The following is a 144179-nucleotide window of genomic DNA, read 5'->3' on the forward strand; positions in this document are numbered from 1 at the left end:
TGGGTTTCAAATATATGGGACGGGTTTAGACCCTGGGACAATATTATTTATAGGGATAGAGACCGATACGGTAACCTCCCAGACTCATCAGGTATACCATTCCTTCTATGAAGAAATGAGTATAGATAATAAGATCCCCCACAACGCTAAAAACCTGTTCATTGATTTAGCTGAAAGTATTGCCGGTAGTCTTAATGTTACCAACTGCTATGTGTGTGGGGGTACTAACAGGGGAGACCAATGGCCTTGGGAAGCAAAGGAGGTAATGTCCGGTTCTGAGGCAGTTGAACAATTCATATCTTCGCAAGCCGATTATCAGATGAGTGTTAGAGGTAAATCTGAGTGGAGATTAAAGACCTCCATCATAGGTTATGTTTGCATAGCAAGGAAAGGAATGATGTATAATACTTCTGTAGGAGAGTTAACTTGTCTAGGGCAAAAAGCTTATGATGATGATACAAAGAATACAACTTGGTGGTCGGCTTCAAATGTCTCAGAACCATCTAACCCGTTTGCAAGATATGCCAATTTAAAGGACGTATGGTTTGATTTATCCATCACATCTAGTTGGAGAGCCCCAGCAAATTTGTACTGGATCTGTGGTAAGAAAGCCTATTCGGAGTTGCCACAGGACTAGGAAGGACTAGGTGTTGGGTATGCTCAAACCATCCTTCTTCTTGTTGCCCATTGAAACAGGTGAGACTTTGGGTGTTAAAGTGTATGATGTGAATCATAGGAAGAAAAGGGGACCCATAGAGATAGGTGCCTGGGAAGATAATGAATGGCCTCCCCAGCGTATTATAGATTATTATGGGCCAGCCACGTGGGCAGAGGATGGTACTTTCGGATATAGAACCCCAATTTATATGCTCAACCGTATTATAAGGTTACAGGCGGTGGTTGAGATTATTACCAACGAGACCTCACAAGCGCTCAATCTTCTAGCGAAGCACAATACTAAGATGAGGACAGCAGTGTACCAAAATAGATTAGCCTTGGATTACCTATTGGCAGTAGAGGGAGGTGTATGTGGGAAGTTTAACCTGAGCAATTGCTGTCTTCAAATAGATGACGAAGGGCAAGCAATAGCTGAGCTTACTAGCCATATGGTTAAACTAGCGCATGTGCCTACTCAGGTATGGAAAGGGTATAATCCAAGTAGTTGGTTTGGTAGCTGGTATGAGCAGTTTGGAGGGCTTAAGGCATTGGTAGGTGGAGTCCTACTGATTTTAATGTTGTGTCTACTCCTGCCATGTCTTATACCCTTAGTAGTTAGGTCTGTGCAAAGCCTGATAGAAAATATAGCAGAGAGGAAGGCTGCAGCACAGATAATGGCAATTTATAAATATAAGGCTCTAGATCAGGGAGAACCAATGCAGGAAGATGAGTGTTGAGGGAATCACATCATAGACAAGTCTGGTCTGGTTCATGGTAACTTGCGGTGTATGCAAACCAAGGTTAAGTGATGCCTCAAGTAATTGTGAAATATCAAGAGGCATCAAAGGGGGGAATGTGGTGGAATCTCGGTAAAAATAAATTTAGTAGGCCGAGATTACCACGTGGCATGTGTACGTGCATATGCTGACGTATCGATCAGTTGGTTGCACGAGGCAAGATACGATCAGTAGTGTGCGGAGCATGTGCGAGAATACAGGATGTAGTATTCCCCTCCTCCATTGTGCTGGGCAAGCCATGTGGTCAAGCAGGAAGTTAATTCTTATTTGTATTGATTGGTCAAGAGAATGTGCGGGTGGAGCTTAATATGGGAGGAGTTATGTGCCTATATAAGGAGCCTGCACTATTGTCCGGGGCTCAGAACTTGCTGTATTTTGGTGACATTAGTCCCTCTGAGTCCCGATCGGTGAACCGAATAAAGAATCTCTTCCTTCCTGAAGAAACCTGTGTCCATCTCTCTGTGCTTGGCTTCCGTCAGTTTCTCCGGTATCAATGGGAGGATAATGTATAATAAACACAGGTTACTGGCTATGGGGGGATAATGTATAATAAGCACAGGTTACTGGCTATGGGAGAGATAATGTATAATAAACACAGGTTACTGGCTATGGGAGAGATAATGTATAATAAACACAGGTTACTGGCTATGGGGGGGATAATGTATAATAAACACAGGTTACTGGCTATGGGGGGATAATGTATAATAAACACAGGTTACTGGCTATGGAGGGATAATGTATAATAAACACAGGTTACTGGCTATGGGAGGATTATGTATAATAATCACAGGTTACTGGCCATGGGGGATAATGTATAATAAACACAGGTTACTGGCTATGGGGGGATAATGTATAATAAACACAGGTTACTGGCTATGGGAGGATTATGTATAATAATCACAGGTTACTGGCCATGGGGGATAATGTATAATAAACACAGGTTACTGGCTATGGGGGGATAATGTATAATAAACACAGGTTACGTGCTATGGGGGATAATGTATAATAAACAGGTTACTGGCTATGGGGGGATAATGTGTAATAAACACAGGTTACTGGCTATGTGGGATAATGTATAATAAACACAGGTTACTGGCTATGGGGGATAATGTATAATAAACACAAACACACAAAAAAAAAGAATACAAAAAAAAAAGAATGCAGCTTCAGAATTAATCTAAATTGTATGCTGTCTAGGAGGTGGGAGGGTCTGGGAGTGAGGGTCTGCTTCTTATTGGCTGGAATGTGTCTGCTGACTGTGAGGTACAGGGTCAAAGTTTACTCAATGATGACGAATAGGGGGCGTACCGAACATTGCATATGTTTGCCGTCTGTGGCGAACGCGAACAAGCTATGTTCGCCAGGAACTATTCGCCAGCGAACCGTTTGGGACATCACTATAAATGTATAATGGAAGCATAGTAGAAAATCTTAACAAGCTAATACAAAAATAAAATGGATTAAAATTTCCTTAATCCGCGTAAGATTCAATAGAAAAATTTTATTAAAACCACAGTGCTTTTCTAAAGAAAAATTTCATCATCTTGAAAACGAAGCTGGAGGTCAGATTTTTCATTCTGGGCTATTGCAGCTAATCACATTCCTCTGTTTATTACGTATTGCAGCTGATCCCTGTTGCAATCACAACTTAAAAATCAAACACGCAAACAAAATAAAAAGTATTCCAGATGAGTTTTATATCCACCTACTTTATATCTGAACCAACTTCTTATAATTTGTCTGGCTGCTTCATCATATCACACATGGTATCGATCTACGCACAACTCCTTGCAGCGCTTACCAGAATGTGGGTGGCACCGCAAGGAGCAAGTCAACGGCCTGTCACAGGGAACCCAGGAGGTGGCCGGCAATGGAGGAGTGGGGCCTGACTGTAATGATGCCTGGATGTGGTCTCTATGAGCTCCTCATGGTCTTGGTGATTTAATACAGTCATCAGTATCTTGGGCTCTCTATCTTGAGCTGACAGAGGCAGCCTGCCATCATGCATCTATTGCCGGCTCGGAGTTGCATCCAGCTGTTGTCTGCGGTGATCCCTGGCGCTCATTAAAGAGGCCTAGTGGGTGTTGTGGAGGAGAGGTGAGGGTGATCCCAGTCCCCACCCCAAGAGCTCCTTATCTCCGACAGAGGCCTGTGGTTCTGCCATGACTCCAGGTGCTACCATGCATGGTGCACCCAATATGGCGAGGGTGCCGCTTGTTCTTGGAAACACATGGAGGAGAGACCTGGATTGCTGCTTCGGCTGGACAGCCTCTGGCAGAGAGAGTGGCACAGGTACCACTTGCCTCTTACACAAGATCCCCCATCAAACTTATCTGCATAGCCACATCGAAGTCACTGTGACCGACAAGTGGTTACAAGGTCTGAAGTGGCTCGCTACAGATGGGGCAGACTGCACCAGCAATGCCGGAGGAAAACGGCGCACAGGCATACGCTGAAGATGGGCATATTCAAACTAGGCTAAGGGTCTTCCAGACGAGATGAAGCATGGATTAGAATGTGGAATGCTGAACGATGTCTGACCTACCATCAAGAGTATTCGGCCTCCCCACTGGGCCTACAGACCAGCAATAACGGTTGGGACTGTCTCTCACCCACAACGTGAATGGGCTGGCTGCTCGGCCGAGTCTCTTACTGCATGTTAACCTACAGCTTATTGATCACTAATGCAACATGCTACATGTTAATTAATACTAGGATTAAAACCTATCTAAAAATATTTTTTTCCTCCTAGCTGTCAGTCAATGCCGCAACGTGCTGAGACATTGACTGACATGGGAGAGCAAAAACAGACCTCCCACAGGAAGTGCCTACTTCATAGCATAAAGACCCATAATAGCAGTTTCACACTTCAGCAATGAGTTAGTGTAGCCCCACACATTGGAGTAATGTGATAGGGGTTTGTCAATCATTTTATCGCAGGAAGTGCAGCATGTTGCAGGCGAAACCATGTATAGTAAAGAATGAGAGTTACTGAGTTATTGCTACATATTCTGCAGCAGTGCTATTTTAAAATTTGGCATCAGATTTGCAGTAATGGGGGGCGCTGTGCTGACCAGGGGGTTCAATTGATCTAAACACCAGCCTGGACAGCAGCACAGCCCCCTGGGATCTGGCATCCCGAGCAAATGCCCAAGTTGCCTTATGGTTTTGTAGCCTCTGATGTCTCAGGGCGATATTTATCAAGGTCCTCTAAAAAGTAACAGTTAATTTGTGTTCTAAAAGTTATCTAAAAAGTGAAAATTTTCCTCATGAGAAATTCCAACAGTAGTTGCGGAATTTTATTTTTAGAAAACTGTAGACTTGGCAGTTGTTTCTGGACTAATTGCAATTTGACCAGATTTAGGACCATCAGTGGGACATCCAAAATTCCAAAAACTCTGTACAGCAATATATGGACATATAACCGGACAAATGGCTCACACAATGGACGAGCAAGTTTGTTTGATTCTTGATTCAGAGCTCCATTCATGGCGCCAAAAAGACCCCAAAAACATTTGATGGAAAAACAGATGAATAATAGTAATGGTACAGCCACTAAATGTTGAATTTATTCACAGATAAAGTGAGAAGTCACTAATAAATGGGGGGAAAAGGAGCAGTAATTTAAAAAAAAAAAATCGATATCTATATAATTATTAGATTATAATAATGTATATACTTAATAATTGTATATAAATATAGATTTTATTTACTGCTTCTCTTCTTTTTTCCCTCCAGTGGTTACTTTTTCTCATTTGATTTGTAAACCAAACGTTGCGAAAATGCACCTATCAATGCACTGGAAAATATATACAAAATATATTTTGCAGTATACTGATTGGCCCATTTTTTGCACATTATATATTTTCTGCCAAAGTGATTTGCATGAACCAAATTTTTCTGATGTGTACAAGTCTGGAATACGGGCAAGTTTAAAATGGTGGAAACAAATTACATGAAACAGAATAGTTTTCAGTAAATTGTCAGAAAGATTTAAAAATCTTTATATGTCAGGGTGTGAGATCATATATCTGCATCCCGTGCCTGTGTAATGTACAAAATGCTACGGGGACAGAACGCTGTGCTGTCTGATGCAAAGTCTTCTCCCTCCCTCTCCTTCTCCAACTTCTGACAGTGGTTAGCAGCTAAAGAGAAGAGGGTGCATTTTTGTGAATTTAAATATATATGTGTGTGTGTGTGTGTGTGTGTGTGAATGTGTGTCTGTGAGAAAGTATTTGTGTGTGTCTACATACATTTTGTGGCAATATGTATAAATGATGAACAGAGATGTGTGTTGAGTTTGTTGCTAAGTAAATGTGCATGTGGCTTTGTAAACTTTTAGTTGTATGTGTGTGCCTAATTATATTTGCATATGTGTGTGGAGGTAATTAAGTGCGCGTGATTGGCAAAGTAGCTGAGAATTTAGTTGTGAAGGCATGGGGGCACCTGGGGAGATGCATTTTGTCCTTGGGCAGAGGTAGCAAAATATTGTGGTCCAGCCCTGCACTGTTAATGTAATCTGTACAGAAAAAAGTGATACTTACCACACAAGTATAATATCGAATATTATTTGTATGATATGTAAAATGAAACACATGTAATGTCAAAATGTAAGGCGTAATGCTGAGCAGGTGTTGGCCCTATTCTGTCTTATAAATGATCAAGATAAACCATTGATGTTGTCAGCATTCTGAGGTTCACATCACCCCTCCCTCTCACCCCCTGTCTTTCCTGCCTCTTTCAATTCTAAATTTAGGGCATATTTTTCTACAAACATCCTAGCAAGAGAGTGACTTTTGATTCACATTGCGCCTTCTGGAAACTTTGTATACAGAGGATTGATCATCGTATACAAGTGAGTTTGCCTCCCTTTGGGTTTTCTTAATTTAAAATGTATTTCTCTTTAAATTAAAATTTTATGCAAGGTTCAAAGTTGTAAGCTACACAGAGAGAAGCAGTCACCATTATAAGAGAGGTAATTGCAGTTTCATCATGTGTTGCATTAGGTAGGACTAGAAGAATGAGTTAAGACATTGCAGGAAATGGTCATTTGTACAAAAGACCAATTGCAAGGCCAAAGGCGTGAAGCGGAATTGTGTTTTCTAGGTTTTTTTAGCTGTTCCCCCAACGCTTAGATCTGCAATAAATGGCCAATATTATGCTGATGAGACAGAAAAAGATATAGAATCATTATGAGATTGGGAAACTTGTAGATCTGTATTTGGATAATTAACTTAGTGACCCTCAAACATGTCCTCTGATATAACAGATACATATATGATTTAAGGTTTAAAGTTGTCATTAAATGTTTATGCAAGTTATTTATATGCACATAGTGGTTATACGTCTTCTATAGTGTCTCTATTTAGTTATATACACTTCGTCTAAACATATATATATATATACACATATATATATATAAAAAAGCAAATATTTAGGGCTTGCATTAATGCATAAATATTTCTACACTTTTATTATCATTATTGGCAATTATATAGCGACAACTTCTTCCGCAACACTTTACAAAATCATAAAGCGTAAAATTTTACGATAAATGAGACAATTTCAAAATGTGAATTTTTTTTTTTTTTCAATGTGAAATTCACTTAACACTTTATAAAACAAACCTGTATCGTCTCTTGCTTGTTAGAAAACTAAATCCAGAAAGATTTTTTCTAAATTGTTTATTATATAAACCAGGGTGAGGCTACATTAATTCCATTAATTGTTAGTTAATAAAAAATAGGTTCATTTATATTTGTCCGTTTAATAAACATGTTTTTCAATGTTCGAAAGCACGTCATATAACATGTACTTACAAATATTGCTGTATTGAGTTTTATAGAATTTTATAATATTTGATCTCTACACACAAAAACCCACATTGATATAACTAATATCCAGTATTAACATAAAAAACTTATTTTAGACAAATATATTATGATGAAAAGAACGTATTGTATTAAGGAAATATCTCATGTGAGTATGCTAAAACAAGTGGTGGATTTGCTAGCGTTCGTTCGTATATTTTCTTAAGCATTTGTAATGTGTAGAACGGAATTAAATTTTGTAATACACCATTTACATTAAACCTTGGGAAGTAAAACATTTTTATAGAATATTTTTTTTTACATAAACATGTTGTAATATGTATGCTTCTTTTTATAATTGGTTGATGTTAAATAATTTAGCTAATGCATTATTTTTTAGGAAACTGTTAGTTTTTTTCTTTATATTTGTTATATTTGTCATATTCTGTATAATAGGATTTCACATGCTAGCCACCATGAGTGTTATGGGTGAATATCAATGCCATATGGTACTAAATAGCTGGATACGAAATAATATGAAAGTGCATAAAATAAGACTTAAACGGACTGAATACGTTTTCTCTTAGCACAGCACTAAAATGTACGTTCCATTCCAACATATTTGTTAATTCTCTATTCCTTATTTATCGGTTTAAAATCAAGTCCACCTAGTTAGAATAACTCTTGTTTTGACCTACGAATATTATGATTATTTATAAAGCCCCAACACAAACATGAAGTTGTTTGACGTGCAGAAGGTGGCGAATTTTAAACTATTTAGCGTCCTAAAGCTGCACAAACTTCTTTTTGAAAGTAAGGAAATGTATCAATGTTATTGCTTGGAAACTGAATCTTGCAATGTATTCAACAATTGGGTTGTACGTTTACTGGTATTCAGCATCAGTTCTGTAAAATTTGTGTAAAATTGAAGGGCACATAGAGATTTATCTCGTTTTCATGTTTATCGAGGGGAGCTCATACAAATACACTGGTACACATATAGTATAGGAGATATATCCAATTATAAATACATTGTTGAAGATATAAAATACATATACAATTATTTTATTACACATAGCTGGATGCATAAACCGTGTATATATATATATATGGTTTCATAAAACCAGGTGGCCGCACTCAGGCCAACTCCTTGGTTTTGCACCCCTCCCTGTCACAGGTGCCTCATCCCAGGGCCCTTTTTAGCCTTGTACTGCAGAGAGCCCCAGATGGAATTTTTCCCCCAAGTAAGTGGGTTAATCTCATAAGATCAGACATTAGGCTGTCAGAGTAGGACCTGCCAAAGATGGGGTACATTGACATTGTGGCAGGCTTATGCAATGTATGATCATATAATGTAACTAAACCCCCATTATTTTTGCCTAGATTATGTGTTTTTTAAAAAAAAAAAACTAATACAATCTGTGAGCTTTGAAGTTGCTGTTTAGTGGATGAGTGAGTGCGCTGGATCTTGTGTATTCCAATATAATTGTAAATACATATTTTTGTGATTGACATTAGATGGGTGCATATGTTTTCAGAGACTTCAACCTGTTTGCAGATTTAGTATTTTCTGGCATTGTTTCCCATGTATGTGGAACTCTATAGGAACTGCTCGAATTAGTTATTTTTCTAACTGGGGGATGGAAAGTGAGGTGCAGGAAGTGGAAAGTAGGTTGTAGGGGGTGGAGGCAACAATAGTGAGCATAGTGCTCAGGGGCTGTGTGAGGTTTCCAGAGAGGTGTTTATGGACCAGAAAAGAAGGTTGAAGAGTACATTTGATAAACTTACTATCTGAGTCAGATGAAATCAGATATCCACTTCTAAAAATATCAAACTCTCCCATTGAACATTCTTAAACATAAATAGCAAACCTAATGAATAAAATGCTAAAATCACATAGATAATAATTCTCCACCATTTAGTTCTCCGCCTAGTAAACAGTGGTGGCTGGTGAAGTTTAAAGATGGTGGGACTCTACCCTCGCTGATTTGTTAGGCTCTACCCACTTAACGCCATGGGATGGCCTCACCTGTTCACAATCAGCTGCATCTACTGTCATCAATAAAGAGGAGAGTGGAAACTGTAGATATACTCACGAGAGATACGTTTCTTCTAACACACACTTATCAGTAGACCTTATAATGCCAACAGATTTTTATTTTTTTTGCAACAAAAACTGAAGGCTGTTGCCCAACCTTCCCTTATGGACCAGCCTCTACTGATAGTAAACAACCTGGTATAAGGTTTTCCATTTCTATAGCTGTAGATGGAGAATAAGAGATATCTATGAGTAAAATAGGAAAGTACTTGGGAAACTTCCCATGATGATGTTTGCTCTCTCAAGTTAATTTGTTTCTTTGTTTAGTATGTGTCAGTATATGGCCCCCAGCTCTTTTATTGCATCAATTATTGTACATAAATAAGATCCTGCCTGTTCTCCTGTTATCTTAAAGTACAGAAGCACGAAACGCGAAACTAATTTATTTACAGCTTGAGAGGTGCTGAGTGTCAATGTTCACCTCTCTATAAATACTGAAAAGAGTATGTATAGTGGAGCGCTGATTGAATAAAATTGGATGAGAGTAGGGTGAATAGATAGGAAACCTAACAACCTATATAGTATAGAACAAATACATAGTTAAATTAACCCCTCTCTCCTAATTGATCATAGAACTGACCTTACTAGCACACTCAAAATAAGCTAAAAATAATTTATTATAAAATACAGACAAATATAAAACGAAAACAATCTCTATTGCATATAATATGTCCATTACAAATTGCTAAATGAAAGCCATGAAAAAAGTCCAGACCTTATTCGAATGCTCGGCGTCCCGAGTCAGCAAAAATATGTAGTGCTGAAAAGATATATCAAATAATAGTCCTCTATTGGCCCTGTTGTGGTTGTCTGAGAGCGTGTTATTGATTCTGGCCTTCTCCATCCCTCGTTTATACGAAGCGGAGAAACGCGTCTGGAGAGGTCTGACTCCCACCAACACCAGCCATCACCTGTATTACACAGTGGACTATTATTTGATATCTCTATAAATACTGTCTATATTGAAAAAAGTCCTGAATCATTGTATTTCACAATTCATCATGAAAGTTTTACTCATGGAATTTTTGCATTTTTGGTAAGACCACTCTCCCCTCAGGTGGAAGGTCTAGCTGCATGGTGGCACCTGGGGGAGACAAGAAGGGAGATATGGTAAAATGAATCTATAGCTTTTGCCACCATTTTTTTTTTCAGTCGGTTTACATTTTACTTTGGTATTCTCGCGCATGTGAGATACAAAATGTGAGGTCTATGGAATACACATCTTGCTCATGAGCAGTGAGATGTCGTAGGCAAGTTTCAGTTAAATGGTAAATGGCAAAATTTGGTGATGGAAGCTACTTGAATCTTCTTATAGTGTTGAAATGTTAATGAAATTCCAAAGCAATCTTTATTAGTTTTTCATAAATTTTCAATCTCTATGAGAAACTCAAAATTACAGTGCCACTTTAAAAAAAACCTGCTTGTTTTAAGGAACACTCAAAGCGCCATAAACACTACAGCGGTTGATAGGAGTTCCCTGGAATACCCCCAACTGTAAGGAGTCAAAATGTATTAGAGCTTTTTGACTTCCTACCTGGGGCTTGCTAGTGCTGCTCCCCGACGCCTGTACTCTACATAGAGAGCTCAAAGCTCTCTGTTTGCACTATGCCTTGTGGTGCAGGGCTTAGCTTATTGGCTAAGAGCAATCAAGTGATTGCCCTTAATTATAGGAGAGCTAACAGAAGTTCCTGCTGTCAGTTTTCTGGTGGAAGAAGTGGACGCAAGGAGTTACACCCATCAGACTCCAGGTAAAAATGTCAAACCATTCTATAATGGGGCAGAGCAAGGGAACGCCTGGCACCATAACCACTACAACACGCTGCAGCAGTTATGGTGTTTGGAGTGATCCTTTAAAGTACTCTCTGTGTGTGTAAATGTCTAGTGCTCATAAGACAATTCTTTCCTCAAACTTTGGAAAACAAATAGGAGACATCAGTTTCGCAGTTCATTGCCCAAATAGACAATGTCTTTTTTTTTGTCTTAATGCGTTTGATGACAAAAATTTGGGAGATATGCGGTTAAGCACTTGAAAGAAATTCCATTCAATATGAAAGGATGCTAAACTGATAGCTGCTTTACTGATGGTTCCACTCACGGTTTTATGAGTAGACCTGTCAGAATGTAAAGTGTGTGACAGAGGCTCAGGCTCCTACACAGTAAGCATTAAAGAAGCCTTTTAGGGGAGGTAGGGGTTTGTATATATGTATGCAGTATAACGTGTATGCAGTACTCATTTTTTTCATGGTTAACAGAGCAGAGTCAGGTACAGAATGAAAATACTTATAGCTGCTGCAATTACATATTACATTTACAATTTATATTTTATTGTATATTATGTTATAAATAATATACAGCTTTATGTAGGAACAGTAGTTTTCCATTCACTATTGCATAGGCAAGGGGTAAGAGTTGCTATGGTGCTCGGACTGTATTATTAATTTAGAATGCATTGACTGCTGTTAGCTATGCAGAACACATGAAATGTGTGTGGTTTTGTTTTTTGTCCTTTGCCTTTAATACCACAGAGTCCTGTTGGTGCTGTCTGCCAGGGTTTGCCTAGCCCTGATTTACTTTTGTGAAAAAATTACCTAATTTACATAAAATAAAACCAGCTGTAAGAGAAATCACATATTCAGTTGTTCTATTACAAATACTATTGGATCACTACCGTGATCTTGCATTCTCTAACTTGTGGGCTGCTTTCAAACCACTTCATGACAGAACTTAAGAGCATGCATACTTTCACTAATAAATACGTGGGTTTTAGAAGCAAATTATAAAGACTTCTAGGTACCTTACGTTCGTAGTTATCAAAAAAACTGAAAGTCTTGGGAGGGTATGAAAAAAGCTCTAAGACTGAAGGAGAGGCAAATTTAATATCACGTAAGGTACAAGGCCATTTGGATAGATCGAAGGGAAAAAAAATTTCATTGCTGCAAGATTGCAACATGAAAAAGAGCAGAACAGCACATCCAAAAGTTTACATTCACATGATTTGAATATTAATTTCGAGCAATGCTATTATTTATGGCAATATTTTTTTAGTAAGTACCACTCTCCACTTTTACAATAATATGTGGAATTCCCAAAATGTATGGCTTAAGGACGTAATTTGTGTCATATCATTTTACTAAGAATATTTTACCGTATATGTTGAACATTAAGTAAATTATGACACAATATTTAATTTATGTCATGGATGATATATCAGCATTATCAGGTTGTCCGAAAAACCAGCGAAAAATTACAGCTGTATCTCAGAACTTACCTTTGTGCGATTCAGTTGTTTGTCTCATAGCTGCAAAAAAACTGGAATGATTTAAAATATTTTGTGAAAGTAAATATTTGGCATATACTGGCATGTCAACCGAGATATGCCATGTAAAGCACATGGCGATTTGGATACATCAGAGGGAAAAAAAATCATCTTAGTTGCTAGAATGTCAAATGGAAATGCGCAAAACCATATGTATACATAAGTATAATAAAATGACAAGTTGTGTGAGTTTACAAAATTTTATAGCTAATATACAAAAAGGCAGATTTACTAGTGTTCGGGCAAAAACACAGTAAGCTAAAAAAAGACTTTAGAATCTACTACTTCTAAAAGATCATTGCAATATACTACTCAGACTTAAAGTAACTAAAATAGCGTAACTGAGAGATAGAGTACAGAGTGCAGTTGGTAATGGAAAGCTTTCACATTTGACAAGAGTGGAAAGTATCTCAATGTTCCGTCAAAGGTCCACTTAATCTCTTTGTGTAATGACCTGTAGACATCAGCTTATGTGAAGGTGAAACGCGTTAGTGTACTGATGTTTTATACTATACTTTTGGTTTTATTATTTTTGTTATAAATAAAACTAGTTTTTATCGAATTTAGACCTTCTTGTTTTTTATCTCTGAAGATTTTTACCTGGAGGATTCAAACGTTGGTTTCCTAGGTGGGGAAGATACCACCTAAGCTGTATAGGATTGAGCACAAGTTTACTGTGCTCTCAATTTGTGAGTATACCTTCTTTTATTATTTTATTTGCTGTACAGAGAGCACTATCTTCTGTTGTTTATTTAAATTTTATACGCTGGTGAACTCTCACTGTGAGAAAACGGCACATTGAAAGAGACCACTTCTACAAATGCTGATGACCACCACACACTGCTGACCGGCCTAAGGACACCTTTCCACATAAGATTAGGACCGAGACCAAGATCAGCATATCCACAGGGACTGTACCGTCCAAGCGCATATATCTAGAGTGGATTTCAAGCTCCAGAAGATTGTAAGTGCATTTCCTTCATTTTATTTATAATCACCAGCATCAAAAATACTTCAGCATATTCCATTGTATTTGTCCTCTTGTTTTGCATATCGTTCCATCTTTATTTGAGTTGAGGACACTTGTGAAGGTGCTGTTTCCCTACATTCCCTTTATATTGAAAGTCATGTCTTTGCTTCCAGATGACTTAAAACATAAGTTTTACTTCTTATCTGATGAATCTGGATACATTAGAATGCTGTTACAAAGTTATATAATCTAGGTTGAAAAAATACTTAAATCCATCATGTCTAATTCTCAAACCAGATTATAATTAATGTAGATAAGTGCAAAGTTATGCATTTTGGGTAACTTATACCTTAATGGAGTTGAGTTGGGTAAAACTGTCAGTGAGAACAATAATTAAAGACAATAGACTAGACAATAATCTGAAATGCTAGTTAGCAGTTGTAAAGGCCAGTACGGTACTTTCTTGCTTATAAAGAGTTATACATTAATGTAATGAAAATTATTTAGCCTCTTTATAAAACCACGGTAAGAATACCAGCTTGAAAATATGCTGTAATTTTTAGGAACCAGTTTAAAAAAATATATTAGGGAATTAGAAAAAGTGCAAAAGTGGTCTACAAAATTAACAAGGGACATGACAAACAATTAGTTCTGAAGAAAGGCTCTAAAAGCTGAAATAGTTTCAATAGTTTGAAAAGACTAATATTTATTTATAAAATATTTTATCAGGATGAATACATTGAGATTTCTCGTTTTCAAGTATGTCTTGGGTCCACAAAACATTGCATTGTTACAATAGGATACAATATTACAAAAATACAATATAAAAGTTTATTAAGGTGGGTTTGTGGTGCGGGTGCATACACTACATCCCCATACATTAGCATTTGTTGCACTGTTTCCATACTGTAGGGCTTAGGCAGGATTTGTTTCTGTACAGAGCACCTAGTTTTTGGTAAAGTTTTGAAGAGATTTTTTCAATGTGAAGGCCAAAGGATAGATTGGGGTCTAGCAACATAGCTAGATATTTAAAATAGCAGACTGCTGTCACTGTGCTATTTGAATTTGTTCTGATACACAGTTGTTGATTTTGTAGTTTTAGGTACAGTTCCAAAGATCATTGTAACAGTTTTGTCAGTGTTTAGAAAGAGTTTGTTATCCGCTATCCACTTTTCTACCTCTGTGAATTGGTTTTGGAGCACAGCCTCAAGCTGCGGTAGCTTGGGTTTACTAGCGTAGATAACAGTGTTGTCTGCATACATGTGTACAGTTGAGGATTTGCAGACGTAAGGCAGATCATTTATAAATAATGTGAATAGCAGGGGGCCGAGTATGGAGCCTTGAGAAACACCACACGTGACTTGAAGAGTGAGGGAAGCGCTATCAGAAATGGCCACATATTGCAATCAGTCTGATACGATCAAAACCAGGTTAGCGGACGATCACCAATGCCCGAGTTTTTAAGTTTTTGAAAAATAATGCCATGGTCTACTGTGTTATAGGCCTTGGCAAAATCAAGGAAAATAGCTCCCGTTACGTCTCCTTGTTCCATGACAATTTGGATGTCATTGCAGACTTTTAAGAGGGCAGTCGATGTTGAGTGATTTGGACGAAAGCCTGATTGATCAGGGGTCAGATAATTTGATCGTCGATAATATTATCATAATTGCGTGTGGATGCATTTTTCCCAGATTTTTGACAATACAGGGAGCAATGATATATACAGGGTCAATACAAACAGCTGTCTGACAATCTGTTCATTAACAGGACTATTTATTAACATAAGACAAGAGGTCATCATTTGAGACTTGAAGAAAGGGAATTTCATCTACAGCAAAGAAAAGGGGTTCTTCACAGTAAGAACATTAAGGATGCAGAATGATTTGCCTAAAGAAGTTCTTTTATCAGATTTTGAAAAAACAAAACCTGGATGATTGTTTTGAAAACAAACAAAAAAACAAACAAACAGAATATCGCAGGGTACAATAATTAATGTGGTTGGTAACAGAGTTTTTAACCAAAGATATATTGAATTGCCATTTTGGAACCAAGAAGGAATTTTTATCAGTTTGTGGCACAATTAGAAATGGCTTCATATTGGGTTTTATGGTTTTGTTTTTTTTCAACTTCAGATACAAATGCATGGAGGATTCAATTTAGTTTTTTTTTTTTCATCTTATATCACTATGTTACTATGTATGTTAAAATAAATTTTAAGCATATATAATTTGAGTGCATAATGCATTCAAACACTTTGACAATCAGACAAGTGTGTCCTATTTCAAAGGGAAATCTGCCTTAGTGAATTTTCAAACGGCACCATAGAATCTATCATGTTCTTTTAACTATTATTGTGTAGCGATAGCTTAATGTACATGTCCCGCTGTTGTACTATATCAACTCTCTTGACGGTCACGCAGCATTGAATTTTTACTGAGTATATAGGCTTAATTTATGTGATATGGATATAGGTCAGGGATATGGCAACCTTCGGCACTCCAGATGTTTTGGACTACATCCCCCATAATGCTCTTACACCCGTAACGCCTGCAAAGCATCATGGGAGGTGCAGTGCGAAACATCTGGAGTGCCGAAGATTGCCTATGCCTGATATAGGTGATATGGGCATAAGAAAGCTTAATGTAGTTTGCTTTCCCCCTTTATACTTCACTCTCGACATTGTTTCACTGTACTTACTAAAGCCTTGTCATCACTTCTTTTGCGCATCATACTACATACTGCATAGCACAACTCACAGTACCTCACAATAACTCACAAATATATCTCTCAAATTAAATCTAAAGGGATAAAAGAAAGCTCCTGTATAAGAACAATAAAAAATATATCTCAAGTGAATATGATGGGAAAAATATTTGCCTCCATCCAAGTACAGTGAAAACTGTATCTCAAGTGTAAACCAAGGTGTGTGTGTGTGTGTGTTCTCATGTATGTCACTACAATGAGAACAATGTCTCAAGTGAAATATAAGATTCACCATTATGTAAGTAGAGTGAACATTTAAGGGCTATTAATTCAATTCAAGTGAATTCAAGAGGAATTTCAAATTTAAGGCTAGATTAGCTGATCCGAAAGCATGTCTGGCATATAGAATATTTCCAGCTCGCCTATTTTGACCTTAACTTGAACATTCTCTTTAAATTCACCTTGAATTCTTACTTTAGTGAATGAGCCTGTTTATCTCGAGGAAAGCTAATGGGGGAAAATAATTTTCTTCTTTCTATGTAAGTACAAGGAAAACTATATCTCAGGTGAGATTTAATGGGATAAAACAATTCCCACATTAACAAATATGGTCCTTTAACACTGAATTTAAGCACAGAATGCCTATGGCCACCTTTCTGTACCAATAATTAGCAAAATGTATTATTTGGTCAATTATAGTGTATGAATCATATCATATTTTGTATGAATTATAGTGTATGAATGTTGATAAAGGGTTTTATACCACAACCCCCATAATGCTTTGCATGCCTTTTAGAGTATCTTTAGAATGACAAAACATCTTGGAAGGTGTTGTTTTAAAACATCTAGGGATCTACCTCTTGGGCACCCCTGCTTTAGACAATAACCTAATGCAACACCCATCACTCACGCTGTAATCATATAGGACATTATTTATATAATTATATATAATTCTAAATAAAATAATACATTTAAAAAATAATATATATATATGTATTAAGGCAATTTTGCCTGGATTTGTGGGAGATGCTGGTTTGCTACTCCTAGCCTACTTAAGGCACTCCCCTTACCTTGCTCCATACCGTACGAGGTCAGCGTTGAATGAGGATCCACTTCCGGGTTCTCTCAGACGCCATCTTGGTTTTCTTACCCACGAGTTTCTCCGCGGAAAGCTGTGTCCAGGAATCCTCTTGCAGGCCTTTTCCGTCCGTCCAGCTTCTTACCCGGGTCTTCGTCGTAGATCGCGTCTCAGGGACTCCTAAACCGTAAGTTAGACCTACCTGTCACGCCAGGATCAGTTCCCAATGCGCACGGTACAGCACGGGTCCTCGCTTTACGGTTTTCTCTGCACAGTCGCAATTACACAGCCTTTTCGCGGCTTCATTTCGTACAATTTGTTTCGGCTAAATCATGCGTATTAAGAGAAGCGATCATTTCGCACAACTGTTTCCATTGCTTCATTTAAACGATTATCATTTCGGTGGTGTTTTTCGTTCGGCACTTATTCATGTTATATTCCTGCACGCTTGCGGTTCGCATTAAAATGCATACGTTGAAGCTATTCGTGCTACTTCTGGTTCCCTTCATACTAGATTCGGTTATTTTGCTATGTATTCACATAGATCTGGTTCGTGAGTTACATTTCATCATTTCATGTATATACATTCGGTTAAATAGTTGCTTGTTTCAATAGACAGACCATTTTCATTACTATTTAAAGGTGTCACTTATTATATCAAGTGCATGAAACCAGCTAACATTTCTGTATGGATCATTGGACTCCCACGCTTCCAGGAGTTTTCATAAATTATCCATTTCATTGACTCAGCCTATGTAACAGGCCTCATTTCTTTGTTGTTAATTATGACACATAAGTCTATAATTCCTTTTCATGCATACTCGGGTTGAATCACACGTACTGATCCAACCAATCATACGTCTTTTCTGCACAGTAATATACATATATATATATATATATAACTTACATTTAATATTTCCCTTACACACTATTATTATATAACACATATGTTGTTCATACATAGGCCACGGCCTCCCTCAGATGTCTTATTAAAGCCATGATATCATTTTCTGGGTAACACATTCTATTACCATGGTATGTCACAACATTTTATTTTCCAATCATACACCAGCAAACCATTAAAACATTGCTGCTACAGGCTACAAGTCTGTTTTTCTTTCCGACAATCCACACTCATCATACTACTCTCTTTTACCCATTTCAGGCTGTCAAGCTTATATATATTTGCTCCACACGGTTTTCCTGTGAAATTTGTCATACTACCAGGTATGTACACCTGCTCATATGGTATTCTACCATACATTTCATTTTTTCCCCCTAGGTTAGAGTACTGGCAATAGGGTCACAGGCTTCCCAATAGGTATTTACCCCGTCTTGGCAGTCGCCATCAGTTAGTGGTCCCGCGAGGCCTGGAGAAACTTGAGTCAGTCACCACGGCCCTTACTCTAGCAGGGCCACCCGCCACTGCTTCACAAGCACCAGACGACTTGCCATTAGTTGCTCCAGCCATCACCCTGGATGACCAGGAAGTTAGCCCGACTCATATGATACCTGAGCACATTAAAAGAGATATCCTGGATGGTAAAGACGTCAACCTGGCTTCCCTTTTGATTGCCTCCCAGGATATTGTTGAAAATAAGACTTATGCTTATGAAGATGTATCTGTTGTTGTCAGATCTAGGGATGCCCGCCTGAACAGGAAACTGACTATCCCATAATTTGTACTAGCCTTTGGTATTTACAGGGATGTCATCTGTGCGGTCTATCCCAACAGAAGAGAGGAGTTTGATCTCTACATGCACAAGCTGGTAGACCTTGGCAACAAAAATGGTGGTTCAGCCTTCTATGACTACCATAGGTCTTTTTCTGCAAAAGTGTCTGGAGCCTTCTCCCAGTACAGAACACGGTCCAACTGGGGAAGGATTGATACCGTCATTTTTTGCAGACACTTTGCAGGTCTAAGAACACCAGCTTGTGCATACTGCTCCTCCACAGCCCATACCACAAATTTTTGTCCCAACACGGCGGATGAACATGCCTCCACGCAAGGAGCTAGTTCCTCTGGTGTTCCAGAGAAGTTGTCAAGAGACAAACTGGGACGCCCAATCAAGTTTCTGGGCAAGTCCCAGATATGTAATAATTTCATTGTTGGGTCTTGTAATTATAGTGGATGTAGACTATTGCATATCTGTTCAAAATGTTTTAGGGAACATGCAAAGACCATGTGTCCAAATAAAATGTATTCCAAGCCTTACCTAACGTCCATTAATATGCAAGTATTTACTGCATTTATGTCTCAGCACCCATGTAGACACCTAGTAGACTTTCTTATCTCTGGTTTAACAGAAGGCTTCCACACAGGTATCCTACACATATCAGCCGGAACTCTGGAATGCCCTAATCTACAATCCGCACAGCACAAACCCACAGCGGTTGACACCTTCATAGCCCAAGAAGTGGCTGAGGGCTTCGTATTGGGGCCTTTCAAAACTCCTCCATTCATAGAATGGCGCACTAACCCCATTGGTGTTGTCACAGGGAAATCTTCCCTAAAACAGAGACTCATCATTGATTTATCAGCACCCCACTCATCGGCCAACCCCAGTCTTAACTCCCTTATACCCTCTGAGGAATTCTCCCTGCAATACACCACTATAGATCACGCCATTACCGCTATCATACAAGCAGGGGTTGGAGCCTGGCTTAGTAAGACCGACATTACTAACGCCTTTAAGTTACTACCAATCCACCCCACACTGTGGCACCTGCATGGCATCAAATGGTCTGGGAACTAATACTTTTTCTCCTGTTTAACTCTTGGGTCCAAAAGTAAACCCAGCAATTTTCGACACATTTGCCGAAGCATTGTGCTGGTTACTATTGAACATAGCCAGATGCCCTAAGGTATTACATTACCTGGACGATTTCCTACTGGTCGAGGAGAATACTTCCCCTCCTACTAGTCTCAAAGCTACCACTAAGCTATTTGAGCAACTAGGTGTACCTATCTCCCCTAAGAAAACAGAGGGGCCAGACACGGTTATCACTTTTCTGGGTATCCAATTAGACTCAGCCACAATGCAAGCGAGCCTACCACACGACAAGACAGAGAATATTCTCACTTACATAAACAGCTACCTTCAGCTCGGTACTTGCAACCGCAAAGAGCTACAGTCCCTGCTGGGATCATTAAATTTTGCTATGCGCATCATACCTCAAGGCCGCTCCTTTATATCACGACTATTGCATCTTTTCCCACTTTTCCTACATGACACGCACAGGTTGTCCTTAGATACCCAAGCTACGGCAGATCTAAACATGTGGAAGAGATTTTTAACCACTTGGAAGGGTAAATGTATGTTCCTCCCTAAATTGACTGACTCATCTCCTACCATGTGGTCAGATGCGGCATCTACCACAGGTTTTGCAGCAATTTTTGGGAACGAATGGCTTTGGGGCAGCTGGCCTTCAGCAGTGCAGGATTTGGAAGGTTTTTCCACTACCTCAGCTCTTTTTGAGATCTAACCCATCGTGGCGGCTGCCATAGCATGGGGTCATTTATGAGCTAATATGCCAGTGCGTTGTTACTCAGACAACCAGGCAACCTGTCACATCATCAACAAAGGTCGTTCCAAATCCCTTACGATCATGAGATTTCTCAGGAAACTCACTTGGTTGTCAGCTTGTCATAATTTTTTCCTATGTTGTTTCCATGTTCCAGGTGTATGTAACACAGCTGCTGACAATTTATCTCGCTTTAAATTTCAGGCGTTTCATCAAGCACTCCCGTCAGCTGTGCCCACAGCCACCATCTCTCCAACATTTCAACAACTCATACTGGACTAGAAACCATCATGCAGCACAGCAGGACATTGTCCCAATTGGCACTATCAAACAATACACACAAAACATATAACAGGGCTTTCACACTTTCGTTATGACATCTTTTTTGGAATTTGCTTCTTTTTACAACCTTAAACTTAAAATGTCATATAACACCATCAAACTCTATCTCACTGGCATTCAACACCATATGCTAATCTTACACCCAAATAACAACAGTTTCATGGCCTCTCACCAGATTAAGACCATACTCAGAGGTATTCAGAAATCAGAACCCACACATACAGCCCAGAGGCTACCCATAGATAACCATATCTTCAAGGCATTGTCTAACCTGCTTGACTTAAAGCCATTTGACACCAATACAAATTCTATCATCAAAACAGCAATATACATAGATTTCTATGGATTTCTAAGACCTAGAGAGTTTACTACAACCACCACGACCCAAACTACTCCTTTCCTCCTCTATTCCCACCTAACAAAACATATTGATCATTACATCCTGACTTTACCTCACTCCAAAACCAGTCAGCACATACCCGTAAAAATTCTGTACTATCCCATGCACAACAGATGGTGTCCCGTCAGGGTTCTTGATGCATACATACAGCATCATCACTTACTGCCCTCACAACCATTACTACAGCTACAAGGTTCAGTACTCACCATTACAACCTTCATGACCTACGTCAGGTCCTTGCTCACACAACTGGGCCTCAACGCAGTCAACTACTCAGGGCACTCCTTTCGTATAGGAGCAGCGTCCACAGCCTCCAGTGTCAACATCCCAACTCATGTTATAAAAACACTGGGGCGCTGGAAGTCATCCGCTTTCTCACGGTACATACCGAACCCAGTACAAGAATTAAGGGATGCTTTCAAAAACATGTCTGGTAGATAAATGTATCTGAATTGGTTGTCTGTAATAAATTGATTACTTAATTTTTGCCCTCTTCTTTCTCAGGCCTACCTCATCGTCGGTTCCGGCACACCACAACCGACTTGCTCTTTTTATTATCCTACATTTATTTATGGTATTTCACACTGTACTATCATAAGCACCTAACACAAGTATTAAGGCAATTTTGCCTGGATTTGTGGGAGGAGCTGGTTTGCTACTCCTAGCCTACTTAAGGCACTCCCCTTACCTTGCTCCTTACCGTTCGAGGTCAGCGTTGAATGACCCTCCCACCACACCACATTTTAACATTTCTTTCTATCTTTCTTTTACTGGGTAGGCCCTCTTCTTTCTCAGGCCTACCTCATCGTCGGTTCCGGCACACCACAACTGACTTGCTCTTTTTATTATCCTACATTTATTTATGGTATTTCACACTGTATTATCATAAGCACCTAACACAAATATATATATATATATATATACATATATAAAACAAAAAATCAGCACTAACAGGTAATTCACACATAACTCTTTTACTTGAAAAAGTGTAAAAATGCCAACGTTTCAGTTCCACATAGGAACATTCATCACAACAGTTCCTATGTGAACGAAAGTTCCTATGTGGAACTGAAACGTTGACATTTTTCAAGTAAAGGAGCTATGTGTGAAATGAATTACCTGGGAGTGCTGATTTTTTGTTCTACATATTTAGTGCAATCGAGCACCGGGTCATAAAAACTGTGAGTAGGAGTGCAAGGTCTTTTTTTCTTTTATATATATGTGTGTGTGTGTTTGTAATTTCATTTTAACTGTCTTTTGATATATACTAAGAATGAAATTATTATATAATTTATATATATATATTGCAAAAATGTATTTATTTAAATTCTACATTTTGACCTTATATTTAGGTATGTTTTTTACATAATTGTGTGATTTTAATAAATACAATTTGAGGGACTAGATAATTTGATTTGCAAGCCCTATATTTAATCCTGTAGCTTTTTCAAACACCATTTAACCTGTACATGGGGGGTTATGTTGTACTCAGACTTCTCTCTACACAAATATGAGTGTTTCAAAGCAGTAAAACATATCACGATGATGATATAATTAGTGAAAGTGCATTTTTTTGAGTGATAAATGCAAAAAACAAATATGAAAGTTAAATCTGGCCTGGGTTTGTGACTAAGTGGCCACTAAAAAAAGTCTGGACATACCTTATTTTGAATACTCTGGATTGTCTTCTTTTACGAATGGTATGCCATGATGATTTTAGTTTTCATTACTGGGCTTCAATACAGTCTCAAAGGCAACATAGGCCCAGCAAACCAATCGGGCAAATTTCAAAGTGTAAAAACTGAAAAGGGGAAAGCCCTATATTTTACCCTGCAACTTTCCAAAAACAATAAAACTTGTACATGGAGGGTACTGCTGTGCTCGTGAAACATCGCTGTTTGTTTTATTGTAATACAAGCTAACAATATTATGACATTCATAGTTAAAATGCCATGTAGAACTAATAAATATTACCAATTTTTGTTTTATATTACATTATGTTTTGTTTATAAATATTTAATGTGATATGAAAGCTATGTTTGTTCTGAACAAAATTATATTTAATAAATGTGGATACACTTAATATAAAAGAGGTAAATTATGGTTGAACATACATGCAGCTCAAATTCTTAAAGGGATTCTATTAACAAGCATGTGTTCCTTACATTATAGTGTCTTTGGTTATCACCTCCCTCGCCCCCCCTCACCCCTGCAACACATAAAGGGTTAAAAAAAAGTGTTTGTGTGGGGGGAGGATGGAGGTGGGGAGGGCTATTGTGCATGCATGGTGACATCCAGTATAATTTAAAGGACTCAGAGTCCGGTAAACTCCCAAAAGCGCTTCTAGTAGCTGTCTGGTAGAGGACTAAGTGGGATAGGGACACTGCATTCAGACTACTTAAATGAGCTGAAGTGGTCTGAGTGCCTAAAGTGTTAAACTAAATGTTGGTTTTCAAATTACTTCTAAGTAGTGATGTTGCGAACATACAATTTTCAGTTCGCGAACGACGAACGCGAACTTCCGCAAATGTTCGTGAACGGGCGAACCGGGAGAACCGTCATAGACTTCAATAGGCAGGCAAATTTTAAAACCCACAGGGACTCTTTCTGGCCACAATAGTGATGGAAACGTTATTTCAAGGGGACTAACACCTGGACTGTGGCATGCCGGAGGGGGATCCATGGCAAAACTCCCATGGAAAATTACATAGTTGATGCAGAGTCTGGTTTTAATCCATGAAGGGCATAAATCACCTAACATTCCTAAATTGTTTGGAATAACGTGCTTTAAAACATCAGGTATGATGTTGTATCGATCAGGTAGTGTAAGGGTTATGCCCGCTTCACAGTGACAGACCAAACTCCCCGATTAACGCACCGCAAACAACCGCAAACAGTCCATTTGCACAACCGCAAACTCCCCATTTGCACAAGGTTGGATACCAAGCTAGCCATGTCCCGTTCCTTGTCCTCACTGATGTCATTGAAGGTCTCTTCCTCCACCCAGCCACGTACAACACCAAGGGTCCCCGAAAGGTGACAACAAGCCCCCTGTATTTTTTTTTTTTAAATGTACACTACTGTTACACCAGATATGAGTTGCACTGGTGTGACACTGTGCCCTGGCAGGCCCTGAAACGCACACGTGTGAAGCAAACTGACTGCTATTATATTACAGTCAAAAAAGTTTTTTGTTTTTTTAAATGCAAGCTATTGTGCCCCCAAAACGTTTGTGTGTGGGGGTGCTGGAATGGCGTGGGCCAATGGGAGCCTGAATCAACTTTTGGCTCCCACTGTCCCTTTAAAAGCGAGCTCGTGACTCGAGCCGTGCTCCTAGTGCCAGGCGGGCCACGTGACGGATCACTGCAGTCAGTGCACGCGGCTAAGTCAGAAGAGGAGATCAAGCCGCATGCGGCTCGTGTGGAGGCAAGAATGATCCAGACACGCGCGGCTCAAGCTTCGGAGCCATGCCGGTCCCAGGATAAGGTAAATACAGCCACAACCACTTATCCCAATCACACACCTTTCCTAACGTCCTATCCCATTAAAAGCATATTACCGCGTATTTAATAAAACAGATAGACCCCCTACTTCATCCAGGTTACCGATCGATGGTTCGATATTCTGAGCCCTCTCTGATTTACTGTACACGACTATTCGATATTCCCACAAATTTTATATTTTAAACTCTTATTTTAAAATTGTGTTCTATTCCATCTCCCTCCCTATACTATCACTACTTAATTGATACCTATATCTCCCATCCTGATCTTCTGTTCTTGTTTTGCTTAAAGCTGCTGTGATCATGTCATTTTATGTTCATTCTTTAAGACTTTTTGTTAATTGTTTGTTTACCTAGTGTTACTACTCACTGATAATCTTGTAAATTTATGTTCATGGTTTATGACTTTCACCTATCTGATCCTTCCTATCTTTTTATCCCAAATGTTATCTCCTTTTAGTTTTTCATCTCTAATTAATTACCTCAATAGCCCCATGTCTCCCCACCCATAATAGTGTGTTTTATTTCTTTTTTTTTCTAACCTCAGACCTTATATTTCAGACTGGGCCCCTTAAAACAGCATTAACACCCAGCACTCCCAAGCAACCAAGTCCTGCTGAATCTTCAGAGCAGAGGTATCATCTCTGGAAGATTGCCAACCCACCCCTCCCCACACCATCCCACCCCATGGTCGACAACTTACTTATAGATAGTGCACATCAGCTGGTTTCCTTAACACACCAATCAAATCACTAAACCTCTCCTCACCTGAATTTATTTAACACACTGCATCCTTACATTGGTTTAATCACTCATTGATATTTGTGTGTTTGTATATATGATCTACATATCTATATAATACACTTTTTCTAATGTTCTCCCTTCTATTTTTCACTTTAACACTAACTTCTCTCATCACTAAAATATCCCTATCCTTTCACTCACCTGTCCCTAGCAACACCATAATTATTACTTCCACCTTACTCCCCTCCCCTCTCTATTCATCTCATGCACTCTACACATACCTTTCCAGCCTATCTCCACCAACTCCTCCCAAATCCTCTACATACATACCCTCCTACAAAACTTTCAAATCCTACTCCCACCTTCACTTCCTTTCTATCCTTCTGCTCCTAGCTGCTGGTGATGTCTCTCCTAACCCCGGCCCCCTCGCAACAAACTCAGCACATACTAACCCAAGGATCCACACTAATCTCATACCCATCTCATGTTCCTCTAAATCCTCCTTCAATACTGCCCTCTGGAACGCACGCTCTGTTTGCAATATAACTAAATCCACTGCTGTCCATGACTTCTTCATCTCTCGTTCTATAGATTTACTAGCCATAACAGAAACCTGGCTCTCCCCCTCTGACACTGCCACCCCTGCATCTTTGTCCTTCGGTGGTCTCCAACTTACCCACAACCCAAGAAACTCTGAATGTAAAGGTGGTGGTGTTGGGTTTCTCCTCTCCCCTCACTGCTCTTTTAAACCTCTTCCCACCCCCCCTTCTCTCTCTTTCCCATCATTTGAAATACACTCAATTCGCCTTTTCAAACCCTTCTCTGCTAACATTGCTGTTATTTACCGCCCCCCTGGTTCCCCTCTTCTCTTCCTTGACCACTTTGCTGCCTGGCTACCCTATTTCCTCTCTTCTAACATTCCATCCCTAATTCTCGGGGACTTCAATATTCCTATAAACCCACCTTTGACCTCTGCAGCCACCAAACTACTTTCCATGACTTCCTCCCTCGGGCTATCGCAGTGGGCAGATTCTCCCACCCATGTAGCTGGCAATACCCTTGACCTAATCTTCACTTATGCATGTACAGTATCTAATATCTGCAACACTCCATATCCACTCTCTGATCACCACCTCTTATCATTTGCTCTCACATACCCCCTCACCCAAAAACCTCAGCCTAACCCCCCTCAACTCAGGAGGGACCTTAATTCTCTTGATCTCCAACAGTTGTCAGCTGACATTGATTCACAACTGCTGTCCATCCCTTCCCTCTCCTGTCCTTCACAGGCCATCTCCATATATAACTCTACTCTTACATCTGCCTTGAACACTGCAGCGCCACTCCAAACAAGCACCTCGAGGAGGACCCGCCCCCAACCATGGCATACTAAATCAACGCGCTACCTGCAAAGATGCTCCCGTTGTGCTGAACGCTCCTGGAGGAAGTCTCGTACACAATCAGACTTTCTCCATTATAGATTCATATTGTGTTCATACAGTGCAGCCCTTGCCCTTGCCAAACAGTCCTATTTTTCCACTCTCATTAGTTCATGTTCCCGCAACCCCAGGCGTCTCTTTCACACCTTTAATTCTCTTCTTCGCCCTGCTGTGGCCACCCCCAAAACTAACCTTACTGCTGATAACTTCGCATGTTACTTCACTGACAAGATTGAACAGCTAAGGAAAGAATTCTCCCCTCCTTGCCTTTCTGTTTCTCAATCACACATAGATCATGCCTTTCCTACCCTTCAGACATTCTCCCCAGCTACTGACCAAGAGGTGGCTGCTCTTCTTTGCTCCTCTCGCCCCACCACTTGCCCGCTCGATCCTGTCCCATCTCACCTTATTAGATCTCTCTCCACTTGTCTCGTGCCTTCTCTAACACACATCTTCAACTGCTCGCTCTCCTCTGGCATCGTCCCTGCTGACCTTAAACATGCCACTGTAGTACCTATACTAAAAAAACCATCCCTCGACCCATCCACCCCCTCTAACTACCGTCCCATATCCCTGCTCCCTTTTTCCTCAAAGCTTCTGGAAAGACTTGTCTTCACCCGTGTGTCTCATTTCCTCAATTCCAACTCTCTCCTTGACCCTCTTCAATCTGGCTTCCGCCCTCTCCACTCTACAGAGACTGCCCTTATCAAAGTTACTAACGACCTAATCGCAGCTAAATCCAAAGGCCACTACTCCATACTAATTCTTCTTGACCTCTCAGCGGCCTTTGACACCGTTGATCATGCTCTCCTTCTTCAAACTCTTCAATCGCTTGGTCTCTGTGACTCTGTCCTCTCATGGTTTTCCTCTTATCTCTCCCAACGCTCATTCAGTGTCTCCTTTTCTAATGATACCTCCTCCCCTTGCCCTGTCTCAGTTGGAGTTCCCCAAGGCTCCGTCCTTGGTCCCCTTCTATTTTCTCTTTATACTGCCTCTCTTGGCAAACTTATTACCTCTTTTGGATTTCACTACCACCTGTACGCTGATGACACCCAGCTATATCTCTCCTCCCCGGACCTCTCCCCTGCCGTCCTGCAACGTGTCACTGCTTGCCTTTCTTCCATCTCTGACTGGATGTCCTCCCGCTTTCTGAAACTCAATCTCTCAAAAACTGAGCTCCTTGTCTTTCCTCCTCCTAATACTGATCCTCCTCTTTCGCTCTCCCTCCAAGTTTGTGGTACCAACATCAGTCCATCCTTGCAAGCGCGCTGTCTTGGCGTCATACTTGACTCTGGTCTCACCTTTGAGCCTCACATCCAGCATGTTGCCAAATCCTGTAGATTCCATCTTAAAAACATAGCCCGCATCCGCCCCTTTCTTGCACCAGATACTACCAAGGAGCTTGTCCATGCTCTAGTAATTTCCCGCATGGATTATTGTAACCCTCTCCTGATTGGTCTCCCCAATAGCCGTACTGCACCCTTACAGTCCGTAATGAATGCTGCTGCTAGATTGATTTTCCTCTCTAGTCGTTTCTCTCACACCTCACCCCTCTGCCAGTCCTTACATTGGCTTCCTGTATGCTATAGGAGTCAATTCAAGGTACTAACTCACACCTATAAAGCACTGAACAACTCTAGCCCCTCTTATATCTCCTCACAGATCCATAGGTATGTCCCTTCTCGGTCTCTCCGTTCTGCCCGTGACCACCTCCTGTCCGTTGTCCGCACTCGTACGGCCAACTCGCGCTTGCAGGACTTCTCGCGGGCGGCTCCCTTCCTATGGAATAGCCTGCCTACCGCCATCAGACTCTCCCCTAGTCTTGCATCTTTTAAGAAGTGCCTTAAAACCCATCTCTTTAGGAAAGCTTATGGCCTCCAAGACTAACCCTTACCTCACATACCTGTCTCTTGCCCTCTCCAAAAGGGCAGCCCACCTTATTTGATTGTAAATTCCTGTCCTAATGTGTTTTACACCCCACCTCCTATAGAATGTAAGCTCGTTTGAGCAGGGTCCTCTTCAACCTATTGTTCCTGTAAGTTTATTTGTAACTGTCCTATTTATAGTTAAATCCCCCTCTCATAATATTGTAAAGCGCTACGGAATCTGTTGGCGCTATATAAATGGCAATAATAAATAAATAATAAATAAATATAGCATTTTATGTTTGTTTGAGACCACCTTAAAATATTGGAAATCGCTAAAAATCATAATCACTATATACTTTCTCTACAAACCTCTAAAACGAACCAAACTACTCATCCATCCGCTATACCACTTTATCCCACCTAGAACTAGTGCCCAGTTAAAATACTTGACTCTTACTTACCCACAATCAGTCATGCCACACACATTTCACCACTACTCTCACTGAATCCCTCTGACTACGGCTAAATTCATCTTCTACATCAGAACACTACTCCTAAGATTGGGTTGTATCCATGTCTCGGGTCTTTCATTTAGAATAGGGGCAGCTTCGGTCTCCTTCAACACTGACACTCCAGTGCATATTATTAAAAGATTGGGCAGATGGAAATTCTCAGTCTACAACCGATATATTCCTCATCCCGAGAAAGAAATGAGGAAAGCTTTTAAAAGTTTGGCTTTGTAAATTTGATGCAATAAGTGTGCTTTTCTTTAATACTTTTTCACCCTCTTTGCATGAACCCGATTTACATATATTACTAATATGTTTCTGAACATATATATTATATTATTCACTCACTCACTCACTCACTCTCTGGGCCGGCCTAAGACATCATGCTGCCTAGGTCCAACGATAAATGACTATGGGGGATAATGTATAATAAAAACAGGTTACTGGCTATGGGAGGATAATTTATAATAAACACAGGTTACTGGCTATGGGGGGGGGGGGTAATGTATAATAAGCACAGGTTACTGGGTATGGGAGGATAATGTATAATAAACACAGGTTACTGGCTATGGGAGGGATAATGTATAATAAACACAGGTTACTGGCTATGGGGGGTAATGTATAATAAGCACAGGTTACTGGCTATGGGAGGATAATGTATAATAAACACAGGTTACTGGCTATGGGAGGGATAATGTATAATAAAAACAGGTTACTGGCTATGGGAGGGTAATGTATAATAAACACAGGTTACTGATTGTGGGGGATAATGTATAATAAACACAGGTTACTGGTTTATTATACATAAACACAGGTTACTTGCTATGGGAGGATAATGTATAATAAACACAGGTTACTGGCTATGGGGGGTAATGTATAATAAACACATGTTACTGGCTATGGGGTATAATGTATAATAAACACAGGTTACTGGCTATGGGCGGGATAATGTATAATAAACATAGGTTACTGGCTATGGGAGGATAATGTATAATAAACACAGGTTACTGGCTATGGGGAGGATAATGTATAATAAACACAGGTTACTGGCTATGGGGTATAATGTATAATAAACACAGGTTACTGGCTATGGGGAGGATAATGTATAATAAACACAGGTTACTGGCTATGGGGTATAATGTATAATAAACACAGGTTACTGGCTATGGGCGGGATAATGTATAATAAACATAGGTTACTGGCTATGGGAAGATAATGTATAATAAACACAGGTTACTGGCTATGGGGAGGATAATGTGTAATAAACACAGATTACTGGCTATGGGGGATAATGTATGATAAACACAGGTTACTGGCTATGGGAGGGATAATGTATAATAAACACAGGTTACTGGCTATTGGGGGATAATGTATAATAAACACAGGTTACTGGTTCTGGGTGGATAATGTATAATAAACACAGGTTACTGGCTATGGGGGAGAACATGTATAATAAGCACAGGCTACTGGCTATGGGGGGGTAATGTATAATAAACACAGGTTACTGGATATGGGATGATAATGTATAATAAACACAGGTTACTGGCTATGGGAGGATAATGTATAATAAACACAGGTTACTGGCTATGGGGAGGATAATGTATAATAAACACAGGTTACTGGCTATGGGAGGATAATGTATAATAAACACAGGTTACTGGCTATGGGGGATAATGTATAATAAACACAGGTTACTGGCTATGGGGGATAATGTATAATAAACACAGGTTACCAGCTATGGGGAGGATAATGTATAATAAACACAGGTTACTGGCTATGGGGGGATAATGTATAATAAACACAGGTTACTGGCTATGGGGGGGATAATGTATAATAAACACAGGTTACTGCCTATGGGGGGATAATGTATAATAAACACAGGTTACTGGCTATGGGGGTATAATGTATAATAAACACAGGTTACTGGCTATGGGGGATAATGTATAATAAACACAAGTTACTGGCTATGGGGAGGATAATGTATAATAAACACAGGTTACTGGTTGTGGGGGGATAATGTATAATAAACACAGGTTACTGGTTGTGGGGGGATAATGTATAATAAACACAAACACAAACACAAAAAATAAAAACAAAAATTATAAAAATAAAAAAAAGGATGCAGCTTCAGAATTAATGTAAATTGTATGCTGTCTAGGAGGTGGGAGGGTCTGGGAGGGAGGGTCTGCTGCTGACTGGCTGGAATGTGTCTGCTGACTGTGAGGTACACGGTCAAAGTTTACTCAATGATGATGAACATCGCATATGTTCACCATCCGTGGTGAATGCGAACAAGCTATGTTCGCCAGGAACTATTCGCCAGCAAACCGTTCGGGACATCACTACTTCTTAGTGTACAACCCCAAATTTGTTTAAACTAGGGTTTTTCTCTGATTATTTATCTCTCTCTCACCCTCCCAGCTGCATCTCTCTTTCTATCACATGAATACATATCTCCCAGCCTTATCTCTCTCTATTTCAGCTAAATGTTTCTCCCATCCTTACATCTCTTTTCCGATGCCATCTCATCTACAACAGAAGAGCAACAGAGAAAATTGAGAATGTACAGTCGAGACCTTAGTGTATTTCCCAACTTTGGTTACCATGACAGGGAGGTGGGCCGTGAGCAGGGCATTGCCAGTAATGTAAAGCGAGTTACCAGCAATATCAATAAAGGGCAAGTTCGCCCCCTGAAAAAGGGGCATGTTTTCCAACGAAAGTTGCTGGAGCAATCTCTGCATGGTTCTAGTGCACACTGCATTGCCATAATACAGACTGGGGGAGAGGGGGGCTGGCAGAGCTGTACTTACCTGTTCTGCAGCTCCTGTCAGCTCTCTCCTCCTCCGCGCCGTCCGTTCAGCACCTCGGTCAGCTCCCAGTGTAAATCTCGCGAGAGCCGCGGCTCTCGCGAGACTTACAGTGTGAGCTGATAGAAGGAGCTGCACGGACGGCGCAGAGGAGGAGAGAGCTGACAGGAGCTGCAGAACAGGTAAGTACAGCTCTGCCAGCCCCCCTCTCCCCCCCACTGAACTACCACTGGACCACCAGGGAAGGAGAGCCCCCCTCCCTGCCATGTATCAAGCAGGGAGGGGGGACGAAAAATAAATAAAAATAAAATAAAATAAGAAATAATAAAAAATAATAATAAAAAAAAAAAAAGGGTGTATAAGGACCACTGTGGGAGGGGGGGGGGGGTATAAGGACCACTATGGGAGGGAGGGGGTGGGATAAGGACCGCTATGGGAGGGAGGGGGGGTATAAGGACCGCTATGGGAGGGAGGGGGGGGGGATAAGGACCACTATGGGAGGGAGGGGGGGTATAAGGACCACTATGGGAGGGAGGGGGTGGGATAAGGACCACTATGGGAGGGAGGGGGGTATAAGGACCACTATGGGAGGGAGGGGGGGTATAAGGACCGCTATGGGAGGGAGGGGGGGATAAGGACCACTATGGGAGGGAGGGGGTGGGATAAGGACCACTATGGGAGGGAGGGGGGGATAAGGACCACTATGGGAGGGAGGGGGGAGAAGGACCACTAGGGGAGGGGAGGGTAAGGACCACTAGGGGAGGGGTGAGTCAGGACCACTGGGGGAGGGGGGTGAAGGAACACGGGGGTGGGGAGGTAAGGACCACTGAGGGAGGAGGAGGGGAGGTCAGGACATATGGGGGGGGGGGCAAATATCCTTGCACCGGCCCTGCACACACTGCATTCATACACACACTGCACTCATACACACACACTGCACTCATACACACACACACACTGCATTCATACACACACACACTGCACTCATACACACGCTGCACTCATACACACGCTGCACTCATACACACACACTGCATTCTTTATACACACACTGTAAATAAATATTCAATTAATATATTTTTTTTAGGATCTAATTTTATTTAGAAATTTACCAGTAGCTGCTGCATTTCCCACTCTAGTCTTATACTCGAGTCAATAAGTTTTCCCAGTTTTTTGGGGAAAAATTAGGGGCCTCGGCTTATATTCGGGTCGGCTTATACTCGAGTATATACGGTAATCTCATGTAATTTAATTTTTTAAAAATGAAAAAATATGATGAAAAATTTAAAAAAATACATGTTTTTTGACTTTTATGTGAAAAATCTTTTACTCATCTACAAAAGCGAATGAAAAAAACTGCTAAATAGATTCAAAATTTTGTCCTGAGTTTAAAAATACCCAGTGTTTACATGCTTTTTGCTATTTTTTTGCATGTTATAGGGCTATAAGTACAAGTAGGATATTGCGGTTTCAAAACATACATTTTTAAAATGTATCAATAGTGACATTGTAACACTATTATCTGTCATAAATCGCTGAATAACACCCCACATGTACATATTTTTTTTAAAGTAGACAACCCAGGGTATTCAATATGGGGTATGTCCAGACTTTTTTAGTAGCCACTTAGTCGCAAACACTGGCCATATTTAGCGTTCATATTTGTTTGTGTGTGAAAAAAGTAAAAAACTAAATTGAACGCTAATTTTGGCCAGTGTTTGTGACTAAGTGGTTACTAAAAAAGACTGGGCATACCCCATTTGCAATACCTTGGGTTGTCTTCTTTTGCAAATGGTATGCCATCATGGGGGTAATTCTCATTCCTGGGCTACCATACGCTCTCAAAGGCAACGTAACCTGGCCATTTTCAATGTAAAAATATTTGACCCATATATTTGACCCTGTAACTTTCAAAAACGCTATAAAACCTGTACATGGGGGGTACTGTTATACTCAGGAGACTTTGCTGAACACAAACATTAGTGTTTCAAAACTGGAAAACGTATCACAACAATTATATCATCAGTAAAAGTGCTGTTTGTGTGTGAAAAATGCAAAAAAAGTCACTTTCACTGACAATATCATCGCTGTGATATGTTTTACTGTTTTGAATCACTAATATTTGTGTTCAGCGAAGTCTCCCGAGTAAAACAGTACCCCCCATGTACAGGTTTTAGGGTGTCGTAGAACGTTACAGGGTAAAATACAGTGATAGCAAATTAAATTCTCTGGACTTTCGGCCTGGGTTGGCAGGCAGGTCCCTTAAATTGCAATCAATAAAATAACTTAATTATGTAAAAATATTACATAAATACGCACGTAGAATTTAAATATATATGCATATTTATATATTTGAAGTCTACGTGTATATTTATATAATTATTTATGTAATTTTGTATATGGACATATAAATAGTTTGTATTCTTTTTATTTATTTATATATACATAGATATATATACAATTTCATTCTAAGTGTATTTTGATATAAATATATATATATATATTAATATCAAAATACAGTTAGAATAAAATTTCGTATAGATATATAATTTTTTTTTAAAATTTGTATTATTATTTTTACATGTTTAATTTAATTTAAATTACTTTTTATTTGTATTTTATAATATATATATATACAATATATATAGTTATTATATATATTATATATATATACGTGTGTAATTTAATTATAAGTGTATTTTTATATTAATATATGTACATATTAATATAAAAATACACTTAGCATGACATTATATATATGATATATAGACATATATTATATAGTTATAATATATGTCTATATATCATATATATATATACACATATATAATAATAATTTTTTTTTAACTATAACTTTAATTTTTTTTTTATGATTTTACAGCAGCAGGGAGACTGCCTGTCAGCACAGGCAGTCCCCCTGCAGGCAGACACATGGACACCTATTGTGACCATGTGGTCGCCCTGTTGGGCGATCACATGGCCACAGGGGTCCTAATTCGCCATGGGGAGACTGTCTGGGCTGCAGGCAGTCTCCCCATACCGGGAACACCGCCGATCGCCGCCGGGGGAACGTCGGCGATCGGGTAAGTACATTTTAAATTTAGGACGGTTCAGGACCGTCGTCGGTCGACAATGAAAAAATGCCGATGACGGTCCTGAACCGTCCTACGTCCTTAAGGGGTTAAAGCATTGGTGAAAACGTCTTCAATGGTTTTTCCTGTGAATCCTATTCCTACACTTGCTCTGAGGAGATGTAGGAATTACCATACAAATGTATCTATTTCCTCCATGTAAAATGCTTATGCATGCTGCCGTATAGTGACCAGCATCGAAGTGCCGCCTTCTGATGAAAACTTTGACATATGCATAGTAGCCTTTTCGGCATATGCAGTATATAAACCCCCCAAAAATCCAAGGATACTCAGACTTATATTTGGGAAAATTATCACAGCTTTATTAATAAATACAACACATAAATTCTTAGAGGTCATTGTCAACATATTTAACATAACATCTCAGCCCCAACTCTTTTAACAATTCAACCCTGACAATGATCCCCATAAACAAACAATATTAACATATATTAACATATAAATAACATAGAACCACTTAAACCATTGCCACAGAGGGCATGATTTACCAAGTTACACCATGTAGGGGATATACCAAGATACTCCCTACACACACCAGGTTCGGAACTACCGACAAGCTCAAACCAACCAAAATCTAACCAAACCTAACAGTTGTTAGCGGACTACACTATGTTACATCTGGACAAACAACCTACACCCCAACTTGTTTATCCATCCCCCGCAGCCGTGACCAAATGGGATCCTGAACCCCCTTAATGGGAGGATTAATTAAGATGGCCCTTGATCTAAAATGACCGCTATATGTACTCCCTTAATCCAAAACCCTGAGCGTGCAGTCCCTGGGGTCCAGTGGGGCTGCTGAGCAGCTGGCGTAAGGGCGGCAAGGGATCAGTGATCTCCCTGCTCAGCTCCCACGAGCGCCTCTTAGTGATGCCGGAGCCGGAGTGACCTCATATTCTGGCTCCAGCATCACTGCTGTGCGCGCAAGGGGACTGAGCAGGGAGATCACTGCTCCCTCACCGCCCGCGACCATTTTATTTTTGAAACTTTTGGCAGAACCCCAATTGGCGTTCCGCGGAACCCTGGCAAACGCTGGTCTAAATGATTGGATGTGTGTCAGATAGTGTAAAATCAGTGATTGTAAGTGTGTGTATGCAGGGCCGTCTTTAACAAGGGGCAAACAGGGCAGCTGCCCCGGGCCCAATTGCTCCTGGGGGGCCCAAAGCAGCTGCCCTGTGGGCCCCCTGCCCGCAGCCAGGTCTGAACAGCCCACCAGGATACTGAGAAATATCCCAGTGGGCTGCAGCAGGTGATGTAATCAGGGGCCCCGGCCCTTTAAGAGAGCTCCTGACTGAGCCCCTGTCTTCCGGGCCTGCTGGGAGGAAGTGTTGTGAGGTCACTTCCTCCCAGTTAACAGGGTGCCGATGGGGAGGAGGAGACATACATGGAGAGAAGGAGGATGTACAGACCAAGAAGAAGACTCCCATCAGTCTCAGCCATCCAGCTCCCACTGAACTACAGGGAAGCCACACTTCTGTAAAGGTAAGGAGGGTGGCTAAACTATGTGAATTCATATGACTGACTGTGTGTTTGTGTGTGTGTGTATGTATGTGCATCTGGCTGTATGTGTGTGTATCTGACTGTATGTGTGTGTATCTGACTGTGTGTGTATCTCACTGTGTGTATATCTCACTGTGTGTATATCTGACTGTGTGTGTGTGTGTGTGTTTGTGTCTGACTCTGTGTGTGTATGTATGTTTATCTGACTGTATGTGTGTATCTGACTGTGTGTGTATCTCACTGTCTGTGTGTATATCTCACTGTGTGTACATCTGACTGTGTGTGTGTTTGTGTATCTGACTGTGTGTGTATCTGTGTGTGTATCTGACTGTGTGTGTATCTCACTGTGTGTATATCTGACTATGTGTGTTTGTGTGTGTATCTCACTGTGTGTGTGTGTATGTATGTGTATCTGAGTGTGTGTGTGTGTATCTGAGTGTGTGTGTGTATATCTCACTGTGTGTATATCTGACTGTGTGTGTGTGTGTGTATCTCGCTGTGTATCTCAATGTGTGTGTGTGTATCTCACTGTGTGTGTGTGTGTGTGTGTGTATCTGGCTGTGTTTGTGTCAGTGTTTGTATCTGACTGTGTGTGTGTATCTGACACTGTGTGTGCAAGTGTGTATCGGGCTGTGTGTCAGTGTGTGTTTATCTGGCTGTGTTTGTGTCAGTGTACATGTACCTTTGTGTCAGTGTGTATATGTACCTGTGTGTGTATGAGTGTCAGTATGTGTAAGTGTGTATTTGTGCGTGTGGCAATGCATACATCCCATCTAGCATCGCACACAAATACAACCCTGCATTCCAACATTAATAATGCACACAAATACACCACTGCATGTGTATCTGTGTTCCTGTGTGTATCACTGTTTGTGTGAGAGTGCATCTGTGTGACAATGCATACATCTCAGCATTCCTACGCCAACACTGCACACAAATACATATGTATTTGTGTATATATCTGTGTCAGTGTGTGTAAGTGTGTATCTCTGTGTGTGGATGTGCCAGTGTCTTTATCTCTGTGTGTGCACGTGTATTTATGTATGTGGCTGTGAGTCTTTGTCAGTGTGTGCATGTGTCCAGATGTTTGCATGTATCAGTGTGCTAATGTGTATGTATATCTGTGAATGTATATCATTCATCAAGGCAATCAAACACAACATGCAACCACACCCCTGCAAACATTACATACAAACACACCCCTGAATTCAAACTCAAAAAGTATATAGAAACACATCCCTACACCTAAACACCAATACTACACCCTACATGCACACACATTCTGTATACAACAACATGCTCACATTCAAATGCACAAACACTGCTCACAAATACAGCCCTGCAAGAATGGTCAAATGGTAGATCCCCAGCTGGCATAGCATCGTGGGAATTGTACAACAGATGAGGTTCTATCTTTTCTCTGCTCTTGCGCTAGAGGGGAGGCTCAAAACAATGTCTTGCACCAGGGCCCTGTCTACATTAGTTTTGCCACTGTGTTGGGGTGGAGGGCGTGATTGCATGCCAGAGAGTGAAAGTTTCGGGGGAGGGCGAGGGATGGCAGCAGAGGCGGCTCTCTAATTAGGCGGTTTAGGCGGCCGCCTAAGGCCTCGCGCTGTGTGGGGCCTCGCGGACGCCTAAACCGCCATAGGGCAGACTGACATGTCGGGTCCTTGAGGACCCGACACAGGAGGGGGCCCGGCGGCTTCCCCTGTATGCCGCCGGGTGCGAGGCCCCTCCTGTCAGTCTGACCGGGAGAGCCAGCCTTCAGTCTGCAGCTCCGCCGGGTGTGAGCTGCAGACTGAAGTGTCTCGCGATCTCTAGCCAATCAGAGCGTTGCCGCGGGTTACCACGGCAACGCTCTGACTGAAGATCGCGAGACACTTCACCATGTGGTCTGCAGCTCTGCATCCGGCAGAGCTGCAGATCGCAGAGCCCACTGGACCACCAGGGAGTTTGACTGCCACCACTGGACCACCAGGGAGTCTGACACCACTGGACCACCAGGGAAAAAGGTACCTGCCAGCCCACCTGTCACCCTGCCACCCACCCTGTCACCCCATCTGCCACCCCCTCACCCTGTCACCCCCCTCACTCAGTCACCCCATCTGTCACCCCACCTGTCACCCCCCTCACCCAGTCACCCCATCTGTCACCCCCCTCACCCTGCCACCCCATCTGCCACCCCTCACCCAGTCACCCCATCTGTCACCATGCCTCCCCACCAGTCACCCTATCTGTTGCCCCCCTCACCCTGTCACCCCATCTGCCACCCTGCCACCCCCTCACCCTGCCACCCCACCTGTCACCCCATCTGCCACCCCTCACCCTGTCACCCCATCTGCCACCCTGTCACCCCATCTGTCACCCTGTCACCCCATCTGCCACCCAGTCACCCCATCTGTCACCCTGCCACCCCACCAGTCACCCCATTTGTCACCCTGCCACCCCCTCACCCTGTCACCCCACCCTGCCACCCCCTCACCCAGTCACCCCATCTGTCACCATGCCACCCCACCTGTCACCCCCCTCACCCTGTCACCCCATTTGCCACCCTGCCACCACCCTCACCCAGTCACCCCATCTGTCACCCTGCCACCCCACCTGTCACCCCCTCACCCTGTCACCCCATCTGCCACCCCCTCACCCTGTCACCCTGCCACCCCACCTGTCACCCCCCTCACCCTGTCACCCCATCTGCCACCCCCTCACCCAGTCACCCCATCTGTAACCCAGCCACCCCACCTGTCACCCCCCCATCACCCTCTCACCCTGTCACCCCATCTGCCACCCCTTCACCCTGTCGCCCCATCTGCCACATCCCTCTCCCAGTCACCCCATCTGTCACCCAGACACCCCACCTGTCACCCCCCCTCACTCAGCCACCCCACTTGTCACTCTCCCCACCCAGCCACCCCACCTGTCACCCTCCTAAACCAGTCACACCACCTCACACTGTTAACTCCCTCCCCCTGCCACCCACCTGTCACCCCCTCACTTTGTCACCCCCTCACCCTGCCACCCCACCTGTCACCCCCTCACTTTGTCACCCCCTCACCCTGCCACCCCCTGTCACCCCCTCTCACCATGCCAACCCCCTGTCACCTCCTCTCACCATGTAACCCCCTCTTACTCTGTCACCCACCCTGTGACCCCCCCACTGTCACCCCCTTACGCTGTCACCTCACCCTGTCGCCCCCCCTCACCCTACCACCTCACCCTGTCACACCACTCACCCTGCAACCACCCCACCTGTCACCCCATCTGCCACCCCCTCACCCAGTCACCCCATCTGTAACCCTGTCACCCCCCCTCACTCAGCCACCCCACCTATCACCCCCTCACCCAGTCACCCCATCTGTAACCCTGTCACCCCCCTCACTCAGCCACCCCACCTATCACACCCTCACCCTGTCACCCCATCTGCCACCCTGCCACCCCCTCACCCTGATCCCCATCTGCCACCCCCGCACCCAGTCACCCCATCTGTCACCCAGACACCCCACCTGTCACCCCCCCTCACTCAGCCACCCCACCTGTCACCCCCCTCACTCAGCCACCCCACCTGTCACTCTCCCCACCCAGCCACCCCACCTGTCACCCTCCTAAACAAGTCACACCACCTCACACTGTCACCTCCCTCCCCCTGCCACCCACCTGTCACCCCCTCACTGTGTCACCCCCTCACACTGCCACCCCACCTGTTACCTCCTCTCACCATGCCAAACCCCTGTTACCTCCTCTCACCATGTCACCCCCTCTTACTCTGTCACCCACCCTGTGACCCCCCCGCTGTCACCTCAACCGGTCACCCCCCCTCACCCTACCACCCCACCTGTCACCCCCCTCACCCTGTCACACCACTCACCCTGCAACCACCCTACCTGTCACCCCATCTGCCACCCCCTCACCCTGTCACCCCATCTGCGACCCCCTCACCCAGTCACCCTATCTGTAACCCTGCCACCCCCTCACTCAGCCACCCCACCTATCACCCCCTCACCCTGTCACCCCACCCTGCCACCCCCTAACCCTGTTGCAACATCTGCCACCCCCCTCACCCAGTCACCCCATCTGTCACCCAGCCACCCCACCTGTCACCCCCCTCACTCAGCCACCCCACCTGTCACTCTCCCCACCCAGCCACCCTACCTGCCACCCTCCTAACCCTGTCACACCACTCACCCTGCAACCACCCCACCTGTCGCCCCATCTGCCACCCCCTCACCCTGTCACCCCATCTGCGACCCCCTCACCCAGTCACCCAATCTGTAACCCTGCCACCCCTTCACTCAGCCACCCCACCTATCACCCCCTCACCCTGTCACCCCACCCTGCCACCCCCTCACCCTGTTGCAACATCTGCCACCCCCCTCACCCAGTCACCCCATCTGTCACCCAGCCACCCCACCTGTCACCCCCCTCACTCAGCCACCCCACCTGTCACTCTCCCCACCCAGCCACCCTACCTGCCAACCTCCTAACCCAGTCACACCACCTCACACTGTCACCTCCCTCCCCCTGCCACCCCACCTGTCACCCCCTCACTTTGTCACCCCCCTCACCCTGCCACCCCCTCACTTTGTCACCCCCTCACCCTGCCAACCCCTGTCACCCCCTCTCACCATGCCACCCCACTGTCACCTCCTCTCACCATGTCACCCCCCCTTATGCTGTCACCTCATCCTGTCACCCCACCTCACCCTACCACCCCACCTGTCATCCCCCTCACCCTGTCACCCCCCTCACCCTGTCACACCCCTCACCCTGCAACCACCCCACCTGTCTCCCCCCTCACCCTGTCGCCTCCCTCACCCTGTCACCCCACCTGTCACCCCTCTCACCCTGCCACCCCACCTATCACCCAGCAAACCCATCTGTCACCCCACCTGTCACACCCTCTCACCCTGCCACCCCACCTGTCACCTTCCTCACCCATTCTCAACATGCCACCCCACCTGTCACCTCCCTCTCACCCGCTCTCACCTTGTCACCCCCTCACCCTGTTACCTCCCTGTCACCCCTTCTCACCCCACCTGTCACCCCACTCACCCTGTCACCCCACCTCTTACTCTGTCACCCACCCTGTGACCCCCCCACACTATATTACCCCCTTTACTCTGTCACCTCACCCTGCCACTCCCCAAACAATATGTCACCCCCTCTCAGACTGTCACCCCACCTCACATTGTCAGCCCCTAACACTATGTCATCCCCTCTCACCATGTCACTCCACCTCAAATTGTCAGCCCCTAACACTGTCACCCCCTCTCACCAAGTCACCCCACCTCACATTATGTCACCCCACCTCACATTATGTCACCCCACCTCACATTATGTCACCCCACCACACACTGTCACCCCACCACACAGTCACCCCACCTCACACTGTCAGCCCTTAACACTATGTCACCCCACCTCACATTCTGTCAGCCCCTCACACTCTGTCACCCTCTCACACTCTGTCACCCCATCACACTCTGTCACCCCCCTCTCACAGTAATGTCACCCCCTCTTACTCTGTTACCCCCTACACAATGTCACCCTCCCTCTCACACTAGGTCTCCCCCCTCTCACAGTAGGTCTCCCTCTCACACACTAGGTCTCTCACCTCTCACATTATGCCACCCCTTCCCACTCTCACCCCCCTACACAATGTCCCCCTCCCTCTCACACTAGGTCTCCCCCCTCACACACTAGGTCACCCTCCTGTCACCCCCTCTTACTCTGTCACCCACCCTGTGACCCCCCCCACACTGTCACCCACCCGTACTCTGTCACCTCACCCTGTCGCTCCCCACACACTGTCACCCCACCTCACACTTTCACCCCCTCACACTAAGTCACCCACCCTCTTATTCTGTCACCCACCCTCTTACTCTGACACCCCCCTCTTACTTTGTTACCCACCTTCACTATGTCACCCTCCCTCTCACTCTGTCAACCCCTCTCACTCTGTCACACCCCTTTACTAATGTAACCCTCTCACACTGTCACCACCCCTCACACTATGTCATTTCCCCCACACACTCTGCCACCACTCTCTAGGCACACTGACACCCCTCCATACACACGGTCTCTCCCTCCGCACACACGGGCACCTCCCTTCATTCTCACTGTCAACCCTCAACACTCTGGCACCCACCTCCATACACTTTGGCACCCTCCTGCTCTTTTACACTCACCCTGCCACAGTTACCCCTTTACTCACCCCGTCTCCCCCTGAAGGCAATAATTATACACACTGTCATAAAATAGCTCCGCCATAAACTCAGTGCCAAAGGCCACAGGCAGTACACAAACATACACATGCTCAGAGAAACATACATACATATACAAGGATACTCCCTGCCAGACACACATTCTCAGGCACACAGAGGTAGACAATGCAACAATGTATACATAGACTAGCTCTCTATATCCAGTGCTGCAAGCTCCCTCTTCAATATATCTACAGCTTCTTATACACACAAATCAACTGCTATTTTTTTCAATAATGGTGTTAGTGGGGGGCCTCATGTATGAGTCTCGCCTAAGGCCTCGCCAAGTCTAGAGCCGCCACTGGATGGCAGGATCCAGGGGGCCCAAACAAATGCTTGCCCAGGGTCCAATCAATGTTAAAGACGGCCCTGTGTGTATGTCAGTGTATCTGAGAGTGTGTGCTGGTGCGTGAGTGTGTGTCTGTCAGTCAAAATGTGTGTAAGTTAACAGGAAGAGGTGTTGTGATGTAATTCCAGTAAAATACAAGTTTAGCAGGCTAAGATTGCCACAAGGCATATGTATGTATATGTGTTTGTAGTATCAGTTAGTTAATTACACGTAGCTAAGATACTGTTATCACTGTACTGACCAGGTGCAGGAATGTAAGAACTGGAATTACGCGTCCCTCTCCTTTGTATCAGATGAGCCACGTGGTTAGACCGGATGGATGAGTTTAGACTCTATTTATTAAATAGGTTAAGGGTATGTGTGGGTGTAGTTAATTGTGGGAGGAGCTACAGTGCTATATAAGGAATGTACTCTATGTATTCAGTACTCAGACTTTGCTGTATTTTGGTGACGCTAGTCCCTCTGAGTCCCGATCGGTGATCCAATAAAGAATCTCTTCCTTCCTGAAGAAACCTGTGTCCATCTCTCTGTGCTTGGCTTCCGTCAGTTTCTCCGGTATCATTTGGTGCATTGGCCGGGAAGCTCATCGTTCAACGGTAGCTGAGAGGCAGAGGCGTGAGACGGTCTATCTTTGCCCACGTTCTCTACGGCTGCACCCCTGAACTTCTGCGTGGACCTCCCTTCGTCTCGGCGCCACTGGTCTGTTGTCCAGGAGATCATCGGCCTCTACGTGAGAAGTGCTGGGGTGTCCCCGTCGATGAGTGTGAACTCAGGTTCAGGAACGAGGAGGTAAGACAACTGCTGTTTTAGACGGCAGGACCCACTAGGGGTATACCGATTGTGCGGTAGGCCCAAAGGGGTTTTGAATCTGTGTATCTGCCCCCTCTGTCGGAGGGAAGGAGCGAAGGCGCACCGCTCGATCGAACGCTCTTTAGTCAGACCGTTTGATTTGGTTAGTCAGGCGGGGTCCTGGTGTAAATAGCCCTAGCCGGACACCGGTGTCTTGTCTAGACTAGCGTTCTAGGGTGTATATTACGTTCGCTAGGTCGGAGGGACCGGGAGACTAAGCGGCGCCTGTGTAAATTCGGTTCGCTAGTTCTCATCCTATCTGGGCTAAGTGGGAAGGCGTGTAAATTTGGAACCCACTAGACTTTTGATAGTGCGACTAAGAGGCGCCTGTGTAAATTCGGTTCTCTAGCTCGCTATATATGTGGTGATTGGGCAGTGTGGCTAACCAAAACGGGTGTATATAGTTTTAGGTAGTCCATTCAAGGTACTGGCCAATAGTTTAGTTGGGAATTGTAAATGTGTTAACGATTGTTTTAGTAAAGTGTATATCTTGTTAGATAGCGCGAGCTCAGCCGTCTAGCGAGAGTGTTAATAGTGTGTTGCTGTATTATAGTGCACGGTACCATAACCCTGTATATTTACTGACATTATATAATAAGTACTAATCATTGTCGTCCATTGCATGTTTAACACCATAACCACTAATAATTGTATTGTGACCTTAACTTGTGCTTTGACCTATGCTAACCGTACTGTAACCGCTATTTGTAAAAGACGATGTTACTGGGGTGTGTTATAGACGGGTAATTCGTATATAGAGAATTATAGCGTGGGTGACTGTATAGTTACGCCAAAGGGCATAATATTGATTATATAGTGACTGGTGTAACAGCTGTGTGTGTACGGGAATTCCCTGAGTGTTTATTGTTATTGTGTACGTTTCACTTGGTAACCGTACCACGTGGTGCTGTTGCCAGAGGAAACGGGTGTGACTGTTGAATAGTACGCGTGTATAGTATTCGTTGTCGACGACGTTCCATTGTTAAGTATGGGTGCGTCGCAGTCAACGATTCCGGATCCCTTAGGATGTATGGTTAAGAATTTTAAAAAGGGATTCAAAGTTTGTGATTTTGGGGTAAAGATGTCTCCTGTACGTTTGGTCACTTTGTGTACTAGGGAGTGGCCTACTTTGGTTGCGGCATGGCCGCCACGTGGCAGTTTGGATCCAACTCTGGTACAGCGCTTACACGTGGCTGTATCGGGTAGGCCTGAACTTTACGGCCAGTTTCCTTATATTGACTGTTGGAGACAGGCCGTAAATGACTCGCCAAAATGGCTCCAGACATGCCACGAGGAGCAGTGTCGCCTCATGGTAGCTAGGACTTGCTCGTCCACTAGGACTGGTGTTAGGCCCATTTTGGACACGCCCCCTGAGTCCGAGATCCCTTTGCCGCCCCCTTACTTTCCGTTAAGAAGAAGTGACGCAAACGCAGGAAGTCCTGCACCCCTCCCCTCATTACCCTCATCCACTTCCGCTTCCTCCTCCAGTACAGGATCCACCCCCCCTCGTACTAAATCTCCCCTTCCGGAACCAGAATCCACCCCCATTAGAAACGAATATCCTGATTTGGCGCCACTTCAGACTTCCGGTCAAGCTTCATCTAGCTCGGCTCGAAGTGTTTTATTTACGACCTTTTCCCAAAACCGACCTCCCACATCCCCATACCCTATCTCTCCCCGACCGGAACCCATGACTGACGCCTCTCTACGTAGCCCCATCCAAACCCGACAGTTGACTGGTGCCCAACAATTAAAGCACTATCAGATGCCTCTTCGTCTGAATCCCGGGTCAGCTTATATCGATGCCGCAGGTCAAATGGCACACGCTGACCCAGTCTTCGTATATGTCCCATTTACCACAACCGATCTTTTAAACTGGAAGACCCATAATTCCTCGTATACTGAGAAACCACAAGCTATGACTGATCTGTTCACCTCAATAGTACAGACGCATAATCCGACATGGGCTGATTGCCAGCAGTTACTAATGACTTTATTTAACAATGAGGAAAGGACAAGAATAAATCAAGCAGCCATTAAAGCATTAGAGGATAGAGCCCGTGCTTTGAACCAAGCCAATCCAGCAGCATGGGCCGCGACACACTATCCCAACACCGATCCCGATTGGAACGTAAATGGTGCTGATATGGTTCAACTCAGAGCCTATAGAGACGCTATAATTGCTGGCATGAAAGCCGGAGGAAAGAAAGCCATTAACATGTCGAAGACAGTTGAGGTGATCCAGAAAAGCGATGAAGCGCCCAGTGTCTTTTATGACCGATTATTGGAGGCATACCGCTTGTATACCCCCTTTAATCCGGAAGACGCAGACAATTCCCGAATGGTTAACTCCGCCTTTGTCAGCCAAGCATACGGAGATATTAAGCGCAAGCTACAAAAGTTAGAAGGGTTTGCAGGTATGTCCATCACCCAACTAATGGAGGTAGCAAATAAGGTCTATATGAACAGGGATACAGAAAGTAAGAAAGAGGAAGAGCGCAAGATGCGTAAAAAGGCTGATATGCTAGCGGTAGCGATCGCAGGCGTAGATAAACGGGGCCCAGATAGAGGCAATAATAGATGGAGTAGGGAGCCTTTGAGTAGGGATCAATGCGCGTATTGCAAGGAAGAAGGGCATTGGAGGAACGAATGTCCGCAAAGAGAGCAGTACGAGAGAGACCAACCCAGGGCAGGCTACGGAAACTTTAGAGGTAGAGCGAGAGGTAGAGGAGGCCCCGGAGGGAGTAATGGTTATAGAGGGAGTAATGGGAACAGAGGAAGTGTTAGGGAAGACAGGTATATTCCAGCAGCGCAAAGGTCCCGCGATAGAGAAGGTAGGGACTTTGTAGGATTGGCTGACACTGTCATGGAGGACTATTGATACCGACCGGGCTCCTTCCCCCTTGGTCGAGCGGAGCCTATGGTCGATGTATCAATAGGGGGGAAAAGGAGTGCGTTCATGATCGACACTGGTGCTGAACATTCAGTGGTGACTAATCTAGTTGCTCCTCCATCTGGAAGGACTATTACTGTGATAGGAGCAACTGGAAGAAGTGCTGAAAAACCGGTTCTTAAAAGTCGACTCTGTACATTGGGAGGCCACGTAGTAAAACACCAATTCCTTTATATGCCTGAATGTCCAGTCCAATTGCTGGGACGTGATATGCTATCAAAATTACAAGCGCAGATTACGTTCCTACCAAATGGAACAACATCCTTAAAGTTTAATGGACCTTCAGGTATTATGACTTTATCCGTACCAAAGGAAGAAGAGTGGCGACTTTATACAGTGTTGACTAGCCAAAACCCTAGGAGTGATGAGACATTGTTTAACATACCAGGAGTTTGGGCAGAGAACAACCCACCAGGACTGGCCCGCAATATTCCACCAATAAAAATTGAACTGAAACATGGGGTTTATCCAGTGAGCCTAAGACAATATCACATTCCGCAGAAGGCTAAGAAGAACATCCAATCCTATCTGGATAAGTTCATACGGTATGGTATCCTAAAATTCTGTACTTCCCCCTGGAACACCCCATTGCTGCCTGTTCAAAAGCCCGGTACAGATGAGTATCGACCTGTACAGGACTTAAGAGCAGTCAATGATGCGGTTGTTAGCATACATCCAGTTGTACCCAATCCATATAACCTGCTTGCTTTAATTCCGGGCGGGGCTACTTACTTCACAGTCTTAGATCTCAAAGATGCCTTCTTTTGCCTCCGAATTGCCGCAGAAAGCCAATGTATTTTCGCTTTCCAATGGGAGAACGCTGTAACGGGCTCAAAACGCCAAATGACTTGGACAAGACTGCCCCAAGGGTTTAAAAATTCACCTACCCTATTTGGTTCAGCTCTAAGTCAAGATCTACTGGATTTCGAGTCTATCCCAGGAGAATGTGTATTGTTACAATATGTAGATGACTTGTTGATAGCAGCAGTTACAAAAGAAAAATGTCAGCAAGCAACGCACGATCTACTACATATTCTCTGGAAGGCAGGATACAAGGTGTCCAGGAAGAAGGCTCAGTTGTGTTTGCCAACTGTCAAGTATCTGGGATTCCATATCTCTGAAGGTCAAAGGATTATGGGGCCAGAGAGAAAAGAAGCTGTCTGCCAAATACCAATACCCAAGAATAGAAGACAAGTGCGAGAATTCTTGGGGGCAGCAGGCTTCTGTAGGATATGGATTCCCAGCTATGCGATACTGGCAAAACCTCTGTACGCAGCCATCAAAGGTACAGAGCACGACCCCTTCTTATGGACCCAAGAACAGCAAACGGCATTTGAAGATGTGAAGAAGGCTTTGATGAGTGCCCCAGCATTAGGTCTACCTGATCACACACGACCATTCTACTTATATGTACACGAGCAAAGAAGAATGGCTGTGGGAGTATTGACACAGTACTTGGGATCATGGCAAAGACCTGTTGCCTACATGTCTAAGCAACTGGATGCAGTGGCCAGCGGACTTCCACCTTGTCTAAGAGCCGTAGCTGCAGCCGCCCTGCTAGTAGCTGAAGCCGATAAACTCACTCTGGGTCAAGAACTTTATGTACGAGTCCCACATGCAGTACAGACGTTGTTGGATTACAAAGGAAATCATTGGTTTAGTAACAGCCGTATGACCAAGTATCAAGCAATGTTGTGTGAAAACCCAAGAGTGCATTTAGAGACTGTAAACACCTTAAATCCAGCTACCCTTTTGCCGCAACCTACTGAAAGTCAACATGATTGTTTGGAAGTAATGGATGAAGTATTTTCAAGTAGACCAGATCTTCGTGATTTTCCCATCCAGAACCCCGATGTTCAATATTACACCGACGGCAGTAGTTATGTGAAAGAAGGGATCCGCTATGCAGGATATGCAGTGACAACAATAGACAAGGTGATAGAAGCTCGGCCACTGGCGAAAGGAACATCAGCACAAAAGGCAGAATTAATAGCACTAACACGAGCGTTACAATTGGCTGAAGGTTTAAGAGTAAATATCTATACGGACTCTAAGTATGCGTTTTTAACCACTCATGCCCACGGAGCTTTGTATAAAGAAAGAGGACTACTGAATTCAGAAGGCAAAGAAATCAAGTACGCAGCTGAAATCCTACAACTATTGGAAGCAGTGTGGGAGCCGAAAGAAGTCGGTATCATACATTGTCGAGCGCATCTGAGAGGAGATGGTGATGTAACCAAGGGAAATCGGATGGCAGATAGTGCAGCTAAGCGTGCTGCTGAATCAGGAAGACAGGAGTATGTGGGGCATATAGCTGCTCTTATACCAACTCCACTGTCCCAATGGACTCCAGTTTATACAGCTCAAGAAGAGGAGTGGTTAAAGACTGAACCGGGAAAGTATTTGGAGAACAAGTGGTATCAGCTAGAAGATGGAAGAATAGTCATACCAGCATCACTAGCGGTAGAAATTGTCCAAAATTATCACAACGGGACACATTCTGGGAGAGACAGTACTGAAGAATCTCTCAGGAAACATTTCTACATACCAAGATTGTCCAACTTGACTCAGGCCATTGTACGCAGATGTGTAACGTGTGCTAAGAATAATGCAAGACAAGGACCAGTAAAGCCACCAGGAGTCCAGTTTATGGGGGGACTCCCCATGTCCGATCTACAAATAGACTTTACAGTAATGCCTAAATCGGGTGGACATCGTTACCTGTTGGTAATTGTGTGCACCTATTCAGGCTGGGTAGAAGCATGTCCTACTCGTACAGAGAAAGCAGGAGAAGTTGTAAGATTCCTGCTACGAGAAATAATACCCCGATATGGACTACCCTGTTCTATAGGATCGGACAATGGTCCAGCTTTTGTTCATCAGTGCCTACAACAACTGACTCATATGCTTGGTATAAAGTGGAGGCTTCATACTGCATATAGACCCCAGAGTTCTGGTAAGGTAGAGAGAATGAATAGAACTATAAAGAACCAGTTGGCTAAAATGTGTCAGGAAACCCAACTTAAGTGGAACGTTCTCTTACCCATAGCTTTATTGCGAATCCGCAGTACCCCTACCAGAAGGATGGGCCTCTCTCCTTTTGAAATCATGTATGGGCGACCACCTCCCGTACTTGGTAACTTAAGGGGGGACTTGAGTCAGTTGGGAGAAGGAATTACCCGGCAGCAGGTTGTAGAGTTGGGTAAGACTATGGAGGAGGTACAGAAATGGGTACAAGATAGATTACCTGTGAATATTTATCCCCCTGTTCATAGTTATCATCCAGGAGACCAAGTGTGGATTAAAGAGTGGAATAATGTACCGTTAGGGCCCAAGTGGAGAGGTCCTTATGTTGTTCTTTTGTCTACCCCTACAGCGATAAAAGTAGCCGAAGTAACTCCGTGGATACATCACTCCAGGGTTAAACCAGCAGCAGTCGATTCTTGGCAAATTACAGCAGATCCAGAGAATCCCTGCAAGATCCGGTTGAAACGCACTACTCAGTCGGAGTAACGAGGAATTATTGTGGATTACAAATTTTATTGTTACAGGTGTGAGTGAGAAGGCCATAATAAAGCCTGTCCGCTTACCAACACATAGTGTATAAGCCAGGAAAGTCTCGAAGGGACACCTGTGAAGACGAGCAGAACTCCATTCCCTGCAGCCCTCACATCCTGGAAGCTGAGGTTCCATCGCACGGACGAAGACTGAGGATGACGGCGAAAGATGTGCTTTTGATTGTGTTTATTTATATGTGTTTTTATATTCAGGAAGGTAGAGGTACCGACTATCCTAGCTGTGAGGTATGCATTAAGACTACGAGAACAGGTAACCATATTTCCCAAACCCTAATTTGGCATTCACAATACGAATGTAAAGGAGAGGTATCAAGATGTAGATACCTAAATATAGACTATAGTGTGTGCCATTTAGGAGTAGGAGAACCTAAGTGCTTCAGTCCAGAGTATCAACCTCGTACAATTTGGTTGACTCTCAGGAATGGAGATCCTCAGGGGACCCTAATTAATAAGACGGTGTTAGAATCCGTACATTCTTCGGGTGTTCTGCTATTTGATGCATGTAAGGCGATATCAAGTGGTAGAAAACCGTGGAATGTATGTGGGGATCTTAGATGGGAGAGGACGTATGGGTCTAATGATAAATATATTTGTCCCAGTAGTAAAAATAAATATGTGAGTCCTAGATGCCCAAATAAAGACTATAACTTTTGTCCATATTGGTCTTGTGTGGGGTGGGCGACTTGGGGACAGACAGTAGATAAAGACATGATAGTGACTAAGTTGCCGACTAGCCCTTATTGTAAGTCTATGGAATGCAACCCAGTCCATATACTTATTAATAACCCCGACAAGTTCCTAGATAAGTATGGAAATTTATTTGGGTTTCAGATATACGGGACGGGTTTAGATCCTGGGACATTATTGTTTATAGGAATAGAGACTGATACGGTATCCTCCCAGACTCATCAAGTATACCATTCCTTTTATGAAGAGATGAGTATAGATAATAAGATCCCCCATAACGCTAAAAACCTGTTCATTGACCTAGCTGAAAGTATTGCCGGTAGTCTTAATGTTACCAACTGCTATGTGTGTGGAGGTACTAACATGGGAGACCAATGGCCTTGGGAAGCAAAGGAGGTAATGTCCGGTTCTGAGGCAGTTGACCAACTAATATCTACACAAGCCGATTATCATTTGAGTGTTAGAGGTAAATCTGAGTGGAGATTAAAGACCTCCATCATAGGTTATGTTTGCATAGCAAGGAAAGGAATAATGTATAATACTTCTGTAGGAGAATTAACTTGTCTAGGGCAAAAAGCTTATGATGATGATACTAAAAATACAACTTGGTGGTCGGCTTCAAATGTCTCAGAACCATCTAACCCGTTTGCTAGATATGCCAGTTTAAAGGATGTGTGGTTTGATTTATCCATCACATCTACCTGGAGAGCCCCAGCAAATTTGTACTGGATCTGTGGTAAGAAAGCCTATTCGGAGTTGCCACAGGACTGGGAAGGGGCATGTGTGTTGGGTATGCTCAAACCATCCTTCTTCTTGTTACCGATTGAAACAGGTGAGACTTTAGGTGTTAAAGTGTATGATGTGAATCATAGGAAGAAAAGGGGACCCTTAGAGATAGGCACCTGGGAAGATAATGAATGGCCTCCCCAGCGTATCATAGATTATTATGGGCCAGCCACGTGGGCAGAAGATGGTACCTTTGGTTATAGAACCCCAATTTATATGCTCAACCGTATTATAAGATTACAGGCGGTGGTTGAGATTATTACTAATGAGACCTCACAAGCACTCAATCTTCTAGCGAAGCATAATACCAGGATGAGGACAGCAGTGTACCAAAATAGATTAGCCTTGGATTACCTTTTGGCAGTAGAGGGAGGTGTATGTGGGAAGTTTAACCTGAGCAATTGCTGTCTTCAAATAGATGACGAAGGGCAAGCAATAGCTGAGCTTACTAGCCATATGGTTAAACTAGTGCATGTGCCTACTCAGGTATGGAAAGGGTACAATCCAAGTAGTTGGTTTGGTAGCTGGTATGAGTGGTTTGGAGGGCTTAAGGCAGTGGTAGGTGGAGTCCTACTGATTTTACTGTTGTGTCTACTCCTACCGTGTCTTATACCCTTAGTAGTTAGGTCTGTGCAAAGCCTGATAGGAAGTATAGCAGAGAGGAAGGCTGCTGCACAGATAATGGCGATATATAAGTATAAGGCTCTAGATCAAGGAGAACCAATGCAGGAAGATGAGTGTTAAAAGATTCACATCATAAGATAAGTCTGGTCTGGTTCATGGTAACCTGAGGTATATGCAAACCAAGGTTAAGTGATGCCTCAAGTAATTGTGAAATATCAGAGGCATCAAAGGGGGGAATGTGATGTAATTCCAGTAAAATACAAGTTTAGCAGGCTAAGATTGCCACAAGGCATATGTATGTATATGTGTTTGTAGTATCAGTTAGTTAATTACACGTAGCTAAGATACTGTTATCACTGTACTGACCAGGTGCAGGAATGTAAGAACTGGAATTACGCGTCCCTCTCCTTTGTATCAGATGAGCCACGTGGTTAGACCGGATGGATGAGTTTAGACTCTATTTATTAAATAGGTTAAGGGTATGTGTGGGTGTAGTTAATTGTGGGAGGAGCTACAGTGCTATATAAGGAATGTACTCTATGTATTCAGTACTCAGACTTTGCTGTATTTTGGTGACGCTAGTCCCTCTGAGTCCCGATCGGTGATCCAATAAAGAATCTCTTCCTTCCTGAAGAAACCTGTGTCCATCTCTCTGTGCTTGGCTTCCGTCAGTTTCTCCGGTATCAGTGTGGCCTTGGCAGGAAGAGGCGGGTACATTTAAATAAGGGGATGTCCGAGATCTGTCATGCCTAGGGCAGCACCATTTCAAAATACACCACTGGCTATAGTGTTCCTTTAAACAATCCTTGTGGGTATTCAAACTGTTGTAATTGCCTAGTTTATAATGTTGCTTGCACATTTTAAGATATGATTTAGTCCCACTGCACGTAAAATTCAAAACAAGACTACAAAACTAGTTTTTTTAAAATCAACCACATTTTCCAGCAGTTACCCACGCAGTTTCTATTCTAGCGCTACGTTTGACACAAAGATCAGTATCAATAGCATTTGTGTCTGTCCCCAGATGACAACATCCTGTAAGGGAAAAATGTGACATGGCTCCAAAAGAGCAGTTCATGATATTGATATTGAGTTATTAACTCAAGTGAGGATTCAGAAAATTCTTATGCAAATGTGTCGTATGAAGTTGAAATATACATTATTATTTTTCGAGTGATTTTATATTTTCACAGCATTATTTATTATTCAAATTAAGGTTAAAATAGCTAAACTGGAAAAATTCTGTATGTTAGCTATGTTTTTAGTTCAGCTACTTTGACCTTAAATTTGAAATGAACTTTGAATTCTTATTTTAGTAAATAATCCCATGGACATTTTTATTAAAGGGACACTCCAGACCACTAAAGCAGTTTAGCTTGTTGGAAAGTTGTATGTGCAAAGAGTGTGTCCTCTTTTTTTTTTTTTTTTAATTTTGGAAATAGTGCAGATTTCAGTAGAACTTATACTGGTTACACCCCCCTGGCTTTTCAAACAGACAACAGGTCCTGTTACTTCCTGGTTTGGTTAGCGTATTTGCACTGAACTCAAGAGGCAGCAATTGCCCACAGAACCTGCCTTGCAAAGACTTCTCATTGAGCTGCATTGGGAAGTCTGTGATTGGACAGCCACAGAAAGTCTGGGAAGGGTTTGGAGAAGGCTGTTTGCCAAGGCTGCAGACCAGAGATCTGCAGTTTTTGCAAGGTGTTTTTCTATACCCAAATGAAAAAATGTATAATTACATGCATGCATGTTTTACTTTGGGGTATATCTACTAAACAGTGCTGTTTATTTATTCTGTATTTGGGCAGTGGAGTGTCTCTTTAACTTGAAAAATCACAATACATTGTATTCAATTTTACATACCACATTTGACTTAGAATTTTCAGTGCATTTCAATACTCTATAATTACAGCATAATAGTTCCACAATTGCTATGAGGGATTGTTATACATTCTTCCAATACACCTATAGAAAAAGCATATTTTGGTCATAAAGGTATTGTAACACCTACTATATGTCATTTACCAAGTGGTTAAAATTTGCTATTTAAATATTTATTGCAACACAATTTTAGTGGTGGAAACCCAAAATATTTTCCGAGCTTTGCATCAGAAAGTTTGTTTCCTGTCGCAGTTTCCTGCCATATGCAGATTTCTCTTTTATGTTCATTACATAATCTAGTTGAAGATCAAACGACTACCTGAAGTTTGACATTTGCTCCAACAGTTCTGACTAAAATAGCAAAGTGATAGGTCAGTTTTTTTCGTTACTGGTTCATAATTTCCACCCTGGTATCACCAATGGGAAATCAGCTGTCAGGCAACTTTCCTTTCCTAATTTTTGCTTTACTGTATTTGAGATGTGTACATTTAATTAGTAAATGATGAGCAGCGCAAAGCAGAATTTGCTTTAAAAAGTGGAATTTTTATATAAATTAGTTTATTCTCGATATTGCGGTGAACTTTCATTGTGGCATAAATTCATCAATTTGTAGGGTCTGGATTGGGGTGGAAGGAATATCAAATTGGTTAGGTTCCTGGAACATGGCTCCTACTCAATTCTCCACCTGTGGTGGGTGTGATAAATTAAATAATAAACAAGGTAGAGGCCTTGCAAATGGTCCTCAATCCTTCTATTGAGAAGGGTATTAATGATCTGACCAGATTAAGAGGACTCCAAATCCCTTAGCTCAATTATAAGGGGACCATGAGGGCTTTTGTACTCATTACCTAATAATATTACCTATGTACTTGATTTCTCTAATGCATTTTCTATTTTTATAAAACCAAATGGTAGGAAAATGCATCTAACAGTGTACTGCAAAATATAAACACAATATATGTACGGGAAGGAGAGGAGTTGAACTTAGCGCACTTATATAATGATATCCTTAACTTATCTTATGGAAGGTTCACAAATTCATCCCATGTAGACCGTGTTTTATGGTGGATGACCAGAATACCCCTAACTGTGGCTGTGAGCTGATCCATAAGTCTATTATGTTCTAATTGGGTCCTGATCTCTCTAATCAAGGGCAGATCCTACTTAAGGAAATTGGTTGCCGGCAAACGTCTGTCTGCCAGAGTTATATTATCATAATGTTTTTGGCACATCTCAGTAGCCCCTCTACCAGAGGTGAAATGACCATGGTTCTAGCTGTAGCAGTCTCTGGAACACCTTGTCTACCAATTCTTTGATTTTACCAATATCTGTTGGCATTGCTTATTACAAAGATATGGAGATGGAGATAGAAGCTGCAGTTTACCCCATGGCTTCCCACATATTTCCTTCTAATTCTTCCAAGTCTGCCTCCCACTGTCTGACGTATGTTAGGTCTCCCCACATTTGAGAGTATGCACATATGTGAGTGTAGATGGAGGATATGAATCACTTTTGGTGGTCTCTGTTTTGCATAGATTTTCAAATAGAGTTCTTTTTAGGCTGCTGTCTTAACATCGTCCTTAGCCGCAAAGTCTTGGAGTTGGAGACATTGCAAGAAGTCTATTTGGGCTATATGGACTGTCTCAGAGAGTCATGTGAAATCTAACAGCATGTCTTTGTTCTACAGATGGTGGAACCTCTGAATTCCTGCTTCCACCAGGTTTCTAAAACCCCTTGCACATATCCAGCACTGCATCCTCAATATTGCTCTCTGACAGCCCCCCAACATATAGATCTGTGGGAGGTAGGACCATATTAGGGAGGATCCGATGTTCACCCATCTCTGCAACCCAGGAGGGGCATGGTATTACACAACCTGAGCTAGCTGACCAGATTAATAGTACATGAACAGACTCAAAAGTACCACCCAACCCTCTGTTTATGTCTGTACAGTAATTTTCTAGCTACCTGGTGATTTCTGTTATTATATACTCATTTGCATACTCAGAATCTAAGTCTCATTAAGAGGCCACCTGAGGACCTGAAATAAGAATAGGACCCTTGGTATTATATTCATTTTGACTCGGCATATTCTACCCAGACATGAAATAGGTTTCTTTCCCCATGTGTCCATATTATCTCTTAGTGTACAAAGTAAGGTGGTATAATTGGCTTGAAATAGGGTTGTTGGTTCTGAGGTGATTTGAATCCCCAAGTACTTGAGGCTTACTAATTGTATTGATAGACCATAGGTTATATATATCAGCAATCAACAGGTTCAGGTGCATTGCACTTGGTATTAGTATTAATAAAGGGGATTATTTACTAAGCGCTGACATTATTTATTTACATTGTATCTAAAGAATTTGGGAATTTTTCTGTCTGTTTCAGCTGTTGGTAATCATTGTGTACCTTAGGTACAATTTTCTGCACTCTGTCACTTTTTAGATGGATATATAGCCTAAGTGAGCTGTTTAACCTAATAGCCTATCTGTAAAGACGCAGCTATATTTAACTACTATTCTATGCGCTCTCTTTTTTACGTTTAGTATATTATTCTTTAATGAAAGACATTCCTTATCATCCTAGTGTAAGGAACAATAGACTGTATGTTTCATAGTTTTTTTTTTGTTTGTTTTTTAGCTTTCTGAGCCCTTCGGAAGCAGTGACAAAAAACTTGCTTCTCCTTGTATCATGTATATATGTTCATTAGCTTATACTTCAATCTGTTTTTTTTTTGTTTTGTTTTTTATAGGCATCTTGATAAAAACTGGAAAAGATGCCAGATGCTGCTGGTCACTTGCCCTTCTATTATGGCAGTATATCTCGTGCAGAGGCAGAAGAGTATCTCAAGATAGCTGGTATGAAGGACGGACTCTTCCTGCTGAGGCAGTGCCTGAAAAATCTGGGAGGATATGTTCTCTCCGTTGTCTTCAATATTGCATTTCATCATTATCCTGTGGAAAAACAACTGAATGGCACATACATTATTGTTGGAGGAAAGCCTCACTGTGGGCCTGGTGAATTATGTGAATTTTACTCAAAGGATGCAGATGGACTGTGCTGTGTCCTTCGAACACCATGCAACCGACCTAGTGGGGTTCCATGTAAGCCTGGAGTTTTTGATAGTATCAGAGACAACATGATGAGAGAATACGTACGACAGACATGGAATCTTGAGGTGAGCTGTGGTATAAAATTAGTCATTAAATAGTTAGAAAATTCTGGTGTCCCAAGTTATTAATCTTATGCATGCAAAATACTTTTTAGATGGGAATATACCAGAGCAGGACATAAGCAGACTACCAAAAATGAGAAAGATCAAGAGAGGATGATGAAGATAAACAAACCTTGTTTATCTCTTCAGCACAACATTGTGGAAATAGTTCTCGTTAACCGTTACCAGAATATTCTTTACAGGAAACAAACCGGTCAAACTTTCCATACTAGTGAAACTTTGTGACTTTGCTGCTGTGAAGAAACCTAATTTAATATTAAATGGCTATTCTAAACCTATCTCACTATTAGCCTTTTTAGGCTAACAATGCCTTATTAGTCATTGCTATTAGGTCACCCCCTTGAAAAAAAAAAAAAACGTTTAAACTTACCTGAAATCCCACACCTGGTGCATCTACGGCACAAATTCCCTCCTGGCCTGCTGTCACAGGGGGCCTTGCAAGGTCCAATCACTGGCTTCTCGTAGAGAACCATTTTGCCAGTTCAGACTGCATGCGTAAAGGACAAGATCTTATCTTGAATAATCGCGGTAATGATCTCTGCTAGTGGAAGTTTAGATCCATGTCCAAAATGGGGACAGGTCTACCCTGTTACAGTTATAGAGACGTTAACAGTTATTTAACATCTGGATTCTGACTGGTTTCCAACCCTGTCACTACTGTTTAATTGCTTCCGTGAACCCTTAAATCTTAACACTAGCCTCTGGCCTGCTTTAAAAGAAGATAACTACAGCTAACTTCCCATATATCCAATAGAAAAAATATGAGTTACCTATTTGGTATTATAATGAAACCAGAACGCATATCAAAGAGTATTAATTACAGAGAATACCAGACACATGATAGAAAACATCAAATAATTAATTCTAAAAGTAATATGAACTATTCACAGCACAACTTACATGAATATGTATCTGGCATAGCAGTAAAATAGGAGCTTAAAACATTGTACGCTGTCACTATCTCCTGCTAAGACTAATCACATGGTGAAGGTTGTATACTCAGGGTCAGTCTTTTTTTCCAGCAAGGTGAGGGTGTTATGGTGACAATTTACAAAGTGTGTATCTGTGCTTTAACGGGGAGTGGCTAGTAGGTTATTATCAACAGCTTAACGCAGCTCTTTACCATCGAGGCTTGAAACAAGCCCAATGAGAGGAAATAGTAAAAATGAAAACTTTGTCAGACATGTATTACCGTATATACTCGAATATAAGCCGAGGCCCTAATTTTACCCCCAAAAACTGGGAAAACGTATTGACTCGAGTATAAGTCTAGGGTGGGAAATGCAGCAGCTACTGGTAAATTTCTAAATAAAATTAGATCCTAAAAAAATTATATTAATTGAATATTTATCTACAGTGTGTGTATATAATGAATGCAGTGTGTGTGTATGAATGCAATGTGTGTGTATGAATGCAGTGTGTGTATGAGTGCAGCGTGTGTGTATGAGTGCAGCGTGTGTGTATGAGTGCAGTGTGTATGTATGAGTGCAGTGTGTGTGTGCATGAGTGCAGTGTGTGTGTGTATGAGTGCAGTGTGTGTGTGTGTGTGTTGCAGAGCCTTGGTGGGGGGTGGGCAATTGTATTATTATTTTTTTAATTATTTTAAGAATTTTTTTATTATTATTTTTTATTTTATTTAATTATTATTTATTATTATTATTATTTTTTATTATTATTTTATTATCATTTTGATTTTATTTCGTCCCCCCTCCCTGCTTGATACATGGCAGGGAGGGGGGCTCTCACTCCCTGGTGGTCCAGTGGATGGGCACTGTGTAGGAGGGGGGCTGGCAGGAAGCACTTACCTCTCCTGCAGCTCCTGTCAGCTCCCTCCTCCTCCACGCCGGTCCGGTCAGCTCCTCTGTCAGCTCACAGTGTAAGTCTCGCGGCCGCACTATGACCCCGCGGCTCTCGCGAGACTTACAGTGGGAGCTGACAGAGGTGCTGAAGGGACCGGCGCGGAGGAGGAGGGAGCTGACAGGAGCTGCAGGAGAGGTAAGTAAATGCTCTGCAGCCCCCACAGCCCCCAGTCTGTATTATGGCAATGTAAATTGCCATAATACAGACAATTGACTCAGGGATAAGCCAAGTTGGGTTTTTTCAGCACAAAAAATGTGCTGAAAAACTCGGCTTATACTCGAGTATATACGGTAAGTCCTTTATTTTAAGTGCCATATGCAATGTAAAACACAATTTTTGAAAGTTGTACTCATTAATCCAAAATCATGTGCACGCATGATTTAAAGGGACACTATAGGCACTTTAATAACTTCATTTTATTGAAGCTGTTATAGTGCCTGCAGTCCACCCTCCCCCCCATCTCCTACTCCCTGAAACCCTTTAGTTCACTAATTAAAGGGGCTTAGAAGAATTGCTTAAAGCCCTCTGGGTATGAGACTTGGGAACTTTATTTCTTGGTTCTCATACCATGGCATACTGTGATGTCATGTGTGCATGTACAATGCCATCACGGCCAACCATAGAGTTTAAAGATTCTCTATTGCAGAATCTTAGATGCATCAAGACAAGCGCCACACATGTGCCTAAGTCCCCAATACGCCAATATATTATAGGGTTTTCTTATGATATGTGTGCACAGCACAACATTACATAGGAATAAAATATTTAATAAATAGAAAACATTTTGGTCTGCTGAGACTTTAACTGTAATAGCAGTCATGTAATCTAAAACCTCTAAACAAAGGTATGTATTTGATATTGTAACAAGTAGAGCCTCTAGTGCAGGGGTAGGCAGTAGAGATGTCCCGAATAGTTCGCTGGCGAATAGTTCATGGCGAACATAGCTTGTTCGCGTTCGCCACGGATGGCGAACATATGCGATGTTTGGTCCGCCCCTATTCGGCATCATTGAGTAAACTTTGACCCTGTACCTCACAGTCAGCAGACACATTCCAGCCAATCAGCAGCAGACCCTCCCTCCCAGACCCTCCCACCTCCTGGACAGCATCCATTTTAGATTCATTCGGAAGCTGCATTCTTTTTTTTTTGTATTTTTTTTTTTAGACAGAAGTGTGTTATATTTGAGCATGCTAGGCTGAACGTGCGTGTATCATGGCTAGTTGCACTGAGGGTATGAGTATATAGCAGTACATTGTTGTGAAAGATGGCTGTCATGTTTAGGGTGTAGCTTGCACGTTATCAACTGTGTATTTATATCAGCAGCTCCACCACTAGTTATAAATCAAGTGTGAGTCGCCTAATGAGATGAGACTAGTGAATAACATAATACATGAACGGTTAAGGTAAAGGCATGTAAGGAACTACGACAATAAACTCTTTAGGAGGTGAAATAATGACATGTTTAAACGCTTGCTACTTTACGATTAGTTAATGTGCAGAGAGCAGTTCATGTGATCAAAGGCATGGTGTGGAGGATCGGCTATAGTGGGACATGCTTGGCAGGCTGCTGTTTACTGCTTGTGCTCATCCGATCCCTTCTGAGCGCTAGGTGCAGACCCTGGGAGTCCCTGATACCTGGAACAACAAAGGCAAGTCTCTGGCTGAGTGCCTGGTTCACGGCTTGAGGTGGTGGAAGCTTGTTTTGTCGGGTGGTCGGATCTGTCCCAGTGGTGCTTCACGTCCCGTGCGGGATTGTGGTGGCTTAAGGTCGAGGGGAGTGCTTGACGTGGGGCAGGCTCTGCATTTCTGTTTGTGCCTCCGGTCCCGTCTTCGACGCCTTTTGCGTTGGTGGATTTTAATGGGGACTGCTTCGCTTAGCTGTGGTGGAGCTTGTTGGGGCTTCCTGCTTGTTATTTGCTTCCAAAATTGATTAAAGAGTCTGTCCAGCTTAGACTCAATATCCTGCCATGCTTTGCTGGTACCATGAGGACACGCGGCTGCCGCCATATTGGGAGAATCGCAGATGAGTATGTCAGCCTGAGCGGCTGTGCTCTGTGCGTCCATTAGCTCCAGACAGCCTCTCAGGGGTGGACTGGGATAACCCCCACCGGTCCGGGGGGGTGGGGGGGTAACGGAGCTCCTGGCGGGAAGTAGCTGCTCCTGGGCATCCCAGGATCGGGAGATCGGCCGCCTCTCCCGCCCGGTGAGCACCAGGCCACACTTGCCACGCAGAGGTAAGTAAGACTCTGTCGAGTTGCTGACCGCTATTAAAGGGACACTATAGTCAGCTAAATTACTTTAGCTAAATAAAGCAGTTTTAGTGTATAGATCATTCCCCTGCAATTTCACTGCTCAATTCACTGTCATTTAGGAGTTAAATCACTTTGTTTCTGTTTATGCAGCCCTAGCCACGCCTCCCCTGGCTTGACAGAGCCTGCATAAAAAAAAACTGGTTTCACTATCAAACAGATGCAATTTACCTTAAATAATTGTATCTCAATCTCTAAATTGAACTTTTATCACATACAGGAGGCTCTTGCAGGGTCTAGCTAGCTATTAACATAGCAGGGAATAATAAAATCTTAATTAAACAGAACTTGCAATAAAGAAAGCCTAAATAGGGCTCTCTTTACAGGAAGTGTTTATGGAAGGCTGTGCAAGTCACATGCAGGGAGGTGTGACTAGGGTTCATAAACAAAGGGATTTAACTCCTAAATGGCAGAGGATTGAGCAGTGAGGCTGCAGGGGCATATTCTATACACCAAAACTGCTTCATTAAGCTAAAGTTGTTCAGGTGACTATAGTGTCCCTTTAACCCCTTAAGGACACATGACATGTGTGACATGTCATGATTCCCTTTTATTCCAGAAGTTTGGTCCTTAAGGGGTTAAGCATGTCGGGTCGGTCAGGTAGGAGCAACATTGCTGGGTCATCCCCTTCTGGGGTGAAATTCGCTTGTTGATAGCTGCTTAAAGTGAGATATTGAGGGAGCTCACACGAAGTGCGTCTTTCCTCCATGACAGCTAGACCCCGCCCCCTGGAAGCTGCATTCTTAGTGAGAGGAGGGACAGTGTAGCTGCTGCTGATTTAATAGGGAAATCGATAGCTAGGCTAGTGTATTCAGTGTCTACTACAGTCCTGAAGGACTCATTTTTTTTTCCTATCTAATTGCAGTTGCCTGCCTGCCAGCGTGTGTGTCAGGCTCACAGCGTATACTGTGCTCACTTGCCCAGTGCCACCACTCATATCTGGTGTCACAATAGCTTGCATTTAAAAAAAATAAAGAAAAACTTTTTTGACTGTAATATAATAGCAGTCAGTTTCCTTCCCACGTGTGCGTTTCAGGGCCTGCTAGAGCACAGTGTCACACCAGTGCAACTCATATCTGGTGTAACAGTAGTGTACAATAAAAAAAAAAACTAGAAATTTGACTGTGAAATAATAGCAGTCAGTTTCCTTCACACGTGTGCGTTTCAGGGCCTGCCAGGGCACAGTGTCACACCAGTGCAACTCATATCTGGTGTAACAGTAGTGTACATTTAAAAAAAAAAATATATATATATATATATTTTTGACTGTAATAGATTGAATAGCAATTAGTTGTCTGCAAGCGTGTGTGTCAGGCCTACAGCGTCTACTCTGCCAACTTCTGCCAGTGCACAGTGCCACTCATATCTGTTGTCACAGTAGCTTGCACGCATAGTACCACTAATCGAAAAAAATGAAAGGCAGAGGCAGGCCACCCCGCAGGGGCCGTCGTGGTCGTGGTGCTGTGATTCCCTTTGGCCCTAGAATAATGCCCAGTGTTCAGAGGCCATGTATCCTGAACTCAAAAAGTTCTGAGGACATAGTTGACTGGCTAACACAGGACACCCAATCTTCTACAGCTTCTGCTCGGAACCTTGACGCACCATCCTCCTCCAGCTTAGCTTCGGGCACCTCTCAAGTTACCACTCGCCTGCCTGCTGCCACCACCAACACTAGCACCACAGCCGCTTCACTTGATCTGTCAGAGGAGTTATTTACACATCAGTTGGAAGAAATGAGTGATGTGCAACCATTATTGCCAGAGGATGTAGATAACAGGGATATGTCTCAGTCAGGCAGCATTACACACATGGACGTACGGTGTGCTGATGATGATGTTGTACCCGCTGCTGCTTTCTTTGAGTTGTCAGATACAAGTGAAGTGGTTGATTATGACGATGCATCCGTGGATGTCACGTGGGTGCCCGCTAGAAGAGAAGAAGAACAGGGGGAAAGTTCAGATGGGGAGACAGAGAGGAGGAGGAGACGAGTTGGAAGCAGGGGGAGGTCGTCGCAATTCCCTTTATGGATTAAAACCAGACTCTGCATCAACTATGTAATTTTCCATGGGAGTTTTGCCATGGATCCCCCTCTGGCATGCCACAGTCCAGGTGTTAGTCCCCTTGAAACAACTTTTCATCACTATTGTGGCCAGAAAGAGTCCCTGTGGGTTTTAAAATTCGCCTGCCCATTGAAGTCTATGGCGGTTCGCCCGATTCGCCCGTTCGCGAACATTTGCGGAAATTCGCGTTCGCCATTCGCGAACGGAAAATTTTATGTTACGACATCTCTAGTAGGCAGCCTTCATCTCTCCTGATGTTGTGGACTACATCTCCCATAATGCTTTCACAGCCATAATGCTGTCAAAGCATCAGGAAAGTTGTAATCCACAACAGCTAGAGTGCCAAATGTTGTCTATTCCTGTTCTAAAGTATTTGACTTAGAGCATTTTGACACTTTTCATTTCAGTGTTTTATCACCAACCTCTGCCAAATCTGAAGGTTATATTTATTCCTTTGTACTTTTCACATAAGTTTCATATTAGTGGGGAATTTCATAGACTGCGTCCCGCTACTATAAAGACCCCAGATCTATATTTTTGCTGCATCTCCCAAGTACAGCAATATGAAAAGTCATTGGTTTAAATGACAGAAATGCCAAGTTTAACCAATTCATTATTACTAGCCTATAATAGTAGTATAAAGGAATATAATTTGGTCTATTTAACAAAGAACAGTTTTACACTTGCCTGCTTTCTTTGCAAGCCCTATCCTTCTAACCCCGCCCAGACTTTATGTGGATGTCCAATCACAAGCTTCCCAAAGAAGCTCAATGAGAAGTCTTTGCAAGGAAGGTGCTCTGGGTATTTGCTGCACAGGACCAGACGTCTGATTGACAGACATGGGGGAGTAATCGGGTTAATATATGAAAGTGTCAATTCCCATTGAAATCTGCAATGTTTATAAAATGAAAAAACTTACACACTATTCACACATAAAAGCACTCCAGCAAGCTAAATTGCTTTAGGTATGTGGAGTATTATTTTACCAAAGATATGAAAAACAAAACATATGTTAAAATAATTGGTTATTCCTACCTTAGTGATAATAAATAATTTGCCTATAAAAAATGTTTAAGATATGCATTCTAAGAAAGATTATTATGAAAGGCTACCCAGCTCCCCCTGCTCCCCCACAGATTTTCTTTGGCCCCTACACCAATGCCTGGAACTCTCAACTAGACATTCCATTTGCATGTATAGGTTTTTATCTAGATCACTTTCTGTTTATAGCAAACAGATTTTGAAAGATGTCTTTTATGTTTGGCAAGCTTCTACCTTGTAGATGGTTTTAAAGACTATACAATAAACTGTAATATTCTTATTATTCGATACACAGGGAGAGTTACTGGAGCAAGCTCTCATTAGTCAAGCTCCACAGGTGGAGAAGCTTGTGGCCACGACGGCCCATGAGCGGATGACATGGTACCATGAAGACATCAATAGAAAAGATGCTGAACGTAAGCTGTACTCAGGAGCTCAGCCAGATGGCAAATTTCTGTAAGTTTACAAATGAACACTAAGTATTTTATTTGTTATTATGTTTTTAATTGCCTGGTGGAGAAGTTATATCTATCCCTAGATGCCTGGAGCTTCTGGTGGTTGTAATAAAATCACTACACTTCATATTTGGCATAATGAGGGTATCTGTGATGTGATATCTGTCTGCCTATGAGTCTATTCCAGGGGTGCCCAAGTGGTAGATCCCCAGATGTTTTAGAACTACAACTCCCATGATGCTTTGCATGCCTTTGCATGCCTTTAGAATGGCAAGGCATCATGGAAGTTGTAGTTTTGAAACATCTGGGGATCTACCTTTTGGGCACCCCTGGTCCAATATACACGTATCTAATTAATACTTCTCTATCCATTTGTAGAATCAGAGGAAGAAAAGAAACAGGCACATTTGCCCTCTCGGTTGTGTACGGCAAAACTGTCTACCATTATAAGATTGAGCTTGACAAATCTGGAAAGCTTGCAATCCCAGAGGGAAGTAGGTTTGATACATTATGGCAGGTATGTTGTACTAGTTGTATATCAGATCCCTATTAAAGGATCTGTAAACACATTTTAAATGTGTTCTGTAATTTTTTCCTTGCTCTTTTCACGCTGTTTTTTATTTTTTCCGTGCAGTTACACTTCACTACAAATCCTAGTTTTGGTTTTTTTAATTACTGTTCATTTCATACAACTTTTTTTTTATTTTTTTACATTGTCCTTAATTTGCTCCACAATATGTTCCTTGGTCCAGATGCTCAAAACTGTATTCTAATTTACAGATATAATTTACTGAAAGATTTAGAAATCAACATTGCAATATCTTAGAATCATGATTTAATTCTCTCTTACCATTTGTCTTTTCAAACAAAGGTCTCGATTTCATTTGTTTGGATTACAAGCGACACTAAGTGGAAAGAAGTGAAAACACTTTAAATAGTTTTACTACTTACATTGGGTAGGGGGGTCCAAAGCGCTCCTGTCACCATAACATTACAGTGCATGTTTTTTTAAAAGCCTTTGGCCTTAATTTAGTTCATGTGGATCAGCATTTCAAATTATCCCAATCTGTAAGAAAAACTTTACTTCACTACAAACATATCCATAGACTTTGATTTTGACTTCTGTAGACATTCATTTTGAAAGGTTTTTCTGACAGATTGTGATCATTTGCCTTGCTTTAATATTGGCGCTAAATTGATGAAGGTGGCTAAGTCAGGATGTCTCACATCAATATTCAAGCTGAATACGAGCACAGTGTCACAATGATCACTGGAATGATGCACATAACGACTCGGCAACCTGACATAGAGGATGTGGGGTGCAAGTCAAACCATTATGAAATTTACATACAATGGGGACCTGGGAACTCCTGGCACCAATGGGGACCATGGAACTCCTGGCACCAATGGGGACCAGGGAACTCCTGGCACCAATGGGGACCAGGGAACTCCTGGCACCATAAGCCCTACAGTGTGCTGTGGTGGTTTTTATGTATATATGGTGTGTTCTTTTAAGCTAAAAACTGTTTAAGAAGCCCTTTTCACTGAATTGATTATGGATTTTTTTTTATTAACACATTAAAGGCTTCCAAATGATACATTGTAATTTCTGTTACTAATCACTGTAAGAGACACTATACAACTGCAAAACTATCAACTTATATATAATGGTACAAAGTGGAGACTTCAATTATAAAACCAAAATAAAGCAGAGTTCTCTTACATGCACATAGTTATGTGTTCTCTTCCTTTTCTCTTTTGTACAGCTTGTGGAATACTTAAAACTCAAGTCCGATGGGATTATAACTGTTTTAACTGAGTCCTGCTCTAATGGCAAATCACCTATTTGTAAGTCAACACACTAACATGTTGCTAAATTCATTATTCTTTTTTAGAATCTAAATGAACTGATGAGTAATCTGTGCCCTTTGTAAACGATTCAAAATTTTAATTTTAAAGTGTTACTCCAAGCACCATTACCACTTCATTGATTTGACGTGGTCATGGTGTCTGGATTCTGTATGTGCAATTTTTGTATGTGCAGAGATTAACTTCTTCTTCAGTCAACTCCTCAGTCTTTCCTCCCTGACATGTGACGTCAGAGTGGCATCAGCCAAGGAGGATCGGCTGAGGAAAAAGCAAAGATAAGTTTTACCTTTTTTTGTGTGTAATTTTTGGTGAGGCCGGGGGGGAGGGTGGGAGGCACAGACCAGAACAGAAGGGGTTACTGCAACAAAACCAGTGTTTTACGAAAACACTGTTTTTTGGTTGGTGTAACCCAAAAAATTATCATTATACCAAGTTTTATTGCATCGTTTACAGGGCCATCCAGTCTGCTAGGAGTAATTAAAGGGAAACTATAGTGCCAGGAAAACAAACTCGCTTTCCTGGCACTATAGCTTCCCCTTTGTCAAGGACCCCCGTAGTGCAGAAGGGTTTAATAACCCCTTCTGTCACTTACCTGGGTCCAGCGCCGATGTCCTTCGGCACTGACTAAGCTCCGCCCACACTCTTCCCCCGCTGACGTCCGCTGGCAGGGGAGACCTAATGCAAATGTGCGGCAATGGCCGCGCTCGCATTAGGATCCCCCCGTCGCATAGCGCCGTGAGGACGTCCAGCTTCGTTTAGACAACTAAAAGTCATCTAAGCACCTGGAAGTCCCTCTAGTGGCTGTCTGGTAGACAGCCACTAGAGGAGGAGTTAACCCTAGCAGGTAATTATTGCAGTTTATAAAAAACTGCAATAATTACATGCTCAGGGTTAAGAGTGATGGATAATTGGAGTTTGCACCCAGACCACGTCAATGGGCTGAAGTGGTATGGGTGTCTACATTGTCCCTTTAATTCAAATAACATTTGCAGGTGTGCTCCTCCATGAGTTTCATTGTATGGCTGTTTTTTTTGTGGTGTTTTTGCTTGTTGTAGCAGGTGGAGATATTGTATTTCTAATTTTAGGTCAACGTGACCAAATAACTTTTTGAATAGAAAACCAAAGTTGTATTTAAACTCACAAGCATGAGTTACATCCCATGTAAAATGTTAATGTACATATGATACCATTCAATTTTTAAATATTTTTTTATTTTTTACTTTTTAGCTGCCCTCCCACCCACCCTTCCTGGAAATGTAAGTAAACTTGTGGTGATCCAAACTGTTGACTGTTTGAGATATAGATATAGATATATGGTATAGGTAATAAACATCATTACATTTATAGAAAGACAAGTGAGTGCACCCTTTTTCTAATTTGGTATACATTTCATATATGTGGGATTGTACCAAGGCACTGTATCTGGAAATTAATGACTAATGGGTGAGTGCTAAGCTACTTGTATTTATATACATATATGTATATGTATATATATGGTTCAAACATGATTCATTTTAAAAATGAGCAGCTCGCTGGTCATATAACTGGTCTTATTCAAGGACCTGGAAAATAATGTAATGATAATAATGCATATTTGTTACCTATTCTTTTCTATCAGAGACAATTCCTAACCAGCAGAGATTACACTCCGGAACCTTCCCAAGGTGAGAAACCACCACAACTAGATATAGTATAGCATACAAGTACACAGCCAAAAGTTAAATAAATCTAAATGAAAATACTAGTCAAAATATATAAAAAGTGTGTATGTATATACAGTGAGGGAAAAAGTATTTGATCCCCTGCTGATTTTGAACGTTTGCCCACTGACAAAGAAATGATCAGTCTATAATTGTAATGGTAGGTGTATTTTAACAGTGAGAGAATAAAATATCACTCAGATCCCTTCGGTGGTTGGGGAATGCCATTCGAATGATGTTTGACCGGTCGGCCACGAGGTGATGCCTCAAAACAGTTTCAGAGAAAACAAGGCAACGACCGATCATCTTTCGAGGGTTCTCGCACGAACACCGATGAATGCTCCCCGTGGCTGTTAGTATACGAATGTTCCCCGTTTGGTAGTTCATGCCTCCTGAACACAGTTCTCATGGCGGTTTGGGAAGTTGGATGGGCAGCGGTACCAGTTTACCGGGTGTTTGCAGGGTCGTGTAGTCGAAAATAGTTCCATGCTGTCGACGACCATGTACTGCCGCACGCATATGGGAGACTAAATGGTTTGAACACAAGCGTTTGGTTATACTTATGGCAGCCACACAGGGGAAACAATATCCTTCATGAGCAATTTGTGGTTAACAGCCAGAGGTGGTCGGTTGTTAAAAGTTGCGAACAAGGGGACCACACAGATGGGGGTTCGGTAAACTAACAGAGGTGTACGGATAGCCGAACAACAGTGAATAAAAGTGTACTAAGTTTTGCTACACTGTGTATTTAATTGTTAGGAGAGAGTGCGGTGTATTAAATTGTGGGGAGGAAGGGGAGTGTATTAAATTGTGGGGAGGAAGGGGAGTGTATTAAATTGTGGGGAGGGAGGGCAGTGTATTAAATTGTAATAAGGGGGGCAGTGTGTTAAATTGTGGGGAGGGAGAACAGTGTATTCAATTGTGGGGAGGGAGGGCAGTGTATTGAATGGAGAGGAGGTGGCAGTGTATTTTAAGTGTGGGGAGGGAAGTGTATTAAATTGTAAGGAGGGGGCAGTGTATTATATTGGGAGGGGGAGGGCAGTGAACGAAGTTGGGAGGAGGGGGGCATTGTATTAAATTGTGGGGAGAGAGGGCAGTATATTAAATTGTGGGCGGAGCAGTGTATTAAATTGGGAGAAGAGGGTCGGCGTATTAAATTGGAGGAAGGGAGGGGGGCAGTGTATTAAATTGGGGGAGAGAATGGGAGGGCATTGTATTAAATTTGGGGGAGGGAGGAAGGGAGGGTGGACAGTGTATCAAATTGGGGGGAGGGAAGGGGAGGACAGTGCATTAAATTGTGGGAGGGAAGGGGAGGGCAGTGTATTAGATTGTATGCTGTTGGGCTGGTATGCAGATATTTCCAGGGCTGGTTTTCATTCCCAGTCAGGCCCTGATTCGGTCACACACTTATGTTCCTACAATTTAGTTAATTTCACTTTATTTTGGGAGTGTGTACACACAGGATGAAAATTCTATCATCATGACCATGATTGTAGATGTGTCACAAAGAGCAAGAAAGGCAATTATAACCATCAACATGCCACACGTAATCAAAATGCAACGCTTGTAAATGCATGTTTAACACCAATACATGGGGAGGCTAAGCTGTAACAGCTAAACAAAGAGAACATAATATGATAAGTAGAAAAAAGCATGTGTAAATATCGTACATCAACTAATGAGCCATACAGAATCAGGATGGAGAAGTTGAATTAATCTACACCCTAGTCCAGGCATAGGCAATAGAGATGTCGCGAACATAAAATTTTCCGTTCGGAAACGGCAAACGCGAATTTCCGCAAATGTTCGCGAACGGGCGAACCGTGCGACCGGGCGAACCGCCATAGACTTCAATGGGCAGGCGAATTTTAAAACCCACAGGGACTCTTTCTGGCCACAATAGTGATGGAAAAGTTGTTTCAAGGGGACTAACACCTAGACTGTGGCATGCCGGAGGGGGATCCATGGCAAAACTCCCATGGAAAATTACATAGTTGATGCAGAGTCTGGTTTTAATCCATAAAGGGCATAAATCACCTAACATTCCTAAATTGTTTGGAATAGCATGCTTTAAAACATCAGATATGATGTTGTATCGATCAGGTAGTGTAAGGGTTACGCCCGCTTCACAGTGACAGACCAAACTCCCCATTTAACGCACCGCAAACACCACAAACTGTTGTCAGAGGCAGACACACCAAAAAAATGCCACACTGCTGAGCTCTGCAATGACGGCATTCTGGTGGTGGCAACAGCATGCATTGATTGGCGTGCTGTCTGGCTGACCCCGGGTGCCGATGCATGCTGTCTGACTGTGCCAATAGCTCCTTGCGACGACCTCCCCCTGCTTCCAACTCGTCTCCTCCTCCTCTCTGTCTCCCCATCTGAACTTTCCCCCTGTTCTTCTTCTCTTCTAGCGGGCACCCACGTGACATCCACGGACGCATCGTCATCATCAACCGCTTCACTTGTATCTGACAACTCAGCAAAGGAAGCAGCAGCGGGTACAACATCATCATCATCACACTGTACGTCCATGTGTGTAATGCTGCCTGACTGAGACAAATCCCTGTTATCTACATCCTCTGGCAATAATGGTTGCGCATCACTCATTTCTTCCAACTGATGTGTAAATAACTCCTCTGACAGATCAAGTGAAGCGGCTGTGGTGCTAGTGTTGATGGTGGCGGCAGGCGGGCGAGTGGTAACTTGAGACGTGCCCAAAGCTAAGCTGGAGGAGGATGGTGCGTCAAGGTTCCGAGGGGAATCTGTAGAAGATTGGGTGTCCTGTGTTAGCCAGTCAACTATGTCCTCAGAACTTTTCGAGTTCAGGGTACGTGGCCTCTGAACACTGGGCATTATTCTAGGGCCAAAGGGAATCACAGCACCACGACCACGACGGCCCCTGCGGGGTGGCCTGCCTCTGCCTGTCATTTTTTTTTCGATTAGTGGTACTATGCGTGCAAGCTACTGTGACAACAGATATGAGTGGCACTGTGCACTGGCAGAAGTTGGCAGAGTAGACGCTGTAGGCCTGACACACACGCTTGCAGACAACTAACTGGTATTCAGTCTATTACAGTCAAAACTGACTGCTATTATTTCACAGTCAAATTTCTAGTTTTTTTTAAATGTACACTACTGTTACACCAGATATGAGTTGCACTGGTGTGACACTGTGCCCTGGCAGGCCCTGAAACGCACACGTGTGAAGGAAACTGACTGCTATTATTTCACAGTCAAATTTCTAGTTTTTTTTAATGTACACTACTGTTACACCAGATATGAGTTGCACTGGTGTGACACTGTGCCCTGGCAGGCCCTGAAACGCTTTTTGGGATGCTGTCCTTACAGCAGAGATCAGATGAGTCCTTCAGCACTGTAGTGGACACTGAATACACTAGCATAGCTATCGATTTCCCTATTAAATCAGCATCAGCTACACTGTCCCTCCTCTCACTAAGAATGCAGCTTCCGGGGGGCGGGGCCTAGCTGTCATGGAGGAAAGACGCACTTTGTGTGAGCTCCCTCAATATCTCACTTTAAGCAGCTATCAACAAGCGAATTTCACCCCAGAAGGGGATTACCCAGCAATGTTGCTCCTACCTGACCGACCCGACATGCTTAATAGCGGTCAGCAACTCGACAGAGTCTTACTTACCTCCACGTGGCAAGTGTGCTCACCGGGCGGGAGAGGTGGCTGATCTCCTGATCCTGGGATGCCCAGGAGCAGCTATTTCCCGTCAGGAGCTCCGTTACCCCCCTCCTCGGACCGGTCCACCCCTGAGAGGCTGTCTGGAGCTAATGGACGCACAGAGCACAGCCGCCCAGGCTGACATACTCATCTGCAGCCGCGTGTCCTCCTGGTACCAGCAAAGCATGGCAGGATATTGAGTCTAAGCTGGACAGACTCTTTAATCAATTTTGGAAGCAAATAACAAGCAGGAAGCCCCAACAATCTCCACCACAGCCCCAACAAGCTCCACCACAGCTATGCGAAGCAGTCCCCATTAAAATCCACCAACGCAAAAGGCGTCGAAGACGGGACCGGAGGCACAAACAGAAATGCAGAGCCTGCCCCACGTCAAACACTCGCCTCACCTTAAGCCACAACAATCCCGCACCGGATGTGAAGCACCACCGGGACAGATCCGACCACCCGACAAAACAAGCTTCCACCATCTCAAGCCGCGAACCTGGCACTCAGCCAGAGACTTGCCTTTGTTGTTCCAGGTATCAGGGACTCCCAGGGTCTGCACCTGGTGCCCAGAAGGGATCGGATGAGCACAAGCAGTAAACAGCAGCCTGCCAAGCATGTCCCACTATAGCCGATCCTCCACACCATGCCTTTGATCACATGAACTGCTCTCTGCACATTAACTAATCGTAAAGTAGCAAGCAATTAAACATGTCATTATTTCACCTCCTAAAGAGTTTATTGTCGTAGTTCCTTACATGCCTTTACCTTAACCGTTCATGTATTATGTTATTCACTAGTCTCATCTCATCATCTCATGGGGCGACTCACACTTGATTTATAACTAGTGGTGGAGCTGCTGATATAAATACACAGTTGATAACGTGCAAGCTACACCCTAAACATGACAGCCATCTTTCACAACAATGTACTGCTATATACTCATACCCTCAGTTCAACTAGCCATGATATATGCACATTCAGCCTAGCATGCTCAAATATAACACACTTCTGCCAAAAAAAAAAAAAAAAAAAAAAAGAATGCAGCTTCTGAATGAATTTAAAATGGATGCTGTCCAGGAGGTGGGAGGGTCTGGGAGGGAGGGTCTGCTGCTGATTGGCTGGAATGTGTCTGCTGACTGTGAGGTACAGGGTCAAAGTTTACTCAATGATGACGAATAGGGGCGGACGCGAAGAAGCTAAGTTCGCCAGGAACTATTTGCCAGCGAACTATTCGGGACATCTCTAATAGGCAACCTTCGGCACTCCAGATGTTTTGGACTACACCACCCATGATGCTTTCCCCGCTTTATGGGTTTAAGAGCATTATGGGGGATGTAGTCCACAACATCTGGAGGGCCGAAGGTTGCCTATCCCTGCCCTAGTCCATACACGTACTTTTCTTAACACAGATTTTTCTGCTAAATAAAAAGCTGCAATTCACTCACAATTTTCTCATCACATTGATTTAAAGGGAATGCCAGAATACTACCTATGGACACCAAGGTGTATGAGAGTCCTTATAGTGATCCAGAGGAGCTTAAAGAGCGTAAACTTTTCCTGAAGAGAGATCAGCTTTTAATAGATGAAGTAGAGCTGGGCGCCGGGAATTTTGGATCTGTCAAGAAAGGTGTCTACAAGATGAAAAGGTAAGAGTGCGTATGTACATTTTCTTTTTTCTTTTTTGTCTATTTACATGTGAAGGTCTTGTATTTACCTGCAAGTTAAATAAATATTTTTATACGTCATTTGACCTATTTTTTTAAAAGGTCGTCATATTGGAAATCCGTCTCTGATTTAAATATATACATAAAAATAATAATTTATGCACAATAGAAAGGAATTTTAAACACAGGTCTTCCAAATATCTTGAGTGACACTCAGTCAGTAAGTTTCCACCAAACTTTTGTTTAAACTTAGCTGCAACAAGGGTATTTTGATATAGTTCATATCCTCTTGAAGACCAATGGGTGCTGATATCTTTCTATTGTTTGACATTGTCAGCATGAATGTTTTATACTGGGCTATAGAGTACAATAGAACTAACTAGTGTGTATGTATCGTATGTGTATATATATACATATCTGTAGTCGGGGACAATAAGCCAAGTTATAGTAGGGGTATAAGTCGGTTGGGGTGTGCCAAAACCGATGTTCGGGTAGGCCTGTAAAAGAGGGCAAAACGTTAACAGTTTAATCCTTAGTACGTGCTGACATTACATAACCAGTACTTTAAATGCCTGTCTCAGTTCCATCTCCTTTTGAGGGATATCTGGTGTATGCAGACGATTCCAATGTCCCAGTTTATGATGTGCGCTGGGATGTTTACTAAAGGCTGCAGAAGCAGTGCTTATTCTAAAAGAAAGATATCCCCTGGACTGCAAGGAAGGGGAGGCATGACTGCTGCCCTGCAGTAAGGGGGTGGGAGTATGAGGGATACATAGTTGCCAAGATGGGGGGATATAAGAAGGAGAGCAGAAGGGAGGGTACTCACCAGTGCAGAAGGAGCAGTCTGGACCTGAATATGATGAAGGGTCGTATCAGAGTTTTATGAATTGTGTCCCGACGTACTGGATGAATTTGATGTAGTGAGTGGTTACCGTGTAACCTTAAAAGAGAGCGTATGCCTGTGTGGTCCTTTGAGTGTCGGACAATTGGTCTAGTATGTTGACCTGGCGCCATTTATTGTTGATAGTATGTAGGTATATGTCTGCAGGTGGGTATGAGATAAGTTTAAGTGTTTGTTAGCCAATTTAAGGTTCAGGTGGCAAAAGGATGTGAATGTCACATCGATGGAGTACGGATTGACGATTCGATTTTCAGAAATGAACTTATTAAAATGGCGAGAGTTCTGGTATGAAAATGGTTGGTATAAGCAAGAGAGCCGCGTGTGCCAGTACTCTACCATGACCATGAGATGAACTAATCCAGAATGAGGTCCTGGAATGTAGGAGTTTGAGCATGTGTTTAAGGAGCCTTGGAATGTTTGGAGGAATACCTGAAATGGGATTGAGACAAGGCTTCAACTTCTATGTTGTGACAGGCTGATATGTGTATGCAGACAAGGTAAAATTGCTGTGTTGCTGCGTTTGAGTAGTAATTGACAGAATTCCTCCCCCAAAGATACCCCTAGGCTTGTGCAGAGACCTGCGATGGGGTATACTGTAATATATGCAATATTACTGTAATATGCATATTGATTTACATATCTCTATATATTTACACTTATCCAAAATGTACCACATGTTTTACACATTTGCTAATTGTCTCATTTAATATAATTTAGAAATTATATCCAGGAGTTTTCTCTGTGGTACACTTTTTGTTTTCAATCTTCTTGCATCTTTCAATAAAATGCAATTTTTTAGGCGCCATATTGATGTAGCCATCAAAGTGCTGAAAATGCAGAACGGTAACGAAGCTGCAATAGAAAAAGAAATGATGAAGGAAGCAGAGATAATGTATCAACTGAACAACCCATACATTGTGAGGATGATAGGGGTTTGCCAGGCAGAATCTCTTATGCTTGTCATGGAGATGGCATCAGCGGGGCCCCTCAACAAATTCTTATCATCTAAAAAGTAAGTATGGGGCATTAATTAAATGACTACTGTCAAAGTTCCAGTTCTTATTTGTTTTTGTTTTGTTTAACTTTTATTACACTTAATAAAAACTTAAAATTATTATTTTTTTTAAATGATGTATAATAATTTTTTGAGAAAGAGCTGTCATTGCTCTGTGTGACCTGCATCAGCAGCCAGTTAGGTTTGAGCAGTAGTTAGTCGGATAATAGAAGAATCTGACCCAACATGGTTGCTCAGACAGAAAGTGAAGTTTTCTGAAAGAATTTAAAAAATAAAATCATTATACATCATTAAAAATAAAATGTAAAAAAAAAATCAAGTTTCAGCAAATGTAATGGTTTAAAAAAAATGAAATATAAACATTTGACAACAATTGTTAATCAGGGTTTGCTTTATTTGTTGAGACTACTTATTATTGCATGAAATCCATTTTGTCTATTTACAAAAACAACTTATGTTAGAATTCTTTTTTTTTTTTTTTTTTTTTACTAAAGTGAGAATTAAAGATGATTTAAAGTACACATACCATCCCTAGTATAACATAGTGTCACTTCATAGAGAATACAATTTTATCTAAGCACACTAAGGTGTACATAGCATGGTTGGCACTTGGACCCAAATTTCTGGTTTGAACTTTAAAGGTGACACTAAGCACAATTTGCCGTAGGACTTATTGTAGTGGTTAATTGGTGATGAGGTTATGGAATGAGTATTCATACCAGTTTTTTCTCAAAAAAAGCCACACTGTTTTACCAAAAAAAAAGCCACACTAGGACATTTAATTTCCTCATTATCTGTTCAAAATATTTGTACAAGGTATGCCAGGAGTCAAGTGCACAGAATTAATGCAGTATTTCTAGACCAATTGCTGTTAATGCTTTTCTTTGCCATTTTATTTGTGTGCTACGTGTTTGTGTGTGAATGGAGATAGATTGTGTGCAGTGTGTATGAATGTAGATGAATGTAGATGTGTATTTGAGTGTTGCAAATGCATTTTGTTCTTCCTGATCTCCACATCTTCCCCCACTACTATCTGGCTCTCCCATGCCTCTGTTGTGCATATTTATCGCACTTCTTCCTATGTTCTCCATCTATCTCTACTTCATAAACACCTTTGTCTCTCTACCTCTTTTCCCCCACCAACCTCTATCCTTCACCTCTCCCGACTTGTGTCTCCTTCCTTTATCTCTTTCCCATTTGTGTCACCCTGCCCTATCTCCCCCACATGTGTTTATCCCTTCTTTCCTCATTTGGGTGCTTTTCCTGGTGCCTTTGCCCTATCCCCTACCAGTCCCTGGTCCCATATGAACCTCAGGTATGTCTCCAATATCCCTTAATTTTTTTCTCCAACTTTCTCCACATCCTCAACATGTCTCTCTAATTCCTCCATATCCCTCTTGAATCTATGAATCGCACCAGTCCCTCATATTACCTCTTGTCCTAATGTAAAATCCTTCATCCTCATCTATTCCTACCTGTCCATGTGACTACAATGTCCAAATGCATTTCTTTTTGCCAAGTCTCTCCAGTGCAGCCCTCGTGCCAGTGAGTGCTGCAAGAGATGAGAGAGCGGTGGGTATATTATGCTGCCATGTCCCCGCCACTTCCATTTCATTGCTACTTCAGTGAAAATACCTGGCATAAGATTAAACATTTCTCTGTTCAGTCGCCCCAGGAGAGTCTGCCCATCCCGGGAGCACCCCCTTCTCTACTGTCCCTCAAGGTGGACCACTTTCCTTAGTGTGTCCCGCATTGCACCTGTAAAATTGCTCCTGCTTTTCTGATTTTTATTTTTTTATAGTGGTAAAAAAAAAAAAGTTTTGTTTTGTGATTGTATGCACAACCTACCTCCACTTGGAGGGTGCCATGATTATGTGGGTACTGTTCCACGGTTTTTGGCACCCAGAGCTGACCCCTCCTTAGCCTTATCAGTCTAAGCCTATCAGTACACTTTAGGTTGTATGTAATGGATATCAAAATTGGTCTGTATTATCAGTGTGACTGAGGAATGGGCAGTCTCTATGTGATGTAAAAAGCCCAGGTTTTTGTCAAATTCTTCCTAACTGGTTTGTGAAAAAACCAGGGCACAACATTTTAATAGACTCCTCATGGGTTACCTTGCTTAGTCTTTCCTTTGAAGTCATGATTTTATAATGTTACACACAAAGTTATAATAAACATGGAACAAATATGGTCCAGGCAACAGTCAAGCAGTTTTATTGGAAAAATAAGTGCATTTCTTTGCACTTTTTGTTCTTTTTCTAAAAAAAACTGCTTGACTATTGATCTGGAGTGCCTGGACCATATTTGTTCTATGACTGTTGTATTGGAGTTTGCTAGCCCTAGTCTGGTGCACCTGTATCATTATATAAGAGTTGGGTCTTCTTTGTTCCTGTGAGTTATAATAAACATAACATTAAAGGGTCAAGGTTAAAAAAAAAATAAGCTTTGTAATTATTGGCAACATAGGCAAATAGTGGGGATCAATGGTTTCAACAGACTATTATAACATTCCATTATGTATTTCTGCAGGGAGGAGATATCGATCAGTAATGTCACAGAACTTATGCACCAGGTGTCCATTGGAATGAAATACCTAGAAGAGCATAACTTTGTGCATCGGGACCTTGCAGCTCGTAATGTTCTTCTGGTGAATCAGCATTATGCTAAGATCAGTGATTTTGGTCTTTCTAAAGCACTGGCTCCAGATGACAGCTACTATACGGTAACTATGATGCTGGAATAAATAAGTCAAAAGTAATGCAGTGAATCCCAGCAGCTGGTGAGATAATTCAGTGGGATTCAGGTTTGAATCCTGGCACGGTTGAGCCAGCCCTTCATCCTTCCAAGCTATATAAAATGAGTACCATTAAATTTGGTAATAGTAACAACCCCTGTATGTTGGGCTAAGGTAACATCCCCAGGACGTACTTGAAAACCAGAGTAATCTGAATGTACCTTTCCTGGTTAAATACTTTGTTATTATTGTCATATGGAGTTTATAGCTAGGTGCCAAAAAGTTGCAGTGATACCGAACACAATAAAACTATCCACAGTTTGATGCAGATTCAAAAATTACTGCTGCGCATCCCCTGCACAACTTATCTGGCTCCTACCTATAAACAACCAGGGAGACTTAAGCTTCTAGACCAGTACTGGCCCTATGCTGTACGTACCATGGCTGTCAGAATCCTCATCAAAATATCAGTCAAAAACCTACAAATGGCTCAGTATGAAAGACAGAAAGTCACATTACTGGACTGAGCTCCATGGCAGAGCTGTATTGCTGTGGAGCATTACGGTATGTTTTATTCACTAAACTATGACTTATAGTAAAATTTAGACAAACATAGCTGGTTTGGAGAATGCCTCAATTTCAGCTGTTTCATTTTTGCAATTTCAGCTGTTATTTTGCAATTTAGTTTTTAAGATGCTACAATTTGGACTTTAGTAACTATTCCTGAGTGGAGATGTATTTAGGTTTTGTGCTGCTCTAGGCCTTACGAACTCCACACATCGCTCCATAACATTTAATATGAACATAACATATATTGCAAGATAGCTAACCATGACTCTTGGGGTGTTTGGGAACACTGTTCTCATGATCTTCAGATAGCATAGGCTACCTGAATCTCGTGGGCTAACTTTTAACCCAGCAATGTGAGAACAGTAGTTTACAAACATCTGAGGTGGTGATATTAGGCACATATAAATTAAATGCTAAAAAGGCAAACTGCTATGTGTATATTTATGTATATTTCCTCTAATTAAAATGTTGCCTTTGAGAAAAATAATGAAATTCTATAGTGAGCATACACACACAGACAATCTCTTTTACATATACACGGGCTAAATAACAATCTCACTGACACAAACACATAATCTCACTGGCACACACAGACAAGGTCATGGACATACACAGACAAGTTTGCTGACATGAAATCTTACTGACAAAAAAACAAGTTTAGTAACACACAGGTTTACTACAGACAAGTTCAATCACACAAATATATACACACACCAGCTAACTAAAGACACGTAAACTGACACACACAATCTGGGCAACACACAATTTAAGGCGGGACAGGACCCAGAAATCTGGGCTGTCCCGCTAAAATCAGGACTGTTTGAAGGCATGCCCTAAGGCCTATCCTGGCCTTGTACTTGTCTTCTCCGTTCCAAGATTTTTTTCAGAGAGCTATTTAACTAGCACTGTATATATTTGTTCAATGTTATCATTGGCATATGCCATTGAACATATTCAAAACTGTTCTGCATTATCAGTGTGGCTGAGAAAAGGTTTAACCTCGTAAGGACAACGAGATTTTTGCAACCAAGCCTTTTTTGTACTACTGCAATGCAATATACATATTATATATAATTTAAAGTTTACACAGTACAGACAGCTCTGGCCCCAAGAAGAGCTATGTGTAGCAATCAAAGTGCTATGTGTAGCAATCAAAGTGAGCATTCCTCGTTAAATTAAAATTAATTTAAGCCCTTTAAATTAATTTAAATACTGTGTAAATTGTCATTGTCACCCATACCCATCTAGTTTTCCTCCCCATGTCAGGGAGACTCCCAGGGTATAAAAATATTCTGGTGAAGTCTCCATGGTTGTATCTTGCTCCTGGATTGGTGCTGGGCAACTGGCAAAGCTACTTACAACATATGAAATTCAAGAACTGACTGTTCACTTCCTGCCCAATATACCCAACCCCTTGACAGAGGCCTCTGTAATGATATAATTGAGTTTATTCACTTCACCTGTCAGTGGCTTTAATGTTGTGGCCGATCAGTGTGTAGTTCACAATTTCCACTCACCACCCCTGGAGCGCATACTACGGCTTTTGGTAGGGAGTAAGTTTTAAGACTTGACTAGTAGCATAGGATTAAAAATTATAGTATATAATTATACATATAAAAGATATGTTATATATATATATAATGCACATTTAAATAATTGAAACTTGAATCCCTCTTATATTTCAGGCTCGGAACGGTGGTAAGTGGCCTCTGAAATGGTATGCCCCAGAGAGCGTCACTCACCGCAAATTTTCCAGTAGAACCGATGTGTGGAGCTATGGTGTAACCATGTGGGAAGCCTATAGCTATGGGCAAAAACCATACAAGGTGAGGATGAACAAAAAAAAACAGGTATAGCAGCATAAGATGATTTTGGGGTGCAGTGGGAGGTTCACATAGAACTTAACCATTTCTTACATCTTTGTGATCTAGAAACTCAAAGGTACCGAAGTATTGGATTTCATTAATAGAGGTGAGCGTCTGCCTTGTCCCGCAAACTGCCCCAAGGAAATGTATCAACTCATGCTTGACTGCTGGATATTCACGTAAGAAACCTTTTATTTAACATAACCTATGACCATCCATCTCTTCAAAAAGTGCCAATCAATAATTTGTCCAGCTAGCTATCCCTTTGTTTAGTTATTATGAAAGGAAGGACTATGGGGGCCACCTAGTGTGGTGTGTTCATTATTACCTACCTTCAGAGTGCACCTAGGTTACTTAGCTCTCTGGGCGGATCTGTGAATTGGCAAATCTCATTTCTTAGGGACATTACAAAAATACACACTCAAAATGAACACAGTGATATGTGCTTGGCCCCACCCCCTCAGACTGAACATAGTGATCTGTGCATTATTCCTGCCCCCTCACACTGAACAACAGTGATTTGTGCATGGCTCCCTCCCCCCCCCCAAGACTGAACGCAGTGATTTGTGCATGGCTCCTCCCCCCAAGACTGAACGCAGTGATTTGTGCATGTCTTCCCTCTACCCCCCTCCCGACTGAACGCAGTGATCTTTCCTCTCGATTTTCCAAGTACAGTTTATATATGGTTTTTTTAGCTCCTTCTGCCCCCCCCTTCCTCCTCCCCCCTCCTCCTCCCGTCCCTGTCCCCCTCCTCCTCCTGTCCTCCACCCCCCCCCCCCATCGCCCACACATCATTCCTATAGATTTCACTGGTATTTGAGCAATCTAAATCCCCAAATCCCTGTAAGTATGGTGGTGTGTTAAATTTCTTTACCTTCAAATTTTGGCACAAACGTCTGTCTGTGTCTTTCAGTGTCCTTTGTATTTACATTAATCCATAGCCAATAACCAATGTTGCGCACACACACACACACACACACACACACTATGTCACCTATTTCCTAAAGGCAATAACACATTTAACCTACTGTAAAAAATGACTATATACTGTAGCCTTACTGTGCTTTGTATTAATATTCCATATAGATTATCTATTTTTGCATATTACATGTGCCAAATCTGATTAAATGAATATTATTATTAACTCTGTCTACAGGATGGCAGAACGTCCGAACTTTGAAAATGTGGAGTCTCGTATGCGACTTTATTACTACAGCATTGCTAAAGAAAATGAGGAAAAAGACAAAGATCCCGCTGCAGAGAAAAAGAAGGAATGAAAATGTTGTATTATGTGCATTTTAATTTGGGGGCAATGGTTTAAACCTCTGTTTGCTTTTTATCCACCCTTTGTCCACTAGAGGTCAGTGTGCCTCAATATTCTACAAAACAGACATTCTAATTGTGGATATGTTGGGAGACTTGTGCAATGGAGAGTACAAGATACGTCCTGGGATATATAAACAGATAAATAAATAAAAATATTATTAATAATAAAATACATATAAATAAATCAATAAAAAGTAAGTACTGTTAATAGGTTACAAGTCACAATTCATGTCCCTCTTTGTTTTTTATTTCTGCCTATGAAATTAGAATTTAATTATTTCTGCTCTAGTAGTTGCTTTCTACTCAAGTATTTTAAAGTATAACATCTCTGTGATATATTTACTTACATTATACACAACCTATTTCATAAATAAACCAACTGGGTATTTTTGGAAAAATTATCATTCTCATCTTGGTGTAAACCAGGGTTACCCAGAAGGTAGATCCCCGGATGTTGTAGAACTACAATTCCCATGATGCTTTGCATGGTTTTTGCACGACAAAGCATCATGGAAGCTGTAGTTTTAAAACATCTGGGGATCTACCAATTTGGCACCCCTGGTTTGCTTTTTAGAAGCAGTTACTATAGAAGACACAGCAAGATATATTTTTAAACTTTGGTCAGTGGGAGAGACCAAACAAATATTTTGACAGACAGATTGGAAACAGTGATAAGATTCCAAAATAATTAATGTACATCGGTTTGCAAAAAGTTTGGGCACCCTTGACAAAATGGCATGTTATGTTGGTTTTCTGGGGTTTTCACATGCTCTTCATATTTCTGCATATTTTAAAGGGACACTAAAGTCACCCGGGCAACTTCATCTGGATGAAGTGTCCTGAGTGTACGGTCCTTTTATTCCTGCAAAACATTAAAAAAAAATTATTTTTTATATTACAAACTGCAATGTTTCCATTTAAGGGCTGAATCTTTACCTCTTGCGGTTGTTATACTAAGTTGAAGTATTCAGCTTAGACAATTAACGGGACACTATAGTCACCAGAACAACTACAACTTAATGTAGTTGTTCTGGTGAGTATAGTATGTCCCTTCAGGCTTTTTAATGTAAACACTGCCTTTCAAAGAAAAGGCAGTGTTTACATTGTTGCCAAGGGACACCTCCAGTGGCAGTCACTTAGACAGACTCCAGAGATGCTTCCTGATTCAGTGCTGCACATTCAGCTTCACCACACTCAGCATGGAGACATTGAACTTCCCTATTGAGATGCATTGATTCAATGCACCTCTACGAAGAAATGCTGACTGGTGCACAATAACCGCGTATGCGCCATAGCCTTCCACTGCTTTCCCATAGATCTTTGATGATCTCAGTCAAGCTTGGGTGAAGGGTGTGCGGGGCCAGTCACGACAGGACCCGAGCGTTGTTGGAAAAAAGTGAGTAAACTGACCTTTCCCTTTGATGACAGAGGGGACTGGGGCCTAAAACACGTTTGTATTCCTGTCACTATAGTGCTCCTTTAATGTTCTGTGACCTTTCAATGAAATCACTTGTGGGTCAATTGAAAGGCTATTAAACTAGTGCTCATTCACTATTTATTTAAATTTTTTTACTATCAGGTTCCCCCTGAACACCTAGGGAAGGGAGAGCATGACTGATGTCCCTAGATTGGGAACTGGAATTTAAGGGATAAAATGTTGCAAGTTTGGGAAGAAGTTTAAGGATAGTAGGGGAGTTGGGACTTACTGCAGAAGCAGTAGACGGACCATGACTATCATTCCCATCTGCCCGAGATATGGTTAGGCTGTTTGTTTGGTGTTTGTCTCTTTTTATGTTGTCACAGCTTGCGGGATTACTGGCCAACTCAGCCGCATTAAGGAGTTAGACGCCGAGTCAGCTTTGGGGAGTCGGAGTCTGGTTTTAGAAGGTTGTAGAAACTGTCTGTTTGATAATCAATCAACAGCTGACAGGTGGTTAATTAAGTAATTAGCATGTTAATCAATAAAACTGTGCCTATTGCCCTATCCACATAAACTTGTGTCTTGTGTTTTGTATAGGAGGCAGCGGACTGGTGGGATGGTATTACGCGTCAGCAGTCAAGTTAAATTCAGCAAAAAAAGAATAACTGTGCATTGAAATGTAAAGATATATGTTGTGTTTATGTTTGTTCACTGCAGAGTTTTGGGAAATTATTTTTACATAGAAAAATAAATAACATGTTTTTGTGTCACAGTTTCCAAACTTGTACAAGTTCTCCAACTGTGTGGAAGTAAGGGTCATTTGAGAATCCCTGCACTCTCTAAGTCCACTTTATACCAGGAGCAATAAGCGTTACCTATTCTCCTTTCAGCTTTGACACTGTGAATATCCAGAGTATACAAATAGACTTCTTTAGCTGATATTATATATAATAAAGGTTCATATATATTGATCCAAAATCAAGATATATCTATAAATCACCAAAAGTCTGTTGGCATAAAAAAAGGAACATTCAAAAAGTCCAAAATATTTGTAAAAGAATATTTAAAATTCCACAGAAGTAAAAGTCAAGGGGCACTAAGCCCCAGCAAAACAAAGGGTACGTTTCCACTAAAACCTCCCAACATGGGAATCAATATAACAAGCCAAACTGACTGCTTTATTTATATTGGTTTTTCTTTTTGTCCCCACATTCGTTTTCTACTTTATTTTAGACGTCTTCAGCTATTTTCTATGGATTAGTTCTTAGATGATTAGAGCCATTTATTGAGTCCTAGGCTAAAATCTCAAAAAGTGGGCTTTGTTCGTGTACAGAACTATTGACTATATATATATATGAGCCTTTTATTGCTATTTGCTATGCATTTTGATTTATATAGCTCTTGTGAAAAAAAAAAAATCCCTCACCCCACTCACTGATGAAGTCACATATTGATGAAATGCGTTGGGAAAGAAAATTACCACCAGCAGTGATTTTTGAATTGGTGATGCTTTAAATGTCATTATTTTAATGCTGCATATGCACTTTATTTATATGTGCTTTTAAGAGTATGTGTGCAGGCCCGTCGCTACCCGACAGGCAAACCAAGCAACTGCTTGGGGCCCCGAGCTGGCCTCAGAGCCGGTGCTTCCTATAAGGCTGCAGCCGCCTGAGCGCTCTATAGAGAGCCTCAGGCGGCTGCAGCACTCCTTTCTCGTCAGTGGCGTACTAAGCCCTAATCCTATGTCACAAAATATTTTAGCTCTTGCGGACCAATATCGGAGAGTAGCTTGGAGGATTGGCGGTGCTCTCCAGGGAAAATCTGACATTGGACAACAAGAGGTAAAATATTTTGTCGGCTATATGCCGATATAGGACCACAAAGGGTTGATGGAGTGTATTTCCTAGAAGTTAACCAGAAGTATGTAAAAAAAAAAAAGGAAACATTTGTCAATTTAGTAAAGCATACAACAAGTATATTTTCCCTCTTCAGAAGAACCTACTTATGTTGATAGATGTTTTCCGGAATGAAGCACTGCAAGTCGGAATGAGGACAGAAATGACTGATTATCATCTAGAGCACTAGTTTCCAACCCAGTCCTCAAGTACTCCCTGCCAGTCCAGGATTTAGTGATTACGCTATTGTGTTGTTTATTTTTTTTCTAAAAACACCTTAGACACAACTAGGTAATCCCTAAATCCTGGACTGGTAGGGGGTACTTGAGGACTGGGTTGGAAACCACTGATCTAGAGCACTATCTCAAATTACCCATTAAAGAAATATTTCCTAAAATTTAAAATAAAGAAGCAGGGTCAATGTTCTCAATAACTGAAACAAATTACGATTGTATTTTATATACTGTAGGACAGGGAAAGGCAACCTTTGGACTACGTCTCCCATAATGCTCTTACACTCATAATGCTGGCAAAGAATCAAGGGAGGTGTAGTCCACAACATCTGGGGTGCCAAAGGTTGCCTATGCCTGGACTAGGGTGTAGGTAATTTAACTGGCTCATGAGTTAATGTATGATATTTACACATTCTACTTAGAAACATAGAATGTGACGGCAGACAAGAACCATTTGGCCAATCTAGTTTGCCCAATTTTCTAAATACTTTCATTAGTCCCAGGCCTTATGTTATAGTTAGGATGGCCTTATGCCTATCTCATGCATGCTTAAACTCCTTTGTGTTAACCTCTACCACTTCAGCTGGAAGGCTATTCCGTGCATCCACTACCCTCTCAGTAAAGTAATACTGATATTATTTTTAAACCTTTGCCCCTCTAATTTAAGAAAGATACATTCAGATTACTCTGGTTTCCAAGTACTACCTGGTTTCCAAGTACTACCTGGGGATGTTACCTTAGCCCAACATCCAATTGTTACTATTACCCAATTTAACGGTACTTAATGTATCTACCTTGGAAGGATGAAGAGCTGAATTAAACCTGCCGGGATTTGAACCTGCAACCCAAGGGTCTAACATATCCTACTGATCATGCATTATCCCACTGAGCTGCAGGGTCCCAGTGCCTCAAACAAAGCACGAGTGTGTCTAATGATGCTCTCATGCTATGATTATTGGGGACCGTTCACTGGTGTCCCCAAAAGATAGGACGGACGGACAAGACACAAATATCTGGACTGACCCAGCAAAATCCGGATAATTGGGAGGCATGGGTCTGGAGTTTTCCTTTGACTTTGAAATTCACAAAGAGACATGGAAACAAAATAGGGACTGTCCCTCCTAAATAGGGACACTTGGAAGGTATGTAAGGAAGACATGATAAAGCATCCATTATCAAAATATTGTAGTAGGCATCATGGAATTGATGAAGGTAAATAATGAGTAAGGTTAATGTATCAGTGTGGCAAAATCCCTATGACTATGATAAAACACCAGGTGAAAAGGAACACAAAGACATTTTAAACAGCTTGAATATAATTATTTGGAAATGAGAGTGTGTACAGTCACAAACAAATAGTGTAATGACCCATGCCTTTCACATGCTAAAACCATTTATTGTCTAATTCCGTTAAAATATTTGTACAGTTGAAAACTCATAATTAAGAGAAAATGCTGTTTTTCACGAAAACAGGAATATCTTGAACCCAGTTAATACACTTATCAGCCACAACATTAGAACCACCTGAACCAACCATATCAGTATTGTTTTAGACTTGTGGAAGAGAGGTAAACTCTCTAAAAAGTATTTTAAATATTTTGTTAGTGTAATAAGAAAAGGTATTACTACATACTACAATAGTATTTTGGCATCTTGTCTACTGGACTAATATGACTAATCCAATCTACATTATATATATATATATATTTTATATATATATGTATTCTATGTTTATAAATTAGTAAGTGGAGCAGGATGGTAGAGTGCAGGGGAATGTTGGGATGTTAAGTTAAGTAGGGGTTAATTTGCTCCTTGAATTACAAGCCACGTGTGAAACATTACGAGTCAACTCACATGCTTGTGCACAGTATTTGCTTTTTTTAATTTGTTTTAATTTTATTTACTAAAATATGTACACAACTTCAGTCTGTGTGTATGCAGGGACATATTTATATTGCTAGTTTTATGTGTGTGTAAATGCAGGGCCATATTTGTATGTAGTTTGTGTGGATTCATGTGCATATTTTTGGGGCAGGTCAATGTGTTTGAATGTAGGGACATATGCGTGTGTGTGAATGCACGGATGTGTGTGAAGGGTAATGTGCGTAAAGGGGCGTAGATGTGTAGTGGGTTAATGTGTGTTTGTAAATGCAGGGGGGTTTTGTGTATGGTGGGCACGGTCTGAAAAAGTGGTGAATTTGTAGCCCTCACTGTCTATAGCCCATTCCCAACTCCAATAGCTAGCAGCCCATTACTGCCCCATAGGTTGCAGTCCATTCTACTCCCCTATTTCCCATAGGTGTAATAGGGGAGTAGAATGGACTGCATATTCTCTGCCCTCTGTAGTTAGTAGTCCATTCCCCTCCCCCCCATAGTTAATAGCCTATGTTCCTCCTCCCCCTCCTTTAATAGATAGTACCCCAATCCCTCTAATCATAGAGAGTACCCAAATCCCCCTCTCAATAGATAGTAAGCCAACCCTTCCACATAGATAGTGCCCCAATCCCCCCATAGAGAGTACTCATATCCACTCACCATAAATAGTACCCCAATCCCGCCATAGAGAGTCCATACCCCCTAATAATAAATAGTACTCCAATCCCCCATAGACAGTAACCATATCCCCCTCCTTATAAATAGTTCCCCAAGCCCCCATAGACAGTACCCATATCCTCTCCCCATAAATAGTACCCCAACCCCCATAGATGGTACCTATATCCCCCTCCCCATAAATAGTACCCCAACCCCCCCATAGACACTAACCATATCCCCCTCCCCATAAATAGTACTCCAATCCCCCATAGACAGTAACCATATCCCCTCCCCATAAATAGTACCACTATCCCCCCATAGACAGTACCCATATCCTCTCCCCATAAACAGTACCCCAACCCCCCATAGACAGTACCTATATCCCCCTCCCCATAAATAGTACCCCACTCCCCCATAGACAGTAACCATATCCCCCTCCCCATAAATAGTACCCCAATCCCCCCATAGACAGAACCTATATCCCCACCCCAAAAATAGTATCCCAACCCACCCGTAGACAGTACCTATATCCCCCTCCCCATAAGTAGTACCCCAACCCCCCCAAAGACAGTATCCATACCCCCTCCCAATAAATAGTATCCCACTCCCCCATAGACAGTAACCATATCCCCCTCCCCATAAATAGTACCCCAATCCCCCTATAGACAGTACCTATATCCCCTCCCCATAAATAGTACCCCAACCCCCCCATAGACAGTACCCATATCCCCCTCCCCTTAAATAGTACCCCAATCCCCCATAGAGAGTATCCATATCCCCCTCCCTATAAATAGTACCCCACTCCCCCATAGACAGTAACCATATCCCCCTCCCCATAAATAGTACTACAACCCCCCCTCATAGACAGTAACCATATTCCCCTCCCCATAAATAGTACCCCAACCCCCTATAGACAGTACCTATATCCCCCTCCCCATAAATAGTACCCCAACCCCTCCCCCCCATAGACAGTAACCATATCCCCCTCGCCATAAATAGTACCTCAATTCCTCTCCTCATGAACAGTACCCCATCTCCCCATCGCCTCTAAACCCACCGTGAAATTTCCCGGTATCCCGGTGGGCCAGTCCGGTCCTGCCCACAGATCCCACAGATGCTTGGATTGAAATCTGGGAAACTTTGAAGCCAAGGCAACACCTTGAACTCTGCCATGTTCCTCAAACCATTTCTGTACAATGTAAGCAGTGTGGCAGGGTGCATTATCCTCCTGAAAGAGGGGTGTACTTCAAGCCATACCTTCAAGCCTTCTGGATAGGAGAGCCGGTACGGTTACTCTAATACTCAGTGACGTCACTCACGCATGATCTATGAGGAGCATTGGATTGAACCGTTATTCTAGAGGCATGCCTCAAAGATGACATCATGGGAGGAGGAGCGGGTGGCAGCAACATAGGAAAATCGGCACTGGAGTATAGGTGAGAAAACTTGTGTTTTTTTCTTTTTTACAGTGCTTACTTGGACGTGGGGCTGAAACTGAGCAGGGACATTAAAACTACAGTGCTAGGAAATTGTATTCCTAATGCCAACGTGTTCCTTTAACCTAATGCAGACTGCTATAGCTTCTGACAGTGAAAATTAGATATCAGAAAAAAAAGCAGGTTAAAAAAAAGATTTGCAAGGGAGCAAGGTTTATGAATGTTTTATCTGTGCCACAATCATTTTTTTTCTGACATACACGAACCGTTACAAACCTTATTTTCACTTTTTTTTTTTACACAAAGAAAACAATAACTATCCCTTACTGAGATAGTGAGTGATATACTAAAGTGCCTGAATAAAAGCAGCTCAACACAAAAAGTGGAATACCTTAATCCACAATAAAGTGCAAAATATAAGAATAAAAAGGTATAAACAATATACCAGCGAGTGGAGCGCTATAATAAATATTAATATAAATAATGAGGGGGTATACTCACCCCTCCAACATAGTGATACAATGCGTCCAAATGTACATACAAAGTAAAACAACAAAAAGAGAGAATATAGTGCAGATGGTTTACAAAAATAAAAAATTAATAATAGTAGCAATTGGTTAAAACCACTCATGTGGGTTGGAGCCTATAAGCTATTGGCTCCGTAAGTGACTCCTTTTTGCTCTTGAGGCAGCAACACACCCCTTTATCCCAAACGATGTTCTCCCGAAGATATGGAACAAGCAGAGAGAGAGAACCTCATAGGTGGTATTGTACAGATAGTGTATACAAAATAGTGAGATAGTAATGGTTATGCTCACCTTAGACAGAGCCTTGAATTCCTGGCTCTGAGGTTTGTTGGCAATATGCTAATTTATTGGGATAGCATTCCCCACATAGTGTTCCTGGAGGCTAGAAAGGACTATATGGACTAATATAAAAAAATAACGATTTATTGTAGAGATAAAAAATAATAATAAAAACAATATTAAGACTTCTCAAAAGCATCTCTCTCTCTGCTTGTTCCATATCTTCGGGAGAACATCCAGTGGTGTATTCTGGTTTTGTGCTGCCCTAGGCAGGACAAAATTCAGGCGCCCCCCTCCCGCGCCACCCCACCCAACCCAACCCTTCCCCCCGCCCCGCATTCTAAATACACACACACACATTCACTGACAGATACGCATACACTAGCTAACAGAAACACACACACTAACAGACACACTCACACTTAGTAACAGACAAACACACTCACTAACAGACACACTAACAGACACACTCACACTTAGTAACAGACAAACACACTCACTAACAGACACACTAACAGACACACACTCACTCACTAGCAGACACACACACTCACTAACATACACACACACTCACAGGCAGACACACACAGTCAGACACACACACACAGACTAACAGACACTCTCACAGACACAGACACTCTCACAGACACAGACACTCTCACAGACACAGACACTCTCACAGACACAGACGCCATCACAGACACAGACACTCTCACAGACACAGACACTCTCGCAGACTCACTCTCACAGACTCACTCTCACAGACACAGACACTCTCACAGACACTCACTCTCACAGACACTCACTCTCACAGACTCACTCTCACAGACTCACTCTCACAGACTCACTCTCACTCTCAGAGACTCACTCTCACTCTCACAGACTCACTCTCACTTTCACAGAATTACTCTCACAGACTCACTCTCACAGACACCCCCCCCAGCCTCCTTACCTTTGGGAATGCTGGGGGGGGGTCCTCTGCAGAGGTGTGTTTCCCTGGTGGTCCAGTGGCTGCTGGGCGGCGCGGACGGCGAGGGAGCACTTCCTCTGAGCTCTCTGCTCAGCTCCCTCGCGCGCCGCCCGCAGAGTGAGGCTGGAAGGCGGAGCCGGAATATGACGTCATATTCCGGCTCCCAGCCTCACTCTGCGGGCGGCGCGCGAGGGAGCTGAGCAGAGAGCTCAGAGGAAGTGCTCCCTCGCCGTCCGCGCCGCCCAGCAGCCACTGGACCACCAGGGAAACACACCTCTGGAAGTGCTCCCTCGCCGGCCGCGCCGCCCGACCGCCCAGCATGCCGGTTAGCCGCGAGGCTAACAAGGCATTTGCCCTGGGCATTTGGGGGCGGCGTTTTTTGCCGCCCCCTGGAAAATGCCGCCCAAGGCAAATGCCTTGTTTGCCTCGCGGCTAATACGCCCCTGAGAACATCATTTGGGATAAAGGGGTATGTTGCTGCCTCAAGAGCAAAAAGGAGTCACTTACGGAGCCAATAGCTTATAGGCTCCAACCCACGTGAGTGGTTTCAACCAATTGCTACTATTATTCACTTTTTTTTTAGCTTGCCTTTATTTTCCAGAGTTTCTGTTAGGTGTTTGTAAGGATTAATTTGAGATTAACTAACATTCCATCACTGAAAGAGTTAATGTGAAATTGACTAACCTTCCACCACTAAAAGGTTTAATGTCGAAATCTGCCAATTAGTTCTCAGTAATATCCCTGGTGTTCTTTTCTTTTTATTGTTTAATGTACCAAGCTTTGTTTCTTAGAATGTTACATCTGTTCTTAGCATATACGCACGTAAGTCCTATGCTTTTAAGTATTAATAGACGTAATCAGAGCATGACACATATTTCTGCCTCATATTCACACTTTCTGTTGGTTGATACACCAAGACCGCTCTCTTTTATGAGACATGATTCATGCATGTATGTATTCATTTATTGGTAAGCATTATTGCTTTTATTGGTGTGCCTCTTGGCATCCCCCTAAACACACCATCTCTGTATGAGACCTTTATTCAATTATTAAACTAGTGGAATATCTTTGAATGCTACATGCTGCATGTGCGTCTGTTGATTGACCATTCCCCAAGTACTTGATGGTGGTTCTCCTGTCCGAGCAGTAAAATAAGTCCATGGGATAGCTGAGGATTTAGAGTGGTCGATCTCTACTTTCTGGGAAGGTTTCCAACTACACTAACAGTGTTTTATAGAATTCAAAAGATTTTTATGAACTTAAATTTGGTTAGGTAAAAAAGAACTGAAATTAATTAGAATTCTAAGTAACAGGACTTAGGACTCATTACACATCATTATATTTTGTACACGTTTGAGTCAAAGAAACAAGTTACTTTGAAGTATAGTTAAAAGACTGTTATTAACCCCTTAAGGACACATGACATGTGTGACATGTCATGATTCCCTTTAATTCCAGAAGTTTGTTCCTTAAGTGGTTAAATATTATTTAGTAATTGTTAAATATTATTTTTATTGTCCCCTGTAGATGATTACAAATGAACTGCAATTCTTCCGAATTTTAGTAAATCAGCACGTTGTCCAAATTATGTAACTCCAAAGAGCAATATGGAAGTATAATGACCCAAACAAAATGAACAATAGACGAACAGTTTAATTTGTTTCCTGATTCGAAGTTCCGTATGTGGATTGATGGGAAAACAGATGTATGATGGTTAGGAGACGGACACTAAATGTTAAGAGAAGTAACCAAAAGCGTAAAAAAAGGAGGATCTGAGAAAAAATGTAGATTTATGTATTTATATATTTAGTAAATATATAAAATATAAATATATATGTATATATTTTACTGCTACTCTATCTTTTCTTCTACTTAATTCTCCACTTGGTCTGTGAACTTAATGGCTGGAAATGCACCGATCAGTGTACCGACAAATATATACATCATATTTATATATTTTTAAGTCGACTGGTTGGACCACTTTTATGCCATTTAAATGATTGCATGGTTGAAATGTATCCAAACTGAAACGCCACATGGACGAATTTCAGTCAACCCAAAGTCTAGTCCTTTGTGCAAATTTTTTTAAATTGAATAAAGCCCCCCTTCTCATTACAAATAGCGAACACTTTTACCTTTATTGCAGTCCTGAGTGTCCCCTCCCTACTGTTTTGTCCACCCACAGTGCAGGGACTTTGGAAGGGGGCTGACCAGGTGTTGAACCCTGATTGGACCTCTAAAAAGCTCTGTGTCTTCAAAATGCACTTTATAATTATTAGCTTTGAGTCCCAAATTCTGAGGCAGGCCAGGGACTCTGAGCTAATAATCGTAAAGTGCATTTTGAAGACACAGGGCTTTTTAGAGGCTCAATCAGGGTTCAACTCCTGGTCTGCCCCGCAACACCTGGTCAGCCCCCTCCCAAAGTACAGGCCTCACTCTCTGCTCTTGCAAGCTCCAGGAAGGTCAGAGCATTGTCTCAAGTCCAGGGTTTGTGAGAGTCATTACACAAGATCTGCAAATGCAGCGGGTGAGAGCTCTCCAAAGTGGACCACCATGGAACAGAGGGATGTCCCCTCTCCCTGCCCCAAGGTAACCAGAGGGATGGGGGATATAACCCCCATCCAATAATACATCCTCTACACATGCAAACTGTATCCCCAACACACACACTGTATCCCCAACTCACACACTGTATCCCTAACACACACGCAACTGCATCCCTAACAAAAACACACTACATCCCTTACACACACACTGCATCACTTGTGCACACAAACTATATCACCTGTGGACACACACTGCATGCCCCACATTGTTGGTCTATGCCTGTGTCTGATTATGCCTGTTTCTGTCTATGTCTGTTTGTGCCTGTCTCTGTCTTTATATATCTCCCAGGTCTAAAACAAAAGTTTCATAGTTGTGGGTATGGCTAACCTTTTTGAACAAATCATATTGTATCACTTTTCTGAATGCTAATGTCTGCTCTTCTTTGAGATGGTAAAAGGTACATTATTTGAGTTTGAAGTTTTTTTTTTTACTGGAAATCTTTTGGACACAATTCAACACTTTATCTTTACTACATTTTGTTGTTATTGTTTTAAAATAAATGTGCTTGAGGTCAGTTTTCCATTTTATCCGAGGTGTCATTTGGTTTAAATGTTGTTAATCACAGACTACTCAATTACAGAGAAACCTGTAAAAAGAGGCAATCTTGCTTTCTATCTATGTCTAAATTCCACCTCCTATAACATCTACAAAAGCCAAAAAAATACTCTGTTTACTCTGTTATATGTTATATGATTCAGAGTTACGGAATTCGGAAGACCTACTACCAAAATTTGGACATATTGGACTTCATTTGAAATTGAATGCACAAGTCTAAAAGTAAAAATTAAATGTTCTTTACACTAAGTTTAGTCAGTGTAACCACATTTCCACAGCAGTTTGGTGGTTAAGTAAGTGTTAAGTCACTTTGCAAGAGGGAAGGGAAGTATGGGATTATTTGAAGGTGGGTAACTGAGTGACACATTGTGGTTGAATATGCTGCGGAAATTAAACAGTGTGTAGACTTCAGTCATTCCTGTGTTTGCTGCAAACAAACTGCTTTCGGTCTACTCAGGGTAAGTCTTCTGTTGAGAGAACATCTATGACTTTGAACCATATTATGATTACTGTTACAATAAATACTAAGTTGTATTACTGTACTATGGAGAAAAGACTTGTTTAACCTTTATATAAGTGTGTCAAGTGTTTTAAATCAGTGGAGATATAAATGGGTTTATGATGAAAAATTTAAAAGTTGTGCACATACTGGAGTTAAGTTGGATTTTTTTTTTAAATCAACACTTTTTACATTACATTAACTATTTAGCAATTTGGTTTTCAATTCACTATAATTTGCTGTTTAGTGTAATAGTGTAATAAATTCTAGACTTGTGTAAGACGAGAAATTTCATCTTTACCCAAATTTTGGCCAAATGTCAGTTTAGCTTGGTGGAATATCAAAAAAGGCATTCTGGAACTTAATCAAATTAACCAAAAGTAATATCGGCCAATCAGTGTGCTGCAAATGCAAAATACATGCATATAATATTATGTATGGTATATATTTTGCTGTCACTTTGTTCACAGATCAAGTTAGAAAGTGGGAAAAATAAACCAATCGAGGGACAAAAAAGGAGAACCAGTAAAAAAAAAATAAAAAAAAAATCTATATTTATATATTATATATTTATTAAATATATAATACATAAATATTGCTTTATTCACTGCTTCTCTATTTCTTCCCCTCTATTAATCTCTTCTCATTTGATCTGTGAATAAAATCAACAATTAGCGACTGTCCCCTAGCCTTTCTTTCCCACAAATCATTTCTTATTTGGCACTAGGGATGGAATTCAGGATCCCGACATGAAATGGACATGTTCGGTCCATTGCACTTTAGATTGTTGCCTGATTCGGGTAAATTTGGCCTTGGAATTTGACCAATCACCAAATCGACCCAAATTTGGACAAATTGCTGTTTGGACCAAAAATTATATTCTCCACATCTAAAAAAAATCCTAAGGATTATTCACTGAAGAAGAAATAGTCAGAAATGGTATAATGAATTTCAAATTAAAAATAAGCAAGTTGGAAGAAAAAAAAAATTCAGTTCCCTTTAAACATACACGCTTTAAACAACCAAAAATTCATACAATAACATAGCGATTGCTGTCAGACTAGTTGCAGGGAATGACCAATGAGAGACATCTTTATCGCAGATACGTTTGTTCAGAAGTTTATTTACAGAAAAATGCTTTCTCTATATAATGTTTTACCTAAAGATATATAACCAGATAAACTAATAGCGAATGTCACATATGCATTCGTTTGGATATGCTGATATTTTCACTGCATTTTTCAGGTTATTTCATAATAATTTGCAGCACCTCATATGCATGACTGCAGCTACAAATACTGTATATTAAGAGAGAGAAGTGATGACACAGCATTGACTCCTTAACCCCTTAAGGACACATGACGTGTGTGACCCGTCATGATTCCCTTTTATTCCAGAAGTTTGGTCCTTAAGGGGTTAAAGGGACACTATAGTCACCAGAACATCTACAGCTTATTGAATTTGTTCTGGTGAGTAGAATCATTACCTTCAGGCTTTTTGCTGTAAACACTGACTTTTCAGAGAAAATGCAGTGTTTACATTACAGCCTAGTGATAACTTCACTGGCCACTCCTCAAATAGCTGTTAGAGATCCTTCCTGGGCCATGGCTGCCTAAAATGCATCCAAACATTCAGTGTCTCCTCCCTCTGCATGCAGACACTGAACTTTCCTCATAGAGATTCATTGATTCAATTCATCTCTATGAGGAGATGCTGATTGGCCAGGGCTGTGTTTGAATCATGCTGGCTCTGCCCCTGATCTGCCTCCTTGTCAGTCTCAGCCAATCCTATGGGGAAGCATTGTGATTGGATCAGGCTACCACTTCTGATGATGTCAGCAGAAAGCTTGTATTTTCTGAGGCAAACAGCATGCAGATCTACAGCTTCAGGCTGGAATACAGCAAGATTTTGCTATATTAATGGAGGCATGAGGGGTCAGGGGGGCTAGATGATGGTTTTAACACTATAGGGTCGGGAATACATGTTTGTGTTCCTAACCCTATAGTGATCCTTTAAGGAAGAGACCATGCAAACATCTTAATATAATCCAGTTATATTCAGAATATAAAATCTACCAATATAATAATATTAATTGAAATTTAAAATTATAAATTGATATAATAAATATTAACAACAAAATATATAAAATTCATATTTTGGACAACAGATTATTTCAGTTATTAAGCAAAACTCAATTTTAGAATGTTTTTTTGTAATGTATTATTTGTTGATTTTTCAAATTAAAGTGCGCAGTAAGGGAAGAAAAATAATGTAAGAAAATGAATTATAAAATTATCCCCAGGGTATAATTATAAGGGCAAATATTTTTCATAATAAATTGGATTTTTAAAATTCTATTTTTGTTTTCAGTAGTACAATTCAAATGTCTTCCCCCAAACCTAGGGCCGCCATCAGAAATGTTGGGGCCCCTGACAAAGCACAAGGTCTGGGCCCCCTCCCCTCCCTCTCTCCCTCCCTCCCTCCCGAGCCCGCCCACGCCCTACCTAGTCCGCTGACAATGATGCGGGACTGAATGTGGTGTGTATAGTGGAAGTGAATTAGAATGTGTGTAATGGCTGTAGTGTTTGTGTGTATTAGATACTGTTTGTGCAGTGAATGCAGAGTGTGTGTTTGTGTAGCAGATGCAGTGTGTATAGTGAACACAGAGTGTGTTTGAGTAGTGGATCTAGTGTGTGTACAGTGATGTAGTGTGTGTTTATGTAGTGGATGCAGTGTTTGTATGTGCTAGATGAAATGTGTTTAGTGGATGTAGTGGATGTAGTGTGTGTACAGACGCAGACGCAGACGCAGACGCAGTGTCTGTGTATAGTGAATGCAGAGTGTTTCAATTTGTGGTGGATGTAGTGTGTGTACTGTGAATACAGGATGTTTGTGTAGTGGATGCTGTGTGTACAGTTAATGCAGAGTGTATGTTAGTGTAGTGAATGCAGAGTGTGTGTCAGTATAGTGAATCCAGAGTGTGTGCATAGTTTAGTGAATGCAGAGTGCGTGTTAGTGTGTAATGAATGCAGAGTGTGTGTTAGCATGTAGTGAATGCAGAGTGTGTCAGTATAATGAATGTAGTGCGTGTGTTAGTGCAGTGAATGCAGAGTGTGTGTAAATGTGTAGTGAATGCAGAGTGTGTGTTAAAGTGTAGTGAATGCAGAGAGTGTGTTAGTGTGTAGCGGATGCAGAGTGTGTGTGTTAGTGTAGTGAATGCAGAGTGTGTTAATGTGTAGTGAATGCAGAGAGTGTGTTAGTGTGTAGCCGATGCAGAGTATGTGTTAGTGTAGTGAATGCAGAGTGTTAATGTGTAGTGAATGCAGAAAGTGTGTTAATGTGTAGTGAAAGCAGAGAGTGTGTTAGTGTGTAGCGGAGGCAGAGTGTGTGTTAGTGTAGCGGATGCAGAGTGTGTGTTAGTGTAGTGAATGCAGAGTGTGTTAATGTGTAGTGTTACGGTTGCCTCCAGGCTGGCTGGAAGTTGGACCGTAGAAAGGATGCTCCTAGCGCTCACCAAAGGACCATCAGCACCGTAGACACCATAACTACTGCACAGCTACCATAAGTACTGCAGACTCCACGAACCATCACTGCTGGGCTGGTATCTCGCCGTCTGCTCTGCGCCCTGGACCTACGACCAGGCTCCAGGTTCCAGTAGGTGAACCTCTTCCTTCTGTAGAGCGAAGCAGGATCAGGAACAAGAGCTCTTACAAGAGCTCAGTAGTTAAGGGAGTATGAAGAGCATAGCAATCCCTGTAGTGATTATAGCTGTCCCCTACAAACATGAGTCAAGGCTGCAAGTTAGAGGGACAAGTCATTCTGTTTTATTGGCAGCGAAAGAACCTTCTTTTATGCAGGATCCCCTTAGATAGGACCACCCACAGGGTGTTACAAAACAACCAATCATACACGTACATTATTGAAAACACTACCAGCAATTACACACAAAATCCTCCCCTCTGCCTGTGATATAATTATGTTACACAAGGGGTTAACACAATTATCACAGACAGTAAAAATACAGTTTTTACACATACCCTGTAACTTTAAAACCATACATCCAATCTCCATAAAAATTACATATTTGAACTCAACATACTTTAAACATAAACACTCTCAGAAATCATACCAATCCCTCCAGTTGGTAAAAAGATAGACGGAAGTCCCTTATGACTAATTGGTCAATTCCTGCAGAAAAACGGCTAAGTCCCCTTAGAATGCACGAACGGGTCCGTTCGTGCAAATAGCACATTGTAACAGGGTGTTCGAATTGTCGAATGTACTTCGACTTTAACTGAAGCGTCGAAGTGGAGGTGATGGTAAGGGTCAGCGGTGTTCGTGTATTTGCGTAGCCGATTTTAGTTCCATAGATTCTTTAGCATACACTGCTGACCGTGTTCGACTAAATTAAAATGGCCGCTGCCACGTGTTCCTTTGTCGAATGGCGGCCACTTCGATGACTTCGGCACTTCGGCTGCATCCGAAGTGCCATATAAAAAGTACCAATCCTTCCCCACAGTATTTAAAGGGCCAGAATGAGTAACATACACTCTGGTATGGCCGAATACTGTTTTAAAAGGGCCCAATCTCCCAGGGCCATAGTCATGCGGGAGGAGGCTGGCAAATAGGCTTCTCCACAATCCGGGGAAGAAGGTAGCGAATGCAGAGTGTGTGTTAGTGTGTAGAGTATGCAGAGTGTATGTTGTATTAGTGTATGCAGTGTGTGTATTGTATTAGTGTATGCAGTGTGTGTGTTAGTGTATGCAGTGTGTGTGTTAGTGTATGCAGAGTGTGTGTTGTGTTAGTGCATGCAGAGTGTGTGTTGTGTTAGTGTATGCAGTGTGTGTGTCAGTGTAGTGTATGCAGTGTGTGTGTCACTGTAGTGGATACAGTGTGTGTGTTGTGTTAGTGTATGCAGAGTGTGTGTTGTGTTAGTGTATGCAGTGTGTGTGTCAGTGTAGTGTATGCAGTGTGTGTGTTGTGATAGTGTATGCAGATTGTGTGTTGTGTTAGTGTATGCAGAGTGTGTGTTGTGTTAGTGTATGCAGTGTGTGTGTCAGTGTAGTGTATGCAGAGTGTGTGTTGTGTTAGTGCATGCAGAGTGTGTGTTGTGTTAGTGTATGCAGTGTGTGTGTCAGTGTAGTGTATGCAGTGTGTGTGTCACTGTAGTGGATACAGTGTGTGTGTTGTGTTAGTGTATGCAGAGTGTGTGTTGTGTTAGTGTATGCAGTGTGTGTGTCAGTGTAGTGTATGCAGTGTGTGTGTTGTGATAGTGTATGCAGAGTGTGTGTTGTGTTAGTGTATGCAGTGTGTGTGTCAGTGTATTGTATGCAGTGTGTGTGTCACTGAAGTGGATACAGTGTGTGTGTTGTGTTAGTGTATGCAGAGTGTGTGTTGTGTTAGTGTATGCAGTGTGTGTGTGTCAGTGTAGTGTATGCAGTGTGTGTGTTGTGTTAGTGTATGCAGTGTGTGTGTCAGTGTAGTGGATGCAGTGTGTGTGTGTTGTGCTAGTGTATGCAGTGTGTGTGTGTGTGTGTGTAAATGTTCAATCTGGAGGGGGGAAAGGGGCATTTTCCCATTAATCTTTTAAATTTTATATTAAATTAAATTAAATGTTTCTCCCCCCTCCCTGTTTACCTGTGTCCACACACATTTTCACTGACAGAAACACATATTCACATACTCACTAACAGACACACTAACAGACACACACCCACACACACTCACGAACAGACTCACTCACTAACAGACACACACACTCACACTAACAGACACACACACACACACTAACAGACACACACACACTAACAGACACACACTAGCAGACACACACTAGCAGACAAACACACACACACACTAACAGACACACACAGTCAGACACACACACAAACAGACAAACACACTTAATCACATTAACACTCACGTTTTTTTTTTTATTTAACCCCCCCAGCCTCCTTACCTTTAGGAATTCTGGGAGGGGAAGGATCTCCCTCTTCCTGGGGCTGCTAGGCGGGCTGATGGGATGGCTGCTGGGTGGGCGGCGATGACGAGGGAGCACTTTCCCCTGAACTGTCTGCTCAGCTCCCTCGCGCGCCGCCCGCAGAGTGAGGCTGGGAGCTGGAATATGACATCATATTCTGGCTCCCAGCCTCACTCTGCGGGCGGTGCGTGAGGAAGCTGAGCAGACAGCTCAGGGGAAAGTGCTCCTTTGCCAGCGCCGCCCGCCCAGCAGCCAGCCCAGCATGTCTGTTAGCCGCAAAGCTAACAAGACATTTGCCCTGGGCATTTGGGGACGGCTTTTTTTGCTGCCCCTTGGAAAATGCCGCCCAAGGCAAATGCCTTGTTTGCCTCGCGGCTAAAACATCCCTGGCTGGGCCCCCTCTGCGATAACAGAGAGCCTGGGGCCCACGGCTGCACACATAGATAGCGATATTCGCTATCTATGTGTGCAGAGAGGGAAAGTGGGGCCTGGGACTGCCAGAGCAGTCCATGCTCTCCAGGACTGCCGGGCCCATGACAACCGTTATGGTTGTCACCCCCTGATGGCGGCTCTGCCCAAACCTTTTGATTAAAAGGAACAATCTAAGCTCCACAAACAATATAGCTGATTGTTACTTTTATGATGTAGGTTGTATGTTTTTTTTCTAAACCATTTTTGAACAGTTTGAAAAAAACGGGTAATTCCCTGGTCTAGCCATTGTAACTTCTATGCAGCTGAAGGGGTAAAGCAGATAATGTCCTCAAAGAAAATCTGTAAAATCTGTCCATATTTGGGTGGTCTGTGTACAGTTGACAAAGTTAATTTCAAGTCTTGATAGCTGTTTATCAATCTGGATACCTTGCACTTATATAACCCTCAAGCCATAACCGCTATGAAACACTGCAGTAGTTATAGTGCCCCACTAATTTGTAATCTAAAGTGTTTTTGTGTATATCCATTGACTTATAGAAAAACATAAATTGATGCCTGTTTTTTTTTTTTTTTTTTTTAATTTTAAAGCTCTTTATGCTATTCCATAAACCTGTTTTTTTGGAGACATGATAGTCAATATTACTCAAAATATTCTGAAATACTTCAGTAGCTAAAGTATGTGTTGAATTTTACGTAAACATTATCAGGTTTACATTTTGTGATTTCAGTGAATTACTTTAGGAAAATGGTGACTATAAAGAACCTGATGACATTACTATTGGTGCAGCTTACTGAAAATGGCAACAGAATATAAAAAAATATCTACATTTAAACAGAATGTTCACAGTTAAATCATACATCTCTAAAATAAAGGTACTAAGAATGGCATAGAATTTTTTATCGATTTGTGAAATACTAATGTAATGCTAATAGTGAATGGAGAGAGCCTTTTTACTTCTCACTTCTCCCTGACAGTAGGAATGTTATTACCTATTGAAGCTTCCTTTACTGTATGGAAAGAGAGGGATCTGAACATAAGTGGAATAAGTTGTTGACAGTTGGTAATCATTGTTGTACAGTACATGATAGTAAAAACATTTGCGTATGATTCTGCAAGTGAAATGGTTAAAATAGCATGAGTATATATGGTATATATCATTCTGTTCTGCACTTCTCAAGTTGGACTTTGGAAAACTCCAAAAATCATGTCATCCTTCAGTCAAAGTTTTTTCAAAATTCTCGACAAAAAAAGGCCTCTCCCTGACACGTAAAGCATCACTGAAAGCACTATCACCTCCCTAGTGATTTGAAGTGGTCATGGTGCTTGGAGTATGTATGTGCAGTGTTTAATTAAGAAATGCTGGTGGTGTAAGTCTTACAAGAGTTCTGGGTTGCTAATAATAAATCAGTACATAAAAGGTATATATTCTCATATTGCATGTTGGCGGCGAACAACCAATGGCGGGATTATCACCACCTCCTTGCCTTATTAGTCCTCTCTCTGTGTCATCCCTCCCTCCTTGTCATCCTGCCTCCGTGTCATCACTCACCCTGTAGTGTGAGATAGGCATTTTAGAAGGCTGATCAGGCTGCAGGCAGAACTTGACCTTGGTGTGGGAAGCCAAGGACACTCTATCCAAGAAGAGCTTTTTTTTCTTTAATTAAAACACTTTTTGTTTGGAGTAACCTTTTAAATCCTAGTTTATATGATGTGGCTGGGATAATGCAGACATTCACTTCTAGATTATAATTTCACTACTGGATTCCAGTAAATCAAGTTACATTCTCTAAAGGTTGATTAGACCACCAGATTTCTCCGCCAATTATTCCCATCCAAGGTGGGAATGGAAAATGATCAAGCTAATATACAATAGACTTGGAGATTCATTTTGTTACTAACTAATTCATCAGAATTTTGGTTGATTGGGGGATCACAAAACAAATCACAAAACATGCTCAACGGACAAGTTCGATTAGGTAGTCATTTTCTAACCATGTCAAAAAAAGTAGATGATTAATGGGAAAAAAGATGATTAATGGCTAGAGGACAGCCAGTAAATTTTTATTTAATCCACTTATAAAGTGAGAAGTGACCAACTGAGGGATAAAAGAAGGAGCAGTAAAAATAAATAAATCTATACATTTAATAAATATACACATAAATATAGAGATATAGATTTGCAATTACTCTTCTTTTTCCCTTTATTTGTTACTATTTCTTAATTGATCTGTGAACCAAATGTCAGGAGACTGTGCCTATCAGTATACTGTCTAATAATTATTAATTTTAAATACAATTTTAACATTTTGCAGTATACTCTTTGGCCTATTTTTGTACCCATGAGTCTGACTCTTTTTCCCGAATCTTTTTTGGTGGATGAAGTTCTGACAAGCCGAACCATACATGCCAACATTTTTTTTTACCCAAGGTGCACAAATCAAATATACAATTTTACCAGAGCAGACACAGAGGGGCTTGGCTATTGGTGCCACAAGTCCATATTTTTGACAAACTACATTGTATGGTGGTATTGTATTGTATGGTGGTTATGGTGCTCATCGCTCCTCTTTAGAATTAACATGAACTCATGTAAATCCTAACTCATGCAAATCTGAGCCTAAAACTAAGCATATTTAAGATACTACAACTGCCATCATTCATGGTTTAAAAATAAATCGGGCTTAGTTGGTATTGGGAACTGTGATAAAGTACAACATGAAAACAATAAATGTGTATATGCAAGTTGTTGGCAATACAAACATATGTGAAATTCTATCCACAATACCTTTTAATTATCAGCAGTATCAAATACCACTTCCTATGGACCGTGACAAATAAACGTAAGCCTTATCCTTTCCTGTGTATGCAATCTTTGTAAAAGTGTATAACTATATACTTTAACTGTCTAGGTATAAAAAAAAACAAAAAAAACTTTAAAGGGACACTCCACTGCCCAGGTATAGACAAGAATATCACTGTTTACTAGATATATCCTCAATGAAAAAATGAATGCACTTAAAGATACTTTTGTTTCATTTAGGGTATATCTAAGCACTGTTTACAAAAGCTGCAGGTCTGCTGTCTGCAGTCTTTGCAAGCCCACCCCTTTTAACCCTGTCCAGACTTGCTGAGGCTGTCCAATCACATACTTCCCAATGCAGCTCAATGAGATGTTTTTGCAAGACAGTTGTTCTGGACAATTGCTGTCTCTTGAGTGTTATTCCACTGAGCAAAATTACCAAGAAGAAGCAGAACCCATTGCCTGATTGACAGCCAGGGGAGGTGTAACAAGGTTCGTTTATATAAGTGCCAATTTCTAATAAAATCTGCACTTTTTGTAAAATGAAAAAAGGGGATACATACTTCACACATAAATCACTTCAGAAAGTGTACCTGCTTTAGTTGTGTGAAGACTCCACACAGTATTTATCCCACTTAAATCAAACAGCTTACCATAAACCATTATATTTGGCACAGTTACATTGGTCTTTAAACATCTGTTATTTGTAACTTTTCAAATATTGGCCTCAAGTTAATACGCTTTCCAAATGATTTGATACTGTTAGAAAAACTTTACGAATGATTTATTTACAGAGGTCAGATAAATAATTTTTCAAAGGCACAGGCCGAGGCGACCATGTGAACGGATGCAACTACTTGGAGTGCCATAGCTTTTGGTGTTTTTTAATATAATTAGCTTGTCCTGGTACCAGTGAACACAAGAAAATATTGTGGTTCTGCTCCTGCTATCTGGCACCTAGTTATTCCTGATTTGCAGTGTCTACCAGCCGCCAAGCGTTAAGGCCTGGACGGTCGCTCTGGTGGAATAGGTGGCCGATCTCCAGCCTGGAGTGTGTGCCATTACTGGCTTGAAGTAACAAGCTTTACTTTGTCCCTGTCCTTCCCCCTTAGACCAGTGAGGGTTATCCCAGTCTCCTCTGCCAGGGCCATCCAATTAGCCTCCAAGCTTCACCATACATCAAGGCAGTCAGCACGGGCCGTTTAAGATGGCCAACACACAACAGGGTCTGAGAAGAGTGGGAGCCCTCAGAGGACTCTAGCAGATAGCCAAACGGCATTTGATCTAATCTGTGCCAGATTTCAGGCAAAACTTGAACAGAGAAAATGCCCTGCTACTCCTAGTGGAGATCTCCAATACCTCCAGCCAGTTGCCAAACTCAAGCCACAACCAGCACAGCAACAGCCATCTCCAGACCAGGAGTCCCCTGGAAAACCAGCTAGTTCAGTGACTATTGGAAAGCAACATCTGCCGGCTCTCATATTCACCGACTAGGAAGATCACACTGACAAATTGATAGAGCTCTGAGTACAGGGGACCTACCTGGGCTTATATGGTGGTCAGCTTCTGCATGGCAGAGGTCTGGGATGGCAGACGTCAGCTCCATATTTTCTATATTTGTGCTTCTGGATCAGGCTGAAGTGGTCTCTGCAGCGGTGATTTTCATCCGGGGGCTCAACTATGCTTCAACATTGCCTTATTGAAATGTGACTTGGTAGAGGTTCTTATATTTTATGTTTTGCATCTCTGTGCTTCTCTTTATCTTAACACTACTGCTTACCAGTTCTATACTTATAGGTTATATACCTAAAAAAAAATGTGCAGATTATCCTGACAAGTTTTTACCTAAGATCCATGCAAATTCCCATTGCCTCTGTTAACCCTATGCCATTGTTCACTTGTGTAAACATCACTGCACTTCAAAAATAAAGAATGACAAAAAGAAAATCTTTTTTTCAAACACTATTGAATTATTTGGAAAAGCTTATTAAATCAAGGTCATCGTTTAAAAACTTATATTAAGTTTTTGATTTTATCGACACACCTTGTCCGATGATATCATTATACCATTTCCCAACATTTTTAAATAAATTGCCACTTTCAGTCTTCACTAGTTAACCTTTAATGCTATCTTTTCTTCCTCTTAAATCCTATCCTAGTTTATAAATTGTCAGATAATTCGCTCATCCTATCTCCTAAAACAGTAGCCTCATCATCTTCTCTGTAGAGTATGTAGCAAGTCTCAAAAACAGCCCAGTTCTCCAAAAAACCCAATCACTCCTTGCTATATCAGTCTTAGCTAACAATGGTTCTCCTTAGGCACCTGCATTCCTAACTGATATGGCATGTTGTTCGGACAACATTTCAGAAAATAATACCATGGTAATCCTTACACTAAACATGTTTCAAAGCTCTCAAAATTACTGTTAAGGACTCTACATCTACAACCGGCTTTCTTTTTAGTTAAATCTTGGGATAACAATATGACAGTGACTGGTATACGTATTACTTTGTTTTTTTACGGTATTCCTAACAAAACCAAATTAAGATTGCAAATATATTTTGTAATACAAAATGAATCATTTATATTGAATCTCACTTGCTATTTGTCAGCCCAGGCATTAGGACATTTGGTTTGACTGAATCCCTATGTTCTCCATCTGACATTAGTATTTTTGTAGAAAAACGTACATTTTTATAATGGGATATTTGTTGATTCAATTATGTATTGTGTATTATTAATTATATATTGTATATAGGTTATTGGTAATTCCAGCAGCGCGTCAATTAAAATATATATTTTTTGTAAGGAGAACCATGTCTTATCGCACTATTACTGAACAAAACTACCCAGTGGATAACAGGGCTGGTACAAGGGTTTAGGGTACCTGAGGCAAACCACATACATTATCCTCAGTGTGAAGACTACCGTGGCTGTGACTACAGTGGTTAACACCATGAACAATAGCACCCTAATGGAAGAGGTTCAGGAAGTGGCATAATTAGCTGTGGGTTAATGACCATATCCTTCTGGTTAAAAGGGTAAATGAGATCTGAAATCAAGTCTACATGGCTGCTTGTCTCCTTTTATTGTCCTTTTACTCCATTGCTTCTTCTTGTAATTAGTCCAGTTTCCCTTTTGACATGTCCTATGTTTCAAATGTCCTATTTTGCTGATGTATTCTCTTCTTCCTTTGCCATCAAGCTTGTGATTGGTGTGACCTACTTTACCATTATAGCAGAGAAAACTAATTTTCTCTTTATAAGGTCCCTTTGAAATGTCTCTTACTTAATCAGTATTCCATTGTGTGCATTTATGCACTATTTCTAGCTTTGTGTGTCATTTGTTTGTCACTTTTGGTGAGTGCTACTCTAATTGCGTGGATTGATGCACTACTGTATTTACTCAAATTACTTCCCAAATTTGAATGCGCATTAGATTCGATAGCGCATTACATTCGGGGCAAAATTCTAACTTTTCCAGCGAATTTAATTCCAGCAAATTTACACAGGTGAATTAAAACTGTTGAATTCAAACAGGCGAATTCAAACTGGCGAATTCACACACAGGCGAATTTCGTTCCTGAAAGAGGGCTTAAAAAAGAATAGACTTAACATGTAACACGAAGATTGAAATACCATCAATGTTACTATGGTATATGGCAATAAACATTTTCATTGTATAGCAGTTGTTGTGGATCAGAATGTTGATCTTTGTTATATTCAGAGGAAACCCAAATTGTTGTTACAAGTGCACTCGGAGAAGCAAGAATTAGACACCAGACACCTTTTGGTATTCAAAATAAGCCTCTGACGTTTTTTATTCATCAGCTGGATTTTATACATTTAAAAAGTAAGTGCTTACGTGCAAATACTCTTAGAACAAAAATAGCAAGGGAATACAGATAAGACATAGGATAAGGACATAGGATAAGACATAGGAATGAGCGCCATGTATACATAACAAATAAGTTTCTGGGTAAGAGAGAACAACAAGATTAGAGTAGAGACATCTTGGGTGGGGGCTCTCTGCTCCCGGGACTTAAACATATATGGTCTTAAGTGTTGTTCAAGCATCAAGCAATCAATCCTGATTGGAATCAATCCTGATTCCAAGTTAGCCAATTTTAATATAGGATATCATTATATGACACCTATAAGCTTGAGCCTTGGAATCGAGATAAATTCTATCACAATCCCCTCTTTTGATCCAAGGGTCACCCAAATGTCCAAGGTATATCCAGGCCTGCTAGCCAAAGCCTGTGGGACTTTCATTTATTGCTTCACCACGGTTCCCTTGGACTGAGCGACCACCAGAATCAGCGGAGGAGAATTCCTTCATTTGTTAGGCGAGGTAACATCATAAAACCTTTCCGAGGTCGGAGCTGGAATGTAAGTTAAGGTACGACCAACAGTAGGTTTGTTTTTACATAGAGAGGTTAGTAGACATGAAAAAAATCTAAAGGTTAGAAAAATAGCCATAATGACAAATATAGCTAATAGCAAAAAGTAAAAAATTTTCTTAATTAGTAAAGTCAACCATGTTCCTAGCCCAAATGTCCAATCCCAATCCTCAAAGAAGCCGTTATCTTGTTTGATATCCTGTACTAAGTCATGTAAATCTTTTATATGTTTATGGATCATAGTGCCATGGTCAGATAGGTTAAAACAGCACATACCTTCAATAGCTTCACATCCTAAGTCATGTTTCATTAGTAAGTAGTCAATGGCTGCTCTATTCTCAAGGATTGCCTTCTTATTTGCCTGGTTGTCCATAAGTAGCTCTTCTAGGGCCTGTGAAGTGGCATTTAAACCTTTTGCAAGGGAACAGGCTACAGCATTAACTACTCGGGTATTATACAGTGCTAAGCCTGGGACTCCTACCAAGGTGTACGCTAGGGCAGAGTATTCGGCTTTGGATAAGAGAGTGATTTCAGAGTTACAATCAGAAGTAAGGGTGTTTTTAACATCTCTCCTGTCTCTCAGCAGTTTGTGTAGCTGGGTGGTTTTAGTGATCAGGTCAGATTTGGAAAACATGGTCATGGTTAGTCGAGAAATTGCACAGGGACCTCCTGTAATGTTACCTGGGACATAAGGCCTGTCACATTAATTGTCTTCAGGGATAGGGAGGGGCATCCTACCAGTGGTTTGAAGGCATAAGAATATAGTTGTAGAGATTTATGGGGTCTATGGGTATGTAGGTACTTCCTCAACAGTGAGATTGGTGTGGGGACAGCTATAAGACAAGATTCTATGGCGTTTTCAGTACTAAGGAGAGGGTTGAGGCAAAAGGAGGTTAAATTGAAAGCCTTTGCTATCTGCAACCATATATTTTCCTGCCATGCATTATTATTTTCTGGTCTCAAGTCAGAGTAGCATATCTGAACAGAGCATAATATGGTAAAGGATATGAACAGCTTCATGTTGGTGGATCAGTCGGAGTGACTTGTTTACAGTGACTGGCGTGTATCCACGTGGCTTTTCCTTCTAGTTTTACCGAGGTAGCCGTAGTCAAGAGCACTTGGAATGGACCGTCAAAGCGTGGTTCAAGTCCTTTCCTCACATGCCTCTTTATCACCACCCAATCACCAGGCTGCAGTTTGTGAGTTGCAGAGTCAGAGTCTGGATCTGGAATAGAATCAAAGACTTGTTTATGCACCTTGTCTAATCTTTGGTGTAGGGCCTGAACATAGGCAGTCATACTACCATGCTGCATCTGGAGGGTTTGGGGAAAATAGAGGCCTGTCTTTGGGGCACATCCAAACAGGATCTCAAAAGGGGATAGGCCATGTCTGGAATTGGGGGTGAATCTCATAGAAAAGAGTACTAGGGGAAGGCATTCAGTCCAGGGCTTCCCTGTGTCTTGCATGGCTTTTGCAATCTTGTTCTTTAAGGTGCCATTTGCCCTTTCTACTTTCCCACTACTCTGGGGGTGATAAGGGGTGTGGAAGGCCTGACTGATCCCTAAGGCTTTCATAATTTCTTGCATTATTTCCCCAGTGAAATGGCTACCTCTGTCACTTTCAATCACTTCAGGTACTCCATATCTACATACCAGTTCCTTCAGAAGCTTACTCGCTGTTATCTTTGTTGTGGCTTTCGACACTGGGTAGGCCTCTGGCCAACCTGAAAAGAGATCAATGCACACCAACACATATTCATACACTCCTACCTTAGGTAGTTGAATATAGTCTATCTGCAGTCTTTGAAACGGGTAAAGTGGCCTTGGTGTGTGCTTACTCGGTGTTTTGACAGCCTGTCCTGGATTGTTTCTAGCACAAATCATGCAAGCTTGGGTGTGTTTAGCTGCTACAACAGTAAATCCGGGTGCTACCCAATGGGTGTTTACTAAGCTGTTCATGTGCATCTTGGATAGATGTGTAGGTCCATGGGCAATCTGGGCCATCATGGGGTACAATACTCGTGGCAAACACAGTCTTTTACCTTTTCTCCACATTTTGTCATCATCAGGTTCTGCATCTTGTTTCCTCCAGAGGTCATGTTCTTCCTTGCTTGCCTGTCTTTGTAAGCTCAACAGTATATTGTAGTCAACGGCGTCATCTGTAAGAACAACTTGTAGGAAGGTTTTACCTTTAGAGGGATGAACTTGAATTGCTGCTTGCTTGGCAGCTTCGTCTGCTCTGTGGTTTCCTCTTGAAATTTCATCTGTGATCTTCACGTGAGCTGCCACCTTGATGATGCCTACTTGAGTGGGTAACAGGATAGCGTCCATAAGTGCACTCACGGCTTCAGAATTCTTGATTGGAGTTCCTGCTGAGGTGAGAAAATCACGAGCCCGCCAAATAGGGCCAAAATCATGCGCTATACCAAAAGCATAGCGAGAGTCTGTAAAAATATTAGCAGTCTTACCAGAAGCCATTTTACACGCTTCAGCGAGTGCCTTCAGCTCTGCCTCCTGTGCAGAGCAGTGAGGAGCGATTGGTTCAGCTTTTATTATCTCATGTGCAGAGACTACAGCATATCCAGTGTGGAAATTACCCTTCTCATCAGCATATCTGGAACCATCTACAAAAAACTCAAAATCTGCATTAGATAATGGAGAATCAGTTACATGCAAAAAACCTGCTGTTTCTTGTGCCATTAGTGCTGCACAATCATGGGGTACCTGGGCATCAGCTAACTCATCTGGTGAAAGTGAATTTACAAAAAGATCAGAAGTACAAGTACCATTCCCACTCCCCTCTTTTAAATCCAGGGGAAGTAATGTAGATGGATTTATTACCATACACCTTTTAAGAGTAACATTAGGTGGCATAAGCAAGGCACATTGCATTCTGAGATGCCTTGCAGTATGTATGTGTTTTGGTTGAACTTGTGACAGTATGCTGTTGATATCATGTGGTGTGTATATGGTCACCGGATTATCTAAAACAATATCAGTGGCTTTGTCCAGGAGGGCAGTAACAGCCGCCACTGCCCTAACACATGAGGGGGCACCCCTGGCAACAGGGTCCAATCTGGTGGAGTAGTAAGCTATTGGTCTTTGTTTACCACCATGGTCCTGTGTAAGGACAGATGTAGCATAACCTGATTGCTCAGTACAGAACAGGTTAAAATTCTTTCTGTAATCTGGGAGACCCAGTGCTGGAGCTGACGTTACCAGTATCTTAAGTGTATAGAAGGCATTTTCTGCCGCATGGTTTAATTTAAATGGTTTGTTTTCGTTGGCAAGACAATCATACAGTGGTTGCATGTAGATAGCTACTGAACGCAGCCAAGGACGACAGTAAGATATCAAACCGAGATACGTGCGAAGCTGGGCTAAGCTGCGGGGGGGTTTAATATTTTGAACTGCAGTCTTTCTACTCTCTGTGAGATGTTTTATGCCCTGGGAAATGCAATGTCCTAGGAAAATAACTTTCTCTACACAAGCTTGCAGTTTCGTTTTTGACGCTTTACAGCCTGCTTTTGCCAGGAATTTCAGCAAGGAAAGAGTGTTTACAATACAAGATTCCATATTATCGCAACACAGGAGTAGGTCATCGATATACTGCAATAAAATTACATTATTTGGCCTCTCCCATTCTTCAAGAATCTGGGCCATTGCCATGCTGTACATAGTGGGTGAGTTTTGTGCGCCCTGTGGCAATACTGTCCAAGTGTACTGTTTGTGTTTATGTGTAAATGCAAATAAAAACTGACTGTCGGGATCCAGGGGGACACTGAAAAATGCATTTGCCAAGTCAATAACAGTAAATACCTTAGAGGAAGGTGGTATTTGTACCAACAAGGAGTGTGGGTTGGGAACATTAGGGGCAATCAGTTCAGTTACAGCATTAATTGCCCTCAAATCATGTACCATACGGTAAACCACAGGTTTACCTTTCTCTTGCTTTTTCTTAATTGGGTACAATGGTGTGTTACAAGGGGAGGTGGTCTGGACAACTACCCCTGCCTGCAGAAACTCTTGCACAGATTGCGAAATAGCATCTTCCTGTGCTGGGCTTAGGGGGTATTGTTTTTGGTATGGAGGTTTGGCTCCGGGCAGGAGATTCACCTTGACTGGGGGCACAGAGAGTCTGCCTGTATCTGTCTTCCCTGTAGCCCATAAGGAATCAGGGACTGAGGACAAGTCAATGGTAGGTTCTGGCACATGGCTGGGCATAGTGAGAGTTGCCAGAACATTTGAAAGAGATATCATTTGTTTGTCCTCTAAAGGCACAGACAATGTTACTTTTCCAGTGGGGCTATACTGGATATTTGCACTAAGAGCAGACAGTATATCACTGCCTAGTAGATTAACAGGGGCATTAGGGCTGACAAGTAGCCTTGTCACAAGGGCAGTAGAGTCGTGTAGCTTCAATTTCAGCTTGTGGGTAAGGGGAATGTCATTTTCGATACCATCCACCCCTACACATGATAATACATCATTAGATTTCTCATACGGGAACACATATTTTTCCTGTAACATCGATTTAGCAGCGCCAGTGTCCAACAGGAAAGGGACTATTCGGCCCCCAGGTAGTGTAACATCGAAAATGGGTGAGGGTCCTGCAGAGTCAGGGATATTTATAATATGTAGGGACACTGGTTTGCCAATTTCCTATTGGGGAGGGGGAGGTGGTGGAGGTGGTTGGCTGTCTTGGGAGTTATCATTAGAATCCTGGGGTTTTCTATTTTTAGGAGGACACTTGCAGTTACGTTTAATGTGTCCTTTCCTGCCACAATTCCAGCATTCTACCTGCCTTCTGTCTCCGTCAGCTCTAGGGACAGTTACAGCCATTAGAGGTGTGCTCCTCTTTCTAGTATTTAGATTAGCTTCCACTCCCCTAGCCACCTTCACCAGATCACCATAGGTTAAACTTCTCCACTCAGGTCTAGCATTTTGGAGACCAGTCCTTATGGGTATGTGGATACCATCCATGAAGCAGTTAATAAGCAGTCTGGTCGAAGTGGTTTCAATATCTGTGTAACCCAATGCCTCCCAAGCCATCTGTAGTCTGGTGAAAAATGTTTCTACAGGTTCATCTTTCCCTTGTAATATATCTCCTAATTTATGGGCTAGTTCCTCTGTCTTTACCTTAGCCCATTCTCTTATTGCAGTGACATAGCATGCTCCAGATGCAGACTTGGTTCTAAACCATTTATCTGTTTGCATGTTGCTTTTTCTGAGGTTATCTTCATGGGCATCAGTATATTTAGCAATTATTCTAGCCAAAATGGGGCCAGCTTTTAGTGCCACAATCTGTTTTAAATCCATCCAAGTACACTGGTAAGTAGCTTGAATTGTGGATAGAGACTGAACTAGAGCTAAGGGGGCCTTTTCAACATCTGCCAGCTGCTGTATTATTGCCAGTTGTTCACTGGGTGTCCAGGGCTTATATTCTTCCCAGTATTTGATACTTGAGCTCGGCTGTCTGTTCTCATGGTACATGCTCTCAACTTTGGGTATCATTGGAGTAGAAAATTGTGGAGCTAATGGCCCCACTGGGGTATCTATGGGGGCAACTAGGGGTTCCTTTAAGTCTGGGCTATCTGCCTGCTCTAATGAACCCATAGGTCTTACAGGGGCTGCTAGGGGACCATATGAAGTCCCACTGCGTAATATTACTGGAAAGAGAGGTTTTGATCTCTGTAAAAGGGAAAGCGCCTGTCCTTTAGGGACCAAAGGAGTCCCTGCATTATCCTGGTAAAGGGGTGGGTTTACAAGATTTTTTCCCAGGATCCTGCCTACTCTGGGACCCTAGAGGTCCAAAACATTGATAATATGGTACACCTTTCCTGGTGGTTTCTCTACAACCACATTTAGTTAATTCAACAGCAGTATCATGCCATTTTTGTGCAACTTCTACTAAGTTATTATCTTCTAACCAACCTCTGTAATTTGCCATAAATTCACTCCATATATGTGGGTCTAGAGTGCCCTCTGAGGGCATGCCAGCTTTCTTAAGTAACCTCTTAACATTCTTAATTGCTCCTCTGTCCTTTGTGATGCTTGACAATAGTCAAAGCCGTAAATCCCCCTTGGGTACTTTCAGAGCTACCCATCTTAAAACTTGTAAGGGTTAATTACTTCCTTACACAAGACAAACTGTACAATAACAGTGTATTTAAACACTTATGACCACTGCAGTGGAATTTTCACAGTTCTGTCTTCTAAACACAGATCAGGAGATCTGCCCTTGGAGGATTCTAACTCAAATTATAAAACAAATGACAAGGCAAACAATAAAAAATAACTTACAACCCACAGTTCTATTCCACTATCTCAAGATTCCTTTCACAAGACATAACACAACCTCCACCTGAATATAACCATAATACCACAGAAAACAAGTTCTTTAGATCAGACGTTTTTAAAATCCTTACCCACCCGGACCGGGGTCTCAAAGAGCACCAGAGAGTCTAAATCATTTATAGGTAGAAAAATAAAAGCTTTTTCTTACCCGCTGCAGCTGATTAACCGTCTGGGCTCCGAGCCAACCCTTCTGGGTCCGGATGAACTGGATTCGTCTGATCCCGGGGTCACGGCACCAAATTGTTGTGGATCAGAATGTTGATCTTTGTTATATTCAGAGGAAACCCAAATTGTTGTTACAAGTGCACTCGGAGAAGCAAGAATTAGACACCAGACACCTTTTGGTATTCAAAATAAGCCTCTGACGTTTTTTATTCATCAGCTGGATTTTATACATTTAAAAAGTAAGTGCTTACGTGCAAATACTCTTAGAACAAAAATAGCAAGGGAATACAGATAAGACATAGGATAAGGACATAGGATAAGACATAGGAATGAGCGCCATGTATACATAACAAATAAGTTTCTGGGTAAGAGAGAACAACAAGATTAGAGTAGAGACATCTTGGGTGGGGGCTCTCTGCTCCCGGGACTTAAACATATATGGTCTTAAGTGTTGTTCAAGCATCAAGCAATCAATCCTGATTGGAATCAATCCTGATTCCAAGTTAGCCAATTTTAATATAGGATATCATTATATGACACCTATAAGCTTGAGCCTTGGAATCGAGATAAATTCTATCACACAGTACAGTATCTCCTTGTAGAAATGCACATTACATTCTCCAGCAAAACCATTTTTCAGCTTCCAGGTTTCAAAAACTGAGGTGTGCTTTAGATTCGATGGTGCATTAGATTCAAGAAAATACAGTGTTTATAATTTTGGTATCCTTAAGCGCGTTACACTTTTTTGGTGTCAAATATTATCAGGTTTATTCAATAAAGTGAATTTCAAATTCAAGCTATACATCGAAAACCTGGAAACATTCTCTAAGTCAGCTGTGCTTCCAATTTGGCAACTTTGGCCCTGAATTTGAATTTCACTTTGAGTTCAGTTTGAATTCTCACTTTAGTGATTCATTCTATATGTATGTTATTCTTGTAGCCATCCCACCGAAGGGAGGTTTTACATGAACATTTTATGTGTAGTATCACATAGAAGCTTAGTATATCTTAATATCAAACAAAAAGAATAATCAAGATCAGAAAAGCAAATTAAAGAAGTGCTGACCAATATCCCCTAAACAAAAAGTAATTATAATTAGTTATATAATTAAATTCAGACATAACAAGTCTCAACAAGAACCCTGTGACCATAACGTAGACAAACGTTTACATGTAGCGCCTAAAGAAGTTCATTATAGTAAATTAAATGAGTCACATTTTAGAAATACAATCACAGCCAACTTGGTCCTCAAGAAGTTTCCTGGTGCCTACAAGACTTGAATGAAGTTGGAGAAAGCCTGCCGAGTTGGCCAATCCAAACCACATAGAGAGTGGTAAGATGTGTAGGATGTAAAAATGGGCCACTGTTGGAAGGTAGATATGCACACTTTTGTTTTTTGTTACATTTTATTTATGCATTTTAGATCTTTTTTTTTAAATAAATTAAAATAAATACATGTTTTGAAGCTACTACTGAAAATCTTTCACTTGTGAAGTGAAAAATAATCTAATTATTCCTTTATTTATAGTTTATATATATATATATATATATATATATATATTTTTTATTTTTTTTTTAAAGAAAGCTTATTGTCTTCTATCCCTGTAAATTGTGGTCACTTTTCTACTACCTTAGCAAAGGAATAGCTTTTATTTTGTTATGGTCCTGCATATCTTTTGCGTAACCCTTATTTCTCTTGCAGATCCATATTTGCCTGGTCCCACTCATTTGATGTCCATGTTTAAACATGTCCAGATTCTTAAAAAGTGAACATTCCCTTCTATCTAAGAAGACAAGCCTTATGGAAAAGAGACCCAGGAGTTCAAGACAAAAGCGGAGGTTTGTGCCCCAGGAAATGAAAGATGACGGCTATTGGGAAAAGAGAAGAAGGAACAACATGGCTGCCAAAAAGTCAAGGGAAAAGAGACGTCACCATGATTTTGCTATAGAAAACAAGATTGTGGCTCTTAAATTGGAAAACAGCTCTCTAAAAGCTGAGTTAATGTCCCTTAAGTCTCATTTTGGGCTCATTAACCCATCTGCATCCATCAGTCAGGTTTGCACCAATAACAAGAAACCTTCATGTTACCCCACACCGAACCAGTATATGAAGTTTAATTTCCCATTTCTAGAACTAGCACCTACTAATGTTGGTGTTCAAAGCTACAGCAAACCCAATGCTGTTTCTGGTCTATCAATAACAGACTTTATGGGAACTGACTTAGTTATTTCTGATGATGTTACAAATAAGGAACTATTTAGTTCTTTTAAACAAAGCAGTGAGATCCATAATCCTAAGAATATCATATCAATAAGCCAATTCACAGACAGCTGTTATCATGGACAATCATATTTGTATGACATTCAGATTGCCTCCCCTGTACCTGACTTTCTGGATCACAGCAAACATTGGAGAAGCTTAAAGCAAGGACTTCCTAATCTCCTTCCTTTTAATGAACAGTCCCCTGCCGGTTTCCCCGAGAAAATGACAGAATTATGGTCAAGGCCATTGGCTTTGCCTCACAAACTAAGAATAAAAAGCAAAGTTGCAGAGAATGTAGAATCTACGGTGCAGAATGGGACTGTTCCTATAAAGGGTGATCATCTTTGCAAATGACTACTTATTATAATATTAATTTGTATTGCAGACTATTAAGTGTGAAGTACATAGGCTCAAGTATGAAAGTCTTGACAAAGGTCTTGCTTGGTCAAAATGTTGTTACTTGTTAGCCTGCAGTCTTTAATAAAAGATGCACACAAAAATGTGAGTGCTTGGATGTTCTTCTGTTCTCAAGAATAGTTTGGGGCACACCAGCATCTTGTTCTGGAGCACCTATCTAGAACAGTTCTCCATCACTGATAATGTTTGGTGTAAAGTCCTCTTTTTGCTGCAGGGAATGGACATGTCAGCAACATGCAGAGCTGAATGTTTAATGCATACTTTTTATCTTTAACAGTGTCACTGCTCATTATTCTGCAATTTAGGAATGAAATCATGTTTCTGTTTATGCAGCCATAGCCAAACCTTTCTGGCTGTGAATGACACAGCCTGCATGAGAAAAAAAATCAGATATTAAGTTGCTTTAGAAGTTTTAATCTCCTACTCTGTAAATTGAACTTTAATCACACATGAGGCTCATGCAAGGTCTAGAAGGCTATTAACAGATCAGGAGATAAGAAATTCTAAATTCAACAGAATGTGCAATAAAGGAAGTTTAAACATTAGATCTGTCTTTACAGGAAGTGTTCAGGAAGGCTGTGCGTGTGATAAACAGGGAGGTGTGACTTAACTCCTCAATTCTTCAAGGGAATGATTTATACCCCAAAACTGCTTCATTAAGCTAAAGTTGTCATGGTGACTATAGTGTAGAGTATTGTCATTTATACACCTTTGTTTATTTTGTGTATGGTTCCCTTGTTTTGCACTTTATTAGTAGTGTAATTGTTTATAGAAGCACCTGAGCACATTCTTTTTGTTTTGCTATCTTTACTGGCATGGAAATTAAACCAACCCGAGGGATCCGCATAGACAGTGAGGGTATCCCCTGCATACTGGACTGAATTTTCACTTGCCAATGCTGAATTTCTACTTTGGCTAGTGGGTGAATAGAACGTTTGAGACCTGACATAAAGACTGAGAGATTGAGTTTACTTGATTTATTTGAGGAAGACAAGGTGGAGGTATGAAATCCAGGGGTGGACTGAGCACTCGGGCAAATCGGTCATGGACCGAGGCTCTTGGGGGCCCTCCCGCAGTGTTGTAAGTAATGGCTCAGCTGGGAAAATTAACAAGCTTCCCAGCCAGCCTGCACACCGCAAGGGGCCCTCACGCCCCTCTTAGAAACCCTGTACCTACCTAAGTGCATTCTCCCTTTGTTAAACTATGCTGCAGTGGCAGTCCCAGTGTAGCACACTAAGGGGCAGCTAAAGAATCCTTCTCAAAGACCCATTAGACTGCCTCTCAATGTGCCTGCCTCTAGGAAAGAGAAATAGACTCAGCATGCAGGCAACTCCGTGCAGCTCATTCTCCAGGAAGTGACATCAAGTGTCACAGTACTGCTGTGCGGAGCTGCCAGATCAGTATCTGGCTCCAGATTGTGTTCCTTGCACCCCCCCCCCCCCCCCTTGGCCGGACAGAACACCAGTGAGGGATTTTCAGGCCAGCAGGAATAGGGATTCCCCCTCCCTGGACAAAGGTAAGACTCAGGGAGGGGGGAATAAATTATTTAAACATGTTTTTTAATATCTAATTTACCATACTACTGCCCCATCACAGTTCCTATCCCTCCATCCCCCTATAAACCCAATCCCCTATACCACACTACACTAACTACAACTCCTATTATCCACATACATCCACTACAGCCCCTTCACTAATGCACCCACTACAGCTCCACCCCCCTGCACCCTCTCCAGCCCCTACCCCAGGCACCCACTTCCACCCCTAACCCACCGCATCCTCTACAGCCCCTACACCCTCTACAACCCCTACCCTCCTGCACCTACTACAGATACTAATACCCCCAGGCACCCTCTAGAACCCCTATAACTCCTGCACCCTTACAGCCCCTTCTTCCAGACAACTTCTAGAGGCCCTGCCAACCTACACTCTCTACAGTCCCTAGCCCCAGGCACCTACTTAAGCCCCATACCCCCTGCACCCTCTACAGCCCTTACCCCCTTCACCCTTTACAGCCCCTACCCTCCTGCACCCACTACAAATGCTAATACTCCCAGGCACCCTCTAGAGCCTCCTGCACCCTTACAGTCTACTCTATTTTATTGAGAGCACTATCTGTTGCCTTTTTTATTCCTTCCTGAGTGTGTGGACGTGGTGGACATTTGCTGCATATCCTTTAAAGCGGGAATTATACCGCTGTACGCCCATACAGCTAGAGCTAGAGCTGGCTATAGCTCTTCCAAATGTGAGTGTCCCATCATTACCTTTTCCTTATATAAAATACTGTACTTAACAAGCTACACTATCACCTATCCCTGTCTTTTGTCTCCCATATTATCTATGGTCAAGCTGAATTGAGGACAGTATATCCAATCAAGCACTGACTTTTTCCTTTTTGGATTACAAAAACTTTCTTTGTCTGAATGTTGCACCAGATATATTTCTGCCTTTGTGCCAAATAAGTTGTACTATTAGTGTTTACCTGTGGTGCAGCCCTTCCCTTTTCTTTTGTTCTTCCTGTTCTCTCCAAAGGGTTTTGAGGGATTCCCTTTGCTGTGGCCGCTGCCTACCCAATATTCCTGTGTTAATTAGCGCTGACCTTCTGTTTTGTTTTGTTTTTACATATGGGTTAATCCAGCCTCTAGTGGCTGTCTCATTGACAGCCGCTAGAGGCACTTCCACGCTTCTCACTGCATTCACATTCGGCGGAAGAGGGAGGAGAGTCCCCGGCGCTGAGGGAACCCGGCACTGGAGAAAGGGAAGCCTTTAACCCCTTCCTCCCCATAGAGCCCGGCGGGAGGGGGACATGAGGGTGGGGGGGACCTATTAACACCATAGTGCCAGGAAAACAAGTTTGTTTTCCTAGCACTATAGTAGTCCTTTAAAGAGACACTATAGTAACCAAAATAACTTTAGTTTAATGAAGCAGTTTTGGTGTGTAGATCATACACCTGCAGTCTCACTGCTCAATTCTCTGCCACTTATTTGTTCAATCACTTTATTTATGCACACCTCCCTGCCAGGGCCGGATCGGCCCACGGGAATACCGGGAAATTTCCCGGTGGGCTGCAGCACTTGGGGCCGGGAGGGTAGACCTAATGCCATTTAAATAATTTTGCCCCTCAGACTGTGACAGCCACTGTTTTAGTACCGCAGTTTAAAAATTTTTTGTAAAAGAATATATTTAGCAAAATTACTTGAATTAATACAAAAGGGTGTGAAAATGGTCCAGGCAGTCTACCATAGTAACATAGAATGTGACGGCATATAAGAACTAGTGATGTCGCGAACATAAAATTTTCCGCTCGCGAATGGCGAACGCGAATGGCGAACGCGAATTTCCGCAAATGTTCGCGAACGGGCGAACCGGCGAACCGCCATAGACTTCAATAGGCGGGCGAATTTTAACCCCTTAACGCCGTTACGACGTACCATGCCGTCATGCATTAAATGGGCTTTAAAGCCGTTGCGACGGCATGGTACGCCGTAACGGCTTGCAGCCCCAGGAGGTGAGTTGTACTTACCTCCGCCGCGATCCTCTTCTGGGGGGCTGCCTGACAGCCCAGGCAGCCCCCCTCCGGCAAATGAGGCCCCCGGGGGCCATGTGATCGCTCTCAAAGAGCGCTCACATGGCCCCCTATAGCTGGCTATGGATCTGCCAGCAGGGGGACTGTCTAAAATATCAGACAGTCCCGCTGCTGGTAGGTAGTGTAAAAAAAAATATTAAACATGTTATAAAATAAATTAAATGCATTTTTATATATATAATATATGTATATATATTATATATATAATATATATATACATATATTATATATATGTAACGTCATATGTATTTTAATATTAATATAAGTATATATATTATAAATAAATTATAAATATTAAAGTACACTTAGAATGACGTTACATATATATAATATGTATATATATTATATATATAATATATATACATATATATATTATATATATAAATACGTATAATTAAAATAATAAATAAATTAAATAATACAATAAATAAATAAAATATTGAAACAAAATTTAATATAAATTATATATGCATATGTAATTTCATTCTAACTGTATTTTGTTATTAATGTATACATATCGGTAACAAAATACACTTAGAATGACATTCTATATATATCTATTTATATATAAAATACAAATAACCGCAAATATATATATATATATATATAGAAAAAAGTGTACAGTACCTTGCACTCAGGCTGCCAGTGGATTCCAAAATTGTCCAAAAAACCGGGTGCAATACCAGGGCTGTTTATCCATATATCAAAAAGATGTGGCTGCACTCACGGATGTTTCTTAAAACTTAACTTTTATTCAATCCATAAAACCGATCGACGTTTCAGTCCAACATGTGGACTTTCATCAGGATCATATGAACATTAATACAGATATCACATATATATGAATGCATTAATTAATTAACTCACCCCAGGTGCTGTAAGTGTGTGCTACCGGCGTCCTCCCCAGCTGTGTGCGCATGTGCCGCGGTCTCCCCGCCCCTTAATGTGACGTCATGACGTTCTTATGCCGTCGTTGCTATGGGGACGCGGTTACACAAAAATGTAACCATAACATTACCGAGCACTCAGCAACCACCCGTGTAATAGCATACTGAACTAGCTGCTGCTAATACAGTAGTTATATTTGTCATCTGGACTTGATACCAAAATAAGAAAATATGTAGTGTAGCATCAATTATCATTCTATGCTGTCATTAAAGTGGCTAGTGCATAAATACCAAGTAGTGTAGTGAATATAGTAGAGCAACACATTAACGTTGCTATCAAAGTGACAAATGTCACCTAATCATATAGTGTCACATCATAATGTGATGAGTGTTGTAGGGCAACATAAGTTGCAGTCAAAGTGACGAGTGCATATTCTAGAGTGTACATTACACTTCACTGTGTCTTAAAGTGTCAAAGTGAAAAAAATTAATAAAAATAAAGATAAAGTGCAAGGTGCCGAAAAAAGTGCAAACCATTCAACATTCTATATATGCATATTAATAACTACATATTAAAAATTCACTAAACATATTGCATACTGTAGAGGACCTGAAACGGTCTATATATATTTTATACTTATTACTAAATCAAACTATAAAGTCCAGTTCAATATCATCGAGGTAAGTCCTGTTGTTGGGTATTTCATACCCCTATATATCTTATTCCATTTCAATATGATTCATACTCTATACTGTCCTGCAATTATATAAAATATTCTATACACAACTTAATCTTACACTATATACACTAAAATTATAGTACAAGTCTGGCTTTCAAAATTCACAGAAAAGAATGCAGGGATAGTGATTCATTGAGGCCTCTTGGGGAGACAGTATCTAGTTCATATATCCAGAATGCTTCTTTATTTAGAAAAAAACAGGGAAAAAAAACAAAAAGCAAACTGATGTTCTAGCCCTACAAAGGGCTTTTTGGGGTGCTGTCCTTACAGCAGAGATCAGATGAGTCCTTCAGGACTGTAGTGGACACTGAATACACTAGCCTAGCCATCAATTTCCCTATTAAATCAGCAGCAGCACACTGTCTCTCCTCTCACTAAGAATGCAGCTTCAGAATGAATCTAAAATGCATGCTGTCCAGGAGGAGGGAGAGTCTGGGAGGGAGGGTCTGCTGCTGATTGGCTGGAATGTGTCTGCTGACTGTGAGGTACAGGGTCAAAGTTTCTTCAATGATGACGAATAGGGGGCTGACCGAACATCGCATATGTTCGCCGTCCGTGGCGAACGCAAACAAGCTATGTTCGCCAGGAACTATTCGCCAGCGAACCATTCGAACCGTTCGGCCCATCTAGTCTGCCCAATTTTCTAAATACTTTAATTAGTCCCTAGCTTTATCTTATAGTTAGGATAGCCGTATGCCCATCCCAAGCATGCTTAAACTCCTTTACTGTGTTAACCTCTACCACTTCAGCTGGAAGGCTATTCCATGCATCCACTACCCTCTCAGTAAAGTAATACTTCCTGATATTATTTTTAAACATTTGCCCCTCTAATGTAATACTATGTCCTCTTGTTGTTGTCGTTTTTCTTCTTTTAAATATATGCTCCTCCTTTACTGTGTTGATTCCCTTTATTTATTTAAATATTTCTATCATATCCCCACTGTCTTGTCTTTTTTTTTTACAGCTTGCCATTTTTTCCCTCTATTGGTCACTTCTCATTTGTTCTGTGAATAAAATCATCCTTTTCCCCCATCAATCATCATTTTTCTTTTTGGTAACATGGTGAAACTCTGAATCTCGAAGCAAACAAATATGCTCATCCATTGAATAGTCATTTCCTGGTAATACATCTGTGGCGTCACAGAAGGCAAACCAGACGTCAGGGAGGACTAACTTTGGACCTAAGGTGATTAATATAGGCTCCGCTTTCATTAGCTTTTCCAGATAACCATCAATAAGCGTGAGCAGGAAACAGAATGAGATAGATTAAGGAGATTGATATAATACATTTTTGTAACACATATTTATCTGAAAAGTGCAAGTTCGCTTTAAAAAAAAATTCATGTTAAACTATTTACTGTTGTTAATAGATTTTTAATTTCTCTAAAATCTTTTGTTTATTTATACCAAAATTTGTGGGATGCGTTAACTGCCCCATGTATGAGTCAGTACAGTCCAAATAAAGTGTTAAAGGAACAATCTGAGGACCTAAAGTCAAAAGTCATCAGGGTTCATCAGTGCCGAGGCATCAGTGCCGTACTTGGCAAGAACCACCCCCTCCCTCCCTTAGTTGTCTCTCACCCCCATCATTCTCCTCACCCCCCTCTACCTCAGTGGACTCCCCCCCCCCCACATTCTCCTCACTCCCCCTCCCTCAGTGGACACTCCCTCCTCCCTGTGTTCTTTTCACCCCCTTTGTGCTCTCCTCACCCCCACTGTGTGTTCTCCTTACCCCCCACCCTGTGTGTTCTCCTCACCCCCCCCACCCTGTGTGTTCTCCTCAGCCCCCCACCCTGTGTGTTCTCCTCACCCCCCATGTGTTCTCCTCACCCCCCACCCTGTGTATTCTCCTCCCCACCCACCCTCTATTTTCTCCTCACCCCTCCTTCTGTGTTCTCCTCACCCCCTTGTTTGTTCTCCTCACCCCCCTTGCTTGTTCTCCTCAACTCCCCCCTGTTTTTACTCCTCAACTCCCCTTCCCTGTTGCGTGGCCGAGCTCCTCTCCAGTATGAGTGTGCACTTCCTATCAGTCCGGCCGCGTACAGGAAACAGATGTTCCTGTACCACAGACCGGAGAGGAGCTTGGCCAAGCTACAGGGAAGGGGAGGTGAGGAGAGAGGCAGTTCTGCAGCCGCCTGACTCGCTCAGGCGGTTTCAGGGACGGCAATGGGGGTGCAGTGCGTCCCTTCCTATATTGCGCCCTAGGCTCACTCGAGTATAAGCCGAGGGGGGATTTTTCAGTATGAAAAATGTGCTGAAAAAGTTGTCTTATACTCGAGTAGATACGGTAATTATTATATGATATTATAGAAATGCATGATAAATAACTGATATTATATGATATGACAATATCATGTGTGCATGATATTATATATTATACAACTGTCAGCGGTAGGCATGGCTAACATAGCAGATTCTGCTAATTTAGAAGAGATCATTATATTTTTGTGCAGTGATATCTGCAGTTAGCCTGGGTAGTGTCCATAAGTAATTATTTTACTATGGCATTTAGAAATAACCTGCTTGTTGCATAATGTACATTGCTAATTAATGTTCAAATTAGAAGTGTTATTCACAAAACTAGTTTTCACTGCTATTTGCTCACAATAATCTGGGCACTCTCCCAGTAATGACAGGACAGGGCAGGAAATGAGGGGAGAGACTAACAATGTCTCTCCATAAATGACTGATTCTGATTGGTGTCTTAATTCCCAGCATTCTAGTGGCAAATTAGATATAATCTGAATTATGTGTTAGGGGTAAATAATGTCACCTCGTGGTTTATTATGGTATCTGTTTTACCCCTCTACAGCAGATTTCTTCCATAATACGTGCTGTGGCTGTGTGTGTTTATTTTGTGTCTAAACTGTATTATACGAAAAGCATTGAGATGTTATTTAAAAATATGTACATATTCTGATAATCAGCTTCTTTATGCAGATAATTACATAACTTTATTGTTCCTACAGTAAATAAACATTTCTCTGTCTTAGGTTAAATCTCCTTTTTTCAAGTCTAAATGGGTCACCACTTTATAAAGTCCCAATAATGAGCAGGTCATCTGTGCTGTCTTCTGGGCCTGCTGTATATATTTATATAAATATATACTATACTTTTTTGAGAATCAGTTCAAGTTCCTGGCCTTTCTTCATAGCTAAAAATTAGCTTTTATTGTTTACCCTAACTCTGTACTATTCAAACCAAAGCTACATTTTCACATTTCCAGCAACACCAATGTATGGTTAAAGCTAAGCCTAGAGTGGAACATCTTGTGTTATAGTGGTTAGGGTTTTGTGCTTCATATTTAGATCTTGCCTCACATTAACTACTGACCTCAATGGCTACAAGTAATGAACATTAAACAGAAAAGCACTAATGTGGAATAATCCCACATATATAATACTCTTTATTTTTCAAGTACACAATGGTCTCTCAGTAAATGCCGTCATTTACGTTTCCTCTGCTCCCTGTATTCCGACGGTGTAATCTGTACTCCAATTCCTCCTTATTTTGTTTACAGACTGTCAAGGTCATTTACTCTGAAGTGAAGGGAATTTTACATTTAAGGCAAGAGGAGCAAAATTCAAAGCTTAACTTACTTAGGGAATTCTTCCATTTCAGCCATTTTGAACTTAAATTGGAAATTAATTTTGAATTCACTCTGAATTCTCATTTTAGTGAATAACCCTGTAAATATATTGTTCTCTACTCTGGAACATCTACATTGTGCTGGTCGCCCCTATGTGACTCCTTCTACTCTCTACTTACTGTTGACCTTCAGCACAGTATAACTAAACAGTGACTCTGCCAATACCTTTACTGTTATAAACCCATTCTAAACACGTGTGAGATACTGAGAGATACCAGACCAGGTTTCATACTTTATATATTTTATATATTTCTATTCTGTTTCAATTGTCTTGTTCAAGTAATCTCTTGATCGAGCCAAAACTCCAACTGTATATGGGCTCAGGTGTTGCAGTCTCATACCACCCAACATTTCAGATGGACAAAGAGGAACACATGAGTGAGGGTGATGGTGAGGCCAGGAGCAGGGCTGTTCTGAGTAATATGGTGGCTTACTAATAACAATTTATACAACTAAAATGTAATTTAGAGCAAGAACAATGTATCTTATTTACATTGATCTCTAAACACTTTTATTGCAGTTTAGAGACACATTACTGGGAGCATTATTGCTGTAGAGCTCTGTGATACACTCAAACACATCAACAATATAGAACTCCTGGAAAAGAGGGACATTAGGAGAGAAAAGAGGGACAGAGGGATTTTGGCCCCAAATAGAGACTGTCCCTCCTAACTAGGGACACTTGGGAGGTATGCAGTCTATATAAAAAGTGAATAAAGTATTTTCATTTACAGCTGGAATTATTGTTAATATATACAGAGATGCTTGTCACAGGTTGTCCTGTTATAGAAACAGGTGAATAAAAAGAAGTTCCATATCCATCACGGTTGTTCCACAAATGAGCTTTAGTCACTGGAAAGAGTTTTAACCCCTTAAAGGGAAACTCCAGTGCCAGGAAAACAATCCGTTTTCCTGGCACTGGAGGGTCCCTCTCCCTCCCACCCCCCCTATCCCCAGTTGCTGAAGGGGTGAAAACCCCTTCAGTGACTTACCAGAGGCAGCGACAGGTCCCACGTCGCTGCTTCCTCCTCCCCCGCCGCTCCTCCTTCTGCTTACGTCGGCCGGAGGGCGAGACTGATCTCGCCCACCGGCCGAGGAGACCTAATGCGCATGCGCGGCAATGCTGCGCATGCGCATTAGCGCACCCCATAGGAAAGCATTGAAAATTAATTTCAATGCTTCCCTATGGGGAATAGAGCGACGCTGGAGGTCCTCACACAGCGTGAGGACGTCCAGCGACGCTCTAGCACAGAAAACCTGTGCTATGATGCAGGAAGTTCCCTCTAGTGGCTGTCTAATAGACAGCCACTAGGGGAGGACTTAACCCTCCAAGGTAATTATTGCAGTTTAAAAAAAAACTGCAATAATTACACTTGCAGGGTTAAGGGTAGTGGGAGTTGGCACCCAGACCACTCCAATGAGCAGAAGTGGTCTGGGTGCCTGGAACGTTTCTTTAAGGACCAAACTTCTGTAATAAAAGGGAATCATGACATGTCACACATGTCATGTGTCCTGAAGGGGTTAAAGGAACTCTAAAGCTAGAGTGTTCCCCTACCTATGAAGGGTTTGAAAGGTAGGTATTGCCTTTCTTCCCATTATTTTATCGTACGTACCGTTGACATTCAATTAAAAGTGGTAATCAGAGATTTCACTGGCACCATGAACAGGAATTCAGAATGTGAAATTAGGGAAACATGAAAACATAGATCAGTGGATCTTCAGGGCCTCTGTAAGGCATAATCATTCAGGGGGGAAGCTTACAGGGGATGGAGTCCACGTGGGGTCCTTGGTCTAGTTTTGGTGCAATTTCATTGTTAGCTCTAAGTTCCCTGTAATTAAAGAAATAACACCACCAATAACATTATGTGTGACAGTTTTCCATACTGCACCATATTCAAAGTGTTGGGGTATGACTGTGGATGCAGGATTTTAATGTAATGGGGTGAAGGGTTAATTGAGCAGATGGGGAGTTATCAAATTCATGTAATACTCTGAATTCAAGTTTTTAGAATGAGATGTATAGAACAAGTTGATATGGGATGTACAAATCGTGTGGAATAGTGCTTGGTTTAAGGGCAGCTGAAATCAATCAATTTAGAAGGGGCTATGCAGTTTAATCTTGGACGGAGACCCTTGTCTTTTTTCTACCTAGCAATGCCCCTTGTGTAAAGTATTCTTCTGAGTAATATTTGCCTAGCATTTTGAGTACTCTCAATTTGTAAAAGAGAGCGTGCTTATTTTTATTATTATTATTATTGGCATTTATATAGCTCCAATATATTCAACCTGTCATGGTTGGATATATTTATTATCTGTTTTGTATTAAATTTATATATGTGTGTATATATATATATATATATATAGTTTGTATATTGTATTTTTGTAATATTGTATCCGATTGTAACAATGCAGTGTTTTGTGGACAAAGACCCAGGACATACTCTCAATGTAAATCTCATAAATCTCAATGTATCCATCCTGGTAAAATATTTTATAAATAAATAAATATTCCTCAGTGCTTTACAACATTATTAAGGGGGAAATGTAACGATTAATGAGACAATTACAAAATGTTACGGGAACAATAGGTTGGAAATGACCCTGCTCTAAAGAGCTCACAGTCTAAAGGGGGATAGCAATTAAGCGATCGGGTGGGAAGGTAGAATTGGAGACAGCCAAGAGACAGGTTTGCTAGATAGAAATTATTCAGGAAGGTCATAAGCTAATCTGAAAAGATGCATTTTAAGGGGCATTTTAAGGTGATTATTAAAATTGAACCAGACTTGTCACAGTGAAAACATTTGGTTCCTCCCCCATAAATCTTTCTGTTTGGGCATTTGAGTTTTGTCCATGTGGCGTTGTGGCTTGAACTAATTTGGTCAATGCAATTGTTTCGGGAAAAAAAGATTCACATGAACCCGAAAGTGAACATGGGCCAATCAGTGTACTGCAAAATATAAATATTATGTATTTATTTTACAGTACACTGAGAGGTGTGATTTTTATGCCAGTTGGTTCACAGGTCAAGCAAGAAGACGCAATAAAAAGAGGGAAAAAAGAAAGTGTAGTAAAAAAAAATATATATATATATATATATATATTTAAATATTTATAAATATAAATAAAATATATAAATATATGAATATAGATTTACATTTTTTTTAATGCTCCTCCTTTTTTTTCTTCTATTAGTCAGGCATCACTTGATTTGTGAATTAAATCATTATTTACTGGCTGTCCTCCAGGGCTCGACTGGGAATACAAAGCAGCCCTAGAAAAAAAAAAAATTCCAGTCCTATAATTCATTGTGTAACATAGTGTGTATGTATACTTTTGTGTGATTGGGTAGCTTTTATATTGTTACATACCTGCAGCCCCTTACTCCAGATAACCCAAGGGTGTTGCAGTGCTATTACACCAATCTTCCAGGCCGCCCCCTGTCTGTTGTAATTGGCCCTGCTTGGGGACACTTCCACTTCTCCATGCTCATGCCAACATGCCAACATCCGCATATCGGCATCAGGACGTCAAAAGCATCATTGCAGAAATTAAAAAATAAATATATATATATATATATATAAAAAGAAAAAACAGTATGTATATATATGATACCTCCAATTAAGTAACAATGGTATCTAGATATACTTATCTGGTGTAGTCAAAACAGCCTCTCAAGGTCGTGGCCCAGTTCCCGACCTTTTACAACATATACAAAGACACAGAGGAAAATGAGATACGGCTGTACATAATCTAGAACAGGAACAGAAAAAGATACATAGTGTAATACAGCAAAATAAAAGATAATGCGCTGATACAGTAATGCACTCACAGGATCAAAGTGAAGAATGCGCCAGAAAAGGTGCCTGCCCCGATAAACTTGGGCGACTGGACGTCTCAACTCTCCACTGGAACTCCAAGCGGACCAAAAAATGGAATGCGACTACCTTTAGGACAGGCACCTTTTCTGGCGCATTATTCACTTTGATCCTGTGAGTGCATTACTGTATCAGCGCATTATCTTTTATTTTGCTGTATTACACTATGTATCTTTTTCTGTTCCTGTTCTAGATTATGTACAGCCGTATCTCATTTTCCTCTGTGTCTATGTATATATATATATATATATATATATATATATATATATATATATATATAAACAGTAAAAGGATAGCACTCTAAGGACTTCAAAATAGAGTAAAACTTAACTTTTAATGTCCAAGGAAAAGATCAATTCATCTTGCAAACTTTCATATAAACTTTCTACATTATTTGCTGACAAGCACTGGGCTTTTTACACCTGAGTAAGTGGAGTGCAAGACTATTTTCTCGTATATATATATTTTTTTAAATGCATGTTCCACATGAATAAATCACACAAGCTCACTGACACACACATACAAGCTTGCTGGCACTCACACACAAACTTGCTACAGACAAGCTCTCTGACACGCACAAACTGACTACAGACACACTAAATGGTATACACACACACAAGCTGACTACAGACAAGCTCACTGATACACACAGAAGCTCAATACAGATCAGCTCGCTGACACACACACACAGGCTCACTACAGAAGAGCTGAAGGACACACACAAGCTCACTACAGACAAGTTCACTGACACACACACACTCACAAGCTCACTAGCACACAAAAGTTCACTACAGACAAGCCCACTGACACACTCATTAACACACCCACACAAGTTCTCTAAAGACAAGCTTACTGGTAAGCACACACACAATCACATCAGTCGTGTGCTGCTGGGAAAACCTACAAGTACTTGTCACTAGCAGTATGGACTCTGAAGGCAGCTGTCTGAAAGATCAGCTGGTTGAGGCTGGGGGTAGAAGCACCAGTGCGGTGGTTGGCTCCTGCCAGAGCTATTTGGCCATGATGTGCTTGAAATGGAAAAGGAGCATTTGTGAGAGAGACTTACAGTGATCTCTCACTTCTCCCTGCTGCTAGCCGTCCTGTAACTTTGCCGGTGTGTCGGCCACTGGCAGCCTCAATGCGACTTGTTTACTGTATGCACTAACCAGCAATTCACACTCTAAAAAGGGGAAAAACACACAATGTATAAGCTGCACTACCGACCCCAGGTTCCGTGGTTCACCGGGAAATATCTTGATATCTCAATGTGCCGGTCCAGCCCTGTTGTTCCCCAACTATCAATCATCTTATTTTCCATCAGTCATCTTTTTTGGGGGGGGCACCCTGGCAGACCTGTATCATGAAACAAACTAGACGGTTTTATCCATTGCCCAATTCATTTGTTTCATGGTTCATCCATATTGCATTTCAGAGTTCGGGATTTTGGACGAATTGCTGATTGTCCAATATTCAGATAAATCGCAATTCTTTTGAAACTGAATGCAGAAGTCTAATTTGACCACTATACATGTTTTCTTTGTTTGCAGTTGACCACCAGGCTTCATTAAGGTAAAATACTCTTGCCACATTTTAAAGAATGTTTGCAAGTCACTGAGGTTTTAACACTCTGCCTGTTGGTTTGTGTCCATGCTCATCATACAGCAGTGACTTTACTGGTCATTGACTTTATGTTTCTATCACACTAACAAACTCATCTATTTTGGCCCATCTCACTTAGAGGTGTGAAACCAAAAAGTTAGAAGTACAACAAGATGAAAATAAGTTGAATAATGTGTACGTGTCACAAGACAAGTCTTAAAGGAACACCATTGTCACACAAACCAACTTATTGCAATGAAGTGGTCTGGGTGCAGTGGTCATGTTATTTTAACCCTGCAATGTAAAACATTAATTTTTGTTTTCAAAACTGCAACATTGCAGTGTTAAATATATTCATTCATTAATTTATTTGAAATTAATACCATAGGAGGTGGACAGCAGAAAGGCGGACAGATAGAATCCTATAGATCTGAAATAACTACAGTTAACTATCTGTAACTATTTTTGGGACTATTCATTCTCTTTAACCCCCTTAAGGACCAAACTTCTGGAATAAAAGGGAATCATGACATGTCACACATGCCAAGTGTCCTTAAGGGGTTAAAGGAACATTCCAGGCACCATAACAACGTAACCCTTAATTAAATTGCTAGGGTACTTTGGGGCACCTTACCTTACCTAGTAGTATGACTGGTAGTAGAATGTATGTAAGTCATATACCCATCACCAGTAATATACACTCCATACCTATGCCACATACTCACCACCATAATCACCACCAGTAATAATGCATTTACCCACCTATCCACTCCCTGTCATATACACATTTCCAGAGGTAGACTACTATACAATATACCACCAGGTGAGCTGAAGCTATGGAATCAGGTATGGGGTTGTTGGAGCAGCGACTTGAAGTATCCATTGCTGCAAAGTCTTAAGTCTATGATGCACCTCTTAATCCTGCTCCCACCAGCATAATGTCACTGGGTCACGAAGATCAGGAAAGGCATGCACGGTCATCATTCTAAACAGGATGGAGGGTTGAGCCTTTAAGATATACTGACTTTATATAATGTAAGGTTTAGATCAAGAGAAGGAGGGAGTGAGATTAGACTAGCTAGCCTCACACGCTCCAGGTAGGTTACCGGGGGTATATAAGGGGCTTAACCCCAAGTACAGTCAAAAGCAAAAAGAGAAAATGAGAACTGAAATAAAGAAAACAATCCCACTCGGTGGGTGTAATCCAATCTCGTTCTCAATAATATACCTCCAATTTATAATTGTCACATATAGAAAAAGGGAGAGGGGAAAAAGGGAGGGGGGGGGAAGGGGATTCTGTTTAAGCCTTTATTAAAGTATATTAAAAATTAGCAACTAGTTTCCCAGTACGTAGTAAAACACCTAAATGGTAGGTAGATTGAGTATAATTACCGTATTTGGTTCGTGGAACAACAGGTATATCCAGGATACAAATACCTGGGTAGATAGTGAATGGGGAGAACAGTAAAAGGAGGGGAGAGGGAGGAAACAGGGGGGGGGGTATCAATATACCAAAATATAGTGAGGTGCCTGGTAGCGGTAGGGGTAGCTCAGGGAATCACTGTATAAGGAACCCAATGGTGCACTTAACCTGAGAGAGTATAGAGCTTATATGTATAGGGAAATACACTTGGTATTCCCTGGTATTCCTGCATACAACTTGTGCAGGTAAAAAAAGTATTGCTCTGGTATCAGGGGATATTCCGGCTAATGTTACAAAGCCATAACCCTTTGCTCACATAGGTGCCACACAAAAGTCCTAAAAATGCCCTGGACTAACTGTCAAAACTCACAGCAGTGAGACAAAGATTAAACTGCTACTTCAAGGCAGCCTCACCTGTCCCTATCTCCCCATACAAATAACACCCCCAGAGTACTAAATGGGGGTATTCCCCATCCACTTAAACAAATAGTTACACGAACACCAAAGCTGGCTCTTGACAAAGGCGCATTTAAACGCCGAAACGCGCGTCGAGCTAATTTTGAGCCGATGCAATTTATTTTTTAGTTTCCCGCTTTGATTTATTCACCTTCTTTTTGGTTGATTGGTTAATTCATTTTTTCTTTGGTGTTCGTGTAACTATTTGTTTAAGTGGATGGGGAATACCCCCATTTAGTACTCTGTGGGTGTTATTTGTATGGGGAGATAGGGACAGGTGAGGCTGCCTTGAAGTAGCAGTTTAATCTTTGTCTCACTGCTGTGAGTTTTGACAGTTAGTCCAGGGCATTTTTAGGACTTTTGTGTGGCACCTATGTGAGCAAAGGGTTATGGCTTTGTAACATTAGCCGGAATATCCCCTGATACCAGAGCAATACTTTTTTTACCTGCACAAGTTGTATGCAGGAATACCAGGGAATACCAAGTGTATTTCCCTATACATATAAGCTCTATACTCTCTCAGGTTAAGTGCACCATTGGGTTCCTTATACAGTGATTCCCTGAGCTACCCCTACCGCTACCAGGCACCTCACTATATTTTGGTATATTGATACCCCCCCCCCCCTGTTTCCTCCCTCTCCCCTCCTTTTACTGTTCTCCCCATTCACTATCTACCCAGGTATTTGTATCCTGGATATACCTGTTGTTCCACGAACCAAATACGGTAATTATACTCAATCTACCTACCATTTAGGTGTTTTACTACGTACTGGGAAACTAGTTGCTAATTTTTAATATACTTTAATAAAGGCTTAAACAGAATCCCCTCCCCCCCCTCCCTTTTTCCCCTCTCCCTTTTTCTATATGTGACACTTACAAATTGGAGGTATATTATTGAGAACGAGATTGGATTACACCCACCGAGTGGGATTGTTTTCTTTATTTCAGTTCTCATTTTCTCTTTTTGCTTATAATGTAAGGTTTGTTTATGTTTTTCTGGAGCAGTGATTGCTTCTAAGTATCTATCACCATAAATTCTTCTTTTACATACTGGAAAACAAATTACGTGCCTTTTCCTTATCCTCATTTACCAACACACCCATTTCTAAATTTAATTAAACTGCATGGAAGGGAGCATAAGGGCTACTACCTCCCTTATACTAATATGGGGGTCAAAGTTTCTCACATAGGCTATTTTTTATATTTTATTTACATTTTAATATAGCTTTTGCTAGCCAGTCGCTAGCCAGTCACTAGCCAGTCAATGTTAATAATTGCACTGCTAAGGTTTTTTTTTTCTATTTGACTACAGCAGCACTAGTACTTAAAATTACTATTGCTTGCAAAAAATGGATCCCGTATTTTCTTTTTAAATCAGTGCATTATAAATATTCAGAATCCTATAGTTGTTTAGGGTTCCGCTGTGAAAAGTACTGATTTTATTTCGGACACAGAATGCATCCAAACTATTGGTGCAGAATTGGTTGGCCAAATTCCGACCAGAAAAAGCTTTAGTAAATATGAGAATTGCCATTGCGATTCAAATTCGGACATTTCACTGGATATTGTCCATCTGGAGTAAAGAAAAATCTATATTTCTATATTCATATATTATATATTTAATAAATAAAGTTGGTAGCAATTTGACTTCTTACGTGGGGTCCACAAGCCACCTTTGAGAAGAAAGCCTTTTTCTGGAGTGAGGGGTGTGTGGCTAAAGACGCAGGCTTATGGTGCAACATACTGTAAAACCTTTCTTTTTTGTGCAAACGCTACATCAGTTTGAGCATGCAAACAATACTGTATATTAATGAGGTCAAATCTTATCAAATGTATTAAAGTTGCTTGGTCCAAGCCCTTATACTGATGTGAAAGAGGTAGATGTCAATCACAATTCCAAAATGCACCAAATGCACAATTAAAATTCCAATTTCCACAAAATGCATTAAAGTTGTATTGGTGCCTGGTGTGTCCTTTTAAACGCACATCTGCATTTTCTTTTGCGTGAGTGAGCAGGAAGCGCCTTAGATATCTGTGGCTACAGACACCTTATGTGCACATCCTGCCCTGTTCAAAAGTGTTTTCCAAATAGAAGTACAGATAGTTCCAGACTTTACAGACTAATTGGTTTCGAAGTCTAGTTCATAAAGTGAGAACTTTTTCCCATATACACAATGTAATGAACATGGATTCCGTTCCTGACCAAAACATTTTTACCTAAATCATTAAGTACAAATACAAAATGAAAGCATAGCAAATACCTATACGTTGTTGGAATGTTAAAGGAATACATACCATATTAATATCTTCCTCAAATCTTCATCAATCATCATTGTTCTCAATGAAGAGACATGCTGCACATGTTCCACAGTCTCCATTTTTACACCTCTCTCAAGCCCTCCTCCTTCTTCACTTTCTTCTTTATCAACTTCCTCCTCTCCTTTATCACTTTTCTTTTCCTTCTTTTCTTTTTTTTATTTCATACCTCTCTTAAGCCTCCTATTTATTCACTTTCTTCTTTATTAACTTCCCCCTCTCCTTCATCACTTCTTCACTTTTCTTTTACTCCTTTTATTTTTACAGATTGGCAAACACACAGACAGACAGAAATGTCAGACACACACACAGACAAATCAAGTCAAATCTTTACTCAATAGTACACAGTGCAATAATATTACAGGCATGCCCATGAAAGCACAGAAAGACTGCAGTGCAGTCTAAACCCTCTTTTTAGACTTATCTTTATCTTCATTAACTGCGTTCCTGATCCTCTTCTCTCCTCTCTTCTTCTCTCTTCATGTCTACTTCTGGCCACAAATTATTCTTCATCTCTTCTTTTATGTGTTCCAAAGCACGCTCCTCAGTCCAGATCCATGGAGAGCTGACAGAAAATGGTGGTGAAACAAAATGGCGGCACATCCGGGCAAAGAATTTATAAAGATGGGAGTTCATAAAGCGGGACATACTTATATTGTGGGTACTCAGTACTATTTGTGCTGTATTATTTCAATGTCAATTGCTTTTCCAACAATTAGTGTGGTGGAAGAGGAGGACTATTGATCAAGTCAAGGCCTATGGAACCCCTGTTCACATTTACTTTTTGGGAGTGTAATGTCCTAGGACCTAGGACATCCTGTGTTATTATGGGATCAACCTGTATTAATACTTTTCAAAGGAACACATTAATACTTATTTAGGTTTTGTATTGTGTCCAATATAGTATTTTACATTTATTTGTGTTTTATTTCAGTCTTGTGGCTGTTAGTGGAAAATATATTATTGAGTTGTTGATTTGGGGATTCCCTTTACTGCTGCCCTGTGTATCTCCATAAGTGGTGTGGGTGCAAATATATGAAAAATGAAATTAACCTCTGCTAGCAGCCAGAACTTACAGAACAGTACTTATTACATGTATTGGAAGCATTACCTGGTAAATCGATTCATTTCCATAAAAGTTTGAAATCTGAATTAAAATAACAATAAATAAATGTTTTTTAAAAAATCTAATAATGTGGATATCCCACTAGGTGGCACTATAATACCAAAATGCATATGCGTTTGACCTATCGAAAAGCAAAATGTAATATATGTAATTACATAAAATTCAGTAATTCACAGAGATTCTTGCTCAATTTTACTTTGAGGTAATGCTTAATTTAGTCTTACTGACTGCCTGGCCATCATCTATTGTCAATCAATACATATACATACACAGTGGGTGGAGTATCTTGGTTGGAGATGCAAAGTAATGGCAACAAAGGAGATAGCTGTAAAGACAAAATAATATGTAAGCACCTAGTGCAAGATCATACAGTACATGAGTAATAAAGTGCAGGTTTCGTGATTGAATACTCACAAGGAGAGAGCCAGAGAAATATGGCTCAATCTAGATGCCTGTGGGAAGATTTGGAGGGATCCCACTCCCTTTAAGTAAATTGGTGAGGCTTTATCCCAAAAGAGAAGGAATGTCCATACAAGGGGATAGAGACACTGCTTCCTTTTAATATGGAGATGCACGTGGTAAAATACAAAATAAAGCCTCACCAATTTACTTAAAGGGAGTGGGATACCTCCAAATCTTCCCACAGGCATCTAGATTGAGCCATATTTTTCTGGCTCTCTCTTTGTGAGTATTCAATCACGAAACCTGCACTTTATTACTCATGTACTGTATGATCTTGCACTAGGTGCTTGCATATTATTTTGTCTTTACAGCTATCTCCTTTGTTGCCATTACTTTGCATCTCCAACCAAGATACTCCACCCACTGTGTATGTATATGTTTTGCTTTGTTTTAGTGTGGATAGAGAGGTTACCACATGGGTGTTTTTGAGCTTCTTGGTATTTGGTTGATTTACATGTTCAGACTCTGTATTTGTATTTTTTATTGTCAATCAATGCCTCACTTTTGGTCACTGACTTTCTACTTACCAAGGGAATGGCCTGCTCATTGCCTTTTATTTTGGGGAAGTCACTGGCTAAGTACACCAGTGGGTGGATATTTGGCAGACCTCTGCTTCCCCTGGTGCCCTGTAGTTGTCCCTTTGCATATGAGGGCTGGCTGGGTCTGATGGATATACTGTATTAGAGTAATTCATTTTAACTAGCAAGTCCTTCAACACAATTAAAGTATTGGGAGCCCTCTCTGAGTGATGTTGTACTCACTATGTCCCCATCATTAATGGATGCAGGCCTTTTTACGCTCACTCCTGTTACCCCTTAATATGTAGCCTGGAGGCACACCAGAGGCAAGCAGGCACCAACTTCACAGCTTTTATTCCTGCCTTCATATTATCTCTCCTGACTCCTAATCTGAACCCTTCAGACCCTCATACTGATGTGACACAGGTAAGTGTCCGGCACAGTTAAAATTCCATGTACCTTTCTTAGATTCAGCTCTCCTGCCCCTCTTCTCACTGATCTCAGCACAAATGTCCAGCAGATCTCCTACAGAAGAGGAGGAACCTGATTGGCTTTCTTACCTTTCCAGGTGGTATTTTTCTGTATTCCTCAATCTCGGGTCCTTACTAGAGACTTGGGAGTATGAGGTTTCTGCACAGTATTATAGCTGTTCCTAGAACTGCAAAATAAAAAACAAAAAAGGCTGCGCCAGGGGAAATCAATATATAAACGACAATTAGTCCAAGTAAAAAGAGAAAGTCTTATCTAGAATATGCTCCTATGGAGAATGGGAAGTCTGTAGATCCACGGTCAGGGGAAAGTTCCTCGTTGATCTCCTTCTTAGGAATTCACTCGTATGTGGAAAAAACAGATACAAAACAGGATAGTGCAATACGTCTGATAGTGAGGTAGATAGGAAATTAAAAGCTGGTATAAAACTCACATTTATAAGAGCTATAACTCGCTCTAGTGTTGAAGGCGTACAGCGGTACAATCCCCGCTTATGGGATATAGGGAAAATTTCCTCCGTCAGTGATATGTTCCACGCTAAGGGAGGAGCAGACCGACTGCTCCTTGAAGATAGCGTTGGTGGTATGATCCCCACCTCGGATTACTTGGAGTCCAGGGAAATAAAAATGCCAGATAACAAATTAATATACAGTGTAAAAAAGATAAATGGCACTAAATAAAAAGTGTCCAAAAAATCTTTAATATTAAAATACACAGTAAAAATTCCATAAACGCGTTTCGCCAATGTGGCTTTATCAATATGGATTAAGAACCTGATACCTGGCAGAAAGAGGTTTAAATAACACATAGAAACTTAAAATTGGCGCCAAAGTAGGGGACAGCCAATCAAAATACAAGTTATGAACAGATAAAAGTATGCTTTTAAAATTAGAATAATAATAATAAATACACAATTGGATTCACTTATTATGGCTCCTTACACTGAAAAGAATTTAAAACGAGGTGTGTTTGGTGTAAAATATACAATAATGATGCGGTCACGTGACCGGCAATCTAACCGCATGGGATCCTGGGATGTGTAGTTAGACGTCGGCGCGCACTGCGCAGCCGCCGACGTCTAAGGGAAGGGGGACGTCGGCTCGCATATGATTGCGGCCGACGAGGATACAGGAGGGGCGGAGTAAGCCATGACGACGGCTCGTGCAAGAGCCGCGGTCGTCGTCATGGAAACCAGCTGTACACCGGAACGACGGCCAGCACAAGGCTGCGGCCGTCGTCAGGGTAACGAAAGTGAACGTCGGAGCACACACTCAGTGTGACAGACGGAGGGATGCAATCTGACTATACCTGATACACTGAAAAGTGTCATCAGGCATAGTCAGAAGCACAAATAATCCAAATAAAATGAATCCCCAGAATGAAAACAGGGGGGTGAGAGTGTAAAAATACATAGGGAGGGAACATATTAATACAGATAAATAATAAATAAAACAAAGTGAAATATACAATACATAAGAACACAGTGGATAAAAACATGTGAGGAATACATATTTATAAAAAGTTGAACAAATCAAAGTCAACATTAAGACCATAGGGAGTGAGGGTTTGGAGTTTGTAAACCCATTCCATTTCAATTTTCCCTAAAATGGTTTTAATGTTACCGCCCCTCCATGGAATCATACATTTTTTTATTCCAATACATTTCAACAATCTAGGATCTTTATTATGTTTAATAAAATGTTTGGATACTGAATGATTTAAGTACCCATTTTTTATATTTCTGCAATGTTCGCTTAATCGTGTTTTTAAGCACCTAGTGGTCATTCCAACATATTGGAAGCCACAAGGGCATTCAAGCAGATAAATAACATTTTTAGTTGAACAGTTAATGAAGTCAGTGATTTTGTAGACCTGATTTGTCACTTTAGAAGTGAATTGGGTGACTTTATGAGGAACAGTAAGATCAGTACTTCTACAAACAATACACATCTTACATTTGCAAAAACCTTTGATTTGTGGGAAAAAGGATAGCGGGGCTACATTGGTTGTTTCTTTAGTAAAATTCTTAGTTAATATTGATTTAAAATTGGGTGCTCCCCTGAAGACTGTGTTGGGACGTTCTGGTATGATTTTATTGAGAATTTCGTCTTGCTTTAAAATATGCCAGTGTTTTTTTATAACTTTTTTTACATTGTTACTTTTATTATTATAATTAAAAATGATAGGCAAAGGCATAGGATTATCAGTATTTTTCGGCTTGTATTCTAAAAGTTCATTTCTATCTTTTATTTGGGTATTTTCAATAGTGTCTCTAAGTGCTGTTTCGGAATAATTTTTCTCAATAAATTTGTTTTTTTAAAAATTGGCTTGTTGGTTAAAATCACTTATTTCGGAACAGTTTCGCCGAAGTCTTAACATTTGGCTTTTTGGAGCGCTATCGAGCCAGGGTTGATAATGGTAGCTAGTTTTGTCTATGGCAGTGTTCACGCAAACTTTTTTTAAAAACGTCTTAGTATGTATTTTCCCATTTTTTATAAAATGGTCTTTGAGACCATTGATTTCTATGTCTAAAGTGGATAGTTTTTTACTTTTTTTTATAATTAGGGTTTCCATAAGGCCCAAAGTACAGAGCTCAAGCTTATTGTTCCACTCTTCCATAAACTCTAAATCATCTTGATCCGAGGTGGGTAGTTTGAGTAACCTAAGCCCACGGGGAGTAATCTGTTCGTCAATATATTTTTTTAGAGTGGCTATCTCCCATTTTAGCTTGATTTCTGTACTTAGTGCTTTTTCCAATTTAATACATTTAATAAATGGTCTCAAAGACAGACTTTTGCCATTCACTGAAACAAAAGCATAGAAACAGAATTCTATATTAATTCAAAGTAAAATTGAAAAGGTCGAAATTGAAACAAAACACATAAAAATTAAGAAGTACATTAGAGATAAGACCGATTACTCCAATAAACAGGTCAGAACCTACCATTTAAATAAAAAATATACCTCGCAATATCAAAGTCAAAGATACAATCATGCAAGAACAAACACTCATCATGAGCCAAGGAATTATGGAAATTCCAAGGCACACCACTCAGAACACCCACCTCACCAGCATCAAAACCCTAACATCAATAAGTTCTCACACTCACCACAAAACACACGTACATATAGGGCACCTACAAACCACCACCGGGGCTTGCCACAAAGACCTCACAATCCCAATACCCATCAATACCGTCCATTCACACAAAGAAACCGCAATAATTCATATCGGAATTACCACAAAATCCCAACATCACCTATATATCGAAATACGTCAGGACCCCAACACCAATACCCATCCCCTAAACCACAAAGATCCAGATATATTAATGACCACAAGGAATATTCCAACTATTTTAAATCACCCACGATCCCTAATCACCAAAACAGATATCAACTGTTATCCTTAGATTCAGAATTTGAAAATGAGGATCATTTTTTAGAGATCAGAACTCACCCCACTACACTAGCCCAAACACCATACCCCTCACGATCACAAAAAAGGATTTTAAATTTAGAGGAAGAAGAAGTGGCAGGCGCGAACAAAAAAGAAAGATTAGAAAGATAACAGTTCCCCAAGCAAATACGAATAATGGCATTTTTAACCTCTCACAAAAAATTTTAACTAGTGCACAAATATCAGTTTTAACAAAAGGTCTCAAATTTGCCCCAACTAATTCTTTTAAACCGTTTGAAGCTTTCCTCGATGTCAATAAATTTGTGCGGAAAGCCACTCTTAAAAGATTCTTTATAGACAAAAGCGAAGATAATCTCACTTTAAATCCCA

At 41.4% G+C, this 144179-nt stretch overlaps 1 protein-coding gene across 1 annotated transcript; it reads left to right on the top strand.

The window, feature by feature from the left end:
• The first annotated feature begins 5562 nt into the window (after positions 1-5562).
• On the top strand, positions 5563-84350 carry LOC134612262 (tyrosine-protein kinase ZAP-70). The gene is made up of 14 exons (XM_063456608.1): positions 5563-5591; positions 6211-6309; positions 57937-58362; positions 65985-66145; positions 66523-66661; positions 67911-67992; positions 69241-69329; positions 69632-69677; positions 74885-75059; positions 76778-76990; positions 79526-79718; positions 81986-82126; positions 82232-82344; positions 83322-84350. The coding sequence occupies exons 3-14, from the start codon at positions 57961-57963 to the stop codon at positions 83440-83442; spliced, it is 1875 nt and encodes a 624-aa protein (XP_063312678.1). The 5' UTR covers positions 5563-5591; positions 6211-6309; positions 57937-57960; the 3' UTR covers positions 83443-84350.
• The last annotated feature ends 59829 nt before the right edge of the window (positions 84351-144179 follow it).

This window comes from Pelobates fuscus, chromosome 5 (assembly GCF_036172605.1).
Source record: "Pelobates fuscus isolate aPelFus1 chromosome 5, aPelFus1.pri, whole genome shotgun sequence".
Taxonomy (NCBI): domain Eukaryota; kingdom Metazoa; phylum Chordata; class Amphibia; order Anura; family Pelobatidae; genus Pelobates; species Pelobates fuscus.

Coding starts and splice junctions, on each gene's coding strand:
- LOC134612262 (XM_063456608.1), top strand. CDS start 57,961: ATGCCAGATGCTGCTGGTCACTTGCCCTTCTATTATGGCAGTATATCT. Junction 58,363..65,984: donor GACAGACATGGAATCTTGAG/GTGAGCTGTGGT, acceptor TTCGATACACAG/GGAGAGTTACTGGAGCAAGC. Junction 66,146..66,522: donor CAGCCAGATGGCAAATTTCT/GTAAGTTTACAA, acceptor ATCCATTTGTAG/AATCAGAGGAAGAAAAGAAA.